The sequence below is a fragment of the Mesoplodon bidens genome (genome assembly GCF_964165515.1).
Source record: "Mesoplodon bidens genome assembly, chromosome: 4".
In the NCBI taxonomy this organism is placed as follows: Eukaryota; Metazoa; Chordata; class Mammalia; order Artiodactyla; family Ziphiidae; genus Mesoplodon; species Mesoplodon bidens.
The window spans coordinates 43,315,606-43,459,784 of record NC_138160.1 but is presented as its reverse complement, the minus strand read 5'-3'; the positions used below and the strand labels follow the sequence as shown (position 1 = coordinate 43,459,784).

The window sequence follows — 144,179 nt, the reverse complement described above, 5'->3', positions numbered from 1 at the left end:
CGTTGCTGCGCGTGGGCTTTCTCTAGTTGTGTTGCTGTGCATGGGCTTCTCATTGCGATGGCTTCTCCTGTTGTGGAGCACCGGCTCTAGGCACACGGGCTCAGTAGTTGTGGCTCACGGGCTTAGTTGCTCCGTGGCATGTGGGATCTTCCCGGACCAGGGCTTGAACCTGTGTCCCCTGCATTGGCAGGCAGATTCTTAACCACTGCGCCACCAGGTACGTCCCTATGAATTTTCTAAAAATGAAGTTAATTTTATAAAACCTGAGGACTTCAACAGACATTTAAAATCTTTACACAGAAATACATATATGAGTGTAAATAGAACAGAAAGAAATGTGTTAAGAATAGATGGTTAAGAGAACGAGTTAGAAATCTTGGAAATATAAAATATAATTATTAAATAAAATATTTAGTAAGTGAAGTAAACCCTGGACTGGATACAGAGACAGAATTATGAATTAGTAGGTTGTACTGAGAAATTCAGTCAATGGAACATATGGAGACAAATAAAAACCTTAATGAGCCATGAAGCGCCCATATTGGAGACTCTGAGCCTCTCCTTCATTGGTATTCTAGAAGAAGAGATCAAGAATTGTACAGAGGCAGTAAATAAAGAGTTAAAAACTAAATTGAAAAAGAGCATGAGTTCTCATATTGAAAATGTACTCCAAAGGGTAAAAATAAATTACATAAATCTACATTGAGGTACATTACAATGAAACTGCAAACAGTAGGAATAAAGAAAAAAAATTAACTTTCCAGTGTGAAAAGGCAGATTACTCTCAAAAGAATAGCCACTGGTCTAACAGCAGATTTCTTATTGGCAGCGATAGATACAACAGGAAATTGGAATAATATCATCAATGTTCTAGGAAAAATGATTATCAGCAAAACTTTCTATATCCAAATAAACACTTATTCAAGGCTGAGGATGAAATTATGTCAGTTTCTGACATACAAACTAAAGGAATTTACCATCTATAGGTCCTCAGTGAAAAAAATGCTATTGTATCTACTTCAAAAAAAGGAAAAGCAAGCCCAAATAAAATGCATGGAATTAAAGACACAACTGTGAACACAGGAATCAATTTTTTATGTTGGTAAATTTTATTAAAAATTGACATACAAATGATCATTGTATGTGTGTGAGCATGGGCGTCTGTGTACATGTGTTTAAAAATGGGTAAAACTGGGCCTCCCTGGTGGCGCAGTGGTTGAGAGTCCGCCTGCCGATGCAGGGGATACGGGTTCGTGCCCCGGTCCGGGAGGATCCCATATGCCGCGGAGCGGCTGGGCCCGTGAGCCATGGCCGCTGAGCCTGCGCGTCCGGAGCCTGTGCTCCGCAACGGGAGAGGCCACAACAGTGAGAGGCCCGCATACCGCAAAAAAAAAAAAAAAAAAAAAAATGGGTAAAACTAAATTTTGACAATATTACAATAGGAAATGATGTTGAAAGAGTAAAGTATGTTGAGATCTTTCATTTGTTCAGAAGGAGGATAGAATAACTTCAGGAAGAAAAATTCAATTAGTTTTAAAAATATACATACTTAAGAATAACCACAAAAAGTAAAAACACAGCCAATAACTTCAAACCTTACTGAGGAAAAAAGAGAATAAAGGAAGGGAACTTTACCACCCTTTTAAAGAATTATTTCTTCCCTCTGTTAAATTTATGAGTGGAAAAACTTTTAAAAGGTAATAGAAGAAATAAATTCAGATATATCAGTAAGTTTAATAAATGTGAGTGGATTCCCTCTCTCTCCATTAAAAAAATAGAGGTTATTAGATTGGATGCCAAAAACTCAAAATCTATCAGCTTTCAAAAGCCATCCTCTAAAATAAAAAGATATTAAAAAGATTGAAAATAAAGGAATGGAAAAAAGGTATCTTGGGCAAATATGGAAATTAATACTTGTACATTCATATACTTTAGGATTATTTTAAAACTAATGTGAAACTGAAAGTATTTCTGTAATCCCCTCTCTCCATCTCACCAAGGATAGTTTTATGTATAAAATAATATGTTCTTCAATTCACCAAAAAACTGTACATACCATACCATATATCATCCCATGCAATAAGGAAGATGCAATTTATTCATATTGTCTCTGAATTATTCAGCTCTTAATGGGCTGTTTCCTAGTGACTCAGACTTTGAGGGCTAAGTTGGCCCCAGCACTACTGGGACCTGAGGACATGTCAATGCACCACCATACATCCATTCATTGAGGAGAACATTATACATATGAAACCATAATATTAGGGAAGACAAAATTCTTATCCTAAAAACAAATAGTTATGGGGTGCAGTGTCTTGCCTTACAACAGGTGTGTTTCCCCCAAAGCGGAGCCTAAGATAAAGTCTTGCATGTGGATATTTTTAAGTATTCTCAGGGAGCAGGAGAGAGGTGTAGAGAAGAAAACAGGGAAGCAGGAAAAGGCATTATTAGAATGAGTTATCAAGTTGACTAGTTTGGGGCAATTGGTCCTCCATCCATGGGCCTTGTTAGAAAACTTACTCAATATATCTCAGAACGGTACTCTTGTAAGATGACACGGTGAAGCATTTATCCATTAGCTTCCATTATAATGGAAGTCATGGGAAACCCCTGGGGGTAACCTCTCCTACATTTCTAGGCTGTGTTCATTCCTCTCTACATCCAACTTCGAAGTGATGGAGAAGCCCCAGGCCATGATGCGAGAGGTACTTAGCATGGGTCTCAGGGGAAGTGCTAAAAGTTATACCTCAAGGGCTTCCCTGGTGGTGCAGTGGTTGAGAGTCCGCCTGCCAATGCAGGGGACACAGGTTCGTGCCCCGGTCTGGGAAGATCCCACATGCCACGGAGCGGCTGGACCCGTGAGCCATGGCTGCTGAGCCTGCGCGTCCGGAGCCTGTGCTCTGCAATGGGAGAGGCCACAACATTGAGAGGCCTGCGTACCGCAAAAAAAAAAAAAAAAGTTATACCTCAAGAAGCTTGTCAGAGTCCCTGTGGAACTAGCTGCCTCTTCAGTGGCTGAAATAAAGGAGGGCAGAGAGGATCTGAGATGGTTCACAAGGTGCTGGGTACAGATCTTAACTTTGCATTTTCAGAGAAGACATCTTCAAACAGTCTACGCAGCAGATACAAGTTAACTGAGTTAAAATAGAGGACCACTTTGATAGAGTTGATCATTGGATTACCCACCCAACTTATACATTTAGACCTTTTTGCCCTCTATTTGAATAATGAGAACCTACAGCAACATACACCCTGTAAGTAAACAGAAAAAGCAATTTAGGAGGAGGATGGAGAATTCAAGTTGGTGGTAAGAAAGGAAGGTAATCAGTGTGAATAGAAACTGCCAAAATTACATTAAAACCATTTCAGAACATTTGCTTTCTCTTGGCTGATTCTAGCATTTGATTGCCTGAAGAAAGGATTTGATTGGGATAGTGTGCCACCACCCAATATGCAGCAGGCAGAGTTAGTGACATCATGCCTAGGAGACTGGCTTCCTCATCTCCAGCCCATTCATGCTGGCCTTTCATTTGGCTCAGGCACTGGCCTCTGGCCACATAAGCTGTGGCCATAGTAATTGGCTTGGTTTCACTCAGGGGCAGTGGTAAAAATTATAGCAACTTGGACAGAAAAATGCCATTTGGAGTCTTTTCCTAAAAGAGATTGTGTAACTGATAGGCATGTTAATGCTTTGTGACCTTTCTAGTACAATCTGGCTTTTCTCTCTAGTTCTTGATGTGGCTGGAGCACACTGATTACCTGCACTGGAGGATTACCCTCTACTAGCCCTGAAGTACATCTGACTAGGATGGAAGAGTGGTAAGAGGCAGTAAATAGAAGTGATGATGTAGAACAAAATATTACCATTGTAACATCTGACACCAGAATTTCCCTTGGGGAAGAATCAGTCTGCAAAACATGGCCTCTGCATAGGCTGGAAGGGCTGATAGCTTTAGGGAAAATAATTCCTCTGCATGCAGAAGGAAAGGAATTTTCTTATTTCTCTAGGTGAGGAGAGAGAGGGTCATCTGATTTCAGCTCTGTGATACTGGGCTACTTCCTTCTCCACCTGTCAATGAAACATGCTGCCTCCCTTCTGAGAAATGGAGATGTTAGTAAGTTGATGTAAGCAATTAAAATAATATTTTGTGTTTTAGACTGGATAGCGTTGGAGAGGTGAGAGAACAGAGGAGAGAGAGGAACCAATGAGGTTGAGAGAGGTTGAGGCCAGGTAAGGTGAAGGGGCATGAAGCTCAAACTCACAGCTGGATTGGCTGGGGGGCATTTCAAGGACAGCGATACCTAGGATTTAATTTGCAACTGTTTTTGCTGCTTCTTTGTAAATGTGTTCTCCATCACTTCCAAACAAACCCAAAATCTTTAGGAAAGTCTACCGTGCTCTCAAATCCCTAGGGAGAGTGAAATTTTACCAGGTGGAACACAGAGAAGGAGCTAATATTATGGCTGGGTTAATTCAAGTAGAAGCAGAATCAGTACCCTAAAAGGCAGGGAGATCACCAAACATCACAAAACATTTTGCTACCTGCAAAATCAAAGACATCTTAGAATTATATAGGCTAGGAAATTTAGAGGTTCTATCCCCTCCTAATCTTGGCAACCTGATGCCCTGGAGCATGCCTCTTCTGGTTATGAAAATGAGGCTTAAACGCTGTGCCTTTCAAGATCATGCCTTTCAACTATGACACCATTTCTCCCTCCTACTGGTGACCTACCAGCCTCTGGCTCACTTCCCTTCAATTGTTGGTGACCTGGGCTCTTGGCTCATAGGCTTCCTCTAAATTGTCGTCCTGGACCACTTGACGGCCACCTGGACAAGCCATCCAACACCAGGGCCTCTCAGTTCTACCACCTCCTCATCTACAATGCCTTCTTCCCTTCTCTTTACCCACCACCTCAGACTGTAATCACTCATAACTACTCTACCTTCAAAATCACTAATTCAAACATCTTGCTTTCTGACTAGTCTCCCTCCTTTCAATCCGTGCGTCCAGTTACTCACATCATTAATACTCTTAAGACGTACTGGGAATTTCAGTCCCCAATATATCAGCTTTCCATGTCTTTTACATTCAGTCCCCAAGAAACCTTTCTAGACTGACCTCCTACTTTTTTCTTCCTCACGTTTTTCACTCTGACCGAAACACAAGGTTCTGTGTTCCTGGAATACACACTGTGCTTTGCCACCTCCTTGTCACTGCTCACTTGTTTTCCTGATAATGAAGCCTTTTCTCTTACATCCTCTCATCTGTTCTTATACTACTTAATCTTCAAAACTTATATATGTCTAGGGGTATATATATACATATGCATATTTTTGTGCATAAACACACACATATACATATATACTCAGTGTATGCTGATAAATGTTTAATAACAGGCTTTCTGGGGATGAGGGAAGGCTTCAATTTGTAGTGTTTTCTGATTTCCATGACATAAACATTTCACCACAGCTGATTTCATGCTACCGGCATGTCACGGGACTAGGGGTTGGGAAGAGATACATACTCTCAGCTTTCCCGAGCCAGTGGGAGCTGCCTACAGGACAGCACTATTCGATACATTTATATATACACATAGGTACACACACATGCATGTTCATGTCTATGTATTTTTATCATATATATTACTAGTATATTTGTTTAAACAGTCTGGCAACTCATAATAACTCTTTTCCTGGCAATTCAAACCCACTAAAAATTATCTTTGACCTCTGAGGTAAAATAATGAAAGACAACATCATCTAAGTAGAAATTTAACTTCCTTCCCCCAGAATGAAAGCAAGAGCTAGAGCAAGAGTGAGCGAGAGAGAAGAGATTGTCACATATTATTTACCTTTCTGTATTAAAATGTTTAATTTAGTTTTCATCATCTTCATTAAAGATAACATACAGACAAAAATAAAATATGACTGCCTGCTTTAATTTGGGGGTTCAACTCTGTTTTCCATCTTTAATTCGTTAGATTTTTGTATTTCAGGCTTTCCTATAAGATGCCAGTGGAGCATGACATAAAGAAAAGAAAAGGTAAAATGACTGAATATTCATAGGAATACTGGACAACCTTCCAATAGCCTAGCCAGATACAAGAGTTACTCAACACTTAATAGTTGAAAAAGCAAAGCTTGGATAATTCTTTCAGGCTGGATACGAAGTTTTTTCCTTTGTAATTTCCTTTATAGTTTTGTGTACATATTTAAAGTTTCCCCAAGGAGAAATGTCCGAAAAATTGAGAATGTATGTTACAGCCAAAGAATCAAATTTAAGCAAAGGTTTGTAGTTAGGAAAAACAATTACCAAGTTTATTTGTGTAACCTTCTTATTTTGGAAGGCTAATGTGTTGATTTAGGCCATTCAGACATGAACATGTTTTAATTTCATAAGTCTTGCATTTCCCATCAGGAAGCTGGCTATAAATGGTACTTCTAAGTATTAAGATACTTATTAATCAGGTACCCTTGTTTAAACAAATCAGCTTTGTAAATAGAAGGTTAAACAGAAGTTCAATGTAGAATGATTTTTTTTTTCCCCTGCAGACATTCACTACTTTCTGGACTTCAGCCAGGACATATGTACCTATGGCTTGGAATGTTGACTATTTAATAGGAAGCTCTGGTGCTGTAATCTCCCTGTTCAGAAAGCCTCCCTAATTTGAACCCCCAAATTAAAGTTCCCACTGATTCTAGCAGAGATCACCTACCCCTTTCCTGCCCATGTGCCATTGGATCCAGCTGTGCCACAAGTCAATTATAAATGTGCTGAGATACTGATCCCCTTGTCCTTTGGGGAGCTCCAGGCTGTGGACTCCAGCCAAAGGCTGTCTCATCCACTTACTCCAGTGTGCTGTACAAACGTGGTTATTTTCTATGTGTGCCATGACAGGGAATGGGCGGATGCCCTGGCCCTGGTCACAAGATCTAAACTCTTTGCATGGCATTCAAGGCCTTGCAATCTTGCCTTCCCTTCGAGCCTGAGCTCTCACAGTTCCCCACATGTACAGCCCTTCTCGTGCTCCCTGGACTGCCCATCATTTCCTAAAACCCTTCATTTTTGCCTCCCATGATTTGCTCTTTCCACTTTCTCCACTTCGAATGTCCTTCTTCCTCATCTGTGCAGTGGATCTCTTACGACCCTTTAAAAGATAGAGCCCATGCCATCTCCTCTATGAAATCATAAGAAATCTCCCCAGCTTGAATCACTTTCTCCTTCCTCTGTGCTTCCTTAGAAGTTTGCTTGTTACCTTCCTATGCACGTGTCATATTTTTCCTTGTGCTACAGTTATTTGCGTGCTTGTTTCATCACCCCTCCTAGAGTGTAAACAACTCAAAAGTAGAGACCATTTTGTTATCATTGCTTCCCTCACAGTGCTGGCTGGGTCTTGCACATTCAGTCCATGCTGGTTAAATTGAATTGACGATGCAAATACAAGAGGGAGGAGAAGATCCACTCATATTTGTTGCGTCTCTGCCATGTGCCAGCACAGCGCTGGTTTGTGAAATGGAATAATGTGCATAGTCTTCACAATACCCCTTGTGAGGCAGGCAATTTGCAGATGAAGAAACTGAGGAACAGCAAGGTTAATTGCCTCCAAATGACCGATTTTACACTGGAAAAGAGAACCTGTTGAAACTGCAAAGCACTGCCCTGTTCGAGTGTCCAACAGAGACCTGGGCCCTGTGATGGTTTCAGGGCTTTCACATCCCCCTGACCAAGTAAATCCCCAAACAGTGGGGGGGACAGCAGGGGTTTGCTGGAAGCCTGCTCAGAGGTTTGTTGCATGAACTGCCTTGGCTGGTGGAGTCCCAGCAAGAGTTCCATTTCATGAACTTAAAAATCAATCATTCTTTCATCAACAAGGAAATCCTTCTCTCTAGAATCAAATCTGAGATGACTAGGACAAAAGGGGTAGAACAAATGTGAATTTTTCTCTTTGCTTGGCAAAGAATCTTCTAGTGAAGCTTAAGTGAAAAAACAGAACCAACTATGTATGTTATAAATACTCTATTTGGGTAGATGTTTCCCCTCTGTTCTTTCTGGTTACACTGTGATTTTATTTATTTTGTTATGTTTACATTTATATTACTTCTTACTGAATAGAGTTTTGGAAACAATACCCAGATGAGATGACTTAATTAATTAGACTATATAAATTCAATGACATTCATTCCTGATAAGGAACTTCAGTGTGCAACGTCCAGTGGCCCTGACTGGCCAAAACTTGTGTGGTACTGGACTAGCATTTTAATGTTGAACATTGACTTTCTCATCTCTAAAGCAAGGTGGAAAATGCTGGCATAGGACCCTAGAGTTGACGAGTCGACACGTGAAGATTTCTGGGGCTTTCAATACCCTGAAAGAATCAATGATTCAGTTTCTCCTTTCACATGACTCCCAGGTGCTGTGGCCTTCAAAGCCTCCCATAGGGCCAATAATGTAAAGTAACCAGTGATAACAGGCACTGACTCTACCTCTCATGTGGTGCCTTCACATCTATCATCCCTTGGGGCCTTCACAGCAACCTTGTGCAGCAGAGATTCTTAGCAGCATCCCTCATTTCGTAGGAGTGAGAAATTCATCACTCAGAAAGAAATAGCTTGCCCAAGGTCCTATGGTTCAAGATAAATGGCAGATACAGAACTCAAAATCTGAGAGGAAGACTTTCCCCCTGTTCATCTCTTTAGCGTATTTAAATGATCAACAGGCTAGAGGTGAGCCTGGGGGTGGGGAGATGGGTAATAAAATTTGAGAAATGGGGCTCAATACTAAGGACAAAGAGATCATAAAGGGAAGTTTCAAACAACTGACTTCTATATTTTCATGCTTTGATGTCTGCCTAACCCTGCACTTTAGTTTGGCAGTTACAGGGGTGGAGGGAAAGGAAAGTGAACGAGCATCCGGCAATTTGTCAGCTGGTCACAGTAAAGCACTATTGCCCCAGGATACAACATCACTTCACAATCCTTTTTATATTCCTGATTCATTTTTCAGGTTACCAGACCTATAGACTATGTTAACTTTTTCTGAAATGAACAGAAACTGATGGGGCTAGAGAAATATAAAGGAGATGTTAGATTTAAGAGGACTACTTTCATTAGAGGAAATTAAAAAGTGGAACATAAGGAAAACCTAAGGAAAGTTTAGCTGCAATTTCCATTAGTAAATGTTCATCTTGAAAAGTAGTAAATTTCTATTTATTGGATTTTAATGAAATCTGAATCTTATTTTAGAACATCACTGTCCAATAGAACTTCGTTTAATGACAGAAATGTTCAACAGTCCGTGCTGTCCATACAATAACCTCTAGCTACACATGCCCATTGAGTGGTTGATATGTGACTAGTGTGACACAGAAACTGCATTTTTACTGATATTAAATTTTAATTAATTTAAGTTTCAATAGTGGCATGTGGCTCATGGTCACCATATTGAACAGCACAGCTCCAGAAACTCACTTGCTGATGTCAGCCCTCAGCTCATGTTTTATAAGTATATTGGTATAGAGAAGAGGATTTATAAAACTAGCTCTGTTTTCCTGAATGTTTTCAAGGATAAAGATTCTTGTTTTTCAATTCAAATAGACATTAAAAATCATGATAAAGGATCTGGACAAAACTATAATTCAAAAAGATACATGCACCCCTATGTTCATAGCAGCACTATTCACAGTAGCCAAGACATGGAAACAACCTAAATGTCCATCAACAGATGAACAGATAAAAAAGATGTGATACATATATACAATGGAATATTACTCAGCCATAAAAAGAATGAAATAATGCCATTTACAGCAACATGGATGGACCTAGAGATTATCATACTAAGTGAAGTAAGTCAGAAAGAGAAAGACAAATACCATATGATATCACTTATATGTGGAATCTAAAATATGACACAAATGAACTTATCTACGAAAGAGAAACAGATTCACAGACATAGAAAACAGACTTGTGGTCGCCAAGGAGAAGGGGCCTATGCGGGAGGGATGGAGTGGGAGTTTGGGGTTAGCAGGTGCAAACTATTATATATATATTGGATAAACAACAAGGTCCTACTGTATAGCACAGACAACTATATTCGATATTCTGTGATAAACCATAATGGAAAAGAATATGAAAAAGAATGTATGTATATGTATAACTGAATCACTTTGCTGTACAGCAGAAATTAAAACAACATTGTAAATCAACTATATTTTAATTCAAAAATAATGATAAATGTGTATTTAAGTAATAAGACCGAAAAGCTTGGGTGCATGTCATATCTTTCCAAGTTTTGCAGTCTCAATTCAGTAACTAAATAACACAGTTTTCCACTTTAATTGGCACAAATACTCCAGCTAACGGGAGTTCTCTTCTCTGCTGATGAGACTGACTATATTGTTATTTGGCAGATGAAAAAATCAAACTGGATTCCTATATTTCAGAGCTCAGAAAAATTGATTGTTTCTCATTGATAAATCTCTCATATTGTTTTCTATTTTTGTACAGGTTCTTTCTAGACTTGGAAGTTCTCCTACATAATGTAATGCACATTCACCAAGATTGCTATCTGAAGCCCATGGGAAAACCAAGAGAACAAATGAATGATAACCAATTGTCTGTCTAGACAATTCCACAGTGTTTGGCCTTGCCAGAGTGCCCAGTCCCTGATGAAAACACATTTGTGAGGTCCCCAGATGATATCCCACGACTGTGATAATTGTCACGTGCCTGTTTATTTTTCCCTTGAGAAACTGAATGAGTAAAAAAAAAAAAAGATCACAACTAAACAAAAGCATATCAATAACAGGAAACTGTTGGTGAGAAATACCCTGATGTTCCTGTAAATTCACGTCACCAGATTCCCCAGGGACAAAGGTGCATGAACTGCATGGGTAAATAATTATGATTTAATACAGAGACCTTGCAATGCTGTTTACAATAAAGCAACAAAAAAGAATTGTTTCTGGAGGCACAAATAAGCAAATTATAGAAACATATCAATATAATCAGGAAGCGATGATGCTATGTCTAGGTCAGCTACTGAAAACAATCTGTAATCTATCAAAGTACCTCCTTTGCAACTGCAAGCAGTACAAGGTGGGACCTTAAGAGGAAGAGAATCCCTCATCCCCTGGGTGATTAGAAATGGCGGAGAAAATGGAATATTCATCTTGGAGAATTTCTGAAAAGGTTTCTGCATCATGACACCTATCTGTTTTCAGGGTTTTATTCCCATGGTTGATAAGAGAGAGAATAACAGGGTCTCCTTCCTTCTTTAAAAAGATTTCCAATTGGGGCTTCCCTGGGGCTGGGCCCGTGAGCCATGGCCGCTGAGGCTGCGTGTCCGGAGCCTGTGCTCGGCAACGGGAGAGGCCACAACAGTGAGAGGTCCGTGTACCGCAAAAAAAAAAAAGATTTCCAATTGCAGAGCAATGTCAGCTTGTAAATGCATACCCATGGGTGCATGCATGTTGCAGCTAAGAAAAGAAACGTGTGGCCAGGCTTCAACTGCTCAACTTTGTTCCCATATTTAGGGCCTTTTCCTCTCTTTTTGTTATAAATGATGGGTTTTTTTGACAAAAGTGATGAGATCATAATTTTCTATTTTTTTCAGAGTCTACTTACTATAGCAATCACTGAGGACTTTGTCTAGTAGCCTGCAGAGAAATCTAAAGTTTTGTTGGGGAGTTCGGTGGGAGGCAAGAATGCAAAGAGTGAGCAGTAGTGAGAGTCAGCACAAAGTTCTCACCTGAAATCTCTCTGCTTTTTTCTGGGTGTTAGGATAATTCTGGAAGTCTCATTCTCAGGGTCTAAGCAGCTTTTAAAACTTACCCAGATATGCAGCCAAAACTAACCTCTCTTTGATTATCCCTACTACCATTCTTTTTTTTTTTTTTAATTTTATTTATTTATTTATTTATGGCTGTGTTGGGTCCTCATTTCTGTGCGAGGGCTTTCTCCAGTTGTGGCAAGTGGGGGCCACTCTTCATCGCGGTGCGCGGGCCTCTCACTATCGCGGCCTCTCGTTTCGGAGCACAGGCTCCAGACACGCAGGCTCAGTAATTGTGGCTCACGGGCCTAGTTACTCCGCGGCATGTGGGATCTTCCCAGACCAGGGCTCGAACCCGTATCCCCTGCATTGGCAGGCAGATTCGCAAACACTGCGCCACCAGCGAAGCCCCTCCATTCTTAAAAGATGCTATGGTAGGCAGAATTATGAACCCCCAAAGATGTCCAACTCCTAATCCCCAGAACATGAGAATGCATCAATTTACCTGACAAGACAGACTTTGCAGATGAGATTAAATTGATTAAATTAAAGACCTTGAGATGGAGAGATTATTCTAGATTATCCAGATGGGCTCAATGTAATTATAAGGGTCCTTATAAGCAACAGAGGAGTAAATGTGACAATGGAAGCAGAGAGAAAAGAGATTTGAAGATCCTATGAGCTGCTGGCTTTGAAGATGAAGGAACCATGAACCATGGAATTCAGGAGGTTTCTAGAGATGGTGGAAAATACAAAATACAAACGGCTACCCCCAGAACCTCCAGAAGAAATGCAGCCCTGCCAACACCTTGATTTTAGTTCAGTAAGACCCATTTTAGCGCTCTGACCTCCAGAACTGTAAGATAATATATTACCTTTGTTTTTTTAAGGGAATTCCTTTATTTTTATTATTTATTTATTTATTTGTTTATGTATTTTTGGCTGTGTTGGGTCTTCGTTTCTGTGCAAGGGCTTTCTCTAGTTGCGGCAAGCGGGGGCCACTCTTCATCGCGGTGCACAGGCCTCTCACTATCGCGGCCTCTCTTGTTGCGGAGCACAGGCTCCAGATGCACAGGCTAAGCAGTTGTGGCTCATGGGCCTAGTTGCTCCACGGCATGTGGGATATTCCCAGACCAGGGCTTGAACCTGTGTCCCCTGCACTGGCAGACAGATTCTCAACCACTGCGCCACCAGGGAAGCCCAAGATAATACATTTGTGTTATTTTAAGCTACTAAATTTTTGATCATTTGTTACAGCAGCAATAAGAAACTCATATGGATCTCAAATGTGCTTTTACATTCAATGGCAGTATTAGGTCTGTAAAATTGTTTCTCTATTTTATGTCCTAATATTAGACTATTTTATGTTCTAATATTAGGCTGCACATTAGAATCACCTAGAACACCTAAAAAATGCTGAGGCCAGGGCTCCATCCCCAGTGATTTAGATTTAGGAAGTCTGAAGTGGAGGCAGTACACTGGTATTTTTACAAAGCTGCCAGATGATTCTAATGTTCATCTAAGGATGAGAACCCCGTTGTTAAAGGACTACCTCCTTTGTATGTTCTCTTGCTGTTTGAACTCAGGAAACATGCTTTGGATCAATAAAAATGAAAGGATCATTTCACTGCTGCCGGGGCAGTAAAAAGCACAGTCTATTTCTTTGGTCTTTAATGCTGCGTTTGATTTTTGTCTCCATCTGAACAAGGTTCATCCCCTGGGAGTGGATGCCTGGGAAGCAAAGCCTCCTCTGGGTCTCAGTTTCTATTCAGATGCAGCCGAGAATGACTCCCCCAGCCAGGACCCCTTATGACAATAGTTCTGGCACTTGTGTAAAAGAGGTGTGGAGTGCCCTACAGTATATAGCAGGGATGGTGTCACAGAATCAAGGGAGTGATGCACAGAAAAGACCCCACACCTCCCTGAGCCTGTGTAGTTCTTGAGAGAAAGATGGAATTACTGCTTGTAAATCCCTGCTGGCCCTGTTTCTAGTGACTCTCATAGTAGAAAGAGACTTGTACTGGTGCCAGGCAAACTGTGCTCTAATCCTGGCTCAGCCACTCATTTTAATAGTAACAGCTCCCTTTCCCTGTCTACTAGGCACTAGGCTGAATTTTTCACATAATGATGATCTCATGTAATCATCTTAACAACCTTGGGAAAAGGGTGTCATTATGATCAATTTTACACTGATTAATTTTAGATTTTACAGATGTTAAAGCTGAAGTCTAGAGAGATCTGAGGAAATCAACCCATGGGAACATAACTCGAACATGGTGAAACCAGATGTTAAGTCGAAGCTTGTATGATCCAAAGGCCCTGCTCCCTGAAACTTGGAGGAGATAGTAGGGTGTGGTGTGTGAGAGATCTTGGACGAGCCACTGTGCCTTTCAGAACCCAGTTTCCTCCTGTCAATGTGGGAAGCTTGTGAAATACTCAGCATCATGGCCTAAGGTTTCTCTAGCTTGGACCTCCTGCAAATCCATGCACCACAGGTTCAGCCTCTTCTCTGTGGCCAGACGCAGAGATAGGAGAAAACATTCTCCTCCTCCCCAGACAGCATTTCCAGGAGCACATTCACAGGTAATCTTTCTGCTCAGGGGAAGGTTAACTTCAGGTGTCCCTGTGTCCGTCTGGAAACGCAGTTCTGGAGGAAAGGTTCTTTGCTACAAAGCTTCCACGTGGGCCATGTTAAGGGGCTGTGTAAGTCAACCACATACTGTGACAAGATCACCAGAGTCATCTGCGCAGAAGCCACTCAGCCAGCCAGCCCTTTGTAGATTGCAATCACATAGAACTGAGTTCTTTTCCAGATGTTAGAACATTACTTTGGGCTCTTTATCACTGTTAAAAAGCAGCTAGAGAAGGAGAATTTGCATTTTTCCAGAACTACCAACTGGAACAATATACAATAGAGTTTTTTTTCTTTAACCTTTGAATTCGATTTGTATTCTTAAGGAACTCTCCACCCTGTATTTATCAAGAATAAAAATGAGTCCTTTAGTTATTAACAAGAACAGTAGTGATTCCATAATGAGAATGTTCTGGTTCACATCTTTTAGAAAATCCTGATTCTCAGTGACAGGAAATTAATACTTTAAAAGACGTTCCAAAAGATTTTGTGCTGGAATAATGTCTGATCCCTGCAAACAAATTATTTCAAGAATTGGAGATTCTTAGTTTTTGTTGTTTTGTGATATTTGCTTAATTTATATAATGTGCCCAAATTCTTCTTGGGAGTAAACTAGGAAACAACTGGTATTTCCTTGTAGACCCTTGAGTTCTGAGTTCTAGTCAATGAAATTGGATCAAAAGTGCCATGTTTAGGCCTGGCTACCTGTATGCCTTCTTTCTTTTTCCCCATATGAATGTAAACAGCTCTGAGACACTAGAGGAGAGAAATACAGATGGAAGGTGTCTGGATCTTTGAAGGACCATGTGGAGGCCACCTGCTGACCATGAACTTCTAATGTGTTAACTGAGATTTGGGTGTTTACTGGCATGGCAGCTAGAATTACTTACCTTAAATGGTACCACACTGCATGAACTAGGTGTCTGTTTGGGGGAAAGTTTGAGTAACCTCTTTTAAGGAGTTGATATGGAGAGATTGAAAAGACAACAAAGTGAGGTGATATATAGGTTTTCTGGCCACGTGTCCAAGACAATACCAACTCCTCCCCTGATCAAGGCAGGTCAAGGAAGAAAATCCTTTGGGAGAAGGAGTGTGTGATGGTCAAGAGACACAAAGTCCACTTTCTTAGTTACCTTCAGTGTTCTGGTTTTGGTTTCTAGACTCTGGGCTTGTTCGCTCTTGCTGTCTCTCTCTCCACTCCCCATCTGGCAACTGTAAGATAAGTTCAAGGATGCAGCATATTTCACTCCATTATTTTAATAGAAAGTGCTGAATGCTCCATTGAAAGTGTGCCAGTCACTATCTAGCCACTACTGATAATCACATCAGAGGGTAATTCCCAGGTTCCATTGGTGAACTCCAGCTATTAATCAATCGAAAGCTCTTGATTCCATGAGGAGGGCCCCGGATGAGGAGACATGTGTCCCAACCTAGCGGAGAAGTAGCTTTTACCTTGTGAGTATATATCTATCAATAAGCATATGACTGAGTAATATTCCACTGTATATATGTGCCATTCATCTGGCACATATATACAATGGAATATTACTCAGCCATAAAAAGAAACGAAATTGAGTTATTTGTAGTGAGATGGATGGACCTAGAGTCTGTCATACAGAGTGAAGTAAGTCAGAAAGAGAAAAACAAATACCGTATGCCAACACATATATATGGAATCTAAGAGAAAAACAAAGGTCATGAAGAATGTAGGGGCAAGACGGGAATAAAGACACAGGCCTGCTAGAGAATGGACTTGAGGATATGGGGAGGGGGAAGGGTAAGCTGGGACGAAGTGAGAGAGTGGCATGGACATATATACACTACCAAACGTAAAATAGATAGCTAGTGGGAAGCAGCCGCATAGCACAGGGAGATCAGCTCGGTGATTTGTGATCACCTAGAGGGGTGGGATAGGGAGGGTGGGAGGGAGACGCAAGAGGGAAGAGATATGGGAACATATGTATATGTATAACTGATTCACTTTGTTGTAAAGCAGAAACTAACACACCATTGTAAAGCAATTATACTCCAATAAAGATGTTTAAAAAAAAACATTATGGAACAGACGTGATGAAATAAAAGAAAACCATTAAAATAAAAAATTAAAAAAAATTAAAAAGTAAGCACATGACAATCAATAAGCCCAGGAGGAACAGAGTGTTGTGTGTGAGCCGGCTCATGTCGTCCTCATAAGAATACGTGGTTCTGAGATCTCCACCATTCATACGGCAGCACATTCCTTCTGGACTCCTACAGTCTTATCTTTTGGGCACCCCTTTTTGCTTCTTCCTGTTAGCTACGTAATATCTTAAGGGCCTAAATGAAATTCTGTTTCCTAAGTTTCTAAGTCAGCTCTTGTTATGGGTTGAACTGTGTCCCCAAATACATATGTTGAAGCTCTAACCCAATAACTCAGAATGTGACTATATTTAGAGACAGGGCTTTCAAAGAGGTAACTGACTTCCGGGTAAGATGGCGGAAGAGTAAGACGTGGAGATCACCTTCCTCCCCACGGATACACCAGAAATACAGCTACACGTGGAACAACTCCTACAGAACACCTACTGAACGCTGGCAGAAGACCCCAGACCTCCCAAAAGGCAAGAAACTCCCCACATACCTGGGTAGGGCAAGGCGGAGAGACTCCCGCACAGAGGATCGGTGCCGAGTGGCGCTCGCCAGCCCGGGGGGCTTGTCTGCTTGCCCGCCGGGGCAGGCGGCGCTGGAAGCTGAGGCTCGGGCTTCGGTCAGAGCGCGGGGGGGGGGACTGGGGCTGGCAGCGAGAGCTCAGCCTGAGGGGGGCTGATGTGCCACGGCTGGCCGGCAGGGAGTCCGGGGGGACTCTGGAGCTGCCGAGGAGGCAGGAGACTTTTTCTTCCCTCTTGGTTTCCTGGTGCGCGGTGAGAGGGGATTAGGAGCGCTGCTTGGGGGGGCTCCACGGACGGGCGCGGGTCGCGGCTGGGGGCGTGGACCCCAGTGGCGGGCGTGGGACGCTGGGACTGCTGCTGCCACCGCCGGGGGGCCTGTGTGCGAGCGCGGGTCGCTGTCCGCGCCGCCCTTCCGGGGGCCCGTGCGGCCCGCCACTGCCGGGGTCCCGGGGTCCGGGGGCGGCTTCCCTGGGAGGGCGCGCGGCGCGCCTCGGGCTGGTGCAGCGTCGCGCCGAACTCTGCCGCTGCAGGCTCGCCCCGCACTCCGTGCCCCTCCCTCCCGCCCGGCCTGGGTGGGCCGGGGTCCCCGGGGAGGCTGCTCCTTTAGCCCTGTCCTGTCTGGGCGAGGAGCGGACGCCCTCCGGCGGCCTGCACGCAGAGGCGGGGCCGGGTCCAGGGCTGAGACCCAGGAGCTGTGGGAACAAAGAAGAGAAAGGGAAACCTCTCCCAGCAGCCTCAGAAGCAGCGGATTAAAGCTCCACAATCAACTTGATGTACCCTGCATCTGTGGGATACATGAATAGACAACAAATCATCCCAAATTGAGGAGCCAGGAGTCAGTGCTGGGCCTCTGAGGTGGGAGAGCCAACTTCAGGACACTGGTCCACAAGAGACCTCCCAGCTCCACATAATATCAAACGGCGAAAATCTTCCAGAGATCTCCATCTCAACACCAGCACCCAGCTTCACTCAACGACCAGCAAGCTACAGTGCTGGACACCCTATGCCAAACAACTAGCAAGACAGGAACACAACGCCACCCATTAGCAGAGAGGTGGCCTAAAATCATAAAAAGTCCGCAGACACCCCAAAACACACCACCAGACGTGGACCTGCCCACCAGAAAGACAAGATCCAGCCTCATCCACCAGAACACAGGCATTAGTCCTCTCCACCAGGAAGCCTACACAACCCACTAAACCAACCTTAGCCACTGGGGACAGACACCAAAAACAACGGGAACTACGAACCTGCAGCCTGCAAAAAGGAGACGCCAAACACAGTAAGATAAGCAAAATGAGAAGACAGAAAAACACACAGCAGGAGAAGGAGCAAGATAAAAACCCACCAGACCTAACAAATGAAGAGGTAATAGGCAGTCTACCTGAAAAAGAATTCAGAATAATGATGGTAAAGATGATCCAAGATTCTATTTCCCAGATCCAAAATCTTGGAAATAGAATAGACAAAATGCAAGAAACAGTTAACAAGGACCTAGAAGAACTAAAGATGAATCAAGCATCGATTAAAAACACAATACATGAAATAAAAAATACTCTAGATGGGATCAATAGCAGAATAACTGAGGCAGAAGAACGGATAAGTGAGGTGGAAGATAAAATAGTGGAAATAACTGCTGCAGAGCAAAATAAAGAAAAAAGAATGAAAAGAACAGAGGACAGTCTCAGAGACCTCTGGGACAACATTAAACGCACCAACATTCGAATTATAGGGGTTCCAGAAGAAGAAGAGAAAAAGAAAGGGACTGAGAAAATATTTGAAGAGATTATAGTTGAAAACTTCCCCAATATGGGAAAAGAAATAGTTAATCAAGTCCAGGAGGCACAGAGAGTCCCATACAGAATAAATCCAAGGAGAAATACACCAAGACACATATTAATCAAACTGTCAAAAATTAAACACAAAGAAATCATATTAAAAGCAGCAAGGGAAAAACAACAAATAACACACAAGGGAATCTCCATCAGGATAACAGCTGATCTCTCAGCAGAAACTCTACAAGCCAGAAGGGAGTGGCAGGACATAATTAAAGTGATGAAGGAGAAAAACCTGCAACCAAGATTACTCTACCCAGCAAGGATCTCATTCAGATTTGATGGAGAAATTAAAACGTTTACAGACAAGCAAAAGCTGAGAGAGTTCAGCACCACCAAACCAGCTTTACAACAAATGCTAAAGGAACTTCTCTAGGCAAGACACACAACAGAAGGAAAAGACCTAACAATAACAAACCCAAAACAATTAAGAAAATGGGAATAGGAACATACATATCAATAATTACCTTAAATGTAAATGGACTAAATGCTCCCACCAAAAGACACAGATTGGCTGAATGGATACAAAAACAAGACCCATATATATGCTGTCTACAAGAGACCCACTTCAGACCTAGAGACACATACAGACTGAAAGTAAGGGGATGGAAAAAGATATTCCATGCAAATGGAAACCAAAAGAAAGCTGGAGTAGCAATTCTCATATCAGACAAAATAGACTTTAAAATAAAGACTACTAGAAGAGACAAAGAAGGACACTACATAATGATCAAGGGATCGATCCAAGAAGAAGATATAACAATTGTAAATATTTATGCACCAAACATAGGAGCACCTCAATACATAAGGCAAATACTAACAGCCATAAAAGGAGAAATCAACAGTAACACAATCATAGTAGGGGACTTTAACACCCCACTTGCACCAACGGACAGATCATCCAAAATGAAAATAAAAAAGGAAACACAAGCTTTAAATGATACATTAAACAAGATGGACTTAATTGATATTTATAGGACATTCCATCCAAAAACAACAGAATACACATTTTTCTCAAGTGCTCATGGAACATTCTCCAGGATAGATCATATCTTGGGTCACAAATCAAGCCTTGGTAAATTTAAGAAAATTGAAATTGTATCAAGTATCTTTTCCGACCACAATGCTATGAGACTAGATATCAATTACAGGAAAAGAGCTGTAAAAAATACAAACACATGGAGGCTAAACAGTACACTACTTAATAACAAAGTGATCACTGAAGAAATCAAAGAGGAAATTAAAAAATACCTAGAAACAAATGACAATGGAGACACGACGACCCAAAACCTATGGGATGCAGCAAAAGCAGTTCTAAGAGGGAAATTTATAGCAATACAATCCCACCTTAAGAAACAGGAAACATCTCGAATAAACAACCTAACCTTGCACCTAAAGCAATTAGAGAAAGAAGAACAAAAACATCCCAAAGTTAGCAGAAGGAAAGAAATCATAAAAATCAGATCAGAAATAAATGAAAAAGAAAAGAAGGAAATGATAGCAAAGATCAATAAAACTAAAAGCTGGTTCTTTGAGAAGATAAACAAAATTGATAAACCATTAGCCAGACTCATCAAGAAAAAAAGGGAGGAGACTCAAATCAATAGAATTAGAAATGAAAAAGGAGAAATAACAACTGACACTGCAGAAATACAAAAGATCATGAGAGATAACTACAAGCAACTCTATGCCAATAAAATGGACAACCTGGAAGAAATGGACAAATTCTTAGAAAAGCACAACCTGCCAAGACTGAATCAGGAAGAAACAGAAAATATGAACAGACGAATCACAAGCACTGAAATTGAAACTGTGATAAAAAATCTTCCAACAAACAAAAGCCCAGGACCAGATGGCTTCACAGGTGAATTCTATCAAGCATTTAGAGAAGAGCTAACACCTATCCTTCTCAAACTCTTCCAAAATATAGCAGAGGGAGGAGCACTCTCAAACTCATTCTACGAGGCCACCATCACCTTGATACCAAAACCAGACAAGGATGTCACAAAGAAAGAAAACTACAGGCCAATATCACTGATGAACATTGATGCAAAAATCCTCAACAAAATACTAGCAAACAGAATCCAACAGCACATTAAAAGGATCATACACCATGATCAAGTGGGGTTTATTCCAGGAATGCAAGGATTCTTCAATATACGCAAATCAATCAACGTGATACACCATATTAACAAATTGAAGGAGAAAAACCATATGATCATCTCAATAGATGCAGAGAAAGCTTTCGACAAAATTCAACACCCATTTATGGTAAAAACCCTGCATAAAGTAGGCATAGAGGGAACTTTCCTCAACATAATAAAGGCCATATATGACAAACCCACAGCCAGCATCGTCCTCAATGGTGAAAAACTGAAACCATTTCCACTAAGATCAGGAACAAGACAAGGTTGCCCACCCTCACCACTCTTATTCAACATAGTTTTGGAAGGTTTAGCCACAGCAATCAGAGAAGAAAAGGAAATAAAAGGAATCCAAACTGGAAAAGAAGAAGTAAAGCTGTCACTGTTTGCAGATGACATGATACTATACATAGAGAATCCTAAAGATGCTACCAGAAAACTACTAGAGCTAATCAATGAATTTGGTAAAGTTGCAGGATACAAAATTAATGCACAGAAATCTCTGGCATTCCTATATACTAATAATGAAAAATCTGAAAGTGAAATCAAGGAAACACTCCCATTTACCATTGCAACAAAAAGAATAAAATATCTAGGAATAAACCTACCTAAGGACACAAAAGACCTGTATGCAGAAAATTATAAGACACTGATGAAAGAAATTACAGATGATACAAATAGATGGAGACATGTACCATGTTCTTGGATTGGAAGAATCAACATTGTGAAAATGACTCTACTACCCAAAGCAATCTACAGATTCAATGCAATCCCTATCAAACTACCACTGGCATTTTTCACAGAACTAGAGCAAAAAAATTTCACTATTTGTATGGAAACACAAAAGACCCCGAATAGCCAAAGCAATCTTGAGAACGAAAAATGGAGCTGGAGGAATCAGACTCCCTGACTTCAGACTATACTACAAAGCTACAGTAATCAAGACAGTATGGTACTGGCACAAAAACAGAAAGATAGATCAATGGAACAGGATAGAAAGCCCAGAGATAAACCCACGCACATATGGTCACCTTATCTTTGATAAAGGAGGCAGGAATGTACAGTGGAGAAAGGACAGTCTCTTCAATAAGTGGTGCTGGGAAAACTGGATAGGGACATGTAAAAGTATGAGATTAGATCACTCCCTAACACCATACACAAAAATAAGCTCAAAATGGATTAAAGACCTAAATGTAAGGCCAGACACTATCAAACTCTTAGAGGAAAACATAGGCAGAACACTCTATGACATAAATCACAGCAAGATCCTTTTTGACCCACCTCCTAGAGAAATGGAAATAAAGACAAAAATAAACACATGGGACCTAATGAAACTTAAAAGCTTTTGCACAGCAGAAGAAACCATAAACAAGACCAAAAGACAACCCTCAGAATGGGAGAAAATATTTGCCAATGACGCAACTGACAAAGGATTAATCTCCAAAATTTATAAGCAGCTCATGCAGCTCAATAACAAAAAAACAAACAACCCAATCCAAAAATGGGCAGAAGACCTAAATCGACATTTCTCCACAGAAGATATACAGACTGCCAACAAACACATGAAAGGATGCTCAACATCTTTACTCATTAGAGAAATGCAAATCAAAACTACAATGAGATATCATCTCACACCAGTCAGAATGGCCATCATCAAAAAATCTAGAAACAATAAATGCTGGAGAGGGTGTGGAAAAAAGGGAACACTCTTGCACTGCTGGTGGGAATGTGAATTGGTACAGCCACTATGGAGAACGGTATGGAGGTTCCTTAAAAAACTACAAATAGAACTACCATATGACCCAGCAATCCCACTACTGGGCATATACCCTGAGAAAACCATAATTCAAAAAGAGACATGTACCAAAATGTTCATAGCAGCCCTATTTACAATAGCCCGGAGATGGAAACAACCTAAGTGTCCATCATCGGATGAATGGGTAAAGAAGATGTGGCACATATATACAATGGAATATTACTCAGCCATAAAAAGAAATGAAATTTAGCTATTTGTAATGAGGTGGATGGACCTAGAGTCTGTCATACAGAGTGAAGTAAGTCAGAAAGAGAAAGACAAATACTGTATGCTGACACATATATATGGAATTTAAGAAAAAAAATGTCATGAAGAACATAGGGGTAAAACAGGAATAAAGACACAGACCTACTAGAGAATGGACTTGAGGATATGGGGAGGGGGAAGGGTAAGCTGTGACAAAGTGAAAGAGCGGCATGGACATATATACACTACCAAACGTAAGGTAGATAGCTAGTGGGAAGCAGCCGCATAGCACAGGGAGACCAGCTCGGTGCTTTGTGACCGCCTGGAGGGGTGGGATAAGAAGGGTGGGAGGGAGACACAAAAGGGAGGGGATATGGAAACATATGTATATGTATAACTGATTAAATTTGTTATAAAGCAAAAAATAAAAAAAAATTAAAAAAAAAGAGGTAACTAAGTAAAAATGAGGACATTAAGGTGGGCTCTAATCCAGTTTGACTGGTGTCCTTATAAGAAGAAGAAATTGGGATACACAGAGACACCAGGGATGTGTGCAGAAGAAAGACCACGTGAACACTCAGGGAAAAGGCGGCCAATGACAACCAAGGAGAGAGGCCTCAGGAGAAACCAAACCTGCCCACACCTTGATCTTGGACTTTTAGCCTCCGGGACTGTGAGACAATAAGTTTGTCTTGTTTAAGCCACCCAGTTTGTGTTACTTTGTTACGACAGCCCTAGCAAACAAATACAGCCCCCCTGCACTGCCCCATACATACAACAGAGGCATCAGCAACAAAGTTTAAGCTGCTCGGCTGTGACCTTACACAGAGCAACAACAGGTTCCAGCTCTCTCAGGACCCAGGAAACCCCAGGGCTCATTGTTGCCAACAAAATTTGAAGCAGGTTAAGAGTAGGTTTGCAGGGCTTCCCTGGTGGCGCAGTGGTTGAGAGTCCGCCTGCCGATGCAGGGGACAAGGGTTCGTGCCCCAGTCCGGGAAGATCCCACATGCCGCAGAGCGGCTGGGCCTGTGAGCCATGGCCGCTGAGCCTGCGTGTCCGGAGCCTGTGCTCCGCAATGGGAGAGGCCGCAGCAGTGAGGGGCCCGCGTACCAAAAAAAAAAAAAAAAGAAAGAAAGTAGGTTTGCCAGGTTGAGTCAAAAAAGTGAGATGCCTCCAAAAATAACCTGAGCCCAACAAGCCAAAGATAACTCTGAAAGACAACGGGCACGCAGAGAGGAAAGCACGGTGCGGATCCATCCAGTCGGTTGACATGTGTCAATCAGATCACGAACAATAAAACAAATAAAGCAGCGTAACCAATGCCATCTTTTTGTCTACCCTTTGGACCTGCTGGTTAGGCATGACCTGGGTCAAGTTTAACAGACAAATGAGGTTCTGGTTGTTCTAGCTCTCACTTCCTGAGAACATTGTTTATACCTTCATGGCTCGCTGCCTTTTCAAGTTAAAATAATTCAGGCTTTTCATTATTTCTATATTTTTAGAAAACATTTGATGTTAAAATATGATCATTTGCCTACTGGATTTCTAAGAACTTGGGGTAGGGGGTAGAATTAACTTTTTTTATAGTTTACCGCATGTCAGGGACTTCACAAGTACGTGATTTTATCCTCCTGGACATTCTGCTGTCAGTGTTATTATTTGCTTGCTACAGATAAGGAAAATGAGATTCAGGAAGATTACTTACTTCAATGAGGTCATTATATGGTGAATGATAATACTGGGCTCCTTCTTGTCCTCCTTTACTAGATCTTCATCTTCTCGTAATGTTGGAGTGTCCATGGCTCAGTCCTTGGATGTCTTCTCCATCTACACTCACTCCCTGGTCATCTAATCCAGTCTCATGACTGCAAATACCATTAATATGCAATGAAAGTATATTTCCAACCCAGATTTCTTTCCCAAGAAAAGAGGGCAACCTCACCTCTTCCAGACTTATATATCCAACTGCCTACCTGCTACCTGTCATCAACTATTGGATTTCTGCTAGACTTCTTGAACTTACCACATCCAAAAGAGAATTCCTGGTCTTCCCCCCTGTGTCAATCAGGTCCAGCCAGGAAAACAAAAACACTGTGCACTTTTTCATACAGGGAACTTTCATAGGTGTTGGAAGGGCTGGAAATGCAAAATGTGGATGGAAGGGGTCCAGAGGCAATAAAGGAAGAAGAAGTGACATGCAGACATCAGAAGCTGCCCGCTCTCCCATCCCAGAGCCACAAGCCTGCACTGCTGAAGATGCTATTGTGTCAGGGCTGCTGGGTCGGTGCTGAAGTTGCCAGAAATCTGCTGCCCCTGAGTGGGCTGCTGGCTTCTGGAATCACCCATTCTCATTTCAGCAACTCTCATATTGTGTCAGAAGCAGGAAGATTCTCTCTACCTCCCACTTTGTGATCTCCCACCTGTACCTTCTAAGAGGAAGCCAAACAGCAAGGGAGTCTGGAAAAGGTAGTCTGCAGACTCCTAGTCCCACGAAGTACAGAGCAGAGTATAGACAGGCAGGTATGGGGCTGAGAGACAACGGTTAATAACCAAGGCACACTTCAAACCTGCTTTATTCCTTATCTTCCCTACTTCAGTTGAGGGTAATTCCAAACTTCAAGTTGCTCACACCCCAAATTTTGACGATACCTTTGAATTCTTTTTCTCTGACATACTATATCCAGTCCATGAGGAAATCTTGTTGGTTCCATCTTTGACGAAATATTACTTCTCATCACCTCTTTTGCTACCACCACCCTCATCTCCTGTCTGGATTGTTGTAATAGTCTTTTAACTGCTATCCCTGCTTCTCCTGACCCCCAAAGTCTTCTCAACACGGCAGACACAAATCAGATTACAGAATTACTCTGCCGCAAACCCTCTAATGACTCCTCTTTTCTCTCTGAAGAAAAGCCAAGGTTTTCAAAATGCTCTGTAAGGTTCTATCATCTGCCCCTCTCCCTCACCGCATTATTCCTCTAATTGCAGGATGAATACTCGACTTAAATTTTCAGCCTGCTCCCTCTTAGCATTCCTATTCCTCTTTCCTTTCTCTACAGTACTTATGATTTTCTAACAAACTATATAGGTTACTTATTAATTATGTGTATTGGTTGCTATCTATATCTTCCTGATAGAATGTAAGCTCCACATGGAAGGGCTTTTGTTTATTTTGTGTTTGGATGTGTCACAAGCACCAGGAATAGTGCCTGACACCACATAAGGGGCATTCAATAAGTATTTGCTATAATCAATATCAATTGTTATATAGAAACACACACGTCTGTGCATATATAATTTAGAGCTTATTTATATTATAAGAAATAGATTTAAAATATTTTTATAATATGACATAAAATATATTTATGCCTACCCCTACCTCTACTGAATTAAAGAGGGAGAAGAAGGGGAGGAGGGGAGAAGAAAAGCAGCTAGAGGGAGAGTGAGAGAGAAGGGGAGATGGAGAGGAGGAACAACCCTCTTAAAGGTGTTACCTAAGGAATGTCACAATCTAACAGCACTTGCCTTTCAAACCAGAGCTTTCAATCCCTTAACTGCTCATCCCAGTCTCCTGTCCTTGAATGTTTTAGACTTTCATATCTCCATTTTGTTGGTTCAGATCTTCCAATATTGGACACAACTGGTCTCTGGGGCTCCCTGGATATACATGTCATAAGTAGGAGACATGATTTCAGATACTTTAAAACGTACACGATGACTCTCATAGACAGTAGAGTTTTCAATGCTCTACTATCCTCTGAATTCTATACCCACCACTGCCTGATCCCTTATAACAGTAACTGATTCCTGTTGGGTCCGTAGTTGTTTGGGCATATGTCCCTCTCTCCCTGGGGAGGAAGGAGTCGAAGCAGCTGGCCTGTGATGCATTTATCTCTCCCTGTTTCTAGGGGATGCTCCCAAGGGAAGGAAAGGGAGGCACGTGACCTGGTTGAATCTCCTCGTCAACATAGAAACTAGGTCTCTGGAAAATTAACTAATGTCTTTGGTTTGCTTGGGGAAACATATCTGTGATCTCTGGGCTTATGAAGCATGGTTTCCTGGAGAATGTCTTATGAATTATACAACTTTCTTGGGTATAAAATGAAGATATGTCATAGCACCTATGCTCCCTGCTATGTAAGGTGACCCACAGCTCTCACTTAGAAACTTTATCTGTGTTGGGCCAGAAAGCACATGTCTGATGTGGGAGGATGGATGAGGAGCCACGTGGGAGAGGCCAGACCTCTCTCTGTTTCGTCTGTGCTTCCTGAATGTTGTATCCTTGAATTATTAATAAAGATTGATATTGCATAAGATCTCTGATTCATGTAAATTTTATTTGAAAATCTAATCCTTCGTGTTAGCTCAATTCCCTATTAGACCATAAGCTTGTGGAAAACCAGAACTATATCCAATGCATCTCTGTGGGTCTGGCATTATGTTTTTAATATGCTAGCTGCTCAGCGTATAAATATAACACAACATTCTAAAGGATTGATGGATTATAAGAAATCCAGAAGATGAAAAAATGACGTAAAATGTAGGAATATAAATTTACACAAAGAAAAATGACACTCTTGCTAATACCCGGACCATTACTGTACCATTCTCCCTATGCTGGGTATAATGTATTTTAAAGGTAACTCCAGTTTATTTCTACATTATACTCAAGATTTCTTTATATGCTCAACATCACTAATTATTAGAGAAATACAAATCAAAACTACAATGAGGTATCACCTCACACCAGTCAGAATGGGCATCATCAAAAAATCAACAAACAATAAATGCTGGAGAGGGTGTGGAGAAAAGGGAACCCTCCTATACTGTTGGTGGGAATGTAAATTGGTACAACCACTATGGAGAACACTATGGAGATTCCTCAAAAAACTAAAAACAGAACTACCATACGATCCAGCAATCCCACTACTGGGCATATACCTGGAGAAAACCATAATTTGAAAAGATACATGCACCCCAATGTTCATTGCAGCACTATTCACAATTGCCAGGACATGGAATTAACCTAAATGTCTATCAACAGAGGAATGGATAAAGAAGATGTGATACATATATCCAATGGAATACTACTCAGCCATAAAAAGGAATGGAATCATGCCATTTGCAGAAATGTGGACAGACCTAGACACTGTCATACAGAGTGAAGTAAGTCAGAAAGATAAAAACAAATATCATAAATATCACTTGTATGTAGAATCTGGAAAAATAGTACAGATGAACTTAACTGCAAAGCAGAAACAGAGACACAGATGTAGAGAACAGATTTATGGATACCAAGGGGGGAAGGGTGGGTGGGATGAACTGGGTGATTGGGATTGACATATATACACTATTATGTATAAAATAGATAACTAATGAGAACCTACTGTATAGCGCAAGGAACTCTGCTCACTGTTCTGTGGTGACCTAAATGGGAAGGAAATATAAAAATGAGGGGATATATGTATACATACAACTGATTCACTTTGCTGTACAGCAGAAATTAACACAACATGGTAAAGCAACTATACTCCAATAAAAATTAATTTTAAAAGATTTCTTTATATAAATACAATGAAAACTATAAGATGGTTAGGGCTTTTAAAAGTCTCTCCTTTTTTTTTTTTTTTTTTGTGGTACACGGGCCTCTCACTGTTGTGGCCTCTCCCGTTGCGGAGCACAGGCTCCAGACGTGCAGGCTCAGTGGCCATGGCTCACGGGCCCAGCCGCTCTGCGGCATGTGGGATCCTCCCGGACCGGGGAACGAACCCGTGTCCCCTGCATCGGCAGGCGGACTCTCAACCACTGTGCCACCAGGGAAGCCCTAAAAGTTTTTCCATTTAAATTAAATTATAGGGCTTGTAAACATACACTGAATGCTGCCTGACCATTTTCGTTCACAGAAGGTCATCAGTCAATGGTTGTATTTAACGGTGCCAATATTTACTTCCCTCAGCCTTTACCACATTCATCATTTGCAGTTCAAATTGATCTTCGTGGAAAAAAGAAGCTTATATCTTTAATGAACAATACAGCTTGTCTAGGCATGGAATCTCAGTTTGTTCCACTGTGTTTGTTGATGTAAGTAGGGAAGGGCATGTTCTCATCTTCATATGGGGCAAAAAGCTCATAAGTAAGAGTTTAGGTGGTATGTTTGGGGGTATTTATAGGTGCCATGTACCTCAAAGTGTCTCCTCTATGGTATACAATTTTGCCCCAAATTACCAACTCAAGTGTCACACCTTTATATTAAGAGATTATTCTTTTATTTCTCTAGAGAAGGCATCTGTAAGCACTCAAGTGTAATCTAAACGGGGCAATCTAATAACACAATGACCTGTTGACAGATAGAATATGTAATGTCTCTTTTGGGTTTTCCCCCAAAGCAGACCCTTAGAAAAGGATTCTGATGCAGGCAGTTTATTTGGGGCTTGATTCCAGGAAGGTGGGAGAAGGTAGAGGAGCAAATCAGACAGTGAAGGGAGAAAAGCCAATAAAAGTGCTGTTAAAGAGAGAATTACTGCTGTTGGCAACCGGGCCTCCCTCTAGCTGAAGGTTCTCTAAGGAAATGTGACAAATGCACATCAGGACTATTTGAAAACCAAATACTTCCGCTTACATCCATCCCTTGGTGGTGAGGGTTGCTCTGGGGGTGTTTAATCTCTGGATCACCCAGGACGTGTGTGCAAGGGCTGAGCAAGCTCCTAAAGCACAGGAGAAAGCCCCAGTCAGAAGACAGCAGGATGGGTGTACCTAATGTGGGCACGATGGACAGGACTGCTCACTGCAGATGCAGGTGAACTCAGGGGTGGGGTGAGAGAGCATGGGTATCACTAGTGTCTGCATCAGTTGGTTTAGCCTGTGATCTAGAATAAAAGTATGAAAGAACAGAGCAGAGATCAGGTGAGTCGTTTTGGGGAGAGAGGCTAGGATGAGGAAGAGGAAAGTGAAAAAGGGTTGAGATGACATTTCTTAAAGACAGAGAATTGAAGTGAGGCTTAAAAGTTGGAAGCTCTGGGTCTGGAAACCCTGAGACATGGACGCTAGAGGATGTGCTTCATAGCTAGTCTGGAACCTGTGCTGACTCTTTGGGTCCTTCTGAACTTGGGAGATTCTGTCAATATAATGAGGGAGTAGGGTTATGCATTGGGCAGAGTTTTATGAAGTCTCTCTCCCAGCCCCATCAAGACTGATTTCTCACTTAGGGGGACCACCCTTGGGCATGACTCATCATTAGCTTGCTTGGGTCCTTAGAGCTCTTTTCCATGGGCTGTTTGGTACACCTGTGTGGGTGTGGGGTTAAGTGTGTGAAACCCGCCTTTCCACAATAGGGCTGGGCAGGGGGCACAGCTCCAAAGTTGTTTAGCATTCACAACCAACTTGCTTTTCTCATTCAGTTCTTAAACTTTCAGGCTGACTTGGACCCTATGTATGTTTTTTTCCCCAAAAGGAGCCTAGTGGTTTTTTTGTACTGATGCATCTGCATTTTATTGTGCCTTGTGCTTCCTTTCTATTGAATGCCTGTTTGAAGCTTCTACCCAAATCCTGCACATGATTTCATACCTAAAATAGAGCTGTAGACTTGTAAGTTGTCTGCCTGCCCTCCACTCCCCTCCCCCAGACTTTCCCATCTATTTTCCACTCCATCTCCAGATTAATCTTTTTCTAGCAGAACTCATATCACTCCACTTTTCTGCTCAAAAATATTCAGTGGTTTTCCAGTGTACACCAATTTAAGCGCACATTTCCAAGCCTAGAAATCAAGTTTTTTTTTTTTTTAATAAGGCCCTAACTCAACCTTATTAAATGTTTCCCACTATTTCCCACTGTTACACCACACTAGAAATTATAACCTGCCTCTGGACTGTTTATTCCCAAGTTGTAGACTTTGTTCAGTTAGCAGACTGCTTTTCTTAAATTATTAATTTGTTGGTAGCATTTAGATATTGTCTTCATAGTTTTGACTTTTTACGCGGGCCTCTCACTGTTGTGGCCTCTCCCGTTGCGGAGCACAGGCTCCGGACACGCAGGCTCAGGGGCCATGGTCCACGGGCCCAGCCACTCCGCGGCATGTGGGATCCTCCCGGACCGGGGCACAAACCCGTGTCCCCTGCATCGGCAAGTGGACTCTCAACCACTGCACCACCAGGGAAGCCCCCATAGTTTTGACTTTTCCAGAATGTTATATAGTTGGAATCACATAGTATGTAGCCTTTTCAGATTGGCTTCTTTCACTTAGTAATAATGCATTTACAGTTTCTTCACATCTATTCATGGCCTGATAGCTCATTTCCTTTTAGTGCTGAATAGTATTTTGTTGTCTGGATGTACCACAGTTTATTTATCCATTCACCTACTGAAGGACATCTTGGTTGCTTCCAAGTTTCTGTAATTATGTATAAAGTTGCTATAAACATCTGTGTGCAAGTTTTGTGAGGACATAATTTTCAGTTCCTTTGGATAAATACCAAGGAGCATGCTTGCTGAATCATATGGTAAGAGTACAGTAGTACTCCCTTATCTATGCAGGATACATTCCCAGACCCGCAATGTATGCCTGAAACCTTGGAGAGTACCAAAACCTAGGTATACTATGTTTTTTCCTGTACAAACACACCTATGATAAAGTTTAATTTATAGATTAGGCACAGTAAGAGATTAACAACAATAGCTAATAATAAGCTAGAACAATTTTTATAACAATATACTGTAATAAAATTTATGTGAATGTGGTCTCTCTCTCTCTTTCTCCCAAAATACCTTAAAACTTAATGCTTTTTCCAAGGACTGTGGCTGTTAACTTTTTCAGTCTGAGGTTCAGCAGCAAAACTGACATGAATTTCTTTTTCCTTCTTCACCATTTAACTGATAGAAGATTCATCCTTACCATAGATCTTAGCAACCTCAGCATACAATTTTTTTTTCTTAAATTGAACACTTACACCTCTTCACTTAAAAAAAAAGCACTTTACATTTTCACTTAAAGGAAGCACTTTATGGCTTTTCTTTGGCATATCCAAATTGCCAGCATCACTACTCTTGTGCTTTGGGGCCATTATTAAGTAAAATAACACAATCACATTGCTAGAGCAGCTGAGAGAACTGAGAAGGCTATTAAATGACTAATGTATGGGGTACACTGGACAAAGGGATGATTCACGTCCTGGGGGGGACAGAGCAGGATGGCATGAGATTTCATCACACTCTTCAGAATGACCTGAAATTTTAAATGTTAGGAATTGTGTATTTTGGGAATTTTCTGTTTAATATTTTCAGACCATTGTTGACCACGGGTAACTGAAATGATGGAAAGAGAAACTCCAGATAGAGGGCACTACCGTATGTCTAGTTTTGTAAGAAACCTCTAAAGGAAAAACCACTTTGTCTTACAAAGTGGCTGTACCTTTTTCCATTCCAACCAGCAATGTATGAGAGTTCCTGTTGCTCCACCTCCTCACCAGCATTTGGTGTTGTCAGTGTTCTGGATTTGACCATTCTAATAGGCGTATAGTGGTATCTCATTGTTTTACTTTGCATTTCCCCATGACATAGGATATGGAGTATCTTTTCATATGCTTATTTCCCATGTGTACATTTTCTTTGGTGAGGTGTCTGTTAAGATAGTTGGCCCATTTTTTAATCCGGTTATTTTTTTTCTTACTGTTGAGTTTTAAGAGTTCTTTGTATATTTTGGATAACAGTCCTTTATCAGATGTGTTTTTTGCAAATATCTTCTTCTAGCCTGTGGCTTGTTTCTAATTCTCTTGATATTGTCTTTCACAGCACAGAAGTTTTTAATCTTAAAGAAGTCCAGCTTGTCAATTATTTCTTCCATGTATTGTGTCTTTTGTGTTGTATCTAAAAAAGGCATCAACATACCCAAAGTCATTTAGGTTTTCTTCTATGTTATTTTCTAGGAGTTTTATAGTTTGCATTTTACATTTAGGTTTATGATCCATTTTGAGTTAATTTTTGTAAAGGTTGTAAGGTCTGTGTCTAGATATCCAGTTGTTCTAGCACCATTTGTTGAAGAGACTGTCTTTGCTCCACTGTATTGCCTTTGCTCCTTTGTCAAAAGTCAATTGACTATGTTTACATAGGTCTATTTCTGGGTTCTCTACTCCATTCCATTGATCATTTGTCTGTTCTTTTGCCAATACAGCATTGTCTTGGTAGCTTGATAGTGAGTCCTGAAGTCAGGTAGCATCAGTCCTCCAACTTTGCTCTTCTCATTCAATAATTTGTCAGCTGTTCTGGGTCTTTTGCTTCTTTATGTAAACTTTAGAATCAGCTTGTGGACATCCATAAAGTAACTTGCTGGAATTTGATTGGGACAAAATAAACTTTTTCAGAAATCTAGGCGTTAACCAAAAGCTTGCAGAAAACTGTGGATCATTTAGTAGAGAAAAATGACTGAATCTCAGGAAGAAAACTGAGGTTTGTGGCATTTAATGTGCCCTATTCTCATCCCTTGCTCCCCAGCTCAGTGGTAGCCTTGAAAAATCAGGGTCTGCATGTTGGTATTAGAGACAGCAGAATGGAGCTTGAGCTCTTTCAAAACTTCATTCCCAGAGAACTGTTATTATTTGCTTTGGCTGGTGGTTCCCCAGAAGATCTCAATCAGAAGACTTTTCTTTTTTTTTTTTAACATCTTTATTGGGGTATAATTTAATTGCTTTACAATGGTGTGTTAGCTTCTGCTTTATAAAAAGGCAATCAGCTATACATATACATGTATCCCCATATCTCCTCCCTCTTGCATCTCCCTCTCACCCGCCCTATCCCACCCTTCTAGGTGGTCACAAAGCACCAAGCTGATCTCCCTGTGCTGTGCAGCTGAGAAGACTTATCTTTATTTGACTTGACTTGAGCTCATCCAAGGCTAAACCCCTTTCCCTGCATCATTTGTTGAAAACATTTATAAGCAAGTACAGGTACCTCACAGCTGCCTCAGGTGACGGATAACAATTAAGGCAAACAATAGATTAAACACAAGCTTGAAATGAAACACTGAATAATGAATTATCCATAGGTGCTTTGAAAAGCTCTAACTTATTTCTGAAAATCTAGACAACTATATGCACATGTAGGGCTGCGTGCATGCTTATAAATGATGCTAGAAGGCCCTGTGTCCTCACCTTTGGTTGACCTTGAGGCTCTGTGTAAGTAAGAAGTGAAGGTTAAGGCAGAGTTATAAACTGCCTGGTTGAATGTGGAAGACAAGCTTCAACCTGCACACAGAGGCCCTTGGCAAAGACTGGAGATTTATTCATTCAGACATTTAAGAAATTCTCCATTCAGTCATTAGTTGATTATAAAGCTAACTGAGCAGCGACCTCAGTGGTAAGCCATGACAACGAATACATATTTTATGGAATTAATTCAGAAAAGTCACTGAACAAACAACAACTCCAACAAGCAACAACAACAAACCCTGGGGAGAGGGGAGAATCTGATTTCCAGAGGTGCCACATTATATTATTTGAAATGTCCAGGTTTCAACAAAATTTATGAGACATGCAGAGAAACAAGGAAGTCTGATCCATACACAGGAAAAAAGCAATTAATTGAAACTCTGCTTCTGAGAGAGGGAGAACAGACTTTGCTCTCCTGTCATGTACAATCTTTTGAATGTAAACCAATTCTCTCAGGAAGTAAAGGGGAAAGTCCCCACCCTGGAGTGCAAGCAAGCATTTGGCTCCTGAGGAGATAAGTTTGGTTACCCTACAAATAGGAGCTGTTGGCTTCATGTCTAACACCCTTTAACTTCCAAGGTTTGCCTTTTTTTTTTTTTTTTTTTTTGTGGTACGCGGGCCTCTCACTGTTGTGGCCTCTCCCGTTGCGGAGCACAGGCTCCAGACGCGCAGGCTCAGCGGCCATGGCTCACGGGCCCAGCCGCTCCGCGGCATGTGGGATCTTCCCGGACCGGGGCACGAACCCGGGTTCCCTGCATCGGCAGGCGGACTCTCAACCACTGCGCCACCAGGGAAGCCCGAAGGTTTGCCTTTTTTAAAAAAAATAAATGACATTCTTTTCTTTCTTCTTCTTCTTCTTCATCTTCTTCTTCTTCTTCTTCTTATTATTATTATTTTTGGCTGTGTCAGGTCTTCATTGAGCCACACAGGTTTCTCTCTAATTGTGGTGTGCAGGTTTTCTGTCTCTAGTTGTGGCACGCGGAGACCAGGCCGCATGGGCTCTGTAGTTTGCAGCACGCGGGCTCTCTTGTTGAGGCATGGGAGCTCAGTAGCTGTGGCAACGGGCCTAGTTGCACCGCATCATGTGGGATCTCAGTTCCTCAACCAGTGATTGAACCCACGTCCCCTGCATTGGAATGTGGATCCTTTACCACTGGACCACCCGGGACCTCCCCAAGGTTTGCCTTTGAACCCAAGTTTTAGTTTCCTTTGCTTGGAAAGTCCTAACTGTGCTGAAAAGGAAAATACTTTCTCTACCATCCGAACTAAGTCATCAGGCTGACTGGCCAAGATGATGACCACCATAGGAATGCCTAACAAGACGTAATAATTGGATGATCTTATAGCTTGGTTTGTCCAGGGCAGTCCTAATACATACACGTTGTAGCTCAGCCAAAGCTTGTTGCTGATTTTAGTGCCTTCTTTCACTTCCAGAAATGTCCCAATGTGATGATTAGCTGTGCCATCACCACACACAAAACACTAATGGTGCCTGTTTAGCTGTAGAAGGGTGAAGGAAAACAGGAGGCAAGGAGATAGGGCCTGGGCACCAACTAATTTGTCAGCTGGAGTGAGTTACATTTTCATAGAGGCTGAAGTTTCATTTTATACAGCCAGTATTTCAAACTTGATCCCATACTTCTATAGCAATTAATAAAATGATCTGATTATGAGATGCCTGTGCCTTTTTGAATTGAATAAGTGACATGGTAGGGGAAATCTAAACTTCAGGAAATTATAGGAAGTAGATAAGCTTCAGCCAAAGAGAATAACAAAGGAAATTGTATGAAATAGTGAAGAAATGAATAGGCACTGAGTCACAGGTAAAAAGAAAAAAATAGCTCTTGGTCTTTTTCAGAGATGTGAATCAGAGGAGAAAAAAAAGGGGAAATGGTCCCAGAAGAGTTTGGCTTCCAGGGAAGCTCAGGAGTCAGTGAGTATTGATTCTGATCTGTTTTTGTTGTTTTTTTTAACATCTTTATTGGGGTATAATTACTTTAAAATGGTGTGTTGTTTCTGCTTTATAACAAAGTGAATCAGCTATACATATACATATATCTCCATATCTCCTCCAAGAAACACTTTGATATTCATGATGCATCAGAGGGGTATTATCTGAACTAAGCTCTGGTGTTGTTGAATCCAAGGGGCAAGACTTTTGCCATTCAGTAGGGCGTGGTGAGATGTTGACGAGCTTACCCCTGGGGTTTCTCGTCTGTGGATTTCCTTCAAAGATCCACCAAAGGGCTTGTTGGTGGTAACATCTCTGAGAGGCTCTCAATCTCATTTGCCTCTTGGTTTCTCAAGCATTTTACCCATTTTACCTAGAGCTGTCAGGTGGCATGCCACAACAGAAAACCATCCAGCTTTTTTAAGATCAAAAACATGGAAAATGGCTCACAGGGTTGCTGCTTGGAGGTGAGCTACTCAGTCAAGATTACTGATGTTGGACTACTGTGAAAGCCCCAGATAAACTTATTTGAGTTGGTAGTAGCCTCCCTAACCAACGCACCCGGTATGAGATCTTCATTCTGCAGACAGCTTTTTCTGTGTGGTCAGTCGCAGTGGTTGCCACTGGCTCCAGACTGAGCTGGTTCCAACAGAAAGAGAGCTTCCTTCTCTCTGTGTCCACATGCCAAAGCTGAAACAGCTCTCATTAGGCTGATTATGACTGACCTGTAGCCCTATTCCTGGGCCAATTATGGTTTGTGATGAAATGGTGTTACTTAGTGGTTTTGAGCATGAACTCTGACTGCTTGGATTAGAATCCTGGCTCTGTCACTTTCTTAACTAGGGACACATTGGACTTGGCTACTTAACTGCCTCACGCCTCAGTTTCCCCATGTGCAAAATGGGAATAATAATAGTACATTCTGGCATGACTGTAAGGAGAAAATGGGTTAATATGTAGATTTAGAACAGTCGTTGGTGCAATAGGAAGGAGAGCAAGCTCTTCTACAGCCTTGGTCCAGCTGTGTCATCCATCTACTGCTGTGGCTGAGTGTGTCCGTGCTGGGAGATGTTGTAATTGAAAGAATTATCAAGAGTACAAGTGTTTTGCAGTTTACAAAGTAATTTTTCCATTTCTTTTTTCATTTGATCTTGCCTCAGTGCTGCCAAGAGGTCTTAGAGGACACAGAGGCTCAACGAGCCTTAGATCACACAATGAATAAACAGCAGGGATGAATCTTGAACCCAGAGAGCTTTCCAGGATACCCTGAGTGATATGGATATCGCCGAAGAGGTGGTGATTGCCGGCTCAGCAGCTTGAGAATGCCGCTGGATAACACAGCCCTTTGCAACCTGTGATTTAAAGTAATCCTTGGGAAATGGGTCTGCTGGGTGCTGTGAGGCACTGTTCTCTGTTCTTCAGGGACCTGGCACATAGAGGGACACAGGACCATGTTCTGCTTGCATCTGGTGAGGCACTCACCGGCTTGATGTTTGGGGTAGCCGTGGTGCTTTGATCTCTGGGGATATTACCCCATGTGCATAAGTTTATATAAAGGCCATTCAGAGCCTGAAAAGATTGTGTGGGCATTTCTTTCTAGTCCCATCCGCTTTCCCTTCTGGATGTGGGTTCTGCTCTGATTCTCTCTGCTCCTCAGGGGACTTGATGTTCCCATTCAGTCAGAGACTTTGCTTACAGGGATCCTATGACCAGCTTTTTCATTTTCTCTGGCCACATAAACTTTTATTGTATCCCTGAGCTCAGTCCCCTTTCTGAATCAGCACATGTGAACTCATTCTCAGTCTCTCTCTCTCATTCTATTTCTCTTCCTCTCTCTCTCTCTCTCTCACACACACACACACACACATGTACACACACACTGGTGTCCACAATGTCTTTTCAAATCAAGAGTTTGACTTGAAAAGTGCTCCCTCCTTCTACCTCTATCACTGTTTCTGGGGCTCCAAATCTCTGGGAGATGACACTGTTTTGGTATCTTGACCAAAGCCTGGGCCAGGAGTCAGAGGAAGAGTTTGCTATTTCTCTCTCTTTTCAAACCACTAGGGTAATCCTTTGCAAAGGCTATGGCTCTCTGGGGTTTTATTTTCCCCTTCAGTCATCAAACATGGACTCTACCACTTATCCAAGATTATAAGTCAATAAGACACATACCTTATTTGAGATTGCTTCACTATTTATAAACTCGGAAAAATAATACCTGCTCCCTCAAAGAGTTATTGTAAAGAACACATTTTTTTATATTCACAAACATAGTATTCAGATAGTTTTCTTATTACTCTTCCTGGTCAGGGACTCCAAAGTAGCCTGTGTATGATAAAAAGCATGAATCATGTTATTGAAAGGTTAAAAAAACAATTGCAACAAAACATATCAGCCAGGTGGAAGCTGGTCCCTGTGAAAGGCATCTTTAGCTTCAGACAACAACCATAGATGATTTAGTGAACATCTAAAGGGCCACTGGACAGTATGTTTTGTGGGTGATCAGAACAGCACTATACCGACTGTGGGAACTTAATGAATTCATTCTGCCTCTGTGGATGCTGCTGATGGTGGTGATGGTGGTGATCATATCAAAGGTCATTGCACATATGAAGGTTGGTACATAACAGTGGTATTGATGCTTGCAAAGATGTAGCCATTTTTCTAATGATGCTCTCTGGAGGTCTTCTCATGTCTAGATTCACTGATGAATGGGCAATTATTTTCCACTGATCTGGTTCTGCTCTTCGGCTTTCCAATGTACTGCCTCACTGCAGAGCTAATCAGTGGATATTTGCAGTGGAATCTTGCTGGTTGGCTGAGCATCAAGCCTGACAGCTGTGTCTGGAGGGTCACAGGCAATGAACTGCACAGCTCTCTTTCAATGAACCAGTTTTCCAGGAATGCAGTGACGGGCTGACATCTTATGAAATAATCGTGTGGATTTGGACAGAGAACAATGGGCCACTTTTCATGATTCAAGACACATGACCACTTTGACAATACAGTCAAATTTCCAGGGAAATAACCAGATGAGTTTTAGGAGAAAGCCAGGGGAAACGGGGTAGTCAGCACGTCGTTAAACAATACTAACCCACAGTCTTTTAGACATCTCTGGTAGCAATTAAAGCTCCTGGAGAAAGTACATTGAGCTTCTCACGCTGCCAGGGTGCAATTTAGTAAGTTACTGAGATGTTTCAATAAATTAACTAATGTTTGGGTGACAATTACCATCTGGGGACTAGTTTTATTCCTGCCTTATTTTAAAGGAAATTTTGTTTCTCTAGGAGGTACAACAAGGCTATAGCGGTAATAAAATAATCCCTGGTTCAGACTCCACAAGCAAAATCACTAGATCCTTAGTGGTGCCCATTGCCACAGACTGAAAACTAATCCTCTATGTTTTTCAAGGGTGTCTGGGGTCTGACATGTGATCCCTAGTGCTCCCTCCTTCTACCTCTGTCACCCTTACTGGGGCTCCAAATCTCTGGGAGACGAGACTGTTTGGTATCTTGGCTAAAGGCTGGTCCAGGAGTCAGAGGATGAGCTTATTATGTCCCAGTTCAGCTGTGCAGCCCTGGGGGGACACACACCCGGCCTCTCTGTGCCCAAGGTTGGCTCTCAGTCCTCTTCTCCTCTCTTTACTTCTTGCCCTTGGCAATTGCATGGTTCCAGCTGTTAGTATGCACAGGTTCAATAATTCAACATTTCTACAACAAACATTTACTAACTGCTCACTATGTACCAGGTACTGTTCTTTTTTTTTTTTTTTTTTTTGCGGTACGCAGGCCTTTCACTGTTGTGGCCTCTCCTGTTGCAGAGCACAGGCTCCGGACGCTCAGGCTCAGCGGCCATGGCTCACGGGCCCAGCCGCTCCGCGGCATGTGGGATCTTCCCAGACCGGGGCACGAACCCGTGTCCCCTGCATCAGCAGGCGGACTCTCAACCACTGTGCCACCAGGGAAGCCCCAAGCTACTGTTCTTAATGCTTGCCGAAACACACACACACACACACACACAGAGCTTCTAGTGGTAAGACATGAACAATAAACAATTAACAATTTAATAAACAATCAAAGAAAATATGTAAAATGTCAGAGGATGATAAGCTCTGGGGAGAAAATTAAAGCAGGGAAAGGAGAGCCAATGAGGGGTGGAGTTTCTGTCATTCGAAAGAGAGGCTGGAGGAAGTCTTAATGTGAAAATGGCCTTGAAGCAAAGTCCTAAAGCCCTAAAGTAGGGAAGAGAGTGAACCGTGAGGATCATCGGAAGGAGAGTGCCCCAAGCAGAGGAAACAGCCAGGGCAAAGGCCCTGGGGTAGGAGTGAGCCTGGTGGGCTTGTGGTCCAGCCAGGAGGGTAATGTTGCTGCAGCTGAAGGAGCAGGGAACAGCAGAGGAAGACGAGTTCTGAGAATTAGGAGGGTGGCGTCAAGACAGGGCTGGTACCCAGCAGGTGGGGTCATGCAGGCCTTCGTGAGGACTTTGGCTTTTACTTGCGTGAGAAGGGAGGTCACTGCAGCGTTCTGGTTGAAGAGTGATCTGAATTATGTGTTAGAAGGACCACAGTGCCTGTTGGGAGAATAGACAGGAGGGGTGGGAGGGTGCAAAACCAGAAACCACCAAACCAGTTAAGATGCATCTATAAAAAGTGATGGTGGGCTTCCCTGGTGGCGCGGTGGTTGGGAGTCCGCCTGCCGATGCAGGGGACGCGGGTTTGTGTCCCAGTCCGGGAGGATCCCACGTGCCGCAGAGCGGCTGGGCCCGTGAGCCATGGCCGCTGGGCCTGCGCCTCCGGAGCCTGTGCTCCTCAGTGGGAGAGGCCACAACAGTGAGAGGTCCGCGTACGGCAAAAAAAAAAAAAAAAGTGATGGTGACTTGGACCAGTGTAACAGTATTAGAGGAAATGAACAGTAATCAATTTGGAGATGACTTGTAAGTCATGGCCAACAGGACGGGCAGGAACATTCCCAAATGGGCATCTCTGGTTGGCTTCTTTCCCAAGTACTAGTCCCACAATTTTAACCTGCGTCTGGACAATTCCACCTGATGACTTTTCAGCAATCTAAATTGATCATGCCCCTAACACCAATCCCCCTCTATCCACATCTCTTCTTAATATTTTTCCCCTGGACATGGAAACTTAGAATCATATAAAAGTCTTCCTCACTCTCACATCTAATAGTTGATAAATTCTAAAGATTCTTTCTGCCTTGTCATTTGAATCCACACTTCCTTCCTAGATCTACTGTCGTACTGTAGTTAGACTTCTCTTGTCTCCTGAAGATTCAATTCCATAGATACTGAGTGTCTATTATGGGCAAAGCCCTGCTGGAAATGCAAGGAGGGGGTGGATGCAACCCAGCCCTCCAGGTGGCTTGCTAATAATAAGACGAGACCATAGAGAGATAGGAAGCCTCTGTCTGGTCACAAAACAGCACCCGCAAGGCTTGGCCCCCAGGGCCTTGATCACACCAGGTTGGTGCTCACAGCCCGCATGAATGCTGAGCTGGCAGAGGAGGGCTTGAGCTGTGTCACATCTCTCTTATATCCCAGCTCTTGCTGAGTGCCTCCTTGGTCTGCAGCTCACAAGACCCACAGCCATTATCCCAGGGAGTCAGGACTCGCTGTAGGGGACGGACCACAAACTCTGATTCACATGCTCAGAGCTTGAGGCTCAGTTCTACCTGCTATACACTGCAGGCCTTTGATGAGCTGCTTAATTCTCTCTGAGCAAGATTCCTGGAGTTTAAAGGTAGTAAATATGAAGTGGCTTGCAGAGTTAGCATTTGATAAACAGTAATGAATATTGGATGTTGGGTTTTCCCCCTTCTGGTCAATCTTTACGATACCGCTAGATTCATTCTCCGAAAATACAGCTCTTGGATTGTTACGTTGCCTGTAAGTAATTTACCTTAAAAGAAAAGCCTCAAGGAATGTAATGTATGTGTGTGTTTTTAAACTTTAATCAGTATTTCTTTTTAGATCTTTGACATCCTCAAGCCTTTTCACCAATAGAAACCACCTTCTCCTCCTTTAAAGACAAGCAAATAGAAGGAAACTTTTTTCTCATTTCTTTTGGGACAACTCAGTAAAGTAGAAAGCATTTTATTATGTGCCTGAAATGTTCCCGTGTGGGGCAATAGGAGTTACAAGTATATAATATTTGTCCCCTGTTTTCAAGGGTCTTAGAGTCCAATAGGAGAGACTGGATTCATATATGAAAAAATCAGAGCAATACAATTGCAAGAGAAAATCTAAGCAGTGAGATGATTATCTGAAAAAATAAAATAAAGCTCTATGGAAACCATGGAACTCGCACTGAGTACCAAAGACTGAATAGATTGGGCTGGGCAGAAGGCAGGGAGGGGAAAGTCCACTTTGGATCGATGATGCTCTGCTGTCTTATCTAGCTCTCTGTTATAGACTATTTGCCTAGTAAATGTCCTGTTCTGGAAAATCTGCATTAACACTGACATACTCTATTAAATTCGAAAATTCATTTTAGAGCCTTTATGCATTCCTTCCTCCAGGAGCCTCTGCAGCCCCTAGCTTGGGAATTTCAGCTTTCCCTGTCATTTTCTACTATCCCCTGCTGAAAGTAGGATCTGCATCATGCAGACAAAGTCTGATAAGGAAGCTGGGGTTACTTATCAGCTTTTCTTTTCTCTGGGAGTTTTCAAACACCCAAGTAAAGCCAAGTTTTCCCCATGGAACCCAAACTGCTTAGGTTTCCAGTTTTAAGTCAGAAGGTTCCTATTATGCAATTTGTTCCCACTATTTTTCTCACTTCACATTGGAATGTTGATCTTAAGCAACTGTCTCTTCTACAAAAATACACAGGGCATCTTTTAACACAATATCCCTTTTTATTTCATTTGGCTGGGGAAAGGCAGCTTTGTAAAAGGGAATTTAGAACTTGTCAACTGAATTTTGGTTAATCTCTCTTGAGTTTAAAGACAATAGATTACTGTTTCCCTTCCTTTTCCTAGAAGCGAGACCTAAATTCAGTCTTATTTCATAAAACTTGTTGGACATGTATCTGGGCACTTTAAAGTAGCAGAAAGCTCTTTTCTTCAAACCTAATGGCGCCCTCAAGCGGCACATCCCATTTCAAGACCCTAAACCTAATGGCAACGCTTTCAGAAGCTTCGCTTCTTAGAAATTGAGAAATGATTTTTTTTTCAGTGATCAAAGCTGTGGTTAGGTTAATTAGCTTTTAAGATGACTATCTAGATTCTCCTGGATTAGGCTTCAATCCCTGGAGAACTTGAGATGCTTCTTGCTAACCGCTGTCATGAGAACAGAACGCAGATGCATACACTGATGCTACAGAGCACGGTTGATGGATGGTTTCTCAGGACGCTCTCACGGGAAGGGTGAGTTCACTTCTAGAATCAGCGGCTGTGCTGAGTTAAGGCTTGAGCAAGGGAGAAGACTTGAGAAAATAGGTAAAGGCTTTGAAACTAAGCATAGCCTTGCCTTTATTCCTCCCATACACGCAGTTTCAAGAAAGCAGAGTGATGTATACTTCACAAGGTAGTAAATAATGCTGATTTCTTTGGTTTCCTCTCAAGTGTCAGTGTTCAGGTTCCTGGGGGGATGAACAAACCATTTTGGTCATTATTTTTCAAGGCTGACTTAGAGCGAAGAATCTTTGAGGCATTCTAAGGAGATGGATTCAGAACTTCCCACCCACTGGCAAACCATTTGCCAGACCTGCTCACATGCCCCAGTGCAATAGAAGTGACGTGGCTGACAGGAGAGACAGGCCTGCCAAGGGCTGTGGCCAATAGTCCAATATCTGTTACATGGGTGTTTTATTAGCCACTTGGCCCAAAGAATTAGCCCCCTAAGAGCTGGGAAGCACTGCCCCTCCCCTCACTCAACCAGGATGAGTGCTCTGATCGACAATCAGCGCAGACTTAGCTTGGCACGTGTAGACACGTTCTGGGGGCTGGGAGGGCAAACTGCTTCGCACAGCATCTGCCAGGGGAAGAACCTAGAGTGATTCTCGGGCTTACACTTTCCCAAGAATCTTGGCATTTTATACAGGCCCAAAGGAAGGGTCAAAGCAATTATCTGAGAGCTTTAAAACTATAGGAGTAGGAAAGAAAAGCTTTACTAATGTCTCTTCATTAATTGGCGAATGGGGGATGAACTTCAGTAGGGTGTCATGGAGATTTACACACGAGTCAGGGGGTTCATCAGCTTCGGAGACACCAACTGGGTTGTTGTCATTATTGTTGCTAAAACTCAGAGATATTCCCAGGAGACCACCACTAATTATGGGAGTACAAGTGGCCACACTGACTTGGGAGACGAAAAGAGGCTGAAAGAGCTGAGAAAGAGAAAACACAAATGTAGGGGTGGTTAGTTGGCACCAAAGCTAAAAAGAGTTCCCTGGTTCTCTTGCTCCCTCTTCTGGGAAGGGGACTGTGTACTCTTACCACTTAAAGCTGCTCCCATAAAGTTACAAGGCTGGAAGACTGGAGGAGTTTCATCATGAAGGGAGAAGCCTCATGCTCCATGCTTTCTCATAAATGCCTGTGCCTGGAAGGAGGGGACAGCCCCGTAAAGGACGGGACATGCCTTCTAGCTCTTCCAAAGAAATCTGAGCAGACAGTGAGGGAAGGATTGCAACCTGGAGACACGCACTGGGATTTAGGCTCGTGATTCACACTGGCCACTGGAGGGCGCCCGTGAGTCGTCACTGCCCAGAAGCCCAGAGAAGACCTCTCCGGCGCAGGTCCAGATGTATTGCAGGGTTTCTCAGCCTCAGCACTGTTGATATTTTGGACCAGACAATCTTTGTGGCGAGGGGGCTGCCCTGTGCACTGTAGCATGTGTGGCAGCATATCTGGCCTCTGACTACTAAATGACAGTGGCCCTGAGAGCTACCCCTCCGCCCAGTCATGACAAAAAGTATCCCCAGACATCTCCAAATGTCCACGGGGGGCAAAAATCACCCTCCAGTGACAACTACTTGTGTACTGAATGTTGGGTTTAGACATCAGTCAGACCATTGTTCTAAGGCTCAAATTCTCCTTCCCTAAACTCTTGTTTAGCCTGGGCTCAATGGGCAACTGCATAGACACAAAAGACACAAAAGTTGCTCTGGCCAACATCTGCAGCCATTTCCCAGTTAAACCCCGGACACAGGGCTCCCAGTCTGATATGACACAGATGTACATCCCGCCTTCTTTCTCTGCACCTGTCTCTCTTCAAAACCTCGTCCCCAGCTCCACTGGAGTGCAGACTACTCGGAGGGGAGGTATTTTGTTAACTAATTTACACAAGTTTCCTTTTTCATCTGGAATACTTCTGGGCATCATCATGCTGCGGGATACGCACGTTTAAAATGAGAGAACTGCCTGAAGGAGGATGTGGTTTAAATATAGTAAATGAGTCTCTAACAACGGAATGCCAGGTACCATGGCATCTATAGAATGTGGGTATTAATAGTATTTATCTCATAAAGTTATAATGTGGATTAAATAAGTAAAGCACTTACAACAGTGTTTGACAAAAAGTAAACACTCTAAGAATACCAGTTGTTTTTATTGTTATTATTACCATTTTTATTATCTATCCAAGAGACATGTTTGGGAAGAGGTGGGCTAGCTTTTAGCCTGAAACACTTCCTATAAAACTACGCTTGTCTTTAAAATAGACATTTCTCCAGAGAAGACAGGCAGATGGCCAACAGGCAACTGAAAAGATGCTCATCATCATCAATTATTAGAGAAATGCAAATCAAATCTACAATGAGGTATCACCTCATACCAGTCAGAACGGCCATCATCAAAAAATCTACAAACAATAAATGCTGGAGAGGATGTGGAGAAAAGGGAACCCTCCTACGCTGTTGGTGGGAATGTAAATCAGTACAGTCACTATGGAGAACAGTATGGAAGTGCCTTAAAAAACTAAAAATAGAGATATCATATGATCCAGCAATTCTACTCCTGGGTATATATCTGGAGAAAAGTCTAACTCATAAAGATACAGGCACCCTAATATTCATAGCAGCACTATTCACAATAGCCAAGACATGGAAACAACCTAAGTGTCCATTGACAGATGAATGGATAAAGAAGATGTGGTATACGTATGCAATGGAATACTACTCAGCCATAGAAAAGAATGAAATAATGCCATTTGCAGCAACTTGGGTGGATCTAGAGATTATCATACTAAGTGAAGTAAATCAGACAGAGAAAGACAAATATCATATGATTTCACTTATATGTGGACTCTAAAAAAAAATGATACCAATGAACTTATCTACAAAACAGAAACAGACTCAAACATAGAAAATAAACTTACAGCTACCAAAGGGGAAAGAGGGGGAAGGATAAATTAAGAGTTTAGGAGTAGCAGATACACACTACTATATATAAAATAGATAAACAACAAGGTCCTATTGTATAGCACAGGGAACTGTATCCATTATTTTGTAATAACCCATAATGGAAAAGAATCTGAAAAAAAAAAATATATATATATATCTCAATCACTTTGCTGAACTCCAGAAACTAACAAAGCATTGTAAATTCCCTTTTGAAATTCCCCTTTGAAGTCATTTTGAATATTCCACCCTGAGTTTAAATATCATTGAACAAATGAATAAATGAGCTATAGAGAAAATGGAGACAAATATTTGTGAAGCACCTATGCTATGCAAGATGCCATGAAGCTATCTAGAATATTAGACATAATTGCATCATTAAAAAAGTTGCAGGCAAGGCACTCAAATCATCAGGACACAGCCGGGCTAGTGAGAGCAGAGTGTAACGTGTATGCGAGTGGAGAGGAGGGAGAATGAGCCCCGCACAGCAGTTTGGTGGGGAGGGCGCTTGGTGGTTGGGTGGGGGAAGAGGATCCTGAGCCTTTATTTGGGGCCCAGGTATTATTGTGTTACCAGGAAGCAGCGGCCCCTCAATCCCAGGGTCCTAGACTCACGCACTGCAAGTTTCATGTATGCCATCTTCACAGCAACATCTAGAGACTCTGATACCTCAAACTTACGCAAAGACCAAATAGTCTTTGCTGAACCTTCCAGTCATGCTTCCTGCATTTAGGTTCTCGATGAGAAATGCTCCATGGAGAGTAAATGGTCTAAATCACAAGTTTTGCTGAGCCAGAGAAATAGGAGCCTTCATGAAAGTGCACAGCTGTTGCTCAATTTTCTCAGTTCCTTCCAATGCAAGCAGAGAAGTACGAAGTACGCTGAAGATCTCTCTCTCTCTCTCTCTCTCTCTCTCTCTGTGTGTGTGAGAGAGAGAGAGAGAGAGAAAGAGAGAGAAAGAGAAAGAGAGGTATTGATTGCCAGTTGCTTTATATTGGAAGGAAGATGAGGGCTTCCTTGAGTAAGAGCATTAGTGTTTACTCCTATTTTAGAGTTAATGTAATATTGTCTTTGGATTAATTTACTTTAAAATAATTTGTATAAATGGTGTGATCTTTGTGTACAAATTAACTCTAATCTTCATCCCAGAGGTGGTTAACAGTCTTTGAAACTCACAGGGCTATTAATTAGTCATGGAGAATCCTAAACAGCAATCTAAACCTCAAGTTGATTTCTTGCCTCTTAAAGTGTTCTTACTGAAATAAGACCTAAGAGGCCATGTTAATTAGCATAAGGAATGTCAGATAATTTTAAGTGATGACATTCATGGTGTGAGATAGAGTTTGATTGGGAGTATAGTACAGGACTCGCTGTCCTTGAATGAACGATGTTTAAGAATCTGTCAAGCCCAGGACTTTAATATATGCTTTCCAGATCTACAATCCCTTTGTCCCTGCTTCTGCTGGCTACAAGGAGGACGTTGTCACTGGACTTGTTCACACACCTTTCACGTGAGGGCGATCGTGCGGCCAGGGCAGAGAGCCACACACAGACTGGGGACTGCGTTAGGACTCTGGGTGGAATTTGTCCCTTTCGTTGTTCTATCACCTGGTAGTGAGGTTACAGTGAAGCGGAAGTCTAACCCCACCCACTTAGAACCGCCAGTGAGTTAGCTTCCGGAATCCAGCCAAAAAGAACCAGACATTTGCTGAATGACCAAATGGACTTAGGCCAGTTTGCAGCAGGGCAAGTAGCCCTCCAGGGGCAGCTCTGGGCACATGGAGCTGGTCAAGACGTTTTGTTCAGAAGTCTCATTTGGGAATACAGGCTTCCTGAGGAGGGGAACCCTGGGCTCCCCCATGGATGTGAAGTGAGTGATGGAGTGAGCCACCATCAGCCGGATCTCTTGAAGCCTAGGAAAGCTTCAGTGAAGAGCCACAGAGCGGCAGTGTCCCTGAATAGACGCTGTGGTTATGTCACAGCTACTTCTTGGCTATTGCTTCCTCAGGTGACAACCTCCGAGCAGCTGAAGATGGCGCATGCCTTGCAGACGCTCTAACAAAGTACCTGGCACCATGCTGCAGGTACAGAGGCACTAGGGCACAGGACCTGAGGGCTTTGGCTTCAGAGAGACTTGGCTTTAAGGCCAGACACTCTTACAAGTAGAAGGGGGAAGAGAAATAGGAAGGAGCCTCACTCCTCAGCCTGTATCTTCTCGCCATCTGTTTCCCTCTAGATTCGTGTCCTTCTTCCTCACGATGTAAAAACAGAAGCTGTCACCCAGTTGCTGACTAGGAAGAGAGACAATGGGGTTACAGGGCTAGAGGAATGAGAGAAAAGCAGATATTTTTCATGGTGTCACACAGAATGCTAACTTCCACACAGCTTTAGCAACTCTTCCTGTAACTCTGTGGCCTACAGGGGACTTCTGTGTGACTTGTGCTGATGCACTAATCTTGAATCCAATCTTGGCCAAAGGAAGTGCCTCACATGGCCCTGAGTCTCCAGAGCTGTCTCTCAGAGGAACTAGAAGAAAATCCCCACTGGCTCATGTCTGCTTTAATACTTTATGTCTTCAGTTTAAGGCCCTGCTCCCAAATGCTCTGGGAGACCAGTCCTTGAAGTGGCTATCACTGATTTGCACTTTTGTATGGGGTATTCCATCTACTTTCTTCAGAGCAGGTTTTCATTATGAGAAATCATGAAGACAGCAGAGGAGTAGAAGGGTCCCACGGGAGCAAGGGCAGGACTGGCATTTAGGGGTATTAGGGTGTACACTTCACTGACTTCTAAATTTTTCCTGGGTGTCTCTGAGTTCTGCTGTGAAACGATTCCTGGATCGCAAGTATTCTCCAATAAACTGATAACTCTAAATTGAAAAAAAGTTCAAATTCACTTTTTCATCAAATATTTATTGAGTACCTGCTATGTGTCAGTCACTGGTGCAGATCCTGGGGGTACAGCACAGAGATGATGGTGAGGTGGATTAGGGTAGCATAGAGATGGAGAGAAGCAGGTCATGTTTAGAGGCAGAACTGCAGAACTTTGGATGTGAGGAAAAGAGATGAATGAAGATTGATGCTTAAGGTTTGGACTTGAACCACGAAGTAGATGGTAGTGTTATTTACAGAGATGAAGGATATGAGAGGAGGATCAGGCTTGGGTGGGAGGGCAAAATAAAGGGTTCTAGTTTTGTCACGTTAATTTTGAGGTATCTATCAGACAGCCAGAAGAAGATGGTAAGTAGGCTTGTCTTAGCTCGGGCTGCTGTAAAAAAATACCATAAACTGGGTGACTGAAATAAGAAACATTTATTTCTCACAGTTCCAGAAGCTGGGGAGTCCAAGATCAAGGCGCTGGCAGATCCAGTGTCTGGTGAGAGCTCACTTTCTGGTTTGCAAATAGCTGTCTTGTCATTGTACCCTCACATGGCAGAGAGCAGAGAGAGGAGAAGAACTCTCATGTCTCTTCTTATAAGGGCACTAATCCCATTCATGAGGGCTCCAGCCTCATGACCTAATCACCTCCTAGGGGCCCCACCTCCAAATACCCTCACATTGGGGGTTAGAATTTCAACATATGAATTTGGAGTGCAGGGACAGACACATTTCACCCAAAACAAAGCTTTTGGAAACAAAAGTAAGGCTGAAATCCAGGGAGGAGTTCATAACTAGGGATGTGAATCTGTGAGTCATTTCCATGTAGTACTTAAGACCATGGGGGTGGGAAAGAGTTTGCAGGTAGAGAAGAAAAGAGGAGTCAGGGTTGAGCTCTAAGGCACTGCAGCCTGTAGAGATTGCTTGGAGCCAGCAAAGGAGACTGTGTAGGTGAGGTTACTGAAGTAGGAGGCTAACCAGGAGCCTGTGCTTTATGGAAGCCAAGAAAGGGCAGGGTTTCAAGGAGGGAGTAGTCATCTTGAATGCTACTGAAGGCTGGAGAAGGTAAGAATGGAGACGCACCACTAGATGCAGTGACTGGTGAGCAGGATAAGACCAGATGCAGGGGAGCAGGGATGAGGAGTCCAGGCTGGAGTTCCTGAAAGGAATCTGGCAGATGGGGAAATGGAGACAGTGAAAGGAGACAACTGCCCCCCAAAAACTTCCTTTCTGTGTTACCGGAAGGGAAGTGCGTTGGGCTATAAGGACAGGATGGAATTTGGAGCCTTAGAAGACTTGAATCCTAGGACTGAGACTCATCGGCTGGATGATCTTGAACAAATACTGTTCCACATCTCAGTGTCAGTTTTCTCATCTGCAACGTGGGTTTGACAATATTGCCCGCTCCATGGGGTTTTGTTTTGTTTTTGGTCTTTAAATGTTAATATTTGTTTTTTGCCCTTAATCTCAAGAAACTGAGCATAGCTCAACAGCCCAAGAGATTTTCCTGAGGGGAGATAGAGGCAACTCACCTACTTATATTGTAAGAATCAAGATTTAGTCACTCTCATAGAGTATCTCCCCAACTTGATCATGAGGACGTATCAAAATTCCATTAAAACAGACACTGCAGTAATACTCTAAGTAACCACTCATTCACTTATTTTTTCATTCATTCAACACATAGTAATTGAAAATCTATTATGGCCCAAGCACTGGGGTTACTGCAGGGACCAAACCAAGTCTCTGCCACAGAGTTCACATTATAGTGTAGGAAGGCAGGCAATAAAGGTGTACACATACATATTAGGCAGTGACAAATGCTATAGAGAAAAATAAAGCAGGGGAAGTGGGATGGAGGAGTTATTTTCCATAGGTGACTATGGAAGGCCTCCGTAGTTTGAGGACATTTAAGCAGAGACCTGTAAGCAGAGAGGAATGGACCAGGAGAACACAGGAACATCACAGGCAGAGGACACAACGAGTGTCAAGGCCCAGAACAGGGAATGTACTTAGGCTGGTTGTCTGCTATGGCATTGACTTTTCCTTAGGAATCCACTCCAGACATACTTGGCATCTTCTTGTTCCTCAGAGTTTCAAGTTTCACCAACAGCTATTTAGAGAAAGAAAGTAAAGTCTGGTAAAGTGAAGGCTGCTGATGGTTTACTAGGAAGCACTGCCATCTCCTTAAAAAGTATGCAATCGCCACTCCTTCCATATGGCCCTTTGAAGTTTGCTAATTCAGAACGACAGTATTTTCCCTCCTCTGGTATCCCTGAGATTTCCCCTCCCCTGCTTATCAGAAGTCCCTCCACCCCCATCTGTATATCACGAAATCTCCACACCCCTCCTGATGCATAAGGCAATTCTCAGGTGGTGGCAGGTGTTTCTTTTCCGTATGTAAAAGAAAGTCTGGGGCTTCCCTGGTGGCGCAGTGGTTGAGAGTCCACCTGCCGATGCGGGGGACACGGGTTCGTGCCCCGGTCCGGGAAGATCCCACATACCGCGGAGCGGCGGGGCCCGTGAGCCATGGCCGCTGAGCCTGCGCGTCCGGAGCCTGTGCTCCGCAACGGGAGAGGCCACAACAGTGAGAGGCCTGCGTACCGCAAAAAAAAAAACAAAAAACAAAGAAAGTCTGTAATGTTGATGTGTTAAGGATCTGGGCTGTGGTGTTCACTCACCTTGCAAGCACTTCCCTCCCTCCTTCCCGCAGTGCAGTCCTCACTGTAACTTCTGAGGCTGTGGCCTTCTTTTCCACAGAGGAGTAAATGAGACGGAAGTGGTAGAGGCCTGGAGGTGAGCATAGGTCACGTGGGCCTTGTAGGGAATTGGGAGGACGTTGGCGTTTCCTCTGAGACATGCCTAAAATCGCAAACGTTTCCTGTCTTCTTACCTGTGAGTCACAGAAGCAGCATTGATGGATGTCATTATCTCCATGCTACCCAATTACCAGAACTTTCAAATCTCTTGAATTCCTACTCTTGCACTTCACCAACCTAGAGAAATCCCAACCCTGCCACCTCTGTGTCTGGATGCAGGGCTCTGCACCACAGGAGAAAATGACTCAATGGTGCAGATTGAAAAAACACAAATTCTCTCTCTCTCTCTCTCTCTATCTGTCATCTATCTATCTGTCTGTCTATCTATCTGCCTACCTACCTATCTATAACTTACTGTTCATACTGCGACACTGTTGAGAGTGAATGGATACGGTGAATAATTACACCAGGACAATACTGTAGGCATAAACCAGGACTCTCTCCAACACACAAGGAGTCATGGTCCACCTACTTATAAACAGTTTTACATAACCAAAGAAGAGGGAAGGAGGATCAGATCAAGGATAATTCCAAATATCATGTGATATCACTTACACGTGGAATCTAAAAAAAAATGATACCAGTGAACTTATTTACAAAACAGAAATAGACTCACAGACATAGAAAACTAACTTAAGGTTACCAAAGGGGATAGTGGGGCGGGGGGCAGGGGAGATACATTTTTTAAAAAAAGGATAATTCCAAATCTTCCAGGCCTGTGTTGAACTCACCTATAGTTAGTAGACACCTTTCGTCCCATTTCATAGAGAAAATTGAGTCTACCAAGCTCAATTCCCTGTGCTCTGACCTATAAACTTGCCATATGCCTAAGTTCATCCTCCCCTCCTCCCCTCTTGTTCAGGACAAACCTCCACTTGCATCTGAACCCCATTCCTTCCTGCCTCTCCAGGACCCATCTCCAGCTCCCCCTCTCTGTCCTGTAATCTTCCATCTCTCCTCTATTTTTCCCCACCTAAACGCAAACTCTAATCCTAAAAATCCCTTTCCTGGTATTTGATTCCCTCACCCAATAATCTAACTTCATTCCTACTCTTCTAACCAAACCCTTTGAAGCTCTGTCTGCATGTGATGTCTCCTCTTCTTTGTGTCCCAACCATTCAGGGCTGAATAACTTCTGTCTCCCGCTGAGTTTTTTTTTTTTTTTTTTTTTTTGCGGTAGGCGGGCCTCTCACTGTTGTGGCCTCTCCCCTTGCAGAGCACAGGCTCCGGATGCGCAGGCTCAGCAGCCATGGCTCACGGGCCTAGCCGCTCTGCGGCATGTGGGATCTTCCCAGACCGGGGCACGAACCCGTGTCCCCTGCATCGGCAGGCGGACTCTCAACCACTGCGCCACCAGGGAAGCCCTCCCGCTGAGTTTTAAAGCTACTCTCGTCAAGGTTAGCTTTACCCCGGTGGCCAAAACCACTGGACGAACTTTATCTTTCTTGACTTCTCTTGATGTCTTTAGCATTGTTGAACCTTCCTGATGAATACTCTTGACTCCCTCATCCTCCATGAAACAACGCCTCCCTGGATCTCTTGGTGCCTCTCTTAGGCTGCTCACTTGCTGTCTCCCCCATGGTCAGTCGATACCAGTATATTATGTGGACTAAATACCATATGAAGATATAAAACATTTGGCCATTTCTACTTCTTGCAGATAGCACCATACACAGGGTCATGAGCAGGTGGGCAGAGACGGGGCTCCAGAAAAGCTAGTGATGCTCTTTATTTCTGACTTGAAAATCCTCTGGATCTGGATCTGGAGAAGCCAAGTGACCGAGGGGTCTTTTAGCATTCTTTTCTTTTCAAGTCCCACTGACCTGTGAAGGCAGGCGTGAGTCACATCTGTAACTTGCGTAAGAGGGAGGCCAAATGCAGCACTAAATCGTTTTTTGGAAAGCAGAGTTCAACAATTTAAAATCAATCTTTTAGTTCTAAAGTAGCCAAAAATAGTTTCCTGTGGCTTATTCTATTTCTTTAACTAGGGTTACCAGAACACAGTTTTGTGCTGGAAATGCAAGTTCAGCAGAAACATGTCTTCCCCTAATGAGGCCTGGTGCCTGTCGGTATTGTGTGTGAGCCCCTGGGGCTGTTCACTGGGTGATTTTCCAGTTGCTAAGAAGTACATAGGCATCCTGTAAACATATTAAATGGCCATAAACTACCCTGGGACTCAGTGCAGAGCTTCCATGTGAGGCCTAACCCCACACGGGGCCTTGTAGTCAGCTTACGGGAAGCAGCTTACCACTCCGAGCTGGCTGTGTGGACCCCTTGAGGGGTGGTTGTACATTGAAGCCTGTGGCCTGATGGAGCCTTGGTTCTGAGTGAAGCTAAGCAGGAGACGAGGCCGTCGGAAGCAGAGGATTCCCCAGCTGTGGGAAGGTTGCAAGAATTCCCCTTGTGGCTATGGACAAGAGTCATCTTTGTGTGTTCTGTGTTACTGAAAGGCCTCTGCAAAAGTTCATTTGTTCAAGGCATCATGGAATGTGAGAGCTGACAGGGGCCTCAGAGACCCATTAGCCCAGGCTTCTCATTCTTTTTAAGTTTCGAAATACAGACAGTGGTTTGACCCCCGTAATTGCATCAAGTCATGTGATTCCAAAATGTTTTATATTCCTTCGACGTTAAGCTCTTCCTTGCTGACAGCAAAACAAGAAATGAGAACCAAGTGCAACATGAAGGTTTTGTAAAGGTATATTCTTTACACCAGCAGCATCCCCCGTTTTTTATTAACCGGTTGCCAACTGCCTTCTGTGCTCACTCTCTACAGAAGCAGACCTCAAGGCCTTCATGTCCTCCTTCTTCCTGGGCTCTCAGGTAATCTCCACTGACCCACGCTTCAAAGTCTAGTTCAAATACCAAAAGGGGCTCTTGTTCTCCTCATGTTCGTTGTACACGGACTTTTGTTCTACTTAAGGCCCTTTTAGTGGGATTCTGTTCCTTGCAAACAAACTAGTGTGGCAGAGTAGTTTTCTAAATTTTTTATTATTTATTTTGAGGAGGTGGTTCTTTCTTTTTTTTTCTTTTTCTTTTTTTTGTGGTACGCGGGCCTTTCACTGTTGCGGCCTCTCCCGTTGCGGAGCACAGGCTCCGGACGCGCAGGCTCAGCAGCCATGGCTCACGGGCCCAGCCGCTCCGTGGCATGTGGGATCTTCCCGGATCGGGGCACGAACACGTGTCCCCTGCATCGGCAGGCGGACTCTCAACCACTGCACCACCAGGGAAGCCCTCCTTTTCTTAATTGAAGTATAGTTGATGTATAGTATCATGTAAGTTACCGGTATATAATACAGTGAGTCACAATTTTTAAAGGTTATACTTCACTTACAGGTATTATAAAATATTGGCTATATTCCCTGGGCTGTGCCATATATCCTTGTAGTTTATTTATTTTATACATTATAGTTTGTACCCCTTAATCCACCTACCCCTCTCTTGTCCCTCCCCCCTTCCCTCTCCCCAGTGGTAACCATTAGTTTGTTCTCTGTATCTGTGAGTCTCTTCCTGTTTTGTTATACTCATTCGTTTTATTTTTTAGATTCCACATATACGTGATAGCATATGATATTTGTCTTTCTCTGACCTATTTTACTGAGCATAATACCCTCCAGGTCCATCCATGTTGTTGCAAATGGCAAAATTTCATGGGTGCCCACAGGAAGGCATCCAGGAGCAGAGAACTGCCACACCCCTTCACCCAGTCATCACTGTCTTGGCACTACATAAGTCCCATGGCACTTCAACACAACACAACACAGGGAAATGCAGGAGAGAAACTTAAATTGACTGAGATACAGTTTTTCATCCACAGCAAACTGATAGGTCAAAACAGAAATCAAGGGCTTCCCTGGTGGCGCAGTGGTTGGGAGTCCGCCTGCCGATGCGGGGGACACGGGTTCATGCCCCGATCCGGGAAGATCCCACATGCCACGGAGCGGCTGGGCCCGTGAGCCATGGCCGCTGAGCCTGCGCGTCCGGAGCCTGTGCTCCGCAATGGGAGAGGCCACAACAGTGAGAGGCCCGTGTACTACAAAACAAACAAACAAACAAACAAAAAAACCAGAAATCAAGCTGAGTTTTGGGAAAATGTAGAAAATTATCATTCGTGCACACCTGAATTTGCGAAGCTAGAGTTGTATGCTAGCTCAGGAAAATGTGGATTTATCAAAAGAACCCAGGAGAATCTCATGGAAACAAAATTCAGGAAGTATAGCTGGGCTTCATGGGACTACGAAAGTCAACAGGCAGCTACTGTCTGTTGCTCTGACTGTCCCTTATAATCACCTTTTCTCTGGGACATGGTGCCAGTCCTCTCTCTGCAAAGACCAAGACAGAGGCAGATAGCTTCCTCTCCTGGCTCATGGTCCCTTCATGATCTTTGTGGACATGGGTCTTTGGCTGGTGCTCACTAAGGAGCCATCTTCACATGACTTACTGGTCTGTGATCACCACCAAATCATTGCATTCTTAATGCCTCTTGGTTGAAAGTTTTGAGAAGGAATCAGCTTTGACATTCTTTTCTCCAGGGTCATGCTCCTTAGACCAGAAACCCACCCTGCCCCAGTCATGTGGGTCAGAGGGTGAGTGGTCACGTAAGTGAGACATGGCTGTTCAAGCCAGTCATATCACCAAAAATGTATGGTTTGGACAGTTCCAGAGAAGAGTCTTGAGCCCAGTTTCTAATGTACCTTTATTAAAATTACTGCTATACCTGTCTTATACTCCTACGTTTTTATTTTTTATCTTATTTTTTGGCCGTGCCGTGCGGGATCTTAGTTTCCCGACCAGGGATCGAACCCGTGCCCACTGCAATGGAAGTGTAGAGTCTTAACCACTGGACCACCAGGGAAGTCCCAACTCCTCTCTATATTGTAACTTCCTTGAAAGCCGGACCTCTAATTCATCTCTGTTCTGCACCATGACATCTTTTGTGCGCCTTTTGCATTTGGAAGAGTTCAATGAATATTTGTTGAATGAATGTCCATCTCTATATTCATTCTCTGTTCTTTATACCTTCCTTTCTGAGTGAACAGTGTGCAGGTTAACATTTGAGTAGAATAATTCCTGTTGCTGGGGCATAGCAGGTGAGTGTCAGTCAGAATGACTAGATGATTAGATTTGAGCCACTGTTACATAGGTGGGTTTCCTGATCAGACACTATAAACACCCTTAGAGTCACCATATTTATCATCGGGCTTTCCCTACCAACTGAGCATGCTAATTTCTCATTATTCTAGAGCCACCTTAAGAGCTATGGAAATTGGCCGGAGACTTCATTCATTTCTTGAAGCATTTGTGTGATAGATTAGAACTAATTTAAAGAAGAGGGGCAAGGGGTGCTCTGCAGGGAGATGATTCCTAGTCTCTTTTTGACCCTTTGAATGATTTCTCTAAATTAAAAGCTCCAAGTTTATTGGCAATCACTGATTTGGGTACAGAAACTCAAACATTTCATGTTTCTCTGTGCACTAATTAAAAGGGGTCTATTTAAATGGCAGAGCTGTCCTGATGCCAATGATGACAAATCAGAATCATAAAATTTTGAACCTGGAGGGAATTTACAGATCATTTAATCCAACCCTTGCATTTTATAGGAGAGGAAATAGAAGCTGTCACACATCTAGAGGCAGAACTATCACTCCCACCCCCCTGGTCCAGGGTTCTTCAGCCTCAAGAAAATCAGCACGACTATGGGCAGTGGGGGGATGCTGAAGATTACAAATATGGATAATGTATGTCGTCTTCAGCAGTACATATGGCTAAGGCCATGGAAGGAAAATGAGACAGCCCTCCATCCTGAAGGAAAGATAAAAGATGGCTCATTCTCAGGAGTGTGTCTAGCCAGAGTTGTTCAGAGACTGGCCGGGGAAGCCCTGCGGGCCTAGCTGGGCTCCCAGGTATAACAAGACAGCCCAGTGAGTTCTTACAATGAGCCAGACACCATGCTTAACACTCAGTCCTCATGGGCTGGATAAACCTCACAACCCACCTATGAGATCAGCATCATTATCTTCATTTTACAGGTGAGGAAACTGAAGGTGGGACAATTAAGAGATTTGCCCAGGGTCACATACCAAGGTCACTTATTAATATCTGAGCTGGGATTTGCCTTCACGTCTCTCAAGGTACCAAGCTTATGTTCTTAACCAGGGATGACATTTGAGTAGAGGCTCCCTGGGGACACTGGTGACAGTCTGCGGCCTCTCTGGGCAAGCTTGCTCTGCACTGCTTGTGCTTTTACAATTATGTGGATACCTGAGCCTGCCAGGAGAAATTCCGCATGCCTGGATCAGCCCGGCCTTCCGACACCAGGCACAAGCTACACAGAGCCAGCCCTGGGTGGGGTCATTCTCTGTGCTAATACATTCCTTGTGGAGAGACTTTCCATTTGTTTAGAATTTGAACGTGAGAATGGTAAAGCTGGAAGGACCTTAGAGATTTGGTGCAATCTCCACATTTTAAGAAGGAAAAAACAGAGGTCCAGTTTGTGTTTAATTCTTACTCATTCATCCAACACGACTGCCGGTGCCTATGCACCAGGTATGCATTGGGGATTCAGCAATAAACAGGGGCTCACTCTGGTGCCTTAAAGCCGTGTTAAGTTGGGTCCTACCTCCGCCAGGAAGGCTTCTCCCTCCAGCCTCCATTTCTCAACAGCGCCCGCTCTACGCTCAACTCCACGGCAGAACTCGCCGGGCAAGGCGGGGGACACGTACTCTCTGCTTACCGACCCTGCCTGGGCGCTGGGGCCTCAGAGCGGGCCCTCCTCGGCCGCGCTGCGGACCCCGGAGCCGGGCAGAGCGTGATGGGGCGCTACAGCTGCGGGTTGCAAGCGGCTCTCGCCGCCCCGGCCCAGGCCCCCGCGTTGGTTGGGGGCGGCGCCCCCTGGGTCGGCTCCGGGTCCCGGCCGCGGACGGGGAGGGGCCGGCGCAGGTAGCTCGGCTGCCGCCCGGGAGCGAGCGCGGGACCGCCGCGGCGGGATGGGGTGGCTCCGGGCCCGTCGCCTCGTCCTGCTCGCCGCCTGCCTGGGGCTCTGCGGGGCGCGCGGGGCGCTTGGAGGTACGCGCCCCCCAACCTCCCTTCCCCGTCCCTTCCCCGGCCGGCCACGCGCGGAGCCCCCTAGAAGGGAGGGGCCGGCGAGGGCGGGCGGCTCGGGGGGCGCGGGCGTGGAGCCCCCTGTACTCCGGGGGCCCCGGGAGACGCCGCGGCCGGGTGAGCCCCGCGGCGACCGCGACTTGGACTCTCAGGCCGGGCCTTCGGGTAGCCGGGGTAGGGGTCCGCTCGGCTCTGAGCAGTGCCTCCGGCTCCTCCGCGGAAAACTTGCGACTCCCGCCCCGCGAGGCCCGGCCCCTCGGGTCCCGACCAGTTCGCGAGACTCGGGGGCGGGCCCTGCGCCGACCTCGGCACGGCCTTCGCCGCGGATTGGGGGTTTCAGGGCCGGACTCTCGGTGTCCCTCGGACGGGCAGAAGGAAGGCTTCCTGCTGTCCTCCCTTCTCATCCTTTTCAGCCCTGCTCCTGCTCGGGCCCTTTCTCGGCTGCACGTGACTGTCACGGGGGCCTTAAACTCCTCGCCGAAATTCTTGGGTGGCGGCCCGTTGTTCCCTAGGTCCCTCCACGCGTCCGCTTATATTTTCTGGACCTACTTCGCTGGAAGTGCTTTATATTTCCATGGCGCTTTTCAGAAGTCAAAGATGACTAATAAAAGCGTAGTTTTGAGACTTTTACATAACTGAGCTCGACACTTGGACGTACCACCCTGCCCCCGCTCTCTGAGATTTACTTCAGCTTAACAAAAGACTTTTCGAGACCGGAGAACAGACTCTCAATCAAAGGCCTTGTAAATCTTTGTGGCATTCGGATTCAATTCTGAACGCTTATTTACTTCACTTTAGACGACATTCCGGTGGTGGGTGGAGGACGCCTCGCTCTCACCCCTGCGCGGCCCTCCTTCCAGCTCCAGCAGCGGCTCTGCGCCAGTCCTGATGTGTGGGGGCCCTTCCGAGCTCCTCCCTCTTTATCTTCCTCCTTTCTCTCCCGGTTCTTTCTCTGCCCCCTTCCCGGCCGCTTCCTGGCCTGGCGCGCAGGGTGGATCGGGTACTAGGGCCCACGCGTGGGGACGCTGTGACGGTGGCTTTGAGAGGGAAGCTGCTGGTTGCAGGCCGGGGAGATCTGAGAGGGCAGTGAGTGGCATTGGGGGACAGATTGGATGGCGATGGGGCCTGGGCCAGGGGTCCAAGTGGTCAGTGTAGAGGGATGGAAAGCCCGTGGCTTTGGAGTTAGGAGGACTTGGGCTTTAATCTGGGTGCCACCATGCATTCTCAGAGTGACTTTGGGGAAATTACTTTACTTCTGTTGGTCTTGATGTTGCATTTGTAAAACTGGGATGATAATCACTTCTTCAGAGAGACTTGAATAAACTATGTGTAAGACCTGCTTGGGAACTACTTGATAAATGCTCATGTCCCTCCTTTCCTACTCATGACTCTCCTTTCCTCTTCATCTGTGCAGTTAACTTGGGCATGAGGCAAAGAGCAGCAGGTTAGGTATGCATTGAGGGGTACGGAATGTGGTTAGAGGAGAGTTATTGAATAAAGAATAACATAGCATATATAATTTAACATATATACTGTTCTTCACCCTTGGCGCTAATAGCATGACAAATATCAGATACCGAGGTCTTACCAAAAGCTGCTTTGGGGCACTTTTTTTTTTTTTTTTTTTCAGTACGTGGGCCTCTCACAGTTGTGGCCTCTCCCGTTGCAGAGCACAGGCTCCAGACGCGCAGGCTCAGCGGCCATGGCTCACGGGCCTAGCCGCTCCGCGGCATGTGGGATCTTCCCGGACCGGGGCACGAACCCGTGTCCCCTGCATCGGCAGGCGGACTCTCAACCACTGCGCCACCAGGGAAGCCCTGGGGCACTTTTCTTGAATAGCCAGATGTGTAATCTAAATTTAGGTTTGTTCCTTACCTCCTTGGGTGATTCAGGCTGTTGCTTTGAAGACTCTGTCAAAGACTTACGTGAATGCTGCTTTCAGTCCTTACAGGACACAGGGTGATGTGTCCCCAGGGAGTCTCATCACAGCAGGAAGTCACCTTTGTCTGGTAAAGCAGATTGTCTCAGTAAGAATATCTGTAGCACCCCCCCCCCAAGTATATCTCTATTTGTAAAGCAAGTCTCAGTACTACTGTCTAACAATTTTCTCAAGGTATAATATACTCTTAGCTCTAGACCCATGTTGTCAATAGTTCAATGATTTCTCATTTTTTGACTACCTTCTTATCAGATCTCATTAGTGTATTATTGCTTTGACCTTGTAACAGGGCTAATGAGCTTGTACAGAAAGAGGAGAAGGGCCACCACCACCAGTGTTCCTTTGCATTTACTGGTCCTTGCGTTATTTGTATATATCTCTAATGTATGGCTTGTTTGTAGGAATTGTTTTAATCAATTGATCCTTTTTGTGAGGGTTTGTTTAATTACAGTGAGATAATATAATTGTAAACCCAGTTAAGCAGACAAACCCCCGTGTGGTGTGTCACTGAATGGAGAAAGAGAGAGGGAGTGAGGGCACCACTGTCCATCCTTCCACCTTGTAGAGCTCGCGCTACTCCCCTAGCGAGACTTGTGTACCCAGCAGACAAGACACACTGCCAGTCTCACATGCCACCTGTGGCACGAGGCCAATCAGTCTGTAAAGTAGAGATGAATAAAGCCTCAGTTCTTATTTTTTAGACTAAAATAACCCATGAAGTTGTAATTACATTTCCTTCTGGCTCTGCAGTGACTACCGTGGCACGCCACTTTGTCATTTCTGCCTGAAGCTGTGGCGCCCAAACCCAAAGGCTTCCAGTGGCCCGAGAGTCATGGTGAGTCAAGCAACGGTGGTGTGGCAGGAGGTGACGTGGAGTGAGGGAGCTGGGAGCTGGAGCCTCCACACCCTTCACGGTTGTTGTGCTGTGGGAATAAATAGGTCCCAGGATGGCCCAAGTGGCTGATTTTTCCAGGGAAGTCAAAAAGTCCAGGTTTTTATTTAAAATGTCTTTTATTACCATTTAAAAATTTTAATTTAAAAATAGAACTATAGAGGCCATACAAAGCACAAACAAAACTCATGCCTTCTGCTTCTGGGGTCCTTTCTAATGCTACTGCTTTATTTCTAATGCTCTGTATTCTGTATACTTAGTCCAGTACCTAAAAATGATAAGCGCTCAATAAATATGAGTGACTGAGTGATCGAGCACCCCTGGGAATTGTGGTAGGCGGAATAACATCCACCCAAAGAAGTTCACATCCTACTTCCTAGAACATGGAACATGTTGCTTTACAGGGTGAAAGGGACTTTGCAGATGTGATCAAATTAAGGATTTTGAGGTGGGGAGATTATCCTGGATTATCTGAGTGGGCCCTAAATGCAATCATAAGGGTGTTATAAGAGGGAGGCAGGAGGGTCAAAAGAGATGATGTGATGGAGGCAGAGGTCGGAGTGATGTGTATGGGTATGGGCAGGGCAAGTGCTGGTTTTCTCTTTGCAACCTGAGCAGTTGGCATGGAGACTGATGTTTGGGGGATGAATGAAAAATGAGAGGCCGGTGGGTCCTGTTCTGCATTAGCAAGGATTCCAGGGCTGTGGATTACTCAGGCTCTACCTGGCTGGGGCCCTAAGCCAAGCAATGTGGCCGTCTCTAGAAGCTGGAAAAGACAAGGAAACAGATTCTCCCCTAGAGCTTCCAGAAGGAATGCAGCCCTGCAGACACCTTGATTTTAGCTCAGTGAGCTCCAGAAATGTAAGACAATAAATGTGTGTCATTTTAAGCCATTAAATTAGTGGCAATTTGTTATAGCAGCGATGGGAAGCTTATAGAGGGAGTGTCTCTCCTAGTAAAAGGGATCATATAAAGGGCCATTTAATTCTGATGGTCAGAAGATGGCAGTGCCATCAGAGAGGAATATGAGGAGCTGGGAGCTTTAGGGAAGGTTTTGTTCCTGTGCACGTGAGCCTGGCTCCAGCACTCACTCCAAAGCCTGTGGCCAGGCCTGGAAAACTCCCAGACAGGGGGAGCAAACATAGAAATGTATAAATGTCACATGTGGGACATTTACGATTAGGACACAGGCTCTGTGGTCACTAAGGAGGGAGTTGTCGGCTCAGCCAGGGGTGGCTGGGGACCAGGACAGCCTCACTGCTTCATTCCAGGAGGTGCTACAGCAATCTACAGCATCTGCAGGAGTAGCTCCCCCTGGAGGTGTGCGGGACGCAGTCTGCATGACCATTTGCAGCAGGCCTAGAGACTGCCCCATTGAGAGGGGGTATGGGCAGGGCAAGTGCTGGTTTTCTCTTTGCAACCTGAGCAGTTGGCATGGAGACTGATGTTTGGGGGATGAATGAAAAATGAGAGGCCGGTGGATCCTGTTCTGCATTAGCAAGGATTCCAGGGCTGTGGATTGCTCAGGCTCTACCTGGAAACCTAAGATTTCCATCCTCACGGTGGCCCTGGGCCTACTACCGGCTTCTCCCACACCACCCCCCCCAACTGTGTCAGCAACACATTTAGCATAGAGATGTGATGCCAGGGACCCCTCCCACCCTTCCAGTCAACTGCCCATCCTGCAGCCGTGGAGCAAATATCTATTCGCTCATTGATTTTCTTTCCCAACTTAAATTTTAGTGGACCTAACTCTCATGGGAGAGGCTTTTAGAACTTTCCCTGTTGGGATTTACTTTCAGTGAATAGAGGAGGTCGGGTCTCCAGGGCATATTAGATGTTTGTGCTAATTTGTTTCATATTTGTAAGTTTTCTTCTTAGAGTGCTCTGGATAAAGTTAGTTATCTCTTGAATAAATATTCAACTTCAGTTTGACAAAGCACATGCCGTCGATACCATAGTAAAACACTGTCGAAACTCTTAAGAATAGATTTGTGGGGCAAAATGTGGCTTTCCTTTCCAAGTGAAGTTATTCCACTCAAACGATACAGCATGAGTAAGAGCTGTTTTATAACATTAGCCCTCCTCTTAGGATGTCATCATAGGAGTCTGTATAATGCAAGTACTCTAGCAAAGAAGTTTTGTTTTTGTTGCTTTTTATTTTAATTAAAAAAAAATAAGCTTCTACACTTATGCTATATCATCTGTAGAACGTATTTGGAAGAAAATCAGTACATAAAAAGGCACAAAATAAAATTACCAAAAATACTGTATTATGAAAAAGCAATTCTAATTTTCAGTGAAAGCAAACAGTTCTGAAATCTTTCTTTGAAATACTCTCCTAATTAGTTTCCACCCTACTCATGTTTTGCCCTCACACGGTCACCAGACTGATCTTTCTAAAACACAGAACCGATATGTCTTTTCCCAGCTAACACCATAATGCTTCCTTACTGTCTGCAGAGTAAGGTTCAGCCTTCTTAGTACGGTTTGTAAGCTGCCCCCCACCCCCGTAAGTGGGCCCCTGCCCATGGGGATCCAGGTGGTCCGTCAGCCATTTGCTCCCCAAACGTTCATTGAGAATTTCTTGTTATATATACACAGCAAAACAACGCAAAATGAAAGCTCCCCTCCCAGAGTCCGCCTCTTAATAAGTGGCTACCCAGCCAGAAATCTGGAAATTAATCTGGATTGCCCCCTTGGCCTCTTCTTCCCTCTTGTGACAGTCCCACTTTTGTGTGTGTGTGTGTGTGTGTGTGTGTGTGTGGTACGCGGGCCTCTCACTGTTGTGGCCTCTTCCGTTGTGGAACACAGGCTCCGGACGCGCAGGCTCAGCGGCCATGGCTCACGGGCCCAGCCGCTCCGCGGCATGTGGGATCTTCCCGGACCCGGGCACAAACCCTCGTCCCCTGCATCGGCAGGCGGACTCGCAACCACTGCGCCACCAGGGAAGCCCAGTCCCACTTTTTAAATATCTCTTGAACCCACCCACCTCCCCCCGCTGTTTGCTTCCCCACACCCACGATCCCCTTGAGTCCATTCTCTGCCTTTCAGCCAGAGTCAGCTTCTAAATTGCAAGCTGACCATCTCATTTCCCTGTTTGATCCCTTTACAGCCCTCTTTCGAAAGAGTCTGAACTCTTTAGCTTGGCTTCCAAAGCCATCATTTACGGAGTGCCTAATGTGCCGAGCGCTGCTGTGTGCACTGCCAGCTGAGCAGTGGTCGAGACCAGCAAAGGCTCCGGACCTCGGAGTCTTATATTCTGTTTGGGGTGGTGTGGTATTGGGGCTGAATAATAACCCAGAAAACAAATTAAGAAGGTAATCAGATTATGATAAGAGCCTTGAAAGGAGTAACCAGGCACTGGGTGTGTGCGTTTGCAGGCAGGCATACGTGTGTGTGTGTGTGTGTGTGTGTGTGTGTGTGTGAGACTGTACACACTCACTTGGAACTGAAAGTTCAAGGAAGGCCTCAGATGGACGCAGTGGTGTTTGCCCCTGACCCCTCTTGCCTCTGCAGCTTCTACCCTGGCTGCCCCCTCCTTCTGCTGTGCTCAGTCAGACTGGGCTTTTGGTTCCTTGCAGTCATCTCTCTTCTATCTCTCCCCACTTTTTTTCTCTCCTCTTCCCCTGCCCCAGCCCTCACCAGCTCTTCCTAGCAGCCAATGCCTTGCCTGAAGCGCCTTTCCTCCCTCCACCCTCCTTGACAAGGCCCAGTGCTACTGTTGTGGTCTGCATTTCCCAGTTAATAATCAGGCAACTGTACTTGCTTTACTTACAGTCTTTCTCAGTCACCATTGAATCCCCAGGACCAAACAAGCAGTATATGTGGACAGAATATGCACATGGCATGGGACACTAAAATCTGCCAGGGAGAGACGCTTAATAGTTAGATTGCTCCTTCCCTCATACCGCCACTGGACCCACATCAAGCTTCTGTTGTACCAACTTTCTACTATCGCTCGGATACATGCTTCTTTCTGAGCAGCTCTCTCTTTGGATAGATTGCAAGCCCCTTTGTCTTATTAATTCCAATCTAACCCATGATAGTACCCGGCACATAGTAGGTGCCAAAAAAACTTAAACACAAAACCAAAATCAAACAAAAAACCAGAAACATATAGTTTGGAGGAAGGAATGGGAACCAATTCTAAGATAGATAGAATGAATCATATAATTACCAACCTGGAAGAAATTACAGAGAAATAGTTCTTAACTTTCATGCAAAGTATCTTACCCACCTCACTGCCAAACTTTGGTTTCTATTCAAACATTTCACCTTTTATCTAAGCACACAAAACCAGGAAGTTGCTCTGATTTTTGTTCAGCTTGATTTGCTACATTCCTATAAAATGCCCAAACACAGCTTTTCCTTCACTGCAGGTCCAGATCACCTTTCTTTTTCTAGGAACCAGTTTTACTTGTGCTTCTACTGCCTTTTATTGTGATTTTGAGGCATTTACTAGGGGCCACAAAAATTAGGCTCCGTTTGGAGGTTTGTGAGGACCCGAACTGGCTTCAGGCTGTCAAACCAGAAGTTTTAAGCCTGCTTCCCCGTTTTTCCCCTGAGGCAATGGAAATTTCTAGCCACCAGCTGAGACTGGAATTGATTTAGTGCCAGAGGTGAAATGTGGGAAAATATAGGGATGTTGTTTATTAAGCTTACTTAGTCATTCTCAGCAGCAGATTTTATGATTTAGAAAACATTTCCTGGTTTTGAAAACTTAACAATACACCCTCTAAGTCTGTCAGAAATTGGAGTCGGGGGATTCAGTAATGGGAAGGCCAGGAGGATAAAGTAGGATATCTAGTGGGTTTGTAGCTGCTTCTTTAAACTGTATGACCATGTCCCTACATTCTAGTTTTATTGAATTTAATTATTAATGGCTGTTTTTAACGAGAGAATGGGGGCTTATACATATCTGAGAAAGTCTGTAAGAGATCATGTTCATCTCTGTATCAACCTCGTATCTTGGTAAAAACACTGGCTTGGTGATTGGGAATGCTTAGTTTTTGTCTTAGCTCTGTTTCTAATTAACTGCTGACTTTACATAAGTCCATAAGCTTCTTTAGGCCTGAGTTTACTCAACTATAAAATGAGGGTTTACTAGGTTAGTTCAGTTTGGTTCAGTAAATGTTTGCTCGCTACCTACCTAGCTTAGACTGGATTCCCTAGAGAGAGAGGCTTAGGGAGGGATTCTTGTGTGAGTGAAAAACTGAGTGAGTGCTACCAGGAGAGAACTGGAAGGAAGTGAGGGAAGCAGGATAGGGCAGGAAAACAAACCAAGCAAGGATGTGGTCTCATCTCAGCCTGACCCCAGAGAAAGCTCTGAAATATGAACAGCAACACAGTTTTCTACATACTTTATACACCTCTTTCAGTCATTGGCTAGAGGTTGTACCCCGGAACAGAGGGTATAATTTCACTGAAATTTCTGGATAGCACAGTTAATCAGCTGGAGGAAGCGTGCACCAACCTGTTAAAAGGGATCTAAATGGGACACCAACAAAATCCATTATACCACCTGTGTGCCAGGCGCTGTTCTAGGTATTGGAGAGAGGAAGGTAAAAAAGATATGGTCCCTGATCATAGGAAACTTATGGACTAGTGCAGGAGCTAGATGAATAAACAAGTAATTTTAATACACCATGGTGAACTCTAGGACAAAGGTATGCGCAGTGTTGTAGGAACAAAAATGAGAAGCAGGGCTTCCCTGGGGGCGCAGTGGTTGGGAGTCTGCCTGCCGATGCAGGGGACATGGGTTCGTGCCCTGGTCCGGGAAGATCCCACATGCCGCGGAGCGGCTGGGCCCGTGAGCCGTGGCCGCTGAGCCTGCACGTCCGGAGCCTGTGCTCCGCGGCGGGAGAGGCCACAGCAGTGAGAGGCCCGTGTACTGCAAAAATAAATAAATAAATAAAAGAGAAGCAGACATTGCGGGTTGGGATCCTCACGAAGCAGAATCAAACATGGAGATGAACGTGCAGGAACTTTATGAGGGAATGTTCCTGGGAGCAAGATTTGAGGAAAGGAAGAGAATAGAAGAGAAGGGAACTGGTTTCAGAAGAGGAGTCAACCTGCAATGTACTCTCAGTGGAAACTGCTGAATTTGTGGGGGGCTCTGAAGATGCTGGGGGCTATCTGCCAGCAGCATTCATTGCAGCCAGGGTAGAAAGAAAGTCCTTTGTTCTCGAAGGGTAGTGGGTGCATCACGGAGTCCACCACAGTCCACCCCTTTCATCACTTGGATCCACTTCATGTAAATCCTGGGAACAGTATCTGAGTGATCATCTTCATGTTCCTCCTTATCCAGTGATTCCTTTTACCCTCAACTGGTATTTCTGCTGGTCTCAGTGGCCACCTGACGATGTGACTCAGACCTTCATCCCAGAGGGGTCTGAGCTCTTGTCAACGCACTCTTCGCAGGACAGGGTGACTGCGTTTATTTACTGACTGACAAAAAAGTACCAAGAGGCATCCAAGGGGACCACATGGACACCCAGCATATTTTTCTGTGAGCCTGTTGTGTAACAATAGTTCTACCCCCTGCTGATGACTCAGGCTCAATTACCTTCCAGATGAGGCATGACTCTTCTTGCCTGCTAGTTCCTTGATATAAGGACACTGAAATGTCCAGGCAGCAGCTGTAACTTATCATATAGAGAGAATCTTGCTGTGTCCCCTGGTAGAAGCATTCCCCTTTGGAAGCCAGGAGCTTTGAAACCGTGGATCTATGGTTGATGGGGATGGGAACACAAATTCCTTTAGTGGGTCACTGAGAGGGATGGTCAACAAGGCCGCTCCTGATCTACCCCTTGTTCTCAGACCCACAGCTTATACTTCTGGAGACATAGCAGGAGGTGTGTAAAGATTTTTAATTTAAAGACCATGTAAAGATATTTCACTTAAAGTGTAGATTATGTCCTGGAGGGTGGAACCCCACCCTGATAGAGTATTCCTTCTGAGCTGGTGATTCAACCGTGCCTTCATCAGGCTGTTCCCACACTCTCTCAGGCCTGCAGCTTCAGTGGTGTACTATGTGATAGGACCAGTGGGTCTCAGGGTCTTAGGCCCATCACCACACCTCCTCTGGAGTAAAGGGTGTGCCTTGGATTGATGTGATGCTATTCGGTATCCCGTGTTAGTGAATTAAACACTCCAGAAGCTCTCAGAGCAGTGCCTGGTGCCGCCCTGCAAGCAAGAAAAGCAAATATATACCCAGAGTATATGTCTGTTTTTGTTGAAATGAATCACTGGCTATTCCAAGAAGAGAGGGTTTCATTGACATCACCTTGCCACCCCTCTTCAAGGGATGGTAACCTACTGGGGATTTGGTGTTGGACTCTGTGGGAGGCATGCTGGGCATTCAGCAGTAGCATCGCTAGGGAAGCCTTGGTCAGACGGGGCCCAGGCTGTTGGGTGCAGGCATAGTCTCCTCCCTCACCACCCTGGCTACTTCATCACGCACCCGTTGTGCCAGCATAGGGCTGGCCGATGACAGAGGCTGGCTGATGGCAACTGGCCAAGTCATTTTGTCTGCCTGGTTGTTTAGTGCCTGTTGTGTGTGGTGGATGTTTCCTGGTGGGCATTAACATGCAATATAAAGATCTTCCTGCTTCCTGCTGACACTCACGCGTCTATCCCAGACCTCCTCGGCCCTGCTCTTTCAATCTTTCTCATTCTAGACTCCTGACCATCTGGCCGGGCTGTTTGCTACTACCTATCCGTCTGTATTTATTCTAACTTCAAGCCTCTTCTCTCTCCATATAAAGTGGGCGATTAGGTGTACCACTCACAGTTCTACCTTTTGGAGAATTTTCCCTCAACAGTGTTTTTCATGGCCACCCCTAAGAGGACCTGTAGTGCAGTTGGAGTCCATTTTCAGCTTGCATGCATGTGATGAAGCTGACTCAGCCACGAACCAAGCTCAGGGGTTTTGCCCTTTCAACAGCTGGCAATAAGGGGTTTCTCCATGCAGCCAGATGCATGAGCTGAGGAAAAGGTGCTGGCACAAGAATGGGGATGACATGGCGCTCCAGGCCACCATCTCGTTGTGCCTTCTGGTCCTATTCATGGTTGATCCTGGACGTACCACTACCATCCCTTGAATCTCTACTTCCACCATCCATCCGTCAGAGCCATTCTGTCATGTGTGTCTCACTTAGGGTGGGTCACTGCACTTGCTGTGCTTCCAGGATCCACCTTAGCAGTGAGTTCACACCATTTCCAGCAGTCTGTGCTACCGTGTTATATCCTGCATCCCTGGAGAGTGCCCCCAAATCTAGTATAAACTCTCCCTTTTTCAACTTTATGTTTCTGCCCCCTTGATCAGGTACCCTCAGTCCCATGTTCATTCCCCCGGCTGCTGGCACTACATTCCGGCTAGGTTCCGCAGCTCCATTAGGGTCTAGTCCTTTCCCTCCCATATCAAGCCCAGCATGTCTCCACACAGGTTATATCATGACTTAGGCTTTGTTTTTGGCCTAGTGGTCAGGAAGAGAGGTGGGAGTGTATCTTCAGAGGTTACATGTTCCTTGTGGGGAGAGGTTTCTGCATCCTCTTTAAGCAAGGGGAGTATCACCTTAACAGGGGGATAGGTCTCTTCTTCAGGCTCAGAGGGTTCAGAGGGGTCTAGGGACCCAGAATATTTGAATGCACCAATCCAGATGTCCCCATTCCATTTGTCAAGGTTCCATTCTTTACCAAACAAGGCCACAGACTTGTCAGAGGTAGCCTGACATAGCTGGAACTTTGACTTAGTTTGATGCTGAATACTCTGATGACTAATTCCTAGGCGGGAGTCTCAACTTCCCCTGCCCACCCACTGTAGGAGATGAGAAAGACTTTATGTACTACCATGGAAGCCCTTTGGCTTTCACACCTGGCTTGTAATTGTCAACTAATCTCTCCTAGTTTTTCCTGATCTTTTCCAAAGCTCCATTCAGACTTAGCAATAGACACCCAATTCCATTGTCCTTATAGTTACTACTTGCCCTATATTTCTCGTAGGTTGATATTTCAGTCCTGGCTAACGTGTTCCCTTCCACTGTTACACCGGTTCACCGCCAGTGACTTGGGATTAACCCCTGTGGAAAGGAAGGAAGCAGAATTGGGTAGATGGAGAAGTAGATTTGCAATTCAGTTTCAGTGGAAGCCTCGGCCACCCCCCGCTTGAGAGTTCTGAAGAGGGACTGACCCATCAGAGGTATCCTGAGTTGGAGCAGGAGAACACTGAGAATTTATTTCCCCACAACAGATCTGTGGGCTACCCCAGGAAGCAGGTGTGGGCTTGCGCAAGGCAGCTATCTTTGGCAGGATCTCTTCTGAAGGGAGATGACAATATAAGTGGAATAGACATTGTGTAATAAATTTACTAACTTTTTTTCCCCCCAGCATCTTTTTATGGTGAAAGCTATGGGCTCAACATCATAGAAGTTTCCTCTGAGTTATCTCTTCAATTAGAGTTTCAAACCAGCAAACCACAAGGATTATTTTTTCTTGCAGCTGGGGAAAATGACTACTGTATAATAGAACTTCTATTGGGAAACTTATGGGTAAGATTAAAAACAAAATCTTTAAACATGTATAAGCCTTTAGTTACTGGAGGGAAAAACAGTGAGAGAAAAGAGAACAAGATAGCTATCCATTTGATTACTGTTATTTCACTAGAATAAAATCAGGTGCCATATGTAAGTGTTGAGATCTTTTCCAATTTTATCAGCATGTCTTAACTGTTCCAACTCTGAAATTTTTTAACCTCAATATGTAGTCCATAAATGTGGGAAGAGTTTCCATGTCCAAGTTTCTCTCTTTCTCTTTGTGAATGGCCTTGTTTTCTCAATAAAACACTCTGAGATGAGATTGATTAATTATGATTTTTTCTCTTTCAGGTGAGAGTTAATTTGGGGACAGGTGAACAAGTGCTCCTTTCTCAGAAAAGACTTCATGTGGATGACTTGGTTTGGCATTTAGTGGAATTGTACTGTTTTAAGAATAATATCTCTCTGGTTATTGACAAACATTATGAGATGACTGGCCAGATGACTGGCGGGATGCACAATTTGCACTGTCAGTATGGAATCTGCATAGCAGGCCATGGTGGACTTGATGTCCCGTACCTAGATGGAGAGATGCCCAATTTCCGTGGATGTATGGAGGATGTAGTGTTTAACCAGAGGCAGATCCTTACACCCCTTAGATCTTACCCTGGTTTTAAGAAAGTTTATGAGGTGTCACTAGGATGCAGTGATGAATTTTTTGCAGCAGAGGATGGAGCCATCAATTTCTTTAGCTCCAGGTCCTATGTCCCCTTCCCAGAATGGAGGGTGCAAGGGGATGGGCTATTTGAATTTGCTTTGCAGACTGGAACTCAACAAGCCTTGCTTTTATTTCAGTCAGGTAGAGAAGGAGATTTTGTTGCTTTGGAAATAGTTAAAGGTTTATTGAAGGCTCATGTAGGAAGGAATAAGAGTAACACTCCGCTCTCTTCTTTTTGCTTAGTTAGTGACAACCAGTGGCACATTATTCAACTCAGATTCACTGAAAAGGTATCTGGACCTGATGGTGGATGAACAGGGAGTAAGGACATTGCTGTCTTTACAAAGCAAACCATTTGTATCTGAAGGCCCTCTCTTCGTGGGAGTTCTTGATAGCCACAAGGGAGAAGAAGTTAAAAGGTTAGAACTTGCCTCTGTGCCTAGGAAATCTGCTCAAGGAATCTCTTTCAAAGGGTGCTTAAGAGGCTTGGAAGCCAACTCAGAAAAGAAAGCATTAAAGGATGCCCTTATTTCCAAAGATGTATCTGCTGGGTGTAAAATGAAGAGTGGCAATAACAAAAACCCTTCCGTAACAACCACAGAAGAGCTGCTTCAGGCAGAAGTTCCCCTTTCCACGGCCAACCCTGAGGTAGGCAAGCCTATTCTTCAAGAAGCCAGTAGCTATTTCTTGGTTCTGAATAACTTAAAGGTCCAAGAAGGTGGGCAAGCCCTACTGGAACAAAGGCATATGAAGGTGGATGTGGAGTTGAAGGATTGGGGTATCCATCTGTCTCAGATACTATTTAAAATAAAGGAGATGCCTATTCATGGGTTCCTTCGATTAGATGTTTCCCCCGAACAAGAAATGGAGAAGGCTTTTACTCTGTTAGATTTGGGGCAAGGAAAAGTTTGGTATGTCCAGGATGGTTCAGAAGAACCTAGGGATTATTTCACATTTTCAGTCTCTTCCAACAGCAAGAAGGAAGTGGCATTATATCTTCAAGGACACGTTTCATATGTGTTTAACATTATTGTCATTCCAGTAAATGATCCCCCAAATCTAAAGCTCCCCGAAGGATACTTGCTTCTCATGTTTGAGAACTCTAAGAAACGACTGACTCCAAATATCATACATGTGTCAGACCAAGACACGGATTCCTTGAGTCTTAGTTTCTCAGTTCTTGGCAACTTCAATTCAGATGCTGGGTTTTTAGAAAACACCAATGATCCTGGGAGAGCCATTAATGGTTTTACATATGGGGATTTAAGAGATGGCAACATTTTGTATGTGCACAGGGGCCATGACAACTCCTGGATCCTTCTGAGAGCAAGTGATGGAGAGCTGGTTAGCAATACAGTGGTGTTACGGGTCATGGCTGTTCCTTGGGACTTTGCAGTGGCCAGTAGAACCGGTGTGGTCGTACGGCAGGGTGGCACGGTTCTGATTACACAGAGCAACTTGTTGGTGGAGGTTAATGGTGAAGGCCCTGAGGTGGACACGCACTAGGTTATCACTCATCCACCTCGGTATGGCCAGATTCAGTGGCAGGGGTCAAGTGGCGAGTGGAAACAAACTAATACCTTCTCTCAGCGTTCCGTTGGTTGGGGTCAGGTCCGGTACTGTAGTACATTCAAAGAATTGCAGCTAGAAAATGTTACGTATCACTTTAAAGTTAACATAGAAGGAAAAAGCAGTGAAGAGCTGATGTTTCCGGTTATGGTACAATGGCTGAAGTTTACCCTTGTGAAAAATGTTCCTCTTGAGATCAGTAAAATAAACAGGCACGTATTAAATTCTGATCATTTGCAGGCTGTGACAGAGGGTGTGGAAGTAGCTGAGAGGGAACTTCATTTTAAGTTACTGACCCCACCTAAGAAAGGAAAATTGCTACTTGGCACAAAATTTCTAAAAACAAACTCAGTCTTCAGCCAACAAAACGTTACAGACTCTAAGATAAGTTATGAACCACAGGGGAGGCCCAGGGAACATTCACAAGACGTTTTTAGGTTCTTGATGGTTGCAGAACACATCGAATCAAAAGATTATACATTCAGAATAAATTTTAAAGCAGATAAGAGGCGCATTATTGTAACGAACAGAGGATTATTTGTAAAAGAAGGAGAAGAGAAATTAATCACAAAATTGGAGTTATTTGCTCAAACCTCAGACAGTCAGACTTTCCAGTATAAAATCACCAAGAGTCCTCAACATGGGAAGCTGAAACTGACTCGATCTTCAGGTTCTCTGGGAAGTCATGACACTATCACCACGTTCACTGATCAAGACATCTTGGGTGAGCGGCTCATGTATGTGCACGATGACTCTGAGACCCAGTGTGACGAATTTCCTCATGGCCTCCACCGCAGGACCAGGCCAAGAGGGAGTGGTCAGGGATTTTGATACAGAGCATCTGTCTACAGAAATTAAAGTCACCATTTCTGTGGAGTTAAAGAACGATGAGAAACCAGTGTGTGTGGAGAATAAGGTCTTTCACGTCGTGCGGAACGGCCAGCGCTTGTTGACCCTAGCTAACCTCTGTTACCATGACCCCCATGCAGATTTTTTTTTTTTTTTTTTTTTTTTTTTTAGCGGTACGCGGGCCTCTCACTGTTGTGGCCTCTCCCGCTGCGGAGCACAGGCTCTGGACGCACAGGCTCAGTGCCCATGGCTCACGGGCCCAGCCGCTCCGCGGAATGTGGGATCCTCCCGGACCAGGGCACGAACCCGTGTCCCCTGCGTCGGCAGGCGGACTCTCAACCACTGTGCCACCAGGGAAGCCCCCGATGCAGATTTTGATGATGGGCAGTTGCTCTACACCTGGCGGAGCATCCCGGATGGGGACTTGGTGCAAGCCAGTGACCCATCTCAGAAACTCTACCAGTTCAGGCAAGAAGACCTGCGGGAAAGGCGTGTGCTCTTCAGGCATCAGGGTGCAGACTCGGCCTGCTTTGTGCTGTTTGTGACAGTTGGTGTCCACTACACCTCATCCCTCCTCGAGGTCAGCGTGTCAGATCCCTATGTCCGCACAGCCAACAACACAGGACTGCTGGTACAGAGAGGAAAGGACAGCAGCCTCACGACAACCAACCTCAGTGTCACCACAAACCAAGATGTCAGAACAGACCACGAGATCAAATTCCACATCCCGTGTCCCCCAAAGCATGGCAGAGTGCTGGTCAACAGCTCAGGGCCCGGCTCATTTTCCCTGCATGACTTGAAGCAAGGACGTGTGATTGATAGACATGACGGCAGTGGCAGCTTCGATGTGTTCAACCTGACGGTGAAAGTTAAAGATACATATTTAGAAGTGGGCGTGTACATGCCAGTGGACTCGGAAAGCCACCAACATCACACCCAAATTCTGCACAGCAAGACCCTTGTGGTTGAAGAAGGAAAACCAGTAAAACTGAGTAGAGGAAGGCTCCAGGTAGGTAGTGGTCCCAAGCATCCTCACTCTCCTAGAACCGCAGGGGCAAATGATCTGTTTGCTTCTGAAAGGCATTTTTGTGTTGATTTCTCTCCTGGTATTTGGAATGACTTTTTAAAAATGTAGATGCCATTGAGAAGAAAAGCTAGAAGGTTTCATGATTTTGATACTGCTAATTGTGCTATAGGGAGAAATGGAATATAAACAATCCTATAAATATATAAATATATTATATAAATAATATAAATAATGGAATATAAATATGTTTGGTGTAGGATGACCTCAGAAGGAGGACGAAATGTGTATATTATAGTAAATGAAGAGGTCATTACTTTTTTCATTTGTCATGGCAACACTGCCAATATTTCATTTGGTCTGAGTTATATTTGTAATGTGGTGAAGCAGGGTGTAAACGAGTAGGGTAATTTAACAGACATAAAAAGGATCCCTAAAATAGAAGAGGATACTATATTACACAGTTTATTTCCTTAGCTCTGAATGTGGCCTTGTGTAATTTCTTGAAATTGATGGATCCAATTGGCCTAGACCAGTGGAAGGCGAGGGGTGAGACCTCATACCAGAAGCTGACTGGTTTCCTGAGGCTCCAACTTGGAAGCTTCCAGTAGCACAACCCTGCTGCTGAGAGTCAGGAGAGAGTGAGTAATCTGTGCAGGGTATGTAAACTGATTTATGACAATTGGCCACAAATGCAGGCTATTCTGAATCTACCCTCAGGACTGCAAACGAGTTTGCCTGCTTGCTAAATACAGCCAATAACATCAAGTAGAAATGAATTCAAATCAGAAGCAGTTTACTAAATAATGGGTTTTGACTAAGGGAATACGGGGCCTACCAGCTTCCCTCAATTCTTTTTCAGGATCTTAGAGAGTTAAAGTTTCACCACAAGGGGGCGTATAGAGTTCAGTGACTATAAATCAGTAACAATGACAGTTTTGAGATGGATTTTGCTGAATCCGTAAATTAAATGTATATCGAAAAATGCTGAACTAGTTTAAAAATAAGCTTTCCTCTAAAGTCTTGCAGTTTCAGTGAGTAAGCTGCTATTTCTTCTACCATCTTTTATTCCTTCTCCTTATACCATTTTATTTCTTTCAGCACAACTTTCTGAGTCCTAGGTTTCTTGCCACTGTGGATGATGCCTTGTTAGTACATTAGTAGCTGTTCAAACGTTGCTTTTCCTTTGTGACCAGGGCTGAAATTCAAAATATTAGCATGGTCCCCAGAACAGACCCGGGCTTAAGCTGTGTATCTGCCTGGATTGTAACCTAAGCTATTTGTGGACATTAATAGAAAACAATTTGGTTCATCAAGGGTCTTGACTCTTTCATGTGTTAATGTTTTTCTTTTTGTGTCTGTGTGTTGTGAATGTGCACTCAGGCTGGGCATGAAGATGATAGTCCTTCAGAGGCAATGTTCACTGTTAGAACTCCGCCAGTGCATGGATACCTCCGAAGATCTTTATCAGAGGAGGGCAGCTTGGGTACAGATGAAAAGTCACCTTTGATTTTTACACAACAGGACATTGATGATGGTTACATCCATTATGTACAGACAAGTCCTGACCAACAACAGGACTGTTTTTTACTGGATGTGATGAATGGCTTCCAAGCTGTGAGTAGACTTGAAATCTTGGTGGATGTTGTCCCTAAGTGGATTCCTCTGGAGGTACAAAATTTCACAGTCCAGGAAGGTGGTTCCAAAGCACTTCCAGAAGACTACTTCAAAATTCCAAGCAAACATTTTGAGGGACTTGACTGTGAATTTGTTCTACTCAAACCACCAAAACACGGTTGTGTTGAAAATGCTCATTTTCCAAGAGTAAAGCTAATGAAATTTACCAGAAAACAGGTAATAACTCTCAGCTGATATGTTTGGTTTTGGGTATGTTAGATAAGAGAAAAAACTTGGCTATTTTTCCTTTAGATTCATGGACTTTCAGGAGTGATGGGACCTTAGGAGGTATCTGGTCCAACCTCCCAACAGATGGAGAAGCCCTTCCACAGTAACCCCATAGAGAGGTCATCTAGTCATTGCTTAAATATCCTCAGTGATGGAGAACTCACTGCTTCCTGAGATGGGCCCTTCCAGTTTAAAGACACTCCAGTTGTTAGAAATTTCTTTATGCTGAGCTGCCACTTAGAAACTTCTGCTCCTAGGTCCTGGCTCTGGTAGCTCACAGAACAAATTATAACTCCTTTCATAAAAGCTCTTTAAATATTGAAAGGAAAAATTATCAAAGTCCCTTGAATTTTATCTTCTTTAGGTTAAAGAACTCTAGTTTCTTTAGCTTTTGCTTATATGCTGTAGGTTTCTAGCCCCTGCACTATCCTGGCTGCCCAGTCCTAGAGGAGCTCCACACCATCCCCTCTCAAAGTATAACACCCAGGGATCTAATACAGTCATGCTTTAATCATTAGTGGATGTTTTCATTCATTCATTCCCTTAACAATCAGTGCTTACTCTGTGCTGTGCCCTATGCTAAGCATAGTGCTGTCAATGGCTGAAATGGCACAGTCCCTGCAATCAAGCAGCTGGACACAACTGACAATCTGATGTCCAATAAGCATAAAATAACCAGACTTAACTCTGGGCTGCTATCAGGTTTCTTTGCTTTGGGTTAGAATGGTATTATTGTGGTACTTTGCTTTCTTATCATGAACAAAAGAATGATTTCCATCCTTTCTTTTTAAATATTGCAAAGTAACTTGCAGATCCCCATTATTTCCTTTATAAGTTCCTAGGAATACACACTCTTCAGGTTGGAAACCATGAACAGCTACCTAGCATCTTTGGGTGTCCTTGTCCAGTTAGCTAAGAAGCCATGTGTGCTGCTTCATTTTGCTTCTGAGGATTTCACCTCATCAAGTGACTTGAATCCATTTACTAAAAACCTACTTTGTTCAAGTTACTGTGTGAGGTTACCATGATAAGTAGACATATTCCTTGCCCTCGAGACATGCTGTGGGGGAATCAGGCACATGAACTTTAATATAAGGCACACTCTTCTTATCTTTCACGTAGCACTTTCACAGTGGTACTGCAGGAGTGCAGAATGGTCACATTTGACTGTAACTGAGGCCTTCCCAGAGGGAATAAAGTTTAAGCTAGACTTTGAGGAGGGAGAGAAAGAGCAAGGACATAATGCAGGTGGAGAAGGAAAGCAAAGCAATGCAAGCAAAGCAGACTGCATGGCCAAGGGCATGGAGGCACTGAGGGGCATGGTTCCTGGGGGCTGCGGAATGGTCCACAAGGCTCTAGGACGGGCAGAGGAGTGCCAGAGGGTGCTTGAGGCCAGACTGCGCAGAGCCTTGAGTTACACGTTAACAGGGTTAGACTTAACCAGCTGGCATTAGGGAGCCATGGGGAGAAGCAGAGATTGCTGAGGGTGGAAAAGACCTTAGAACTCGGTGCTTCTCAACTGGGGGCCCAGGGAAGGTGATTCTTTAGTGATTACGTGCAGCCATCTCTTAATCATAGCTTCCCTCTCAAAGGCTGGACAGACTGTCCGAGAGAACCACTTGCTCTCATGTGAGCTGAATTTAATTCTGTTCACCTCGTGTGCTCTGGGTGAGAGACTGAGCACTCAATTTTGGTCTGTCTTAGCCCATTCATTGTTGTCTGCGCTTTGTAAGAAGTGCATATTTAAGCATGGTTGGTTGAAATCTGTGTCAAGCGTGTGTGTTCCCTGTAGTATCCATGTTATCATGTAGCCTTGTTCACAGTCAAGGTTGTGTGTTCCTGCTCTTCAGATGAGCCCTTTACACTTTCTCTTCCTTTAGGACTTCTGAGGTCTCTAGGTTTGGAGACATGATCATTTTCACTTACGGTGACACCTAACAACTCGTGGCTGTAACCTTGAGTGACTCAGAGAAGGAGAGCCCTTGGCCGTTTTTGCCCTGCACTCATTCAGCAGTAGTTTTTGAGTGTCCATGATGGGTCAGGTATCCTAGTTCTAAGTACTGGGGATAAAGCAGTGAACTAACCCAGCAATAATCCCTGCCCTTATGGATCCTTTCTCCTAGTGGGGGAAACAAGGAGGCAGAGAGAGAGAATAAATAAAATAAATAAGTGAATTTATATAATAAAATAGTTGAACGAAGGTTAGTGCTATGGAGAAAAATAAACCAGGAAAGGGAGAGAGAAGATGCTGGGGACTTGAGTGGTGTGTGTGTGTGTGTGTGTGTGTGTGTGTATGTGTGTGTGTGTTAATGTTCAGTTTCAAATAAGGTGGTCGGGGGGACCCCGCTGAGAAGGCAGCATTGAGCAGAGACCTGGAGGAGGTGATGGATAGTGAGCTCAGTGGGTATAGAGGAAGAGCATTCAGGCAGAGGGACGAGCAAACAGACAGCGCTGTGAGGGGAACAGTGTGACTAGAGCTACACACGGGGTGGGCAGGAGGTGAGGCTAGGGAGGTCCAGCGTGGGAGGGCTTTCGCCTTCACCTTTGACCCTGAGTAATGGGAGCGGGAGGATGTGAACAGAGAGGGGACCTAATATACCCTGAACATGACTTATGACAGGGGGCCAAACACCTTTTTTTTTTTTTTTTTTGCGGTACGTGGGCCTCTCACTGCTGTGGCCTCTCCCGTTGCGGAGTACAGGCTCTGGACGTGCAGGCTCAGCGGCCATGGCTCACAGGCCCAGCTGCTCTGCGGCATGTGGGATCTTCCCGGACCGGGGCACGAACCCGTGTCCCCTGCATCGGCAGGCGGACTCTCAACCACTGCGCTACCAGGGAAGCCAAACACTTTTTAATCTTCTAAGATTTTCTACAAGTTTGTTATCTACTTTAATTTCAAGTCAGCAGATGTTTTTCTAGTGTTAGAACTAGGAATAGACAAATTCCCACCAAACCTTCTCTTTGCCTTTAGATTAATACCTACTAACTGATATTTTAAATAATAACGTGGGGGAGTACCACTTCATTGAGGAAATGATGTGTTTCTCCAGGAAAGATATGGAAAAGGTGACTTCTATTTAAATGCTATCTTCCTAAAGCATATTAGGTTAGAATTTCTCCTGCCCTCTGATGAGTGCCACCTTCCACAATTGTTTTCAAATAGCTTAAAGCAGAATGTTCCAGGAACATGTGGTCAGGTCTACGGTCTGGAATTCCTCTTCCCACAGAACTCCAAAGACATTCTCAGGCACCTGTGTTCAAGTGACCACAACTTTCCCCTGAGACTGTTCATGAACTTTTCAACTCTTGTCAGAAACACCTCTGAGAGATCAAAAGTCTTTGCTCAAAGGAAGTGCGCCATAGGAATGGGCAAAGTTGAACTGTTAAAAATGTTGGCTCTATTTTATCAAAACAAACACAACCCCAGAGACTTTCTGAGAAGTTCAACTACTCCTGTCGGGCTTTAGAAGTTCTCTTCTGTTGTATTTTTGGGTCACATATTCACTGAAGTCAAGTTCCTTCTAGCTTTAAAATTCTCCTGGTCTCTGATTTCAATCCTGAGCTCTTCCGTATTTCCATCGGAGCCTTAAAGACATGGAAGGCGTTCTGATCAAATCAGTGCCTATCACAAATCCAAGAGGAGGGGGCTTCCCTGGTGGTGCAGTGGTTGAGAGTCCGCCTGCCGAGGCAGGGGACACAGGTTCGTGCCCTGGTCCGGGAAGATCCCACATGCCGTGGAGCGGCTGGGCCCGTGAGCCATGGCCCCTGAGCCTGCGCATCCGGAGCCTGTACTCCGCAATGGGAGAGGCCATAACAGTGAAAGGCCCGCGTACTGCAAAAAAAAAAAAAAAAAAAAAAAAATCCAAGAGGAATTTCAGAATGGAAATTAGAAAGATGAAATCTATCAGGGATAAAAAATTAACATTTGCATTTTGGTTATTACAGTGAGAGAAATCTGGCTTGATAGAATAATTCAGTTCCAATATATTTCATTATACTCTGTCCTCAGGAGATGTATGATAGCTAGCTATGGGTAGCATCTGTTAAGAGATACACCAGAAATGATTGTATTTTGAAGGAGGAGGGGCAGGATTAGGAGGTAGCAGGTGTAACCTTTCATACAAAGAGCAGTTAAGGGAGTGATGCCTGCTTAGCTCAGAAAAGAGAAGTTTGGGGAAACTTAATAGTTGCCCTGGTCCATGTGTCTCCAAAAAGCAGAAATCCAATCAGTGGGTGAAAACTTCAGAGCGTAAGTCCGACATTCTGAATTGTCCAATAAAACAATCCACAACTTCAAAAATTAGTCACTCTAAATAAACAAGTAGAGTCTGAATTTTAATGGGTATTGCTCCATTAGAAGAAAGGGTGGAGTATGTCACTTACAACACATTTTAGGGTTAGAAATAGCCTTTGAACTCAGGTCTTCTGATAACCAGTCCAGCATTCTCTTTACTACCCCACATTGCTTGATCACTCTGCTCCTCATGAAACTTATTTCTGGGATGCAGCACTGCTTCATAAAAATTATACCATCCATCATAATTTGCACTCTGATTGTCAGAATCATACTTCATGGGATGAACACATGCTTCTGTGTTTTAGATATAAAAAAATCAGGATTTCTTTTAAAGCACTTTTTCATATTTTTAAATTATATTTCAGTAGTTTGGTGATATTTTGTTGTTGGTTACAGGTAGAAAATGAATTGATTTCCTGTGTTCATGATGATAGTGAGGACCTTCTTGACAATTTCACTATCTTTGCAAATAGCTCAGAGCTTGGAAAACAGCGCTTGCCTCAAACTCTTTCTGTGACTGTTGAATCAGTAAATGATGAGGCTCCAGTAATAACAGCCAATAAAATCCTCCAGGTAAGTGCTCCATGCTTTTGGATTTATCATAATAACATAGAACTACCAATTTGATTTTCTTTTGTATTATTTTTACTGTTAAATAATAAGATATATGACTACGTATGTATAGTTGACATATTCCTCCTGGTTTTAAATAAATGCTAGTTATTACCGAGACATTCTGTTGGTTACGGCTTGTGCTATTCTAACCCAGTAATCTTTTTTTGGGGGGGGTAACTATTTAATAAACTTTAGTTTTTGAGTAGTTTTAGGTTCACAGCAATGTTGAGCAGAAGATACAGAGATTTCCTATATACTCCCTGCCCCCCCCACATCCATACCCTACACCATTATCAACATCCCCTACCAGAGTGGTACATTTGTTATTATTTATAAACCTATATTGACACATTATTATTACTCAAAGCCCATAGTTTATGTTAAGGTTCATTCTTGGTGGTGTACATTCTGTGGGTTTGGACACATATTTAAGGACATGTAGCCATCACTATAGTGTCATACAGAGTGTTGTCACTGCCCTAATCATCTTCTGTGCTCTGCCTGTTCATCCCCTACCCACCACCCCCTGGCAACCGCTGACCTTTTTGCTGTATCTATAGTTTTGCCTTTTCCAGAATGTTATTTGATTGGAATCATACAGATCCCATACATTTCAGATTGACTTCTTTCATCTAGTAATACACATTTAAGTTTCCTCCATGTCTTTTCATCGCTTAACATCCCAATTTTTAGTGCTGAATAATATTCCACCATCTGGCCATATATCACAATTTATTTATTCATTCACATGCTGAAGAATATCTTGGACTAACCCAGTAATCTTAAATGCTGTTTTCTAAGTGGCAAAGGATCTAGACCACCAAGCTACAAGATGGTGCAGCACACCCGTGATGTCTGGCTGGTGGTCGACACAAAGAGAAAAAGGGTCTTTGGTGAGAGTTGTGGCCAGGTGGGTGACAGGGAGGGACAGGAAGAAAGCAAGGAGAACAACAAAGAAATAAGGAACTGTAAGCCTTTGACCTTAATTATAAAACACCCCAGCACCAACTAAATGATTGTGCAGGCATACACAGGAGCCCACCAGGGGCTAATCACTGGAGTTTTTTTTTTTAATTAAAAAAAATTTTTTTTGGCTGCATTGGGTCTTCATTGCTGCATGCAGGCTTTCTCTAGTTGCGCCGAGCAGGGGCTACTCTTCGTTGCAGTGCACGGGCTTCTCATTCCAGTGGCTTCTCTTGTTGCGGAGCACGGGCTTTAGGGTGCGCGGGCTTCAGCAGTTGTGGCACGAGAGCTCAGTAGTCGTGGCTTGAGGGCTCAGTAGTTGTGGCTCACAGGCTTAGTTGCTCTGCAGCATGTGGGATCTTCCTGGACCAGGGATCGAACCTGTGTCCCCTGCATTGGCAGGCGGATTCTTAACCACTGCACCACCAGGGAAGTCCCAATCACTGGAGTTTTTAAAATCTGTTATTTGCTCAAAATAATTGGATCTCGGAATAGGCTTTTTAGTGCTTTTTGTTATGTTACAGCTTGGTTTGTTATGCAGCCTCTACATTTTAAGGGGAAAATTAGTGGTACTTGGACCTTTGGAACTTGTCCCTTTATCTTTTGGTTTACTTCACAGTCATTACCCAGGTAGCCTGGGGATGGTGTGTTCCAGCTGGTCAACCTCATGGGCTGCCCCCCTCTGTTTTCAGCTGCCTTTCTCCCTCTCCTCACACTTATTCTTGTTGTATTAATACCTACTGACTCATTCTCAGCAAAGCGATCTAAGAAGTAGGCTGAAGACCAGCATGATGAATTGTAGGTGTCAATTATTATTAAACACAGTTATAAAAGTTTACATGTATTACTGAGTAGAGACTGGACACCTTCCATATTGGTGTCATTTTCACAGCCCTACAAAGGAACTGCTGTGATTTATAACCTCGTTATAGATGGGAGCCCTGAGGCCCCAGGCTGTCACAAGCGAAGGTGTGGATTTGAAGCCGAGTGTGCCCAAGTCTGACTCTCTTGCCACTGTGCTCTGCACTTCCCCCATTACCTGTGACGGACTCAGGCTCTCTCAGTGCATCTGTGTGATCAGGGCTGTCTTACTAGTAAGAAGAAGTCTCCAGAGCTGTTGTGCCCTTTGCTTCTACTAAAGTGGACTTAAGGGAGTAGGTCTGCAGCAGTTGTACTGACATCTGTGTGTTTGCCCAGGAACCTCGGCAGAGGATTTGGGCATTTTGCTGCATGATGCAGAACTGCAGAATGAGAAAGATCCAGGGGAGGGACCTAGGATCTAGAAAGATATGGGAGAAGAGCTGGAGTTGGCAGAGGGAGAGGACGAGCAAAGAATTAGATAGTGAACTCTCAGGCTTCTTTATGAAAAGGAATTGAAGCCCCACTGTGGGCTGGGAGGTACCATGGATTGTAAGATGCACCATCAACTTAATAATAGCTTTATTGTATTTAAATGTACCTGTCAGTTTAAGATGTTCAGAACATTGAATTGTAAGGAGAAAAAAGTGTAACCTAGACTTAGTTTCTGTCTTCCCTTAAAATTAGGGAAATACAGTCTACCGGGAACCTTGAACTTGCTCAGACAGTTTGCCCCGACCTCTTCCCCCATCCCTGATACCAGAGTGTTTCTCTCAAGAGGAAAAGGAAGAATAGCCCGAGTAGGAGCCATTTCCTTTATTCCTATCTTCTTCACTAGATAGCCTGGATCCAGGCCAGGAAGGGTACAACTTTGGAGGGATGTGGTCATTTGACACTGGCCCTTTCTGAGCTTGTTCGTTTATTTATCTAGTAAGAAATTCATTTCTGTTTTGAAAGTTCTGGATTAAAGTTAGGAGACCAGAGTTTAAGGCTTGTAAACTGCCCAATTTAAGCAAAATTTCTCTGGGTCTCACCTTCCTCAATAGCAAAACCATAAGCAGGTTTCAGGGTAAGGTGTGTGAGTGTGTATGTATATGTGTGTGTGTGTGTGTCTGTATGTGTGTGTGTTTTCCTTGGTCATCTGTCAGTCCCTCCCAGTTCTAATATCCTGTGGTTTTTATGACTGTAAACCTTGCTTGACACTCTCTGGGTGAAGCTGCACTTAGACGGATGGAGGGAGTGTTGAGCCACCTTTTTCTATTGGATGGACGTACTCTGGTATACACTGGGGGAACCTTTTCTCTTTGACTGAGAAACATATGAATAGTTTTGGTTTTAAAGTCAGTGTGTCTAAAATCTGGAGGTGAGTAGGTACTACGGTAGGACATATTAACTAGTCATGCAAACATGTAGAAATAGTTTTGGTAGGATTTGCTTGATTGTTTTAAAATGGAAGGATCTCAAGAATTTGTTTCTTCAGTTGTAGGTACTGGTCATGGTGCTCTATCAATGAAAATCTTTCTATATCAAGGAAGATTTAGGCTCATTTGCCAAAATGAGTCTTTCTTTTTTTGAATTATGACTGTTGTGAATAGAAGCTTTCTAGATTTCACTGATTCCAGCCATCCGGTGCAGAATGTAGTACCAGGGCTCCTTAAGCAAAGGCATGTTACCCCCTCTGGGAATCCTGGCTGGAGTCTGGCTCCCCAGGCTTCTAGACGTGCTGCTCTCATAGATGCTTCCCTGGCCACGCCAGCAGAAAGAGCACCAGGCCATCCTCTGTCCCTTGACCCTGCTTTATTCTCCTTTGTAGTAAACAAATAAACAATCTGTTGTTTGTCACCTCCCATAAATGTAAGCTCCATTGGGAAGGGACTTTCCTGTCCTTTTCCTGTGCTGCCCTCAGTGCCTGGCACAGTGCCAGGCATGTAGTAGGGGCAATAAATTTTGAATGTCTAAGTGCCCTGTGGAGCTTATGTTGAGTGGAGAAGACAATAAAAGTATGTGATAAATAGAGTGACGATCTGCTGTATTTTTCTGCAGAGCATTTAAAGGGACAGAGAGTGATGGGGTTAGAGAATGCTGACCTTGCAGAGAGAGTGGAGTGAGGGAGGGTCTCTTCAAGGAAGGGATGTTTGCATGGAGCCCTGTGTGTCAGGGGTCCCCAAGCCCTCTCCAGATTTGCTCGTTAGCAAGGACTCATAGAACTCAGCATATAGTCAAACTCATGGCTAAGATTTATTACAGTGAGAGATAAAAAGCAAAATCTGCACAGGGAAAAGGCATGTGGGGTGAAGTCCAGAGGAAAGTAGGTCAGGCTATAAGAGTCCTCTTCCAGTGAGGTCACACAGGATGCACCAGCAGCAAGTTGTGACAATGCGTGGGAAGTGCTGTCTACCAGGGAAGATCATTAGATCCTGAGTACCCAGTATGTTTACTGGGAGCTGGTCAGGTAGGTGCCCTCTGCCTAGGATGACCCAAAGTCCCGGATTCCCAGAAGGAAAGCAGGAGTCCTGCATAAACCACATTGTTTGTGCTGTTTAGATACAGTGAGCCATTCTTATTAGTTAGGGAAAGTTTTATATCAGTACAGAAAACCGTTTGACAATCGAGTTCCCAGATTGTTGATGCCAGCCAAGTGCCAACTTGCAAGCAGGACTTTCTAAGGAAAGGCAGTCTTAAGCCTGCTTTGTTACCTCTTTTTCTGAATAAAGGCCAGTGTAGGGGTGCTTGTGTTGGGGAGTGAGGAACTATATGAATGTTTGAGGCAAGAGCATTCCCGGCAAAGGGATAATCCAGAGCAAAAGCTGGGAGTCTGTAGCAGGTTTGGCGTATTTGAGGACATGGGAAGCTCAGAGTGGCCAGAGCAGATGGAGGGAGGAGGGTGGTCAGACATTAGGTTCCATGGTGAGAGCTGGTTTCTGGGCATAAGGACCCCCTACACTAGACCGTTTCATTCCACTGGCCTTCCAGAGGTGCGGATGGGGAAGTGGACCAGCATTTATTGAGCCTCTGCTGTGAGCCAGGCTCACTTCTAAAAGCATCACATGTGACTTCTCATTCAATTCTCTCACAACCCTTGACATAGAATGAGGATTACAGTAGACGTGGGGCACAGAAAGGCTAAGTCCCATGGTCAAGGTCATACAGTTAGTAAGAGAGTGAGTTTTAAGCCCAGGTAGTCTGAGCAGAGTCCACACTCTGCTATCCACGATGAGAATGATGTGGAAGAGTGTTTTAAAACTCCAGGTTGCAAACTATTAATAGACTGTGAAATTAATTGAGTGGATCAGGACCAACATTTTAAAAACAAATTAGATAGAATAAAATAGAATAGAACAGGTAGCATCAGAATGCACTGTGTGTAGTGAGGGCAGAATTGTTATATGAAACTTTTGCGTCATTTGAAACACACACACATCCATATATGCATATGAGTAATAGGTTGTTTTGTAAAAGGTATTCCTTACTTTGGGTGTTAATCAGAGAACATTGTATGCCACTGATCTAGCAAAGCTAAATGTTTTTATATGGATAAATCACTTTTTAAAATTACTCGTCCTGTTTCTAGGAACACCTGCGCTTTTACAGGTTGAGTAAAGTCCTAGGAGTTCATTTTTGGAAACTTCTATTTAGAAACGGGTACTGGAAGGTTATAACAGAGTTAATGCAGGCTGTAACAACCGCCTCCCCCCTATACCCCTTCATCAGGGTACTTTACCACATGCCAGAGGTCTCTGTGTTTAGTGGAGAAGCACAGATTGCCGTCCTCAGCTTTGAAGTCTGCCTGTGAGTACCCATCATCATAGGGCTGCTGGCCAGGGTAGCCCTGCCTGCCCATCCACTGCCCATCTGCCTTGCTGTGTCCAGCAGGAAAGGAGATAGGGGTGGACGGACCAGGTATATTGTCTGCAAACCTGGCTGATTCGCTTTAGGTACTGCTCTTATGGCCCAAAGTCATGTTGGGGAGGGCAAATACAGAAAAGGAAGAACCTAAATTATAAAATTTTAAATATTTGAAGAAAAAGGGATGTAGACCAGGGTATATAATTACAACATTGCTTTCCTGTTATATATAGCATAACGTGAATGGAATTGGTTTAAGGATTTTAGAAGAAGGAAATCTTATGCACTAAAATTTTATGATATAACTAGTGTCTATTATCAATGTCAGCGTAATTTAGACCTGATGAAAAAGAGCCAAGAGACAGTCAGGAATTGGTCTTGCTGATTTCAAGAGCCTGTATTGGCAGTTTATGACATCTAAGATATTCTTTACTTTATGCCCCTATTTTTTTTTATTGGAGTATGATATCTCTATCATATCCATGAGAATGTGTAATAACAACGGCAAATGAACACAGAAAACTTCCTGGAAAAACTGTGTGTGTTGAACATAATGCAAGTTATTCTCACAAATGGATAGCTGTTTATACAAAAGAACTGCCACACATTAGGCTTGTTAACTTTCTGAAAACTAGTGTATAAAGAGTATGCATTTCATCAAAATAGCAGAGCTGTGGGAGTACATTTTCCAACAAACAGATAATTTCTCCAAAGCTACGGTTACTAGTTACTTCTTTCCAGGCAAAAGTTTCAAATGTAGGGGATGATTTCAGACAGTGATTTTTCTTCTTCTAGATTTCAGAGCATAGCAAACAGTAATAACAACTATCATTTACATAATCTTAATGGTAGCTAATGCTTACCTAGCACTTACTCTGTTTCTGGCATTGTTCGAAGCATTTTATATTTATTTACTCATTTAATCTTCAACAACTCTATGGAATATAGTTTCTATTTTAAGGATGAGGAATCTGAGACACAGAGAGGCTCAGACATGTGCCCAATGTCAGTACTGGAAGAGCTGCTGGGAGGCAGTAACTGGCAGAGCCAGAATGCAGGTTTCTGCTCGTAACCATGATGCTCTACTATCTCTTCCTTCATGGTTATAGTTAAGAAGCCCAAGGACCTGGTGAGGTGGATAAAGCAAGTATTGCTGTTATTTCCATTTTAAAGAAGAGAGAAAGCTTCAGAGGTTAAGTGACTTGCCCCAAATAACCAAGTTAGACAGTGGCAGAGTCTGGGGCAAAAACAGTCCTAAATATGAATTAATAAGCCCTCTGTATTATGTAGGGTTCTCCAGAGAAACAGAACCAATAAGGTGTGTGTGTGTGTGTGTGTGTGTGTTTATTTACTTGTTTGTTTGTTTATTATAAGGAATTCGCTTTTGTGATCATGAAGGCTGGCAAGTCCCAAGATCTGTAGGGTGAGTGGGCAAGCTGGAGACGTAGGAGAGCCAATGGTGTAGCTCCCATATAAAGGCTGCCAGGAAGAGCCAGTGTCCCAGTTCAAAGGCAGTCAGGCAGGAAAGGATTCTCTTTACTGCCCTGACGCTAGGGAAGGATCAGTCCTTTTGCTCCATCCAGGCTTTCAGCTGATTGGTGAGGCCCACCCACCTGAGGGAGGACAATCTGTGTTAGTCAACCCATTTAAATGTTAATCTCATCCAAAAACATTCTCATAGAAACACCCAGAATAATATTTGACCAAAGAGCTGGTACCCTGTGGCCCAGTCAAGTTGACACATAAAATTAACCATCATAGTCTTCAGATTCTCTGGTGTCTTTGACTTTCTTTCTTTCTTTTTTTAAATAAATTTATTTATTTTTATTTATTTATTTTTGGTTGTGTTGGGTCTTCATTGGTGCGCGCGGGCTTTCTCTAGTTGTGGCGAGCAGGGGCTACTCTTCATTGCAGTGTGCGGGCTTCTCACTGCAGTGGCTTCTCTCATTGTGGAGCACGGGCTCTAGGCACGTGGGCTTCAGTAGTTGCGGCACGTGGGCTCAGTAGCTGTGGCTCATGGGCTCTAGAGCACAGGCTCAGTAGTTGTGGTGCAGGGGCTTAGTTGCTCTGTGGCACATGGGATCTTCCCGGACCAGGGATCGAACCCGTGTTCCCTGCATCGGCAGGCGGATTCTCAACCACTGCGCCACCAGGCTTTGACTTTCAAACAACATTTTCTCAAGACCTTCAGACTATCCCACGTGACTGCTCACTCTATTTACTTATCATTGGAGCTTAGAGGAGACAGCATGAAGGGTCATCTGCAGTCTACCCGCGAGAAGGAAGTGGGAGGATAGGGTCAGAGCTGCTAATAGCATCTCAGACTCTGGATGGGAATTCAGAGGCAGAAATCTGAACGTTAACCCCTCGGGCCCATCATTTCAAGTGTATTGAAAGTATTTTAGCAAATTGCCTTAAGTCACAGGACTTGTGGCTGGCTGATCATGGCCATTCAGTGGTACAGGAGATCATTTCTGTCATGACCAACTGGAGTTAGGAATTGGAGTTAGACCACGTCTGGTAAATCCTTTGCATTTTACTCTCAGAAGTATGTTCTCCTGAACATACTCTCTTTTGTACTCAAGCATGACCAGTGATTTTCGTGCATACCCGATAAAATGTATTGGTGTCCACAAGGGGGCTTCAGTTTTCTATTTTTCAACTTTTGCTTTCAGTGATACTGTACATTTTGTTTTATTGTTGTTGCTGTGCATACCAGAAGTAGAACTGTTTGCTTGTTTCCCATAAGCACTTGCCATCACTGAAAAGAGCTTTGAGAGCTAAGGACAGTGGAAGAATGAAGGTAGCAAAGTCTGAACCGGTGACTTGGAGGCCTGAAGGCCTGAAGGGGTCAAATAGTGGGAGAGTCAGTTCACAGATATTTCACATCTCTCATATGAAACTCAAAACAAAGGTCTGGGTGTTTAAATATTAAGAGCATAATTTGGATATATTGGATCATAATTTTTCTAAGTCTCACTAACCTCCTATTTAAGTTAAAGGTGAATTAAAAAATATATCATTCCAGGTTCAAGTGTTACTTTTTTCAGATACTAACTCCTTAAACCATTATTTCTTGGGCTTTGGGTCATGTTGAAATCTGAATTCAAGTTTGGAGTCTTTGTTTTTCTTGTCCCCACCCATTTGAAGTTTCCGTTACCAAGGACTAGGCATTAAATCAAGCCTCACCGAAAGCAATGGACCTTTTAATTGAACTAAATTTGGCTTGAGTGGAAGTGGAGACCTGAGGTTACTAGCTCTTGTTTTCAGTGGCAGGTTTTACATTTGTTTTGGAAGATGGTGTCTTCCAGAGGCAAGAGGAGCAAAAGCAGTGTTTCACAGAAGAGTAGCTACAGTGGAAAACATGCTTCATCCAGCTTTCGTATGCATGGTGTCGGAAAAAATGAGTATCTACGAGTCATGGGAAGAGAAATGGCAGTACATTTCCAAATCAGTTCAAGTTCCTGAAAAAATGAGAATAAAATGCACAGATGGATTTAAAAATGTAAAAGGTGAAAAACTTGAATGATTGGACTTGGAATTTTGTTAAGCAGTCCAACTTGTGTATTTTATAGAAACTGTAGGCTTTCCATGGATTAAGTGAAGACCAAAACTTTATAATTTGAACATTAGGTTGATTAACATTTCTGGTAGCTATTAAAAATTGATGTCCTTAGAGTTTAGGGCTGAAAAATCCTCAGTGGGCATATTCCAAATGCCAAGATATAGGAGCATCCATTGACAACACAATCATTAAATGGATAAACTATTTATCTCAAATTATGGAGGAATGCTGTGGGATTAAACAAAATGTACAGCACATATTATAGAATAGCCAATTTATGGTTACCAAAGGGGAAAGGGATGGGGGGAGGGATAAATTAGGAGTATGTGATTAACAGATACACACTACTATATGTAAAATAGATAAGCAACAAGGATTTACTATGTAGCACAGGGAACTATATTCAATATCTTGTAATAACCTATAATGGAAAATAATCTGAAAAAAAATATATATAACTGAATCACTTTGCTGTACACCTGAAATTAAGTTAATATTGTAAATCAACTATACTCCAATTTAAAAAAAGTTTAAAAAAAGAATAGCCTTAAAAGTGGTAATCAGGGTCTTCCCTGGTGGTCCAGTGGTTAAGAATCTGCCTTCCAATGCAGGGGACATGGGTTTGATCCCTGGTCAGGGAACTAAGATCCCACATGCCGCGGGACAACTAAGACCGCATGCCACAACTAGAGAGCCTGCACACCGCAACTAGAGAGAAGCCCGTGCGCCTCAACTAAGACCCAACACAGCCAAATAAATAAATACTAAAAAAAAGGAAGTGGTAGTCATTAAACTCCAAATGACTTTTAAGTAATATGAAGAAATCACATCTATCCTCAGAGCCAAATCTGATGAAGAAGATGGGTAACATAAAGGTAATATTTATTGAATGCTTACGATGTGCCAGATAAAGCTTTTTCTAAGCACTTGCAGATCTTAACTTACTCATTATACATAATCATTCTATTATTTCTAGTTCACTATTGAGGAAATTGAGGCACAGAGAAATTGAGAAATGTGCCGAATGGCCTGTCATATCTGGTAGGTAAATGTAGGAATCCTATGTACTTTCTAATCTCCCTATCTCAAATTCTGTTTAGTTACAGGTAAGTTATTTCATAAACTGCCTTTTCTACTGAGAAGAACAGCCCCTTAGGCCAGAGCGATTACCTAGTAAATTGCTTAGGATTGAATTTTTAAGCAAGTTGGTAACAACTGTAGAAGATGATCAGGTTCTAGTCAGAGAGCAAAGGATGACACATAAGCTTGGGAATGTGCACAGAATTTCTGGGGGGAGGACATTTATAAATACAGAGAGAAATGAGAAAATCTAGTCAGTGATAAAGCTGCCATCTTTGGTTTTGGTGAAATATCACGTGACTGCAGGATTAGAGAAACTCGAAACAGCCTAATTCCATCAGACCTGGTGTGTCGTTTTTTTTTTTTTTTTTTCGGTACGCGGGCCTCTCACTGCGTACCGAAAAAAAGGCCTCTCTTTCTTAGTAACCATCAGCTTTTATTGCTTTTACACTTTATATAAACACATATGCAGTTTAAATTATTAATTTTGAATAAATAACGATGAATCCTATTTTTTATTGAACCCTCATAAACCTCATAAATCAAATAAACACTACAACATGCTCTGTATTTCATCTGGCATTTAATTATCTGTCTGTTTTGAATTAAGAATCTTCATGCTTTAAAAACTCGGTGAATGGCTTCAGTTTTTAAATCTTTGTGCAAGGGCCCAGGGTCTCATAGCTATTCAGTTTACTAGTGTTATATGATTGGAATTGGTCCTTTCAAGATCTGTGATTCTCTTCTTTTTAAGGTGTGGGTGAATTCTCTCACTGAGATTACCAGTGGTGAGCTCTGTGCAGAAGATGGGGACTCCTCCCCACAGGACCTTGCCTACTTGGTCTCTCCACCCAGCAATGGGCATTTGGCTCTCAAGTCCTTTCCTGGCCGAAGCATGCAGAACTTCACCCAGGCTCAAATCAATGAGGGTCAGCTAGTGTTTGTACACACTGGTATGTCACTGAGAAAAACAACGTGAAACTAAAATGTGTTTCAATCAGAGGTTAACATGTAGTCAAACCTAATAGCTGCTGAAGGAAAACCACAAGCCATCTAATAATTTTGCAAACTCTATAATTTTTTAAAAAGTGACACAGTTCGGTGAGGTCAATAATGGCAAACATTAGAGAGTACCTGTAACTCACACGTGGCTTACTCACACTGTCGTGTAAGGCCTGCGCTCATATATATGCCTCTCAGAGAGCCTTTTCCTGACCACACACTAAAATAGCGTCTCTTCCGTCACCCACTATCCCTTACCCTGGCTACCTGACATCGCAGTGTAGATTGATTTGTTCATTTGTTTGTTGTCTGTCTTCCCCACTAGAGTATAAGGGCTAGAAGAATAGGCTCTTCCTTTTGTTTGCGCTTATATCCTCAGCACAGTGCCTGGAACATAGTAGGTGCTTAATACAAACTTATTGAAAGAATGAAATCATACTGAATACCTATTATGTGCCAGGTAATGTTCCAAATGCAAGGGATACATTAGTGAACACAACAAATGTATTTGTTAAATGATTGAACACACAAATGAATGAATAAATATAACTGTAAATTTAAGAGACCCTGACATTAAAAGACTTTGTTTTCTTCCTTCTGGTCATCAGTAAATCAGTAGGCCAAATAGCCACTGATTTAAATCTGCAGAAGGGGTGATCTAACCTGCCTATGTTTCCAGGCTACCCTTGTCAGTGGTCGCAGAGAGGAAGCCACCCATTCCCAGCCTGCAGGAGGAAACGGGGGGGAGCATGAGCTGGGGGCACATGATGCGAAAGCTAAAAGCCGTATCTTTCCAGCCATGTTTAATTATCTTCTTTGAAAATACAGTAAAGAAAATAAAGATTAAAATCTTCTAAATTCAAATGTAGTAATTTCCTGATTATCTTTGCAGTTAAGTACAAAGAATCCCCAGATAATCTGAAAAGCATTTACTATGTGACTGCTGTCATCTAGTGGTACCAAACCTGTAGCCCGGGGACCTGTTGGGGATTAGTTTTATTGCAACAAGATCCTAAGTCCACCCACATATGTACCAAAGCATTATTTCTAGACTGAATGATCTTTTCCACATATGTGTGTTTTTATTTTTTAATTGCATGCAGATGCGCTCATTAGTAAAATACAATTTATTTTAAGGGACATTGAAGTGACAGGATGTTTCTGCCAATTATGTATGGTTTTGATTAGTAGATACTAAAAATCCAGGTATTATTAGGCAAGGGACTAGGAAGGTTTTTTTTTTTTTTTTTTTTTTTTTTTGCGGTACGCGGGCCTCTCACTGTTGTGGCCTCTCCCGTTGCGGAGCACAGGCTCCAGACACGCAGGCTCACCAGCCATGGCTCACGGGCCCAGCTGCTCCGCGGCATGTGGGATCTTCCCGGACCGGGGCATGAACCCGCGTCCCCTGCATCGGTAGGCGGACTCTCAACCACTGCGCCACCAGGGAAGCCCTAGGAAGTTTTTTATCTCTATGCAAGGATTATTTTATTTTCAAAATGGTGAGAACTACTCTAGAGACTTGCACAGGGGAGGTTTGGAATTTCTAAAACGATGCAGTTTGCAATGGAAAGGAGTTATTGACTCTCTGACACATGCTAGGCACTGCAGAAGGTGTAATCACATGTTCCATTTCATTTAACCTGCAGAAGTTCTCTGTGTGAGTGGAAGTGATGATCCTGTTTTACAGATGAAGAAACTGAGGCTCAGAAAGATATAAGTTGGTCTGACCATAAAGCTGGGCTTTCTCCACTAGCTGCCACCCATTGAAGGCTAGAGTAGGTTGAAGAACTGAAGTTACCCTTTGCAGTGAAGGATTAAAATATAAATAAGCTCTCTGGATTGATTTATTTGTTAAACTACCAGGTCAATATTTGCTTTTGGCAAGTAGAGAAAATAATTTCTCCTTAAAAAGCAGGAAGGAGGATTATAGTCAAGCTCTTTGAGAGTGAATCATTACATTTTGTAAATGGACTTGGAGGCAATAATAGCCTTCAAAGTGGCTGGAGCCCAGCTGCGGATGAGTCTCTTGCTGAAACCAGCTGGTTCTCCCTGCTACATCTGTCCATCAGCAGCCCCAAACAAAGGCTTAGGTTTAATTAGTCTCTCTTAGCATTTATATTTGCAAAGTACTCTGCCATTAATCTAATTCATTGTTCCACAGAACAACCTAAGTAGGTCGACAGAGCTGAGAAGTGGAGGAGCTAAGTGATTTCAGGTCGCCCTGCTGAAAGTACAGTCAAGTCAGGAAGATCTGAGGTTGTACAATAGAAAATCCACAGGTCACAGCTGCTTTCATGTTTCCCTCCTTCCCCCTCTTTGGTCATAATTAGTATGATAGTTAGGGCATACCCAGTACACTATTCTAGTATTTGTTTTGATATAATTCCTTCCGATTCCATTTCTGTTTTGTTTCCAGATTCATGAAATGTTCAAAGTGCCTAATGGCAGAAAGCATTCTCTCCCTAATTTCACATTTAATTAAATACAATTTTCAAAGTGCTATTTCTAGTCAAAACGAGCAGACAAAGAAAAATAACATTTCGTTGTGGGCCTCTGCTCTGAATTAGGCAGACCCAGAATTCTCTTTCTCTGTTTTTTTGTGGGTTTTTTTTTTTTTTTTTTTTTTGCTGTTTTTAAAAATATGACTCTTGAGTGTTTTGGAAAAAAATTTTAAAGGCTGTAACCTTTTTTTGGTGAGGAATCAGAACTCCCTGGGTTTGCTTAGATAACAGAGCCTTGAGAGACCGTTAAGCCATCAACCAGCCCTTTATTAAATCATGTTATTACGGGAGTAGTAGGTAATTGCAGAGTGAACCATGCCTCCTTTGTTCCCTGCCACATGTCCCGGAGGGCAACAAAGAGGACATTTCTACCCATTACATGATGCAGAGACCTGTGGGCCTGCAGATTACTGCTGGATGAACAATTTCAAAGGGTGAGGGGACTGTGATCATCAGGCTGTCTGCATGGTGATCTTGCCTGGTGCTTTGGGAGTCAGATTGGTAAAGCACTCCCGGGAACGGGATCAATAGGGGGTCCGACTCAACTTCTGTTTCGCACATAAGTTAATTTATAACTTTTCTGGTATCACTAATTGATCCCTTGACAGAAGTATGGGAGTAGAATTCTCTTCTTGCAGGAATTTAACAAAACTGGGGCTGAGTCTTTCTCCACTTTTCTCTTTCCCCTCTTAGCAGAAAACAGCTAGTTTGAAATAGATGAATAATGGGAAATTATTTGGGGGGAGGGGCTAAGTGTTATTTACTTCCCTCTAGTTTTCATTTTTCTTATTATCAAGTGTTATCAGTAGTTCAGAAATTGCTAAGGGCTCTGTGTGTGTGTGTGTGTGTACATTGCATGCATGTATTACTTTTATTGGTATAAATTGATGCCAAAATAATAAAATGCAGGTGATGAACATGTTTTAAAGTTTTTAAAAAATTTCTTAGAGGTCACATCTTTGCTTTCTTTTATTACTCTCAGGAGGGGGTGAGGCAGGAATATGCATTTTAGACCTTTATTGATGTTCTTTTAACTTTGTGTTTGGGCAATATTTGATTTGGTGAGCTCAGTGACTATTAACATACTCTCAAATTGATAGGGGTCACTTTGCAGGGGGATCAGGTGGGAGAGAAGGTGAAAGTGGGTGGCTTTTGCAAAACAACCAAATTGACCAGAATGTAATTTCTTCTTTTAAAGGAGCAATGTCAGGAGGCTTTAATTTTCAGGTTACTGATGGTTTGAACTTTGCACCACGACAAATTTTTAGTATCACAGCTCGAGCTCTGATCATTAGCTTAGAAGTAAACAGAGGACTGAGCATCTTTCCAGGTAAGATTTTAACTTCATTGGGTGTTTGGGTTTAAGTGTTTTTCAATTTATTTAGAAAGTTCTACCTGAATGGTATAAAGTATCATCTTTTACTATAGAGTGATATCAACAACAGTTACAAAGTCCCAGAAAGAATTGTCTCTTTGCAGGAATTTCGCAAAAGCAAGGCTGGGTCTCCCCCACCCCTCTCTTTCCTATCTCCCATTCCTCAGAAGAGGGCGTGTTGGTGAAAGGCAATGCTGGGAGGAATCTTTATGTTCCATGTGCACTTTCTTCCTGCTCTCTCCTTAGGGTCCTTAAAGAAGCAGGAGAGCCAGGCTCTGTCCTGACCACCTAGATCTTGGGGTTTTCATTTCTGAATATAAAACGCTGTGTATCAGGGGGACCATCAGGATTTCACTGAGTTCCTGCTTTGGGGCCCTGAAGCCTTTGGACTGCTTTTTGCCAAGAATGGAAAGATCTAAGGTAGCATCTCTGGCTCAGTACCCTCACTGCAGGAATAGAAAAAGATTTACCCAATTGCAGGGGTAATAAAAAAGGAGGAAAAAAAATTAAAACTTATTTCCCAAAAAAAGCACTGAGGTAGACGGCACAGGAAATAATAAAATTTTATATTTCGGTTAAAAAAAAAAACCTGTGCATTGTAACTTGTTTAACTGATAACGCATTTTCAGTCAAGTATAGATGGAAAAAGACACTAATCATTTTATTAATTATGGCCACTCCATGGTTACTCTAGCCAGTTGTTCTCAAGCTCTGGGAAGATTTAAAAAATACCAGTGTCTCAGCCTCACCATACACCAATTGAATGGGAGTCTTTGGAATGGGTCCTGGCCATCATTATTTTTTTAAGTCCCAGGTGGTTCTGAAGTACAGCCAGGACTGAGATCCATGGGGCTAGCATTGTACTAGTCTTTTAATCCTTACATCTATGCAAAATAGGTGATATATTCACAGCAAGTTGGCAGAATTTGTGGCTTAAAGAGATGATGTAACTTGGCTATGCAACCAGGAAATAGATAAAGCTTACATACCTCTATTGTAATCCTAGAGAAAAAGGTTACCGTTTGTAACTTTAAGAAAAAAACAAGAATTTTAAGGAGAAATTTTGAAATTTTTAGGTGCTTTAAGCATTTGAGCTCACAAAAAGAAACCTTATCAAAATCCAATTGAAGATATGTTAACCCAGATTCTTTTCTTCTGAAGCCTTTTATGTTCCATAATTTTTCTCTGAGAATAAGTGTGATGCTTCTATCAGGTTTTTCAAGGCAATTAGGGTGCCATTTAGTGTTTTCAAAAATAAGCAAACTACTGCACCCTAAAATTCTGAAAAATACAGCAATCTATTAAAAAAAGGGTCTAAAATCAGAGTAAATCTGGTTGCTGCAAAAGGTTAAATACCTTTCATCTATTCTGGCTAAACTCTGGTTTAGTAATTGAAGACAGTTTTATTAGATTAAAGGGGAGTTACAGCCGCTACAGCTTAGAAAGTTTTGAGTTTCTGGCACCTGCTTTACTGAATATTAGTTTAGCAAGAAAAATGTGTTGTCACCTTTGTGGAACTATGCAAAACATATAGTTTTCTTAGCCCTGTGTTTAATATTTGGACTCAGCCCTGAGCCACCATCTCATTTCCCTTTCCAACATGCGCTGCATCTGCCCTGCCCTGGCCTCCCCGTATCCTGTATCCAAGAACGCTCCACTGGAACTTGCACGTTATCCTCAGATTCCAAAGTGAGCTCTTTCATTTTCCAGCTCCCTCTAGCTCATTAGGTCTGTTATTCTTGGTTTCTGTGTTGCCTTTTATCCCCAGACTGTGACTTATTTCCAACTCCAGCTTCTGGCCAGTAGGAAGGAAAATGGATTTTTATTGTATGTTTCCATCAGGTGGTCCTTACATTTGATCTGAGGTTGGATGGGTGTGGAATGAGAACAATAGAGCCACAGATTTTAGAGATGGGATGGACACTATGGGTCACTTGGTCCAGTTGTTCTTGGCATTCTTCCTACCCTAACATCCCCAAGTATCAGTGGCCCCCTCTGTTCTGCATCAGAATTCGTAGGTGTGGACATGGTTCTGAAGACCACATCTCCTCATCCTCTCTCCAGGACACAGTTGAGCCTTGCTCAGTCTGGCCCAGCAGCTTCCCCAGGATGTTGGTCCCTGATGCTGTGTGAAGCTGCAGGGATGATGATGACAGATGCCCCAGTCTTCTTCCCTCAGGACCCCCCATGTCAGGTCCTGCTGGGAGCAGACCCTGAGTGACCTCTGCCGCCCTCATCTATTAGCCAGCCCCTTGGCGGGGGGGATGGGAGGCACTCTGTGCCCCACCTCTGGGGTGACTCCAGCTGTCAGCTGTCCACTGTTGCTGCTCTTGTCAGACTCGAGTTGACCTGTATGTTCTGAAATATCAGGGAAAATCTATTCCTTTTTATAGAGCTATGGATTTGATAGAACTATAATAGGAGAAAATCTATTCCTATTCTAGAATAGATATTCAAATACTATTAATATTTATGTTTTTATAGTGTTTGATATTTTTAATCTACTGAACTGAGTTGTTAGAAAGATTTAAACAAAATAATGTGATCAAGTTTTGATCATCTCTATTTGGCACATAAAAAACACTGAGGCTTGGACAGGTTCAAAGTCATGTAACTAATAGGAATCCTAAGCCCCAAGACCAAGTGCCGATGCCAACCCCAAACCCTGTGCTCAGATCACAGCTCCTGCCCTTTCTGTACGTGCCTGTGTTCCAGGGCTGCCTCTATTTTAGAATATCAGTTCCCTGAGAATGAGACCATCATGGTGGCTATTTAGTTTGTCTCCTTCTTAATGTTATTGATGGATTGATATATACAACCAGGAAAAGATACATAGCAATTTAATAAACAACAATGATTATACGGAAATTTTGTGTGTTTTACTCTTGGGTTATGGAAATACTGCAACCCAGAATTAGCCAACTTTTTTTTCACCCTCAGTGATCCCATGCCCATTGGGCTTTCCCCACCAGCCCAGCAGCCCGTGGCCATGATACTACCTCCTTTGCATATACTGCCCTAAAAAGTGGCCCTGGCTCTAGACTTGTAAGAATTTGTAGCGTTAGACAAGGTAGTGATAAGGATACTTAGTGGGTGAATGTTTTAAGGTTAGTCATAGCTCGTATGCCCTGCCAAATTTGAGAGTCACTCTTTAGCTCAGTTATTTTAAAGCAGGAAGAACTATAGTTCTAAACAAACTTTTTGCGCGTGTGAACTAAGAAAAGAAATTCACTCGATGTGTATTTTCATTTTGTTATTTTGTATATATACACACATGAATACACATACATACATATATATGTGCATATATATTGGTGTGTATGCGTGTGTGTGTTTATATATATATTCTGTTTCTTTCAGGAAAATTTATTCCCCAGAAAGGAATTTTGTAACCAATTTTTTTCACCTTGAATGCCACCATTGAATGTGTTTGTTTATCTTTAGTGATGGCATTTTGGAACAAACTATGGCGTTAGGTCCTAGTCTTTCTGTGTATCCAAGTTGTACTTGGCTCTTTTACATAGAGTGTTGAGGAAGGGTTGACCTTGAGAGCTTTGTCAAACTAGTCTAGAATATAAGCTTACACAGACCTAGAGTTAAGTAACCGATTAGTGAAGGGTATTCATAGCAAACTGTGTGACTTCAATCCCCTTGGGGTTTGCTTATGCTATAGAGGGAATCATGTCTCACCAACGGGCCATCTGTCCTCCATGGTGGGAATTGAGGGAGAGAAGAAAGCAGAAGGAAGTCACAGCATCTCGCTAAAGGGTTTAGAGCAGAGATTTATAAAACCTTTTAGTCAGATGGTGTTGAAACACTGGATTGAATATTTTAAGGCTTAGCAGGAGATAACCGAGAGCTATAAGAAAAGATTGTCAATCTTCAAGGAAAAAATTAAAGGCTACTAAGTAGGGAAATAAGAGACTTATGCTCGAGAGTACACTAATCATGCAAAATATATTATGCTAAGCGTCCAGTGAGGGTGCAGACTGGGTGAGCTACTTGAGTTCAGGGGAGGAAAATTTCCCATAGACTGCAATGGTGAGGGAGATCTTGTTGGCCAGATGGGTCTTAGGCTGCCCCTGCAGAGTCAGTAGCATTATGATGGGTGACAACAAGGAGGGGTGAGCATACCCGAGAGGACAGCATAAATGCAGATGTGAAGCCCAGGGAAGAGGCAGGGTGTGTCTGGAAGGTGGAGAGCAGAATCTCTCAGATTTCTTGCATGATTCCTCACATTTCCTAACTCAGATGTCATTTCAGCACTGAGCTCAAAGTAATATAGTGTAGGCAATATAGTGTCAACTTTTTAGTAATACTCATTTCAGAGTCAGTGAGACCTACGTTTGACCATTAGGCAAGTTGCTTAACCTCTCCGAGCCTTATCGTCCCTTCTTAGTGATGAGGAAACAAATACATACTTCTCAGGATTACCATGACATCTGAAAGAAAAGGCAGGACTGTGTTTGTGCTATTTCCTGGTATATCTCTACTCCTTATTCTAGGGCTTGTCACATACGAGGCACTTGATAATGTCTGTTGAAGACATGCACGTGGGCTTCCCTGGTGGCGCAGTGGTTGAGAGTCCGCCTGCCGATGCAGGGGACGCAGGTTCGTGCCCCGATCCGGGAAGATCCCACATGCCGCGGAGCGGCTGGGCCCGTGAGCCATGGCCACTGAGCCTGCGCATCCGGAGCCTGTGCTCCGCAACGGGAGAGGCCACAGCAGTGAGAGGCCCGCGTACCACAAAAAAAAAAAAAAAAAGATGCACAAGACCTCCTAGCCTGGTGACCATGAAACTCTTGCTGTTATGGTGGTGGTTGTTTTTCGTGAAATAAACGCAATAGGTGTACTTAAAAGAAGGGTGAAAAAGATGTCTTTACTCCAAGACTTAGAGTCTTTAACGTGCTGATTTGCTCTTCAAATCTCCAAGAGTTACATATGGAGTGAGAGCTTGCCAAACAGATATGGTTAGAGTCCTTTTATTACCACACCCCTTGTAGAACCCCTTGTTCTTCTGTGGAATATAGATTTAGGTGGGACCTTCGTGAACCCTTTCCCAAATTAAGTGCTTGAAGCTCATGGATGAAAGTATCAATGCTTGGATGAAAAGAGATGGGGTGGGGGGTGGGAATGATGGCTCTTGGTGAACTGGGCTGCGCGGCAAGAGATGCTCATGGAGCAGTGGCAACATGGGGCCAGCTAGCCTTTCTGACTGAGCATGCTCCAGGTGACTGCTGACTAGCAACTAGACACTCTTCTGGGTTAGGAAGCTCGACAAGGGAATGAGGGGTTAATATAGCCTGGACGAGAGAAAAGTACTCTTGGCCTGGAACATCTCTGGTGGCCTCTACCCCAAAAGGCTAAATAAGATAATGAAATGATTCTTTTAAAGAGTCCCTCCCACCTACCCCCCACACACACCTGCCAAAGGTAATCCTTGAGGTGAAGGAATAAATGAAAAGTTGAGTCCTTTATAAGAAGGAAATAATTAAGAAGGCACGGTGGGGAAAAGTTGCAAAGCACAACTGAAGATGAGAAGTTGGAGGCTGGGGAGCCCAGAAACTGCACACAAAGAGGTATAATCCACTTGACAGGATGGGGGCCACCTTGGCAGGCAGCAGAGAGTGGGCCTCAGTTATGACTTTCTGTAATGTTGACTAAGCATACAGAATAATTCCTCTTGGCCTCCCCAGGCTGACCTCACATCCTGGGTCCCCAGCTGCAGAAGCTAGAAGGTGGCAGTGACTGCAAAACTTTCAGTAGCAAGAACTAAGAGAAATGTGGGAGGGAGTTAAAGCATCTTTGTGTGTCTGTGACAACAAAGGTTGTACCAAGGCAGTCCTGAATCTGGGGCAGAACTGTGTTCCTGAGGCTGATATGTCCAGGTACTCCTGCCTACCCCTCTAGGAGCCCCAGGACCTAGTGCCTGTCTCAAGAGCTCCGGTATTTTATTTTATTTTATTTTATTTTATCTTTTGTTTTTCAGCTTTATAGAGGTATAATTCACAAATAAAATTGTAAGATACCTGAAATATACAACCTGATGATTTGATTTATGTATATATTATGAAAAGATTCCCCCCCATCCAGTTAATGAATACATTCATCACTTCACATATTTACTTTTTTCTTTTCAGTTCTACTCTCTTCGCAAATTTCAATTATACAATACAATGTTAACTATAATCACCATGTTATACATTAGATCCTCAGACCTTATTTATCTTAAAACTGAAAGTTTATACCCTTTTAGCAAACTCTCATCATTTCCTTCACCCCCCAGCCCTGTGGCAACCACTTTCCAATCTCTGTTTTCATGAGTTTGACTTTTTTTTTTTAAGATTCCACATATAAGTAATACCATGCAGTATTTGTCTTTCTCTGTCTGGCTTGTCTCACTTAGCCTGGTGCCCTCTAGCTTCATCCATGTTGTTGCAAATGACAGGATTTCCTTCTTTTTTAAGGCTGAATAATATTCCATCGTGTGTGTGTGTATGTGTGTGTGTGTGTGTGTCACATTTTACAACATTTTCTTGATCCATTCATCCACTGATTGACATTTAGGTTGTTTCCATACCTTGACTATTTTGAGTGATGCTGCAATAAACATGGGAGTACAGATTTCTCTTTGAGATAATCATTTTGTTTCCTTTGAATATATACCCAGAAGTGGGATTTTTGGATCACATGGTAGTTCTACTTTTAATTTCTTGAGAAACCTCCATACTATTTTCTATATGGCTGCACCAATTTACATTCCCACCAACAGTGCGCAAGGGTTCCCTTTTCTTCACATCCCTAGCATTTGTTCTTTCATGTCTTTTTGATAATGGACATCTTAACAGGTGTGAGGTGATATCTCATTGTGGTTTTGACTTGCATTTCCCTGATGATTAGCGTTGATGAGCACCTTTTCATGTGCCTGTTGCCTATTTGTAAGTCTTCTTTGGAAAAAATGCCTATTTAAGTCATTTGCCCATTTTAAAATTGGGTTATTTGGGGTTTTTTGCTACTAAGTTGTATGAGATCCTTGTATATTTTGGATATTAACGCTTTATCAGATATTGGTTTGCAAATATTTTCTCCCATTCCATAGGTTGCCTTTTCATTTTGTTGATGGTTTCCTTTGCTGAGTAGATGTAGTCCCACTTGTTATTTTTGGTTTTGTTGTCAGGTATTTTAAAGGGAGCCTCTAAATTAAAGGCTCAGAACAATCTTTGCATGTTTGAAAATCTTACTGAAAGCTGGCTTCCTCGTGTATTAGCTGTAGTCAAGGTCCTGCCTTTAAGTACCTAATGTGGTTTAAATACTGCAGTCGGTGGCCCTCACTCTCCAAGGCTATAATGGTTGAGTCAGGAAAGCAAAATGAATGTCATTTAGGAGGCTTAGTTATTATTGGGTGATTGGCTCAACTTCATAGACAACTTATAAAGTGCCAACTCCAAGAGCTAGTGCAAGGCCCCTGTGCAAGACCTAATGCTAAAGCCCTTTAGCAAGGGCTAAAACAGAAAACAGAAGGTGAGATTCTGGGCCAGGATGACTGTAAATCTCTCTCAGATCTGCCATCTTATCAGGTTGGGGATATTCCCTAAACCCATGCAAAGTAAAGCGATAGAAACTCTAGCCCTATATTCCTCAAATTGTGGTCCATGGACCTCTAGTCTGTGAACTGATAAGAATGGGAAGTGAAAGGAGGTCTTTAGAAAATTTTATAGCAATTTGACATTGTTGCGACATTTTATTGTATTTTATAAAATTATTGGTCCACAATGGATTTGGTGGGAAACACTGATCCTTCACTAGAGTATTTGAGAAGCACTGCGCTAACCTGAATGTCCCCAAGTCCCTCTGGCCCTTAGTTATCAATGAGGTCACATTAGCACACTGACCACTCACTGGTTCTTCTTTCCTTAACATCCACACAGGCCCTTCCCTCCCCACGTTGTCCATGCAACCTACACATCTGGGGGCTCCTCTGGAGACCGCTACCATTTGTTTCAGAGCCAACCTCTCCCCCAGGCATCCACAGATGGACACTCCATTGAGCACCTGCAGCCACTGTCAGGCCAGGACGCATCTGTTCTCCCAAGTTTAGCCGGCGCCCCCTTCCTGTGCTCAGAGCCGAGCTGGGTGTCACTCGCCTGGCCTTGCCTTCTTTCTCTCGAGATCAGTTAGACATGCAGGACTGCGGGGGCCGAGGGGCTCTTTTCATGGGATTTTCCTCCTTCATCTCTGGCCCCCGTAGCAAAGTACATCCACCAACAGCAGGCGCATGGATCTGTTGGCCCCTCACAGCCCAATTTCAAGTTCGAGCTAGCCAGCCCCCCGTACATAACTACGTGTTTTCCAGTTTTCAGGGGTCTGTAAAGATCATTTCATTAACCATAGCCTTCATATGCTTTATACTTACATGCATGTTTCAATCTTCACTTAGGTTCCATGAAGCCCCTTTCAGCTCGTGACCTGAGAGCTGTGACCAATGACGTGGACAGTGCAGGAAACAGAACTATAACCTTTACAGTTGTAAGTTCCCCTAGACTCGGGAGGTTGGTGCGAGTCAATTCTGACAACAGCACAGAGGATGTTTCCATGTTTACGCAGCATCTGGTGAGTCCTGACATCTGTTCGTGCAGCTGGGCAGGGCTGGGCGTCTCTGCAGGGCGGACCCCTCGCTTGTCCTCATCCGGTGAAGCCAAGCAGACGTGCCCGTTTGCCCAGGCAGTTACTCATTCCCGCTGTGCTGGTTTTAAAACCGGACACTTTGTAGTGAGCACAGGATGGAACACAATTGTCAGAAAGCACCAAGCAAATTCAAACGCTGTGTCTAATAAATAAGAAGGGATCCTTTTATCACTAGAGATGAATTTAAAAGGAAACCCAAAGCAGAGTAAATCCTACAGGATATGTCTGTCCATTTATGCTTAATATATAAAATTAAATACATAATTTCATGTATTGTTGTGTTTATATAAATATGTGCATATGTAAGAAGAGGGTGTGTATTTAAGCTGCACCCAGAGCCATCTGTTTCCAACTTCACTGGTGCTTTACCACTACCACCATCCACATGCCCTCTTTTAAATGCATAAGCCTTCAAGTCTTTTGATTTTTTTTTTTTTTTTTTTTTTTTACTTTTGCATCCTAGGAATCTGACTGGTCATGTTTGCTTCTGTGTGATTTCATTTTCTAAATGTCTATGTTTCCAAACCATCTTCTTGCATATAAATTTTCTTGCTTGCCATTCAGCTTTCTTTTTCCATTCTTAAAGTGGGTGTACAGGGATCTGATAACTGATCTGTCTATAGCTTTACATGACTAAGAAATAAAATATCCGAAGTCAAGTTTAGAGGAAATAGCCAGAGTAAACCACATGTCTGCCCTTTAACCGTTGAACCATTTTTCTCCAGGGTGATGTGGAAGAATTGAATTGAGCTTTTGCTTTGCTATTGCCTTTGTCTGGGGTGCAGTTAAGGGAACAGATCATGAGGTTAGCAGAAGTTCTGAAAGTGACACTGAAAAGGGGAAGTATACATTCTCTAGTTCACAGGTGAACTCTGGAGGAAGAAAAAAGGGATTAGGGTGAAAAGTACATTGTGTGTGGGAGCTTAATATGCCCAAAGGCATCAAAACCTGCCCAGGTTCAGCTTACATTTTGAATACGAGCAAGAATGATGTCAGTCATATTAAGATGCCTTACGTCTAGCCCTAGTTCTTTAAAAAATATATATTTTTTGATGATGATCATTTCAAGCATTAGTTTCCACTACTTTTCATTGCAAATATATAATATTTTAGATTAATATGGTCTAAATAGGCTTTAGTGGATATGGTAGCCGAGATCCACTAGGTTATGCTGCAGTACCAAACAACTCCCCAGTCTCAATGGCTTACAACAGCAAAAGCTTATTTCTCACGTATGTTGTACATGGCCTGTGGGTTAGCTGTGGGTCACATCTGTCCCTTATTCCAGGGTCCACATTGAAGGAGCAACCCCTCTCTTGGGCATTGCTGTATTTGCAGCAGGGGGAAAAGAAGTGATGGTGGAAGCATGCGACAACTCCACACGTTTATGCTCGGAAGTGCCATGTATCACTGTGCTCACGTCTCATTGACTAAAGAACGTCACATGAGCAAGCCTGGCGTCAGTGGTTTAGGGAAGGAGAACCATCTCATAGGGAGGAGACACTGAAACAATAGAACAGTCCACCACGGTGGGCTAGCCTGGTAATCACAAAATAGTTTATGATACATTAAGAGTACATTTTCCTGTAAAAACAAACCGCCCTCACAGACAACACATTTGTCAGCAGGAATTAAAGCCCCTAGCTACTTATAAGGTCACAGGGCAGGCAAAGTCTTGATTGATTGGAATCCAATTGTTTTAAGGTTTTATTTTTCTGCTCATTATTCCTTCTACTTTACGAACCAAGAGGCGAGTGTCAAGAAAACATATCATCAATGGCAGGTGGTAGTCTGTGGGTGATGTGTTGCCTTGGGGCTCAGGGCTGTAAAGGGCCTGCAGAGGGGTGTCTGGGATGAGGGGCATTAGAACCCACTGTCGGTCCTCGTGGAGGCAGGGGCAGGCTCCAGTGTGGAGGTACAGCCTGGGCGATGTCACAAGTCAGGCGTGGGGAGAGAGGAGTGTGTTCTCCTCCTCGAGTGGACCAGGAAAGCAGCCCTTCTCACCACACACAGCCCTTTCCTCTCCAAAGCATGCCGTGCCAGCGGCCTGGCCCAGTGCTTTGACTCAGGGGACAGAGGAGAGCGCCTTTTGTGGTATACGAGGCATCAGACTGTATATCAGGCCGTTTATGCAAGTGCACTCCTGGATGTGACAATTCCTGTCTCCCCAAACCAGCGTCTAAGATATATTTCGAGTCTGTAGGAATTCAGCACGGCAGCCCACGCTCTCTGCCTTTGGTGTGTGAGTGTGGAGAGAGAATATAATTTAGGAAATGGGCGTCCTGTTGCTGCTGTTTGATCCACTGCTGACCATGGATGACTGAGGACAGTGCCTTGGCCTCTAAGGTCGGAAGATCTGTATTAACTCTGTGAGTTATGGCAAATGACATATCTTTTAATCCTCAGTTTCCTCATCTGTAAAAGGGGGAAAATAGTAGTAATGACAATTGAAATCGTTTTGAACATTCCGCATGTCCCAGGCGCCATTCTAAGCTTTGTTCTATTCCACTCATTATGTCACTTTACAGGCTTGGATCCTAAAGCACAGGGAAGTTAAGCGACTCACCCGCCGCTACACAGCTGAGACATGGCAGAGTCAGGATTTGAACTCAGGGTCTCGACTACTTTCCTCTTGGCCGTAATGAATTAACACAGAAAGTGAATACAAAACGTTTAGCACACAGCCCCGCATGTAGCAGATGCTATATAAATAGTAGCTAAGGCTGCTGTGATTATCTTTTTGCCCTTGAAAATGTGAGAAGTTCCTTTCCTCTCATAGTAGCCAAAGGACTAGTTTCACGGGGCAGGCAATTTTCTGGGACACTGGAATTGGCTGCTGTGCTTACCCTAATGTGCTGCAGTGATTTTATGAATGGAAATGAGGTCATTAGAAGAAAATGACATTTACTTCACCCTGTAACCTGCTTACTGTTTCCCTTTTGTTGGAGAGTCCCTGGCGTTCTGGAATACATTTCCTTGAGTGATGAGGAGAGGAGGTGGCTGAGGAAAATGTCAGGTGGCCTCGTGCCTGGATTCAGCAGTACTTCATCCTGGGGCCGAGCACAGGCTGGAGACACAATGAGGCCTGGGGCTGGGGCAGCTCCAAATATCCCACCCCAGAGGGTCAGGGCAAGGAAGACCCAGTGACAGGACTGCTCACCAGAGCAGCTGAGAGCTGCTGTACAAAGTTGAGGTGCTTCTGCAGGATACGTTTGGCTAAATTTCTAAGCTTCTATGAATAAATTTCATTGAAATACCGTCTTTCCCTTCCACTTCAGTAGTCATGAAGAACATCAGTCATGTGGGGAGAGGAGAAAGTGCAGAGGAAACTCTGCAAGGATATAAACGCAAATGCTAACTCTGGCTCTTTTAGTGTGTGTGGTTTTTTGAGTACCAACATATCACACGCTTATTGTAAAAATAAAATTAGACAACAGTAAAGCAGAAAATTCATATTGAAAAAGACTAGGGCATCATCCATAAATTCAATACAATTGGTGTTCACCTGAAGGCGTTCCAATTCCGTTCAGCTTGTGTGTTCAGAAGGCACATTTTAATTTGTGACTTGGGAAGAAGAAGAAACTTATTATCTCCCTGACTTTCCTCTTTTCAGGTCCTGTCTCCTTCTTCACATGCAAATGGAATGTGAATCTTTTCCTAAAATCTGCAGTTTTATGGCCTGTGCCAAACAGGACCTTGGTCAAACTCTCAGCCATTTTATGATGGCTCAGTTTCCTCCCCAGCAGCTCCAGAACATTTGGGGAAGTAAAAGAAAGGGTGGGACAGGTTTTGGAGGCAGTGAAGATGATGAAGACATTTTTTCTGAAATTACTTACCAAGGACATTTATTGAACACATATTATGTGCTTTGACTAGTCCTCTTTAGTCTAGTTGGTAAGAAGAGATATTAACAGAGGAAACAATTTTCCTTGTTAAAAGGAGCTCAGAGCTGTTCAGCCATGCTCATGTAATCAAATGGCTTCAATTGCTTTTTAGCTTTCTAGATCAGTTTTTCTAATTTCAAGAGTCAGTTCCAGCCCATAACGTGCTAAGTGTCCAAGGGGGAGAGTGCTTGAGGCACCTGATGGTTGAGTCCTCTTTCATACCTGTACCTTAAAGGACTAAAGTCTTTCCAGCTCTCTACCACCTTCAGCTGGGGGAGGCAAAAACATCATACCATTTGCACATAAAACCTACACCCTTTTTTGCTTTTGATGGATAAACAAAAATGACCATTTTTTTGTTTTTTTTTCCGCTATAGCTGTTTTCATATTTAATCATAATTATTTTTCTTATTGAAGTATAGTTGATTTACAGCGTTGCACCAATCTCTGCTGTACAGCAAAGTGACTCAGTTGTACAGATATATACATTCTTTTTTTATATTCTTTTCCATTATGATTTATCACAGAATATTCAATATAGTTCCCTGTGCTATACATTAGGATCTTGTTGTTTATCTGTTCTAAATGTAATAGTTTGCATCTACCAACCCCAAACTCCCAGTCCATCCTTCTCCCTCCCCCACTTCCCCTTGGCAACCACAAGTCTTTTCTCTCTGCCTATGAGTCTGTTTCTGTCAAAAATGACCATTTTAATCAGTGGCTCTGGATGGTTGTAGCTTGTGAAAGAAATCTAGATGTTCTCCATTATGCTAAATAGCATCCTTTGGCAAAGTAATTGTGGGGAAAACATTTGTTATGTTATAGCTCAAAATACTTTCTTATCCTGGAATAAATTCATGATTTTCAAACCATACCATATCAACCTACCAAGATAAACATGTAACATCTTGTTTTTCACCATAATATTACATCTGCCTAAAAGAGAAAAAGCTAAACCACAAAAACTTGTGCTGAAAATCTTATATCCTGAAGAATTAAACATACAAATACACCGAGAAGGTGAATCATCAAATTTTAAAATGAAATGAAAGCTTTTTACAAATTTAGAGAAATTATTGTTCATTTCAAAGAATGTATGAACAAAGCACATACATTGAATTCTCCAAAGCACTAATATCTTCCTTGTAGAGCACAAGGCTAATTGAGTGATTTTCATTCTAGCACTTGTTTAGATAATTTAGAATCATTAAAAAGCAAAGTGTTCTGGTTTTGAGGTTTATGACACCTGGCCTTTTTGCTTTTCCATAAAGCCAGTAATTGCATTTTAGCCATTGTGCTGTTGTGGGTAGATCATCCATCTTCGTCTCTGCCTGCTGCTGCAACACAGATATGTTTCCAGGATCACATTTAGAAAATAATATAATCGATTCTGGGTTATGAATTTTGTCTAATTACCCCCTCTTCTAGACTCTGAAGACAACACGTACATTTTAAGAAATTGCAAACACATTTCCCATAGGACAGAAGCTGATTTATTACAACTTAATGGAGAGTGCAATGGGATCATTAAACTTTGGCCCTTTACTTTTCTGAACAGAGAAGGACAAGTTTCTTTGTGTTAGTGACTTCTGCCCCACGTCCCCGCTTTCTTGGGGTCTCTTCAGTGACAAGCTCAATGGCAACTAGACTCAGTAGTCATTTTGAACATTTTCCACTAGGTTTTTGTTTTGGCAGTTTTGTTTTGGCCCTTACGGTTCCCTGAATTATGTGCTCGCGTATTTCTCCATGTGTAGAAATTATTGTATTGCACTGTCACTTAGTCACCTATTCATTGTTCAGACAAAATTGGCTGATGTGTCCTAGTCCAATGGCTTTGAATACCCAACAATGTTTCTTTCTCTTAAACTGTTGGCTCTTTCTTTGAAAAAGCAGATAGAACCAAATCCCATTTCAGTGAGTGTGGTTTGTCCTTGCTCCTTGTAGTAATTTCCTAAGGCTGCTGTAATAAATTACCACAAACTTGGTGGCTTAAAACAGCAGCAATTTACTATCTCATGGTTCTGGAGGCCAGAAGTTGGAACTCCATTTCACTGGGCTGAAATCAAGGTGTCAGCAGGGCCATGCTCCCTCTGGAGGCTCTAGGGGAGAACTCCTTCTTCCTTCTTCCCTCTTCCAGCTTTTGGTAGCTGCCAGCATTTCCTGGCATGTGGCCCCATCATGCCAATGTCTGCCTCCATGGTCACGTCGCCTTCCCCTTTTCTGTCTGTTTCGTGTATCTCTCTGCCTCCCTCTTGTAAGGATGTATGTGATTGCAGTCAGGGCCCACCTGGATAATCCAGGATACTCTTCCAATCTTAGGAACCTTAACTTAATCACATCTGCAAAGTCTTTGGCATGTAAGGTAACATTCACAGGTTCAAGGGATTCAGACCTGATATCTTTGGTGGACATTTTTAGCCTACTACATTGATATATAACAAAAGCAAGGTGTCCCATATGCTTTTATAATGAATCACCTCTTACATGATCTCACTTGGTAGTTTTTAAAAAGCTCCATGCTTGTAATGGTATAAGGCCTATGAGAATCTATATCTACTTTCATATAAATGTGGATTTGGACCTCTCTGCCAGGTAGGGCTGTAGGTGGATATATTGTTAGGCTCCTTGAAAAGCTTTTTGTTCTAATATTTTTATGCAGAGACTGACCCAGTATGGAGGGGCATGGATAATTATTTGGACCTGATTTTCAATTGTCCATTTCTAGCTGGAGATTTCCAGATATCACCATTTAGGAACTTAAGTTTCCTAAAATGCCCCTTCTATCCATTTCCACTAAGGGGAATTATTCCTGGGACTTACCCCAGTCCCATTGTGTTTAGCCTGATACCTGGGCACCCTCTAATCTGTAGTTCGCTGGACTGCCCCGGACTTCTAACCTCTTCTGGGAACCTTGAACTCTCCAGGCCCGGCTGCTCTCTGCAAACGTGGTGGTACCAGTCCTGGTGGAAACAAGAAAGGGCACATAGAAAGGAGTCATTTCTCTGAGCTCATCATTCAGGAGCACAGGAGCTTGTTGCTTTCCAAACCTTAGCCTTTAGGACTTTTCGGTTAACCTACACGGAACCTCAGAGACTTTATCTTTTTGAACTGTTTGGCTTTTTGAACTGTCTCCTTTCCCCATGATTATCTGCCCAAGATAGAGATTTTTTGGGCCAGCTCTCTTTCCCTTGCTCCTTCTGGCCAATTATTGTCCTGCTACAGACTTTGGCCCTTTGGCAAAGCCATCATGTGGAGAATCAAGCGAGTGGACTGCGTGCTCCCTCCCTTTTCACCCAGTTGAAAATTCATATTGAAAAAGACTAGGGCATCATCCATAAATTCAGTACAATTGGTGTTCACCCAGTTGACTCTAAGATAATTTGGTTACTCTCTTCTCCAGTGGGAATTTCAAAGCTGTGATTGACTTTTAGGCCCCGCTCTGGGATAGATCAGTGTAAAGGACTCATGTTCTGGTTTTCTTATCAGGATAATGGAGGGCTATATTTAGAAAGACCCCTGGAATGAAGATATAATCCAGAGCTTTCTAGCCCTGCCTTTTGGCCAAGCTTGACAAGTTTATTCTCCAACACTCAGTTCTGACCACATGTACTTTTAGACAGGAATTGTCCTCAGCCTGGAGCCAGGTGGAAACTCCTTTCCCCTCATTCCTACCCTCTTTCCCTCAATGTCCTGTGAGAAAGTCTACCTGATCTACAATGGCAGTTGTGAAGAACTGGAATACAACCTTCTCTTAACTTGCCATTTGTAATAGATACAATATGTGGAGCTATTTCTTTGGATCCTTAAAAGCTCTGGCCAATAGTGACTGTGGCCTAGACAGGCCAGACTACAATGGCATTTGTCTGCCCTAGTCATACCTACCAACTGACTTTCCCCATTACTAGACTCCTTGGGGTTGGAGAGCATGTCTTGTGAATTTCTGGTCGACCACAGTCTCACTGAGCTTTCCACACATAGGTACAGTGCAGTGGAAAAAGTATGAACTCTGGAGTCACACAGGACTAGATTAAAAACTGGGTTCTTGCACCTATTGGCTAGAGTGAATTATTTAAATTTTCTGAGCCTCAGGTTTTTTTTAAATATGTCAATGGACACAACGATTCTTGCCTAAAACAAAATTAAATAAAATGAGTTACATAATGTGCCTAGCAGAGTGCCTGGCATATTATTTAGGGCACAATTAAAGTTAGGTATTGTCAGTGTGTTTTTGTTAAACAAATGGGTAAGAAATGTCTTGGATTGCCTTATTTCTACTGCTTCATGATGTAAATGTATACTTTATAATTAAATTTTGTAAAGTACTTTTCAAGTAGTTTATTTATTCATTAAACAAATATTTATTGAAATGCCAAATGTAGAATGGTGAACTAATACTCATTTACAAAGCAACTGGAAGTAAGCTTCTGAACTATGTGCCAGGATTCCAGCCTACAAATTCCTTTGTTTTACGGGAAAATATTTATTTTATTAGGCATATTTTAGAACTTTCTGATTGCTTAATATTCTCATGCCATGGTTCACTATAAAAATGAGTATAGCTTTCCAACTGTAAGGAATTGGTTAGTGAGGACTTAGATCCTTTCTTGAAAGACGTAGAAATGCCCAAGGCCTGCCATTTTGAACACTGATATGGAAACAGACCAATTAGATCAAATGCATATCTACAAGTGAGATATTATTCTATATTTTAGTGCATAAATGGAGGCTCAATGAGATTAAATGACTTGCATAAAAGCCACAGAGCTGGCAGTTGGTAGCATTTGTATTTGACTTTAGGTCTGATCAATCCAAGGTTCAAATTCTACTACACTCCTATACTTAGATTTTTATATTAATGAATGTCCTTTTCCTTCTTGGAGGAAGAACAGTAGTAATTCAAGCAGTTGGAGCCAAAATGGCCCCAGTAATGAACGCTAAAGAAAGAGCTCTTATCTACAAGTCTGAAGATCTGGCTTCTGGTCCCATCTCTGCTCCCAGCTAACCCTGCCATTGGGGGGAGGGAGAGGAATTGAAACCGAGAAGGACCCTTGGGGACCCTGGGCACAGAAGCCTTTTTTGCCCCGTTTCTTGTAAGCAAGACTCCAGCCTCCATGACCTTCCCTGAGTTCCAAAGGGCAGATTCGAACAATTGCTAATCAGGGGAGTAGCAGCTAAGAAACCACCTGAGGCCAGATTAAAGGGACCAGAGAAGCTCATCCAGATTAGGAGACCACCTGAGACAAGATTAAGGCATCACAGGCCCTGCACACACCCTAATCCTGTCAGCAACCCCACGCTTGAACTACTGCTATAAAACTCTTCATCAAGTCCTCCCAGGTTAGGACACATAGTTTTTGAGGGCAGGAGCCCACTGGGTCCCCCTTTGCCTGGCAAAGCAGTAAAGCTATTCTTTTCTGCTTCACCCAAAACTCTGTCTCTGAGATTCATTTCGGCACCAGTGCAGAGAGGCTGAGCTTTCAGCATCAGAATGACCTGGAATCCCAACTTCTCTGAGCATCTCAGTAGCCTCTCAGCTGTAAACTTTGACCCATCACACAAAAGTCAATAGGGTCCCTGGCCATCTGAGAGCCAAATATGTCTCTTTAGCCTCAGACAAATGTTTTTCTTTGTGGTTCTATAGGAATCAAGGGATGATCCAAGGGATGTTATCATATTATCCCTTCTAGTAAAAGCACTACTCTGAGAAGGTCTAGGACTTGGAACCACATATCCACCCATTCATAAGTCAGGTAGGAATACAGCCTCATTAAAGTCCTAGAGAAATGGACTAAGCTGGAGGTGGTGAAGGGTGGACCATATTGGGATAGGCAGTAACCACTTCTTGATTTCATAGTGCCCAAGGCATTTGTGGGTTCCTTCTCCCATTCTGCATGTACTGAGTCATCAGAGAAAAGGGACTATTGGTCCATTCTTGAAGTTGGTATAGTAAAACACCATGGGATTTACTCTTTAAAATTATTATTTTAACTTTTTATTTTGAAATAATTTCAGACTCAGAACAGTCGCAAAAGAATACAAAAAATTCTCTTATACTCTTCATCCATATTCACCAAATTTTAGCGTTTACTGCCTTTTATCTACCTTAGCTTTATCATTCTCCCTACATACACACACACAACTTGAAATTTTGAGAGCCAGTTGCAAACATGATGCCCCCTTACTACTGTATTTAGTAATATATTTATATTTATTTACCTCTATATTTAGTACATTTATGTTTAGCTCTGTATAGTTCCTAAAAACAAGGGGCCATTCTGTTATATAACCACAGTATAATTTTCAGAAGCATGAAATTAACACTGATACAATGCTATTTTATAATCTATACACCTTAGTCAAATTTCCCAAGTTGTTTCAGTGAATGTCCTCTATAGCAAAGGAAAAACCCATAGCATAAAACATAGCATTTAGTTCTCAGGAGCCTTTTGTCTCCTTTAATCTGGATCCATTCCGCAGTCCTGTTGACTTTTGTGACATTGAAGAGAACAGGCCAGTTTACTGAAGAGAACAGGCCAGTTATTTGTAGGAAGTCTCTCAGTTTGGTTTTATCTGATGTTTCCTCATAATTCACGTTATGCATTTGGGGCGGGAAAGCCATGAGAGAGGCTGGGTTCTTCCCAGAGCTTCCTGTCAGGAGGCACTGGTGCTCGCTTTGCCCTGTCACTGATGGTGATTTCTTTCATCAGTTGGTCAAGTGCTGTCCTTTAGGTTTCTCCACTGTGAAGGTTGTATTTTCCCCTTTGAATTCTATAAGAATCTGTGAGGAGATACTTTAGAACTATCTAAATATCCTGTTTCTCATCACAATTTAGCTCACTAGTTTTAGCAGCCATTTTAGGATTCTTGCCTGAGGCATTTATTACTAGTTGGTTGCCAAATGGTGATTTTTCTAATTTTCTGTTTTTCATTCTACATTGGAATTCTGCACCATTGAATTGCTAATGACATTCCAGAAAGACTCTGTAAAAGAGAAAATATCTGAGCTAATCTAAATCCATAGGAAATAAAAACACCCCCTCCCCTCTCCTTAGTCCCAGAGCCCAGGTATTCTGCTAAGTGGCTTATCTGTCTATATTTAACACAGTGGAAATACGCAGAGCTGTTGGAAGTTGTTCCTAAGGCTGCTTTCTATTTAAGGTAACAAATAATTCCTAATCTTCTCTGAGAACCTTCTCTCCTCAGGTTGACCCTATACTTTTTTCCCATAAAGTCTTGGTCTTATTATTTTCCATTTCCTGGACCTCTCCCGGTACACACACACACACACACACACACACACACACACACACACACACACACACACACACACACACACACACACACACACACACACACACACACACACACACACACACACACACACACACACACACACACACACACACACACACACACACACACACACACACACACACACACACACACACACACACCATAAAACCTGACTCTTAAAGCTGGTGAAGTTAAAGCTGTTTTCTAAACATTAGAGACTCTACTCACCTCAAACCTCTTTCAGGGCATGACTGGCAAGTTGACATTCCAAAGGTGCCCTTACTCCCTTTGACTTCTAGCTCAGCACTTTCAGTTACCTGCTATCTGGTCTTTAAGCTCAGACGCTCAAGGTGAATCTAATTCATTTCTCTCTCACACTCTCCCATGTAAAATAAGTCACTTTGTTTTCCACAATTTCTCACTCTTAAAATGACTTTTCGAAAATAGAACCTAAAACAGACCTCTCCTCCACTAGGCTCCTGAAATACAAAACTATGTTTAAGACTCTCCCCCAGTTACTTCCTTCAGAAGATTTCTGACCTTCCACCACTCTTCCCATCTATGAGAACCATTCTTTCCCTGGGACAATCATTCTCCTTACAGTAGATATCAGAAGACCTTAGATTATTCTAATAACTTGTTATTATTTTTAGGGAAGCTAATTTTCACTTAACACCAAAGGAGCAATGAGCACCAATGACCTGCATCCAAGAAAATCTTCCCTCCTGGTTAATAGACTCTGTTATTTTAATATTAAGAAACTGGGTCTCTTTTGCCTTATAATATTATGACTCTTAAGCATAATGGGAACCTTTAAGGAACCATCCTCTGGTCTGAAATCCATGGCACAGTCACCCGCTTCTAGGAGGAGGAATATATTTATGATTGATCTTTTGTCATAAATCTTAAGCTAGGAATAGAAATGGTAGATCTACTAAATAAAACTGACTTTATTCCCCAGGAGTTTCTGGGGAATTAAGTTACTAGTTAGTACCAGAAATTACTATCTTTGGAGAAACTCCAATTTCTCACGAGTAACCTTGCTTTTTCTATTAGGAAATATTGAGAGATGATATATTCTTCTCCCCACTTAAAATCCCCAAGTGACAGCACTTTCTTGCTTTATCCTTGAATAGGATAAGAAACAAAAAATCTCCTCAACAACAGTTTTGGCCACTCTAGGAACATAGATCTTTTCAGATCTTTTCTTCCGTGAAACTCACTAGTCAGAAGCCTTTCTGGTTCTAGATACATCCACTGTAACAAGCAGAGAGTCAGAGTAATGCATCACCAAACCTCTGTTAATTAATACAGTACAGTCATCGCTACATATCTGCAGGGGATTGGTTCCAGGACAACCGCCCCCTCCTCCCCCACTGCCATGGGTACCAATATCCGAGGATGCTGAAGTCCTGTATGTAAAATGGAATAGTATTTGCATATAACCTACACACATCCTTCTGTATACTTTAAATCATTTCTAGATTACTTACAATATCTAATACAATATAAACGCTATGTAAATCCTTACCAGCATGTGGCAAATTCCAGTTTTGCTTTTTGGAACTTTATGGAATTTTTTTTCCAAATATTTTTGATCCGCGGTCGGTTGAATCTGTGGGTAAGGAACCTGTGGATGTGAAGGGCCACATTTCCGATACTGGCTGATGAAACAAACTCAACTTCTCTCTAAATTATGTGATAATTTATCCTCGGCACATTTGATGTGGACACTCAAGTATTTCGGCAGAACCTACCTGTACGTTCAGATATTATAACAGAGAGCAGGTCAGAAAAAGATGTGACCTATAGGATTAAGGGTCGAATATTTTCTCTCTAGCCTTCCCTTCTGTGGTTGCAGTTTTAGAACATTCAATCACTGCTGTTGAGGGACGGACTGCCCACATGGTATCTGGACAACACAACACTGGGTAGAACCCATCTCCATCCGATGAGATAAAAAGGACATTGATAGGCCACAGGCACTAGGGACTTGGATTACATCTTGAAAAATATCTTAAGCCAGGTGGGGCAGTTTGAAAATCAATGAAAATAATACTTGCAATGGAATGAAATACATCATATATTAAAATTCATGAGTTGATGATTCTTAAACAAACAAAGAGAACAATGTTTGGAGATTGGAGCCAGGGGACTCATATTCTGAAAAATGATATATAAAGGGAAAAAATCAAACACTTATCCTGTCTTTCCTGCATGTACTGTGCAACCAAATAGCTGATAAAGGAAAGTTCTTTATAAATAGAAGAATTACAGATAAGAATGAAGAAGGAATGATAAGATAAATAATATCAGTGTTTTGCCACTGCAAAAATAATGAGTTTAGGCAATTGTATCAATGAGTATGTAAAACTATTAGTTGATAGGCTTATGGGGAACTTTAAGATAGTTGGATCAATCTGGCAGCACTTGAAGCCACTTATCAATCGTAACACATCCAAAAGAGAAGCAGCCCAGCATTATTTTGCCTTGCAATGCAATGCAAGAGGAAATATACAATACAACATGTAAAACATTCTTACCAAAAAATTGAACCTGATTCTTGTTAAGCCTCTAGAGTTAACCGGTGGTATATAGGAAATATAGGGACCAGAGGAACATGCTAAACAATGCCATATGGATGCAATCAGCAAAATCCAGAATGTAGGAAACTCAAAAGACAAATAACCGAAGTTCTTCAGCAAATAAAGTAGAAGAAAAAAATTAAAGAAAGGGAACCTATAGATTAAAAGAAACCAATGAGAAGTACCAAACAAATGTGAGGTGTGGATTTAGGATCCTGACTCAAAGCAACTATGTTAAAAAAAAAAAAAAAGACATGTACTAGACCACCAGAGATATTTGAACACTACACTAACTGAATATTTGAAAAAAGTCATCTTTTACTAATACTCGAGCATTTACAGATGAAATGATATGATGTCTGTGATTTGCTTCAAAATAATCTCTTGGGCAGAAACGTGGGTAGGAGTACATATGAAGCAAGATTGGTTGGAAGCTGGTAGTTATGATGCTGACATGGAAGTGAAGGTTCATTATAAACTTTTTATAATGTATATACCTTAGACTTTAGTCATCTCAGAATCAATGTACTTTTCTTTCTCTGATAAGTAGATCATTTTGGTAATAGAATCACTTAGGTTTGACCAATAAGTTAGCACACTTTTAATGTTCCTGAATTTGCATGGAAATGTGCAGTAGTTTGAGGAGGGGTAGAGTAAACCCTGAAAAGACATGTATCTCCTCCAATTAGGATATACGTTAATTCTCGTATTAGCCCTCAAACCAGGGGCTGATTTTTCTTACTATCTGGCCAGGTCAGTGACCGCTGATATGATACCAGCATGTAGACCAGGAAAATACAGGCTGGACTGCAGAAGACTCTTTCATGTTCACAGTGTCCTCCCCACCAGCAGCTCTAGGCCCTGAGGAGTTTCCTATAACTATTTCATAGGAAATTAATGAACCTGGTCGGCAGAGTCGTCTGCTCGCAAATACAGGTAATTCCACCACGATATGGTCAGTACCTTATCTCTAATTATTAAAGTAGGGCCAATTTGGAAATACATCTGTTCCTTTTTCTTTTTTTTTTTTTTTTGCGGTACGCGGGCCTCTCACTGCTGTGGCCTCTCCCGTTGCGGAGCACAGGCTTCGGACGTGCAGGCTCAGCGGCCATGGCTCACAGGCCCAGCCGCTCCATGGCATGTGGGATCTTCCCGGACTGGGGCACGAACCCGTGTCTGCCTGGACTCAGCCACTGCACCACCAGGGAAGCCCCCATCTTTTCCTTTTTAATTGTCGATGCCAATGTATCCACCTTTGAAATAAAACCTATATGGCTATAAAAATTTGTTATTTCTTTATGTGTGCTCTTTCTCTGGGCCTCTGCTCTTTCCTCTCATATGCCTCAACAGTTGTAGTGGGGAAGGATGGCAAATTAGCTTTACAAAATTCTTATTTGCACCTCCAAATGGGGACTTCACCATGCCCATGACTGAACACTATTGATGGAAAATGAAAATAACAAATAGGGCAAGTTCTTAAAAGGAAAGGGGGTATTGAAAGCTGCACCTGTTTCCATGGCAAGAGAAAGTGCAGTAGTAGGTAAGTTAGGGGATGAACACTTTATAAGTGAATCTCAAGGTTTTAAAACTCTCTTACGTGAAATGTTGACTTAATAGTGTGGGCGTGTGTATTTAAATTTTACTTTTTTCGTATGCCTTCAGTAGCAGTGCTAATTCAGATACCAAGGTGTTGTGAATTATCCACTAGGACAGGCAAATCTGAGGGAGAAAAAGTCTTACAGCTGTCATTTGAAAATTCTAACGAAACGTCACTTTGGTCTTTACGTTTGTTTTTAACAGGAGCTGTTGTCAAGGAAGGAGACAAAGTTCTCATTGACCAATCTAAGTTGGATGCTTCCAACCTCTTATTTAAATTGCCCAAATCTCAGCGTTCTGAATATGAAATTTGGTTCCAAGTTACATCTCTTCCTCACCATGGAACTATTATGGTTGGAGAGAGGAATATTACCAAAAGCAAACCCAATTTCTCTCAGTATGTAATTAATAAACTTGGAATCACATACCTTCACGATGACTCTGAATCACTAGCTGATCGTTTTACCTTTGCCGTTTGGCCCAACCAAAAGAGCAAGTCCACCACTAAGCCAGAGGCTGACTTTCTTGAAGAGATGTTTAACATCACCATCACTCCTATAAATGACCAGGCACCAGAATTAAGGACAAAAGGGCTTCGGATGAAAGTTCTGCAGGGCAATAGGTTGGTTTTAGGACCTGAAAACCTAAAAGTGGAAGATCCAGACAGTCCTCCAGAGGAGATCAGATATATGATCATCCGTAATCCTAATAATGGCTTTTTGGCAATGGCTCACCGTCCACACATACCTGTTCAGCATTTCACACAAGCCCACACTGATAACTCTCAGGTGTGGTTCATACAAGATGGAAGCCCATTCTCTGGAGTGTTTTACTTCAGGGTGACCGATGGCCAGCACTGCCCACTCTACAAGCTCTTCCACCTGGATGTCATCCCCATCTCCATCACCCTCATGAACCTCACTGACGTACTTCTCCCACAAGGCCAGACAACCGTTCCCATCACCAGTGCTCACCTGTCAGCAGTGACCAATGGGAGGAGCCCCCAAGTCACTTACAAGATAACATGGACCCTGCAACATGGGTATCTGCTCGTCGAAAACCAGGTGGTCATCAGCTTTGGACAGGAGGATCTGAATTCAGGAAAGCTCTCTTACCACATGACAGACCTCACTGCCTCAGAGGACCAGCTACGGTTCTCGCTGGTTACATCAGAAAGCAACCTGACAGGACAAACACTGCACATCAGGGTGCAGCCTTTACTGCGGGTTATGTCAGATCTGACAATTGCCAACAGAGTGGCCCATCAGCTGAGAAGAAAGGACCTTGATGCTACTGAGCTTGCTAATAGGACTAACAGTGATCCCAAATTTGAAGTGACAGAACCCCCCGTCCATGGCAGACTTGTACGAAGAGTGGCCCAGGGCACTGCAATGCAAGACACGACTCTGTTCACTCAGAAGGATGTTGACCAAGGACTGTTGATGCTCGAGCCACATGCCAATCTAACTGGCACCGATAGGCTGAATGACTCCTTCACGTTCCTGCTCAGGGCAGCCCACGTACAGCCAGCAACAGGTTGTCTCCCCTTCACCATAGTGCCACCTGACCCCTTTCTTTTGCAGACTTTTACCCCTGATGTTTCTTTCCTAGTCACTGCAGATAACCTTGTGACTTCAGGTCTCAGGAAAAGCTTGTGGTTTCCTCAGGACCTACAGCACAGACAGGGACTCTGGGGAAGCTGACCCAGACCAGATGGCGGGAAGCAGATCCCTGGGGACAACACAGTGGTGAAGAGCCCACTCTGGATGTCAAGGCCTCTCCCACCAGAGTCATTTGGCCACCAGATGCCACCAAAGCCAGCCCTGGGCACCCACCCAGCCCAGGGAGGGCAGTCTCCTTCCAATAATCATCATACCATTGGCAGTGGTGGTCTTCCTGCTAATAGTAACTGCAGTGGCCTTGTGTGTCTGGCTGCTGGGCCAGAAGATAGAAAAGGCAAAACCTCTTATTAAGCCCCAGATCAACCTAGAACCCACACCCCCAGGTCCTAGGCCAGAAAGGAGCATAGCTGTTCCCACTGTCACAGTGATGGCTCTTCTAAAAAGCTCCAACAGTCCTCCGGTCAGTCTTTTCAGGGCCCCACAATGTGAGCACATGGAAAAATCTTCAGTCATTGAGCCAGTGAAAAAATGTGCTCCTTGGGAGACATGGGTGAATCTGGATCCTGACATGGTCAAGCTCTGCCGACAAACCAACCCAACATTGAAGCACAACCAGTACTGGGTGTAGACTGAGGGTGCTTATTCCTTACTGACCACCTGCTGTGTGTCAGATACTGGGATACAAAGACAAAGAAATGCTGGTTGGATCAACTGAGAAAAGCCCAGCCCTGCCATCCCTTGGTGTTCTGTTGTAGCTCCATGGTTATGTGTTGGCAGGTGTTTACTGTAACTTTTGTACAACACATGTTATGGGCTGTCCACAATGAGCTTTGTGTACCCTCTTCTGGACCTGATGCTCTGAGTGTACATAAGATTTTGCCACTATTTAAGCCCTTTACCAAGGTGTGACAGAACATGCTGGCCCGACTGCAGATTAACATGGGAGCTAGAGTTAGTGGAGGAAGGCTTTGACTGTTTTTCACTGAGGATTCACTCTGACTGATTCAACGAGGAAGTACAAGAGCTGTTTCTGCAAGTAGGAGAGGTAATTTATCATATCAGTGACTTTGTTTCTAGTGTTTTTCTGTAACGACTTTTCCTCCTTGGAGTATCTAGCTTTGACTTCTTAATGCAAGAAATGCCTTGGTGCTCCAGATAGTATGACAGTCTGGCCCCCTTTGCAAGTATTCATTGAATACATTGAGTTTCATCAAGAAGCTCTGTCTATTCTGATTTGTAACATCAAGCCTATAGTACAAATATTATTTGAAGCCCTAAAGAATAGGTTTAATGCTTTTGTGATACCTCAATTTGGCTTCACTTTACAATGAACTGAAATAATGGCAAGTTTGTATTTGACTTGTCTAGTTGAGCCTACCATTGGCCGACTCAGCTTCAATTTCTGTAATTGTAAAATGGTGACATCAGTACTTCTATTAGTTAGGAATGCTTTGGGTAGCAAATCACAAGACATCTGCCACGAGTGGGGTTTAGGTTGCAGATTGGCAAACTTGCTCTGTGCAGGACCATATAGTAAAAATATTTTAGGTTTTGTGGGACGCATATGGTTGCTTTTAAAAATTTTTTTAACAACCTTTTAAAAATGTAAAAACAATTCTTATTTCCTGAATGTGACCCACAGACTATAGTTTGCCAATCATTGGTTTAGCTAAGCGATAAAAGTGTTCAATTATTTCTACAAACAAGCAGCCTGAGGTGGACATTCCAAGGCTGGTTCAACAGTTCAAAGATGTCGTTGAGAACGGAAGCTCTTTTGTTCTTTCTGCTTTACCTTCCTCAAGCTATTGGCATTTCATCCTTTTGTTTAGTTCCTTGTGATTGTGAGATGGCTGCTGAAGCTCCAAGCAATACAGTCCCACTCAAAGGCAGAAATCCTAGTGGGGGAAAAGGAGAGACTTTTTCTTAGAGAGAATCTTATTTATTATTATTTATTAATATTTTTTAAAGTCTTGAGGCCTTCCCAAATATTTCCCCACTTTTTCATCTCATTGTCTAGAACTGAGCAACATGATTCCCATCCTTTGACCAACCGTTGGCAAAAGGAAATGGGATTCATGTGACTGACATCTCTTCTGGGGCTGGGAGAGGATTCTGCCAGGTCAGAGATCAATGAATCAGCCCACCATATAATTAGGGAAGGCTGGGAAATGGCAATTAGATAGGCAATGTGTAGGATCTACTCTTCAAGTATAGAAACACTTGGGAAATTATTTAATCTTTCAAATTGGCATCTACTTTAATATCTCCTTTTCATATTTTAATGATTTTCTTAAAGCCAGTGTTTCTAGTGTGGGGGGGAGGAACTTCCCCCTAAGGGGCATTTGGCAATGTCAGGAGACATTTTTGGATTTCACAGCTGGTGCTGCTGGCATCTAATGAGTACAGGCCAAGGATGCTGCTAAATATCCGGCATTGTACAAGACAGCCCCCATGGCCAAGAATTACCTGGCCCAAAATGTCAATAATGCTAAGGTTGAGAAACTCTCGTTAAAGCCATGATGTAGAGTTTTCTTGTATACCCAGTGAAGGATTAATAAATCCATTACCACGTCTAGGCAAAAAATTGTATTCTAAAAACAGAATGGAAGGGTGAAAATTCCGTAGTATGTTTGAAATTGTTATTGGCTAATGGTAAACATGAACATTTTTTAGAGAACGTATTAAAAACCAAACAAAACTTGAACAGACTCATTTCTTTATATTCGTTGCCTAAGGAAAAACACTTGCCTTGTGTTAACAGGTGGAGCACATCAGGAGAAAAAGAAAAAAAGGGGGGGTAGGATATTTACAACGGTAAAGATGAGGTCAAAGTGTCCCCAAAATTCTGATGCCCCTGATGTGTTCCATACGGAAAAGGCTTTTTTCTCACCTTCTTCCTTTCTGCTCTTCTAGGTTGCTTTTCTCTCCCAACCCAATTTTAACTGTTCTTTGTGGAAACAGATTTCACCGTCTACAGAATAAATGGAAGCATAGCCTATGTGGGCCTAGAGACAACTACCCTTGTCTTAGATCCTTGGATGTAATACCCCAGACAACTGTTGCCACCATCCCTGGCCATGGACAACTGTTGCTGAAGAAGACTCCTCTACTCCTCTTCCAAAAGTGATTCCCTCCTGCATTTCTGGATTCCTCAATTTTATATAGCCCCCTCAAGTGTTTTTTGAATTTGATCCCTTTATAAAGGAGGAGGAATGAGAGTCTTAACCCAAGGTTGGCTTGATCACTGTGCAACTCAGAATTGTTCGCAGGCCTGTTCTAAGCAGTTGGGCACTCAGAAGAAGCAGAATGGCAGTGCAAGCACTGCACAGAGAAAGAAGGCTGAGGAGCATCTTTGCATCCAGTAAGTGGGCCTTTGCTCTCCCTTGACTGGGCAAGGAGAATACCTGTTCTTTGCTGAAGAGCCAGACATAGTTGGCTCTGTGACCATGTTGGCCTCGTCCTTGCTTCAGCCATAAAATCTCTGGAGCTAGGACTACCAGCCCGGCCAAACAAAAAAGTCTGATTTCCTTCCTCTTTTTCCTGTTAAATCTGCAACTCCAGGCAAATAAATTTGGTGTCCATATTGGAATGAGACACACACAAATGCTTTAAAATGATAATTCGCATTGTTTATGAGTGTGCCTGCTACAGCAAGAACATCAGTGTGAGATCCAGATGTCAAGAATCAGTCATTAATCATGTAATTCATATGGAGCTTGGGAAGATTTCTTCCAGAGGATCTGGGATAGTCTACCGATTTGCATATGGGTTCAATTTAAAAGGCAACAATGCCTATCATTTGGTGCTGGCTCAAATAAAACATGAAATAAAACATTTTGGCAAAGCCTTGTTTAGTGTTGGAAATTGAAAATCAGTCCAAAATGGTTTCTCCCATATGTAGAGCTATAACTGCCTAGTCTCAATTCTGAATTCATAATGAATTCAGTGCTTCTTAACAAATGACTGGTGATTTAATAAGTGGATACTAAGGGGTAATATCAGAAGAGTAGCTAATTTTGCTTAAGAGAAGGTATACTTTGGGGTGGGCTCAGAGTGGAGGGTCTAATGTTTTTCCATATCTGGAGGCTTTGGCAGATTCTAACCTTTCAGAGATCCTGCTCAGACACTTGGGGGTATTTCCTTAGAGTCGTGCATTAATTAGGTAAAATGGAGATGACACAGAAGCTGTTCTTCAGATTTCTGAGGCTGAAGTGGACACATTTGGAGAGTGGGTGGTAGGTAATGGGACGTGATGGAATATATCAGATGACATTCCCTGAATTTGGGGATGGGGCTGCACTACACACCTCCTGCATCTTTCAGAGGTGTTGTAATTAATAATGAGGTTTGGTTTGGACCTGCGTAGGGAGAGATGTGGGAATAAAAGTGGGCATGGAGCCCACTGTGTGGCATGCTGAATGCTGGAGACTTTGCTAGCCTGCTCAAGAACACCACTGGCTGTTTCATGGGGACCTGGAAGAGGCTGCCTTCTCGTAGTGATCTGAAAATATTTATTAGGCACCTACTGTATGTGAGATGCTAGATAGTTGAGACTGCTTCTAGATATTGAAGATGCAAGATTTTGTCCTGAAAGGAGCTTTTTGGTCTGTTTCCTCTATTGGCTCCTCCAGAACCACACAAGGAATGCCAGGAGAAAAGAGGGTACAGAAAGAGGACAAAGGGAGACAGGGGTTAGGAAAGGGCTTTGTGTTTTTACTTGAAGCACTCTTAGGTAAATGCTGCCTACCCAGTGGTGCAGCAAGAATTAGGAAGCTCACTGGCCCATTGGCCTCCACATTTCTCAGCCCGACCTTGTATATTCTCATAGACCTAGTGACATGGCAGTGTGGTTAAACAATAGACTCTGGGTCTGTTTTGGATCCTGGCCCTCTGCTTCCAAGCAGTGTAACTTTGAGTAACTTATTCAGTCTCTCTGAACTTTAGTTTCCTCAGCCAAAAAATGGGGATAATATTAGCACCTGTCTCTTTGGGTTTTGTTAGGATTTAGTGATATAATCACTTGATGTTAGTATCATCATCATCATATGTGTACAGTATTTTCAGTGCATCAGGCACTATACAAAGTGCTACAGAGGAATTTTCTTACCTAGGGTTTTAATGCATTTTAAAAGAATTAACACATTAAGTCACTTGAGTAAACCAGAGGCTCATATTTTTAAGAAGAGGAGCTTCCCAAATGCTCATACTCTACCTACAGGCAGGGCTTTCCCCTTCATCCTTACGCAGAGCCTTGGCAAGAAGATGGATGAAGGAAAGAGCACGCCAGGAACAACACTCACAAGGGGCAGACTTGAGCTTGGAGGTATTGATGGTTCTCTATCTTGTAGGGGGTGCTGAGCTGCTGATAAAATACCCTGCACTGTTCTCTGCCTATGCAAGTGGCCTCCAATCCCTACGTCAACCAGCCTCTTGATTTCGAACACCTACCTCCTCTTCTTCCTCCCAGCGCAGTATCTTCAGACATTCATGAGCCAGTAATTTTCAAGTCCAAAATTGGCAAAGGACTGACACTGAAAACAAATTAATATCCTTCCTTGGCAGAAAAAAAAAAAAAAAGTGCTGCTTACCATCACCATGATTTCATTTCTAAGGTAAGGAAGGAATCTTATAATAAAGAAACTTATGGAAAAAATAAGCAGCTTTATGAAAAATTCTGTCCTTTTTCCAGACTTGACCTTGGCCTGGAAAAACCTTAGCACACACCAGCAGGGTCAGGAACCCCCCTGCCTTGCCTATGGATGTGTGGTCAGAGCTGAAGGAGAGGCAAAGAAGAGGGAACTCAGCCCCTCAATGTCAGTGTTTCTTATGGAGACGTAGTCAGGAGTACGTGGTGTGCGTGTGTGTGTGCGTGTGTGGGTGTGTGTGTGTAGGAGTGAGGGTGAGGGTAATTTGCTACTTTAGAGTCCAGACAAGGCCAGCTTCATGGCCACGTACAACCAGTGCAGTCACACAGGGTCCACTCTCAGAAGGACCTGGGGCTTGGCTTATGCTCTGCTGTCACCACCTGGAAATTCTAATAATTTTGGAACAAACACCCCACATTTTCATGTTTCATTGGACCTTGAAAATTCTGTACCTGATTCTGAGACCTCACAGAACTTAGTTATAGTTGCATCAGACACCTCGTAAGCATTGTTTCAAATTCTCTGAAATTGGCTTCCTCCTCTAACTATGGCTGAGGCTACCAGTTCCAGGTGTGTTCACAGCTATAAATGAGTGTATGGTGTGCCTTGTGCTTTCTACCCTGGATCCCTCTGTCTTCACAGCATGCCTGTGGGAACTTTTGGTTGCACACCCCGGAAGTAGGGAGAGATAACTCCCCACAAAACAGCCCTTGGCCAGTGGCAAAGTAGAGCTGACAAATAAATACTTCCCCCTTTCATCCCATGGGTAAACAGTTGTAAAATGCATTCTGTGAGACTTCTCAGAGTGTCCAGAAGATTGAGCATAAAAACATTGGTATGGACACTTCCGGTCCTATTTATTATCCCTGTCTCTCTCACAGAGGAGCCTTTGCTTTGGAGGAAACCTAGGCTAAAATAATAGTTCACATTCTCCTAGTATTGTGTGCTCCAGGACCATGGACCTGGGGCTCTTGGTTTTTGCATGAGCCTTAGGCACACAGTTACCCTCTGGATTACTTGCCTCTAGGGACCACTCCTTGCAGGACCTTTTATCGGCAGCAGTTCAGGTCTGCAGGTGGGAGCCAGGAGGCCTTGTGCTGGTGGGAGCCTTGGCCATTTTGGCATCATGCTGAGAAACTAGGCTTTTCCCAAACCACCTTCTAGTTGAAAATCCCTTTACTCTTAATTACAGTTACTCTGTTGGTCATGTTAGGTCCCAGAAATAATAACTTGTTCACCACAACTTTTAGCAAGTCCAAGATTTAATGCGTTTTGTAATATTTTAAAAAGACTCCTCTGCATTTCATCTCAGCATTGCTTGTATTTTTGCATAGCAAAGACTACATCAGCACTTTTAAATAAATACAGCTTTACTGAGATATTATTTACGTACCATACAATTCATTCAAAGCATATAGTTCAATAGTATATTCACAGAGCTGTACAGCCATCACTATGCTCAACTTCAGAATATTTTCATCACCTCAAAAAGAAGCCCTGGGAGCTTCCCTGGTGGCGCAGTGGTTAAGAATCGGCCTGCCAATGCAGGGGACATGGGTTAGAAACCTGGTTCAGGAAGATCCCACATGCCGCAGAGCAATTAAGCCTGTGCGCCACAACTGCTGAGCTTGCGCTGTAGAGCCCGCGAGCCACAACTACTGAGCCTGTGTGCCACAATTACTGAAGCCCAAGCACCTAGAGCCTATGCTCTGCAACAAGAGAAGCCACTGCAATGAGAAGCCTGTGTACCGCAACAAAGAATAGCCCCCGCCCACTGCAACTAGAGGAAGCCCGTGTGCAGCAATGAAGACCCAAAGCAGCCAAAAATAAATAAATAAATAAATAAAAATTTAAAAAAAAAGAAAAGCCCTGTACCCATTGTCAGTCACTCTTCATTTACCCCCAAGTCCCTCAGTCCTAAGCAACTACTAATATACTTTCTGTCTCTATGGATTTGCCTATTCTGGACATTTCACATAGATAGAATCATACAATACTTGGTCTTTTGAGACTGGCTTCTTTCACTTAGCATAATATTTGCAAGGGTCATCATGTTGTAGCAAGTATCAGTTCCTTTTTGTGGCTGTATAATGTTTCACTGTATGGATATACCACATTTATTTATCCATGCATCAGCTAATGGACATTTGGGTCGTTTCCATGTTTTTTGGCTATTGTGAAAAATGATACTATGAATATTCATGAACCCGTTTTCATGTGGCTATATGTTTTCATTTCTCTTGGATATATACCTAGAAGTGGAATTGCTGGGTGATATGGTAATTTTATGTTTAACCTTCTGGGAAACTGCCAGACTGTTTTCCAAAGTGGCTGCCACATTTTACATTCTCACGAGCAATGTGTGAGGGTTCCAATTTTTCTACATCCTCAGCAACACTTATTATTTGTCTTTTTGATTTTAGCCATCCTAGTGGGTATGAAGTGGTATCTCATTGTGTTTTTTGCTTGTTTGTTTGTTTGTTGTTTTTGACTGTGCCATGTGGCTTGCAGGATCTTAGTTCACTGACCAGTGATCAAACCTGGGCCCAGGCCCTGGCAGTGAAAGCGCCGAGTACTAACCACTGGACTGCAGGGAGTTGCCTCATTGTGATTTTGATCTGCATTTCTCTGATGACTAATGATGTTGAACATCTTTCCATTTATTCATTGGCCATTTGTATATCTTCTTTAGAGAAATGTCTATTCAGATCCTTTGTTAATTGCACTGTTTGCCTTTTTATTCTTGAGTTCTAAGAGATATTTATATATTATGGATAGTAATCCTTATCAGATATGTGGTATAAAAAAATTTTCTCCCATTCTGTGGATTGTCTTTTTACTTTCTTGATGATGTGCTATGAAACACAAAAGGTTTTAATTTTGATGATGTCTAATTTATCTATTTTTTCTTTTGTCACTTGTACTTCTGATGCAGTATCTAAGAAAATATGTCCTAATCCAAAATCATGAACATTAATGCCTCTGCTTTTTTGTAAGAGTTTTATAGTTTTAGGTCTTAAAATTAGATCTTTGACTCCTTTTGAGTTCATTTTTATACATGGTGTATATGGTGTGAAGTAGGGGTCCAACTTCATTCTACAGCATGTAGATATGTATTTGTCTTAGTACCATTTGTTGTAGAGACTATTATCTCCCCATTTAATTGTGTTTGTTCCCTTGTCAAAAATGAGATGAACATAAGAGGTTATTTCCATACTCTCCATTCTAACTGATTGATATTTATATCTATCCTTGTGCCAGTGCCATCGTGTCTTGATTACTATAGTTTTGTAGTAAGTTTTGAAATTGGGAAGTGAGTTCTCCAGGTTTATCCCTCTTTTTCAAGATTGGTTTGCCTACAGATAACATACAAGGGAATCACCATAAGGTTAACAGCTGATCTTTCAGCAGAAACTCTACAGGCCAGAAGGCAGTGGCAAGATATTTTTAAAGTGATGAAAAGGAAAACCTACAACCAACATTACTCTACCCAGCAAGGATCTCATTCAGATTTGATGGAGAAATCAAAAGCTTTACAGACAAGCAAAACTTAAGAGAATTCAGCACCACCAAACCAGCTTTACAACAAATGAAAGGAACTTCTTGAAGTGGGAAACACAAGAGAAGGAAAGACTTACAAAAACAAACCCAAAACAATTAAGAAAATGGTAATAGGAACATACATATCAATAATTACCTTAAATGTAAATCAATTAAATGCCCCAACCAAAAGACACAGACTGGCTGAATGGACACAAAAACAAGACCCGTACATATGCTGTCTACAAGAGACCCACTTCAGACATAGGGACACATACAGACTGAAAGCGAAGGGATGGAAAAAGACATTCCATGAAAATGGAAATCAAAAGAAAGCTGGAGTAGCAATACTCAGATCAGGCAAAATAGACTTTAAAATAAAGATTATTATTAGACTTTAAAATAAAGAGACAAGGAAGGACACTATATAATGATCAAGGGATCAATCCAAGAAGAAGATATAACAATTGTAAATATCTATGTACCCAACATAGGAGCACCTCAATATTAAGGCAAATGCTAACAGCCATAAAAGGGGAAATCAACAGTAACACAATAATAGTAGACAACTTTAACACCCCCACTTATATGGACAGATCATCCAAACAGAAAATAAATAAGAAAACAAGCTTCAAATGACACATTAGACCAGATGAACTCAATTGATATTTATAGGACATTCCATCCAAAAACAACAGAATACACTTTCTTCCCAAGTACACACGGAACATTCTCCAGGATAGATCACATCTTGTGTCACAAATCAAGCCTTCATAAATTTAAGAAAATTGAAATCATATCAAGCATCTTTTCCAACCACAACACTATAAGACTAGGTATCAATTACAGGAAAAAAAATTGTAAAAAATACAAACACATGAAGGTTAGACAATACACTACAAAAAGACCAAGAGGTAACCGAAGAAATCAAAGAGGAAATCAAAAGCTACCCAGAAACAAATGACAATGAAAACACGACGACCCAAAACCTATGGGATGCAGCAAAAGCAGTTTTAAGAGGGAAGTATAGAGCAATACAATCCTACCTCAAGTAACAAGAAAAATCTCAAATAAACAACCTAAACTTACACCTAAAGCAATTAAAGAAAGAAGAACAAAAAAACCCCAAAGTTAGCAGAAGGAAAGAAATCATAAAGATCAGATCAGAAATAAATGAAAAAGAAACAAAGAAAACAATAACAAAGATCAATAAAACTAAAGGCTGGTTCTTTGAGAAGATAAACAAACTTGATAAACCATTAGCCAGACTCATCACGGAAAAATGGGAGAAGACTCAAATCAACAGAATTAGAAATGAAAAAGCAGAAGTAACAACTGACACTGTAGAAATACAAAGGATCATGCTGGGCATATACAAGCAACTATATGCCAATAAAATGGACAACCTGGAAGAAATGGACAAATTCTTAGAAAATCGCAACCTCCCAAGACTGAACCAAGAAGAAATAGAAAACATGAACAGACCAAACACAAGCACTGAAATTGAAACTGTGATTAAAAATCTTCCAACAAACAAAAGCCCAGGGCCAGATGGCTTCACAGGTGAATTCTAGCAAACATTTAGAGAAGAGCTAACTCCTATCCTTCTCAAACTCCTCCAAAATATAGCACAGGGAGGAAAACTCCCAAACTCATTCTATGAGGCGACAATCACCCTGATACCAAAACCAGACAAAGATGTCACAAAAAAAGAAAATTATAGGCCAATATCACTGATGAACATAGATGCAAAAATCCTCAACAAAATACTAGCAAACAGAATCCAACAGCACATTAAAAGGATCATACACCATGATCAAGTGGGGTTTATCCCAGGAATGCAAGGATTCTTCAATATATGCAATCAATATGATACACCATATTAAGAAACTGAAGGATAAAAACCATATGGTCATCTCAAAAGATGCGGAAAAAGCTTTCGACAAAATTCAACACGCATTTATGATAAAAACCCTCAAGGAAGTAGGCATAGAGGGAATTTACCTCAACATAATAAAGGCCATATATGACAAACCCACAGCCAACATCATTCTCAATGATGAAAAACTGAAATATTTAAGATCAGGAACAAGACAAGGGTGCCCACTCTCACAACTATCATTCAACACAGTTTTAGCCACGGCAATCAGAGAAGAAAAAGAAATAAAAGGAATCCAAATTGGAAAAGAAGAAGTAAAACTGTCACTGTTTGCAGATGACATGATACTATACATAGAAAATCCTAAAGATGCCACCAGAAAACTGCTAGAGCTAATCAATGAATTTGGTCAAGTAGCAGGATACAAAATTAATGCACAGAAATCTCTTACATTCTTGTACACTAACAATGAAAAATCAGAAAGAGAAATTAAGGAAACACTCTCATTTACCACTGCAACTAAAAGAATAAAATACCTAGGAATAAACCTACCTAAGGAGGCAAAAGACCTGTATGCAGAAAACTATAAGACACTGATGAAAGAAATAAAAAATGATACAAACAAATTGAAAGATATACCATGTTCTTGGATTGGAAGAATCAACATTGTGAAAATGACTACTACCCAAAGCAATCTACAGATTCAATGCAATCCCTATCAAATTACCAATGGCATTTTTCACAGAACTAGAACAAACAATTTTACAATTTGTATGGAAACACAAAAGACCCCGAATAGCCAAAGGAATCTTGAGAAAGAGAAATGGAGCTGGAGGAATCAGGTTCCCTTACTTCAGACTATACTACAAAGCTACAGTAATCAAGACAGTATGGTACTGGCACAAAAACAGAAATATAGATCAACGAAACAGGATCAAAAGCCCAGAGATAAACCCACACACATGTGGTCACCTTCTCTTTGACAAAGGAGGCAAGAATATACAATGGAGAAAAGACAGCCTTTTTCAATAAGTGGTGCTGGGAAAACTGGACAGCTACATGTAAAAGAATGAAATTAGAACACTTCTTAACACCATACACAAAAATAAACTCAAAATGGATTAAAGACCTAAATGTAAGGACTGACACTATAAAAGTCTTAGAGGAAAACACAGGCACAGCACTATATGACATAAATCACAGCAAGATCTTTTTTGACCCACCTCCTAGAATAATGGAAATAAAATCAAAAATAAACAAATGGGACCTAATGAAACTTAAAAGCTTTTGCACAGCAAAGGAAACCATAGACAAGATGAAAGGACAACCCTCAGAATGGGAGAAAATATTTGCAAATGAAGCAATTGACAGAAGATTAATCTCCAAAATATACGAGCAGCTCATGCAGCTCAATATCCAAAAACAATAAACCCAATCTAAAAATGGGCGGAAGACTTAAACAGACTTTTCTCCAAAGAGGACATACAGATTGCCAACAAACACATGAAAGGATGCTCAGCATCACTAATCATTAGAGAAATGTAAATCAAAACCACAATGAGGTATCACCTCACACCGATCAGAATGGCCATCACCTAAAAATCTACAAACAATAAATGCTGGAGAGGGTGTAGAGAAAAGGGAACCCTCCTGCACTGCTGGTGGGAATGTGAATTGGTACAGCCACTATGGAGAACAGTATGGAGGTTCCTTAAGAAACTAAAAATAGAACTACCATATGATCCAGCAATCCCACTACTGGCCATATAACCTGAGAAAACCATAATTTAAAAAATACATGTACCACAATATTCATTGCAGCACTATTTTCAATAGCCAGGACATGGAAGCAACCTAAATGTCCATTGACAGATGAAAGGATAAAGAAGATGTGGCACATATATACAATGGAATATTACTCAGCCATAAAAAGGAACAAAATTGTGTTATTTGTAGTGAGGTGGATGGACCTAGAGTCTGTCACACAGAGTGAAGTAAGTCAGAAAGAAAAAACAAATACCGTATGCTAATGCACACATATGGAATCTAAAAAAACGGTACTGATGAACCTAGTTGCACGGCAGGAATAAAGATGCAGACGTAGAGAACGGACTTGAGGACACAGGAATGAAGTGGGGAAGCTGGGACAAAGTGAGAGAGTAGTATGCACATATATACACTACCAAATGCAAAATGGATGGCTAGTGGGAAGCTGTTGCATAGCACAGGGAGATCAGCTCGATGCTTTGTGATGACCTAGAAGGGTGGGATAGGGTGGGTGGAAGGGAGGCTCAAGAGGGAGGGGATGGGGATATATGTATACCTATAGCTGATTCACTTTGTTGTACAGCAGAAACTAACACAACACTGTAAAGCAATTATACTCCAATAAAGATATTTATAAAAAGAAAAAGATTGGTTTGCCTATTTTGGGCTTCTTTAATTTTCATATGAACTTCAAAATCAGCTGTCAATTTCTGCAAAGAATGCAGCAAAGATTTTGATAGAGATCTCATTGAATCTGTAGATAAATTTGGGGACTATTACGTCTTAACCAGTCTTCTGATCCATGAACATAGGATGTCTTTCCACTTATTTAGGTCTTTTAAAATTTCTTCCAACCATGTTTTGTTGTTTTCAACCTAGAAGTCTTGCACTTCGTGGGTTCAATTTATTCCCAAGTATTTTATTCTTTGTGAAGCTGTTGTAAATGAATTGTTTTCTTAATTTTCATTTTTGTTTCTTAATTTTGTAATGTACAGAAATACAACTGATTTTTGTGTGTTGATTTTGTAACCTGCAACTTTGTTGAAATCTTTTAATTTTAGTTGTTTCTCAATGGCTTTCTTAGGATTTTCTATATAAGCCATTATTTCACTTGCAAATGCAGATGATTTTACTTTTCCAATCTATTTTCCTTTTATTTCATCTTCGTGCCTAATTACCCTTACTATGACTTCCAGTACAATGTTGAATATGAGTGGTGAGAGTGGACTTCCTTAACTTGTTCTTGATCTTAGGGAGAAAGTTTCACTCTCTTGCCATTAAGTATATTGTTAGCGATAGGGTTTTTGTAGATGCCCTTTATCAGGTTGAGGAAGCCCCCTTCTATTCCTAGTTTGTTGAATGTTTTTATTATGAAAGGATATTGAGTTTTGTCAGATGTTTTCCTGTATCTATTGAGATGATCATGTGATTTTTGTCCTTTATTCTATTGATATAGTGTATTACATTAATTGATTTTTAGATATTTAACCAACCAATCCCACTTGGTCATGGTATATAATCCTTTATATATATAAAATCCTATATATATATATTTCTGTGTTTATTTTGTCAGTATTTAGGAGGATTTTTGCATTCTATTGGTATTAGTACTCTCTCTATAAGCTCTCATTCAGGGCCATGAGCTCAAAAAGAAGAATGTGTATTGAATAGACATCAAACAATTTTTATCTAGGAAGGTTTGTTTTATTGTGGAATAAAAATAGAATGTATTTGGGCATTTAAAATGTTTGAGTCTGTAAGGGAGAAGCTGAAATATTTGTCTTGCTTTAGTGCACAGATCACATTTGGAAAGTTAACTGGTATTTGAGTAGACCTCTGGGACAGGAGTAACCACCAGAACAATGCTGGAGAAGTTGACCATATACCGTTCTACACTAGGGGGCTGTGTCTGCTGCTGCTCCTTCCCCAGATCACCCCACATGATTGTTGAAGGTTAGGATGTTCTAGCAAGCTGGGAGAGCCAGGAGGAAGGCAACCTTTGTTTGCTTTGAGGATGGATTCAAGATCACAGGATACTAAAATGGAACATTCAGTTGAAACACCAAGACAATCAATATCACAGTTCAAAGCTTCAACACAATAAAATCTTTTCAAAAGAAGTGATAGAAAACAGGCTAGATGACTCTTAAACTCTTCCTTGGCATTTTGGGTGGAAAATAGTCAGAAGTTGGAAATGGGTGAAGAAGAATTGGAGAGAAAGCTGTTCTTTTGCCATGAGTTCTACACAACCTTTACCTTCAAAGGAAGATCTAGGAGTATCTGAACTTTCAAGCTTATGGAAAGGAGCTTCAAGGGATCTACTTAGAGAGCTTAATATATGTCTCCTGCATCTGAGGAGCACAGAATAATCTAAAGGGTGAGAGAGAGACCTCCTAGTTGCCTTCATGGTGGTTAAAAGGAGAGATACAAGATTTCCAGAGATGTCAGGCCATTTAGTGAGTACAGGCCATTGAGTGAGTACAGATAGTCCCGGACTTATCATAGTTTGACTTACGAGTTTTAGACTTGATAGTGGTGCAAAAGTGATACTCATTCAGTAGAAACCATACTTCTGATTTTGAATTTTGATCTTTTCCCAGGTCAGCAATATGTGGTACATATTCTCTCATGATACTGGGCAGTGGCAGCGAGCTGCAGCTCCCAGTCGGCCATGTGATCACAGGGGTAAACAACCAATACGTATATAACCATCCTGTACCCATACAACCATTCTGCTTTTCACTTTCAGTACAGTATTCAATAAATTACATGATTTCAACACTTTAATATAAGATAGGCTTCGTGTTAGGTGATTTTGTCCAACTGCAGGCTAACGTAAGTGTTCTGAGCACATTTAAGGTAAGCTAGGCTAAGCTATGATGTTCCATAGGTTAAATGCATTTTCGACTTACAATATTTTCAACTTATAATGGATTTATCAGGATGTAACCCCATCGTAAGTCGCGGAAGAATGGCACATGAGTGTTTCTTGTGGACCAGATGTGGATCCAGAGAGCGAGCTGGCATGTGGTTATCTTGTTTGAGACAGTGGTCTAGAGGGGCATGGAGACCTAAGACCTGAGTGGAGGGAAACTGGATTTCTAGGGAATGAGGAGAAAAGGAAGTGACCAGTCAGAAAAGAGTTGCATTTGCCCTCCAAGAAATTGCAGATGAGAAACCTCTAAGATCTCTGAAGAACCATGTCACAGCCTGTGAAAGAAGTCAACTTTAAACATGTGGGGGAATAAGATCACAAATTCTAAACTTTATGACAGTACCAGGGAAGTAGAAACTTTTCTGCTCCCCTGGCCTACTCACCCTGACTGTACTTCAGCTTTTGAGGGGTTGAACCCATAAAAGCCAGAGGAAGGACAGATATGAGAGAAGACAGACCCTTTCCTTCCTTGACTTCAGACCCAAACTGTAGGAGGGGGAGAAGCCACAACTTAAAAGCAGATTTGAAATTTTGACTATTACATAAGGCTAGACATTTTAATGCTAATCTGAAATTGTGATTTATGACTTGAAGTGACCCTACAGTTGTGTGTATTACTCAAGAGTGACCAGAAAATTCTTGAAGACTTCTCCTACCCTGGGCGTAAAACTCAGCAGACATGGCCCCTCAGAGCTGACAGTGGGGGGACAGCAGAAGACAAACATGAAGTTGTTTTCTGCTGACACTCTATGTACTGCTTGTTCAATGTAGTGTTTGCACGAGAATGATGCCTTTCTATTTGTCAGAACCACACCATGGCCACAGGGCTGAGTGCCAGATGCTATTGAGTTTTATTCCAAATTCGGTTTCACTATAATAATGCCTTATCTATATTCTATTTCTTCCAAGGGGCCCTGTCTGACCACTCCAATTAGATGACCTCAATCACTGCAATGGATATATGTCCTTCTTTCTGGCCGCCGAGCATTGGAACGTCCTTCCTATGTCTGGGAAATCTCCCATTTTAGGAAGTAGAGGCCCCTCCAGGGATGGAAGCTGAAATGTCAGGTACTCAAGTCCCAACCTCCCTGCAGTGGTTGTACAAGCGTAGCCAGCAATGGGAGGAGGCAGGGGCTGTCTGGACTCTGTTCTGGGCAGAGAGTGGTAGCAGCAGTGAGAGAGAAGAGGGCCTGGTGTTGTGGTGTGGGTGGAGGAACCTGCAGTGTCTGTGGCCAGAGGGGGCCGTGGAGTCTTTGTTGGCCCAGTTCTGCCATGTGGGCTTGGCAACAGTTCCTGGCTCTGTGGCCACCACACCTGACTCTCCGGTGCTCCTGGAGATTCAATGAGCTTCTCAGTCATCTTTTTCATTTTTTTTCTGAAGTAATTATAGATTTACAAAAAAGCTACAGAGATAGCAGAGAGAATCCTCATATCCTCTCACCCAGCTTGTCCTAATGTTAACATCTTATATAACTATGGTACTTTTGTCAAAACTAAGACACTAGAGTTGGAACAACACTATTATCTAAACTACGTACTTTATTTGGATTTCACCAACTTTTCCACTAAGATCTCTTTTCTCTTCCAGGATCCAAATCAGGATACCACTTTCCTTTTGGTTGTCATGTCTCCTGGGTCTCCTTTCATCTGTGACAGTTTCTTATAGTCTTTCCTTGTTTTCTAAGAGAACTGGTCAGTTATTTTATAAAATGTTCCTTAAGTTGGACTTATCTGATGTTTTCTCATTATTTGACTGGAATTACGGGTTTGGGGGAAAAACACTACAGAGGTGAAGTGTCTCTTTCCTTCAGGTGTTAAATATCAGGGGGTACATGATATCCACATGACTTATCACTGGTGATATTAACACTGATGGGCTCGTGAAAGTACTGTCTGCCAGGTTTCTCCACTGTGAAGCTACTATATTTCCTTTTCCATACTCTATTTGTTAGAAGGGAGTCACTAAGTCCAGCTCACACTTGGAGAAAGGGAAGTTAAGTTCCACCTGCTGGAGGGGGCATGTGTTCACATATTTGGAATTCTTCTGTAAGGAAGATTTGTCCTTTCTTCTTCATTTATGTATGTATGTGTGTATGTATGTACATATGTATGTATGTATCTATCTATCCAATTCCCAATCTAGCACAAGAAAAGGGCATTTGTTAGTAAAAATTCAGAGAGAAATCTTAGGACCCAATGGCAGGAAAAATAGCCAGCATGATAGGGTCTACAGAGATGTTACAAACTGAGATAAGAGACTACATGATGAAAACAAGAGAGATGCTCTCTGTGGCCTGCTCTATTCCCTTGGCAGTGGACTGGCTTCTGCTACAAGGTTCTTAGTTTTACTTTCCTCATGGTTTCAACTAACCAAAGCCTCTAGGTGGCCTGACCCTCTCCTTTGCCTCCAGACTACATGACTGTAGCGCCAGGGCATAACATCATCTGACTACAATTGGGGGTGCCTGGCTCAAATTCTCAACAGAAAATAACTCATTTTCTCAGCCTAGCTTATAAATTCATTCTTCCTGGGCCAGGTGTCCACTTGAATTAAATTAGCTGCAGCCAGCAGTGGGATGGAATTACTTGGTAAAAATCATAATCATCTTGTCACCTCTCTGTAAGAGCTCTAAGGAGGAGTGAATTCTAAAACGGGAGTATGATGGGCTGGCACTGCAGAATGCTCCTGCTTCACTTTCCTTTGGCTCTTCTTGGATTAAGGGTTCTACTACTAAAATAGCATGCAAGGTTGCATTCATTTCAAAGTCTACATACGGGCTCTTCTGCTTAACACACAGTGCTCTTCAGTGACCTTCTTTTTTCTCGAATATTTTGGAGTTTCTGCCTAACATTTTGTGAAGCAGATAAAATAGAGCTGTTATTGAAACATTGGCGGGGGCTTATCACATCACCCTCTCAGCCTCTCCGTCCTCTCCCCAGTGGCTGCCAAGGTCCCCTTCAGAATATGGTTTAAGGGAGGTAGACCAGATAAATGATTTACTTCTCTGGGCCTCAGTTTTCAAGTTGAAGGACAAAAAGTCACTGCTTTCATCTATCATTCTCCTCTATGAGACTATACTGTGGGGCCCTGGGAGATTCGGAGTCCCTGCCTCTAAAAACATCATAAAGATGAATCTGGGAATATAATCTTCAGGGTCCCAGAAGGCACACCCAAGCTAGGTCGCTGAGAAGTGTTTAATAACGGACTCTAAGAGATGTGGGCCGGGTTCAGGAAGAGTTAGTATGGCTCAGTACTCCCGGGGCTCGCAACGGCGGGAGGCCATCACAGCCCCTCAGGTAGAAAGGACAAAGGGAGGAGTGGTTCCTAGAGGTGGAGACAGTGCTGTGTCGTGGTGAGAAGCGGCCAACCTTAGAGAGTGGAAGGGAGAGAGCTGGGGGAACGGATACCCCATCCCACCCTCCTCCCTTCTGACCTCCTGCCACTGGCTGCCATCCACCGAACCCAGTGGGAAGCCAGAGGGCCAGGTGGCCCTCGATTTAGACCATAGAGAACAGCCTCCCAGGACAGACAGCAGGGTGGAGAGGGTGGGGAACGGATCTGCAGAAACACAAGGAAGGCATCCAGCACAAGACAGACAGATGGTTTGTGGCCAAGCCTGGCCTAGCCTCCCACTTTCCTGACTTGTATTATCATGCTCTTTCACCTCAAAACTCTGCCTTCTTCTCATTTTCTCCTGTCACTCTAGGGCAGCTGCTCCAAAGTTCTTCTCATATTACAGATGAAGGAGCAGCTTGGTTTTGCAAACTGTGAGGGCCCCACTTTGGCCTGCATTTTACACAGTCCAGTAATGAAAGACCTGGGCCTGCACTCCTGCTTTTCTTGGGTTTCCTCCCAGCTCTGGAGGCCAGAAATCTATCTTATGTCCCCTCCATCCTGACCTCTGATCGACTTCCTTCTAGATGGAGTGCTTTGCTGAGAAACCCCTCCTTATGAGCACAGGAAAGCCCCCAATAATTTTTTTTGTGCAATGGAAAAAGAAGCCTCAAATTGCTTTCTGAGTAAGTGAGGTTTGCATTCTTCCTGGAAAGCGTTTTCTTCCTGAGGCTGCTATTGCCACAGTCGGTTGAAAACTAGGAAGCCGCTTTCAGAAATGCTTGCCTATGCTGTGGAATGTTATTGAAAACAACTGTTCTACTTCTACTGAAATGTGCAGGGAGTTGAAACCAACATTGGCAGATAATCAAGGAGGGGGTAGGAGCAGAATGGTTTGGAGGAGGGGAGGCGAAAATAGTGGTTGGGTCGGGGCAGGGGGGAAATAAAAGGTTTATTGGTTAGAAGGAAGGAAAATAATTGGAGGTTTCCATGTCGAATAAATTTCTGTCTGACTTGCCCTGATGGCAAAATAGACCGTGGACGAGAAAAGCTGGGTGACCTTTCAGAGTAACAACATAGTCTCAGATCCAGGCAGTAAGAAGGCGAGTCCAGGACAGGAACCCTAGTTTCTTTATAGCAAGTCAATTAGAGATAGGCATTGCCATGCACATTTTAAAGAGAAGTAGAGACTAGTTCAGAGCTATAGGGATAGTTCATAGAAGATACAGGGGATATCCTCCCAGCCTTAGAAGGAAAGATCCCATTACCTTTCCAGTTATCAGTCTCACTTCAACAAGGAAGGTGGAACACTCATCCCAACATAGCCTTTGCCTTTTGTTTCCTGCAGGCCCCATGTTCTCTGGCCTTAGACGTTTTTTTCATTAATGATAATTCTGTTCCTAAGCAAATGGCCCACGCCAAGTGCAGATGCCAGCAAAGCCTCTGCCAACTAGGTCCACACCTGGAACAAACCCCCTCCTGAGCAATGTCTCTCCCAGCCCTGCAGGGATGGGACTGGGTGTCCCTGCAGGGGATCTGACATACTCTTCCCATACCTTGAAGA

The 144,179-nt window shown here is 42.8% G+C and overlaps 1 protein-coding gene across 1 annotated transcript; it reads left to right on the top strand.

The window, feature by feature from the left end:
- Positions 1–59,201: 59,201 nt before the first annotated feature.
- On the top strand, positions 59,202–124,453 carry LOC308617040 (chondroitin sulfate proteoglycan 4-like; the record flags this gene model as incomplete). The annotated part of the gene is given in 17 exon segments (XM_081233700.1): positions 59,202–59,280; positions 71,538–71,698; positions 72,035–72,685; positions 72,687–73,904; positions 73,908–74,746; positions 74,748–74,959; positions 75,191–75,828; positions 77,227–77,697; positions 82,442–82,618; positions 93,727–93,925; positions 97,674–97,805; positions 106,288–106,480; positions 121,070–121,184; positions 121,188–121,233; positions 122,098–123,528; positions 123,531–123,721; positions 123,724–124,453. Coding segments are annotated over 17 exon segments (7,173 nt in total). The 3' UTR covers positions 124,144–124,453.
- Between the last annotated feature and the right edge of the window lie 19,726 nt (positions 124,454–144,179).